The sequence below is a fragment of the Micromys minutus genome, assembly GCF_963924665.1.
Source record: "Micromys minutus genome assembly, chromosome: 26".
In the NCBI taxonomy this organism is placed as follows: domain Eukaryota; kingdom Metazoa; phylum Chordata; class Mammalia; order Rodentia; family Muridae; genus Micromys; species Micromys minutus.
The window spans coordinates 10,122,024-10,266,202 of record NC_137961.1 but is presented as its reverse complement, the minus strand read 5'-3'; the positions used below and the strand labels follow the sequence as shown (position 1 = coordinate 10,266,202).

The 144,179-nt window shown below is 41.9% G+C and overlaps 2 protein-coding genes across 4 annotated transcripts; one reads left to right on the top strand and one right to left on the bottom strand.

Moving 5' to 3' along the window:
- Window positions 1-59,690: 59,690 nt before the first annotated feature.
- Window positions 59,691-87,515, bottom strand: TGS1 (trimethylguanosine synthase 1; the record flags this gene model as incomplete). The annotated part of the gene is made up of 13 exons (XM_080938568.1): window positions 87,352-87,515; window positions 81,222-81,286; window positions 79,709-79,866; window positions 78,631-79,441; window positions 76,571-76,679; window positions 74,482-74,568; window positions 71,872-72,046; window positions 70,159-70,459; window positions 68,988-69,143; window positions 66,585-66,728; window positions 64,289-64,535; window positions 63,433-63,496; window positions 59,691-59,834 (listed from the first exon to the last, which is right to left on the bottom strand). The coding sequence occupies exons 1-13, from the start codon at window positions 87,453-87,455 to the stop codon at window positions 59,691-59,693; spliced, it is 2,565 nt and encodes an 854-aa protein (XP_080794694.1). The 5' UTR covers window positions 87,456-87,515.
- A 164-nt stretch (window positions 87,516-87,679) lies between these two features.
- TMEM68 (transmembrane protein 68) lies at window positions 87,680-109,484 on the top strand. Of its 3 annotated transcripts, XM_080938789.1 has the most exons (8): window positions 87,680-87,781; window positions 91,883-91,953; window positions 92,172-92,271; window positions 97,345-97,509; window positions 100,167-100,360; window positions 104,803-104,863; window positions 106,997-107,136; window positions 108,243-109,484. In XM_080938789.1, exons 4-8 carry the CDS (start codon window positions 97,362-97,364, stop codon window positions 108,345-108,347), a joined length of 648 nt encoding a protein of 215 aa, XP_080794915.1. In that variant the 5' UTR covers window positions 87,680-87,781; window positions 91,883-91,953; window positions 92,172-92,271; window positions 97,345-97,361; the 3' UTR covers window positions 108,348-109,484. The 3 variants fall into 3 exon arrangements, with proteins under 3 accessions (XP_080794915.1, XP_080794913.1, XP_080794914.1); XM_080938787.1 differs by having other exon boundaries at window positions 91,883-92,271; XM_080938788.1 differs by lacking the exon at window positions 106,997-107,136 and having other exon boundaries at window positions 91,883-92,271; window positions 108,243-108,354.
- The last annotated feature ends 34,695 nt before the right edge of the window (window positions 109,485-144,179 follow it).

Here is a 144,179-nt window from a genome sequence, read left to right as displayed (position 1 = left end):
CAGCTACTGGCTTTTGGCATTTTTATTCATCAGGCAGAAATAACTCTGGACAGGGTCCCAGGGGCAACATATAGACTCAGGGTGTTGGAGGCTCACACTTAGCATTAGAATAGACAGTCAAAGACAACAATCTCAACAATGTCCCGCTCCTGGGGAAAACCTAAAGGTAATTTAATCTCTGATCTGATCTAAAGGTAATTTAATTCAGGTATCTGGGGAAGTCACCAGTTTACACCAAATCTTTACATTTCACAGTAGGATTTTAAAAAACACCATCTTACATTCTGTAAAACTGAGCCTAGATTGGGGAATCAAGAGAAGTTTCCAGGGTTTTACTGTAGTGAGTGATAGAACCAAAATTTGGCTGGAGGTTTCACTTCCCACACCTGAACTCCCCACCCCCACCCCACCGCACCCTCCCATGTCTCATTTCTTCTCTGTACTCCCTCTGAAGCCTTTCTGCCTAAGGCCCCATATCGCAGGAACGTCTCCAGTAGCGACTGCCTCCACCAAACACATGGTGGCCTTCTGATTCCCAAAGAGTGTGCTCTGCAGGAATTACAGGGTCAGCCCTAATCTTTCTGGAACCTTTTTTTTTTTTTTTTTTTTTTTTTTTTGAGAGAACAAGTGGAGTTTATCATATGTAATTTAGTAATGAAAAATGAATAAAATGTAGACTGCTCCCTAGAAAATTATGGTTTGTAGTCTTCAAAATTATATACGAGTCATTCAGAGGTCCAGAGAAGCAGAATCAAGAGAATGTGTGTGTGTGTGTGTATTCATCTGTTCTGTCTCTCTGTCTCTCATCTGTCTGTCCCTGTCTGTCTGTCTCTTTGTATGCATCTGTATGTGTGTGTCTCTCTCTGTATGTCTGTCTCTATCTCTCTCTCTCTCTCTCTCTCTCTCTCTCTGTGTGTGTGTGTGTGTGTGTGTGTGTGTCTGAATGAGAGAAGAAAACATTTAGTCCAAGGAGCTGACATGTGGGACTGGAGAGGTTGAAACACATGCTATCTTGGAAATACCCAATATACTGGAAATGTAGGAATGTGTCACTATTACAGCTCAAGTCCAAGGGCATCCTGCTGACACAATTTACTTTTCCTTCATGGCATCTTTTTTTTTTTTTTCTCCTAAAATCTTGACCTGGCTAGATAAGACCCACCTACAATATGAAAGATAATCTACTTCTCAGAAAATGTATTGAACAAAATATTAATTAATTACAAGATGCCCAATTCTGAAGGGGGACTTCAGGGTTTTTGATATTTGAGTTAGAGTCTGGAAGCATTCACAGACTCAGTTCCTTTTCTACAGGGCCTTCCTTTTCTACACGGAGAATGTGCCTAGCATTATTTTATTTTATTATTCTTTGAAAATTTCATACATTTACACAACATATTTGGATGTTATCCACTCCCCCCTCCGCCCCCCCCCAGAGCTCCCTATCACGTCCTTCCCCCAAATTTCATGTTCTTTTTAAAAAATTTTTATTTTTGATAACCCACCGATTCAAACCCATGTGTATGTGGCTGTTGGGCCAGCCACTAGGATATGGGCAGCCTACTAGTGGCCATACTCCCAAAGAAAATGACCCTCCGTCTTCCAGCAGTGGTCAAGGTTACCTGCCAATAGCCTTTCAGTTAGGGATTGGAGCTCATGAACCACTCCCATGTCCATGTATCAGGTCAGTCACGCCAAAGCGACAGTCATGTTACACACAAGATCGAGACATGCTTAAAATCATGTCCCTGGTAAGTGGGGCACCGGGGTCAACTTGTACTTCCTTGTGACCCCAGCCTCCACTCAGTGACCCGAGCCTCCACTCAGTGATGATCCATTTGTCTGTCCATCTAGACCTCGGATGCAGACTCAGGTGGCCACATCCCAGGCTGATGCTACAGGGCCACACCCAGGAGGATTCTGTGCCTCTCAGAGTTGACAGCCTTGATTCTCTTTACCTACGCCTAGGACAATGAGCGGCTCCTAAGGCATCCAGCGAATATCTGTTAGGTAAATACACTGTTCAATATACTGACAATTACATCAATAACATTTTGTTCTTAGGAACAAATACAACCTAAATTCTAGAGATACCTGCTGGCCACACAAATCGTCTTTTTGGAAGAGGAAAAAAACGTGTATTAGAAAATCCGAGGTCTCTGTGCCCGTTGTCATTTCACGGTTACTCGGCCGTGAAATGCCAGCTTGTTCATTTTGTAAAGTGGGGGTTGGTCCAGCTTCTGTAACAAGATCCAGTTCTCAGATTCGGTGCTTCTTATAGTACCATTCGAAGCCTTTTATTGTCCGTTCAAAGCATTTTACCTAAGAAAAGAATTCATTGCTACCTAGATCCAACTCTAAGGAACACAGCTGTTATCCCAGCACTTTGCAGGCTGAGACAAAGCATAAGATTAAGGCTGGCTGAGTGAACCTAGTGAGGTCTTGTCTTAATAAAACCTAGGGTTGTTCTCAGTAAAGATTGAAAATTAATCAAATAAACTAGTAATCAAATTCTTTCACTTTAGTAAAAAGAGAAATCTTCAAATATTTAGGCAGTTCTTTACAACGAAGAGGCCATAAATATATATTTAAATACAAGCTGTATTAGGTCTGTGTATCATATATAGATGTTTGAGTATTCAGTGTGTCCCATAGACCATCCGCCAAGCACTTAGTGAGTAGTTTGTGATGACGCTGTATAGTCGTGAAACCTTTGGAAGGTGTGACAGTCTAAACCATCTTTAGATTCTCCATGTCCCTGGGCAGAACTGTGGAGAGTGATCTGGATTAAGTTGCTGGTGATGGGAAGTTTCACCCGAAATGGGGCTGTACTACTCCATGGGTTAAACCTGGGACTGACTAGACAGGAGGAAATGCCCAGAGCACAGGTACCTGCTGTTTCCTGACAGTGGAGGTCGTGTGACCAGCTGCCTCTTGTCCCTACCGCTGTACCTTCTCCGCCATGATGCACTCTATCTCTTGGAACTACAAGTCAAATAAACCTTTCCTTCCTTGGGGTCTCGTCAGGTATTTTGTTGTGATAACAAGACTACTAATATAGAAGGTGGCCTTTTGTGGAAGAGGACAGGTCCTTAGTAGCATTTGCCCCATTCTGCTAGGAAGAAGACAAAACCATGTGACAGAGGGTGTGAGAGCTGGGGACAAAGTTATGTCACAAAACCAAGTATCTACCATTTATCTCTGTCTCTGTCTCTTTCTTTTCGAAGCTTAGATTTCTCTGAAGAGTAAAAACTGGAGCTAAGAATGGCGGCGTTCCTGTAACATGGGAGAGAGAGGAAGGAGGACACCGCAAGTTCTAGGCCAGCTAGGGTTGCAGAGCCAGACCTCCATCTTGACGGCAAATTAGCAAAACCAAACAATAGAAATCGAGAGCCAGAAACAGGAGTCACGAGTGGGGGTTCAAGGAAACATTGCCAGTATCGACAGAACAGAGGTGCAGGGAGGGGATGAAGGAAGTCAGTAGGAGATGATGCACTGTAAAACAAGAGACAGGACCTGCTGGCAGGCTTCAGACCCCGCATGCGTGAGGCTTGGCCTTAGGTCCTGCCATTTCACCAAGAAGAATTTAAAAAATCCAAAGGAGGACATGCCATCAGAGAAAGTAGCACTCCAAAAAGCATTCTCGAATCATTTTTTTATGTGAAGTGGAAGCTCTAAATACGATGTGTATTTGGCTGAAGCCCATTTCCCTTGTGTCTTCTGCAGAGCCAGAAAAGAAACAAAACATCGGAGCGCTGGAAAAAAGTGCACAGCGCCTACAGGATGTCCTGTTGCATTATCTGGTGAGGCAGACCCATGACTCACCGTGTCGTTTGTCACATCGGAAATGGCTTTATTGTGCATCAGTCCTCTTCATAAATATTAACACAGAGATGTGAGGATAGCAAGCTATCTTTGTCCTAATATACAGACTTCTGATGTACTTTCTTTTCAAAACGGAAGAAGCGTCAGACATAGTGATGATAAGAATAAGTACAGGAGCCTCACATTAAACGGCCTTTGAAGCACCCCAAGTTCCTTCAGCTCCCCTTCTGAAGGTGAGAGTAATAAATGCTGTTAAAAAAACACAAGTTGGCCCGTGCACATCACTGTTGTCTTCCAAAGCTGGGATGGCATTTGTTCCAAAGCCTCCAGCCTGTCACTCATGGCAGGAGGAGATACGGGGGTACTGGGGGTGGGAGTGGACCTCCTTGACAGAGTGCTTACCTAGCATGTCCAAGGCTCTGGGTATGTTTTAAAACTCACCAGCCATTGGATAATAATAATCACAAATATATGTTGGAGAATGACACTCATTCACACGATCATCAAAATCATCTTTTCTCATCGTGAAGATGTGAAATACAAACCTAATGCGGTCAATTCTGCAGTCCTTTGAGAAATGAAACTAAATGAGGAGAGCCCACGGAGGAGGAATCTTCTTCCTCTTTTTAAAATGGCAGTGCTTTTTTTAGGAGCCCAAAATGTCTGCTGCACACAGACACTCCTTGATTACGTCTTGACAGAGACTCAGTGTCTACTTTCAGCATACGGTGATTACTAAGCCACACTGTTGTTGTGTTGTTTTGTGTTTCAGACGGGGTCACACTCTGTAGGTCAAACTCTCCTGGAATTCACAACATAGCTGGAGCCGGTCTCAAACTTGCAGTCATCCACCTGGCTCAGCTTCCCAAATGCTGGAATTGCAGGTGGAAACAGTAGTAAGGACATCCAGCCACGTTATTTTCCAAAAGTAATACTTTTGCAAAGATATAAAAATGTCCTTCAGTCCTATCACTGAAATTGCTAAATGATAAAATTTAGCTTCCGTTTTTAGACCTTTCATCCATTTGCAGATTTTGACCTAGTATTGTGTGTGTGTGTGTGTGTGCGTGCGCGTGCACGCACATGAGCACGCGCACAAGGTAGTACATGTACAAATTCATGTGTGTGCACATGGGTATGTGTGGAGGGGTGTGTGTATGTAGGGCACCGAGTGTATAGGACTACACGTGCACACTGATATGTGAGTATATTGTATTTGTGTAGGGAAGATGTCCTCTAAGATGTTTTTAAAGGTGAGAGTGTGTATGCAGAAGTGCATTGTAAGTAAACACTGTAAGCTTGTGTGTGTTTATGAAGGAATATAGGTGTACAGGGGTGTACTGAGCTCTTAAGACACACGTGTTAACTTCACGTGAATGCAGATACTTGTGTGCATAGGTTATATTTTGGGGAAATATTCTGGAAGACACCGATCCCGGAAGCTGGACTGTGCAGGGCCTTCAGATCAAGGGCAAGCATTGCGACATCACCGAGTGCAATGGCGAATTGCTGACCCCCAAGTCAGTAGGACAGAGAGGGAGCAGGATCTACTAAGATACTTTAATCACAGCAGCCTCAATGCTTCTGCTGATCCGAAGGGTTGTATTTGGTGGTTGGGTGGCATTAGAGATTAAGGGAGAACAAAGAAACGGATTATCAGCCTCTAACATCCATGAAGGACAGGGACTTGGTTCCTTTAGGCAGGTGGCTTGCTGCTAAGAAAAGCATAGACTCAAGTTTCTACCCCACCTCTTGTTAAAATTTGAGATTGGGTCTCACTATGTAGCCTTTGATGGTCTGAAACTTTCCGTGTACATTGAGCTAGCCTTGACCTCATAGAACTCTACCAGACTCTGCTTGTCTAGTGCTAGGATTAGCTGTCTGTGCCGCCATGCCTTGCAGCTACTCTAGGTCTTAAAATTTTGGAAAGTGATGAACTTCAATGACACTTAAGGATATTTTAAAGTTTTGTTTTTATCGTTTATCTACGGAATCCAAAGCCTTACTCATATTTGGTACATAACTGTTACTGAGCCCCAAGTGTCTATTTTTAAATGGAAATAAGGTTTTCTAGAACTGACCTGGTGATTTAGTCAAATAACACAAATGGCTTAGTATAACCTGATCCATGGAAAATTCTCATGGGGAAAAAGAAGAGGAAGAGGAGGAGGATGAGAAAAAAAATAGGGATTTATGAGGATTGCCTTGATTGGTAGAGAAACAGAGCTCATTCTGACTCCAATCCTTCAATCCACTTCTAGGGTATCTAATTCAGAGTCTAAGTCTGAGCATTTTCAAACTGCAGGGAGTAACACTTTCTATGCACAGAGATATGGGGTTATGATGCAGAATATTGTCCACAGACTACATCCATCTATGTGAAAGTGTTAGCTAAGTAAACAGATAACCATGCACAGAGGTGATGAGCCTGTGGTAGGAAAAAGACAGCACCTGCTTGTTGGCATGGAATAGTGAGTCAGCCATTCTTCAGGGATGGCTACTCAGGGTGACTCTTTCTCTAGGGACAGGCAAAGGACAACTCTTTGAGGTATTGTATGAACAGCAAATTCAACTGTAGGTACCAGAGCTTTGTGTCCTGACCAGATCTCAGTCAAGTGTGAAAAGCAAAGTCAAAAGAGAGTCAAAAGAAATGGTGGCCTGTGTGATCTACTCTGTCAGTGTAGGAGGTCAATGAAATGTTTCTTCTGCAGGAAATTGGTACAGTTTGCTGTGGTTTGCATTTGTTTTCTAAGTCTGTATGTTGATAGTATCTGAACAATGGATATTTACTTAATAGATACTTAAGGTTGGTTGAAGTCAATGGCTTTATAAGGATTAATGGCTTTATAAGGAGCTAAGACATAGTTGAATTGTTTAGTTGAATTGAATAGGATGTGTGTGTGTGTGTGTGTGTGTGTGTGTGTGTGTCTGTCTGTGTGTCTGACTCTGTGTGTGTATGTGTGTGTGACTGTGTTTGTGTGTGTGACTGTGTTTGTGTGTTTGTCTGACTGTGTGTATCTGACTGTGTGTGTGTCTGACTGTGTGTGTGTGTGTGTGTGTGTGTGTGTGTATCGATCGTCACATGCTGTTCAGCTTTGGTGTGGCAGGGTGGGAACAAGGTCTCTTGTTGCTCCGGAGTTCACTGAGTAGGCTAGATTGCAGGGACAGTGAGCTCCAAGGATGTACCTTACTCTGCCTCCCCAGCGCTGGGATCACAAGTACGCACCACCATACCTGGCTTTCCTTTTCACTTGAGAGCTGGCGATGGGATGCGGGTTCTCCTGTCTGTAAGGAAAACAGTCTAAAGACTGAGCCACCCTGTCAGCCACTAAACTGGAACCCCTCTGTAGCTGAAAGTAACCTGGCAATTATTACTGGGGCTGAGCTCCCATTTCTCTTTCTGCTGGGATTACAGGAAAATACCTGACTTAAGCCACATGTCCAGTCAACACTGAGCTTTTTTGGAGCGCTTGCTGTGTGCTCCATTCTCTGATGGGTGGGAATAATCCCTACCTTTGGCCATGGAAATTAAATCTCATGAAGACTGGGGTGTCTCTGGGGGCGGGTGGAGAAACCAGTCTTCAGGCCTCAGCTTCCTCTCATCCACAGCTTAGGGCTTGACCCATGGGAACTGTAAAAATGTCTCCTGACAAACAGAAACTAGACTTAAGGGAAGAAGATCAAACAACACATTTGTTTTGTGAAGTACAGAATTCAAATGAGCGTGTGATGTCCTCTCCCAAATCCAGCTAGCCTTATATATTCTTCTTCACTCCAAAAGCTGATGCCTAAGAATACAGAAACCCAACTGACAAAAACAACTCTCTGGGGTTTTTCAAGCACTGTGTTGCAGAAAAGAGAATGAGACAGAGAAAAAAAAAATAAGTGAACTTTTAGGTTCACAGTATGAGGAGTGGTCTAGCATGGTTTCGTGCAACTGTAGTCCCATTGTGTGCAGCTGTAGTCCCATTGTGTGCAGCTGTAGTTCCAGCTTCTTAGGAGGGTGAGACAGCAGAACTGCTCCAGCCCAGGAGTTTGGGGCTAGCCTAGGTGGCAGAGTGTGACCTGGTCTAAAAACAAACCAATCATCAAGAACAAAATAGACAAAACCCCAAACAAATCTAAAAGCAGCCCAAGCTAAAAACAAACAAACAAAACCTACATGGATTTTTTTTTCTCCCTCTAAATAGAACTTTCTAGTTGAGTTAGAGGCTGGTAGCAAGTTTCAGTCTAATGAACATCTTTTTTTTTTTTTTTTAAGTGAGACAGAAATAAACCAAAAATAAATTTGATCCTGATCCAATTCAGTTTAAATAATTAAAAAATAAAGCAAAACTTTCAGTCAAACGTTGGAACTGATATTGCTGTGGAAAAAGGGATTTCTGAGTGAAGAAACAACACTTGCATAGTTTACCCTGGAAATCAATGCCGTGTGAAGAAATCAACATGTTCCAGATGAGTTATTCTGAAGAGACATTGCTCAAGATAGTAAAAAGAAACCGAATACGCCGCAAATATAGAAAAGAAAGAATCCCATGAACTGAAGGTAGACTCAGCAACTGTATAGATGTAAGGGGCCTTGGGCTGATGGGGTGGGAGATAGGACAGTGTTTTAAAAGTATATTTTCTTGTTCATTTATTTTGTTTAAACCTAACATCTCTCGATTACCTTGAGCAACTATCATTGATCAAAATGTTATTGTATTTGATCAATTACATTGAGTTTTGTCTACTATATCTTCACGCTGGTGGACTTATTGACTGAACATTCTCCCAATTTTAGAAGTTGATGTCTCTGAAATTTCAATATTTTATATTGTGATTTTATTTGGAAGAAAGGTCTTTAAAGAAGTAACTAAGCTAAAACAAAGCCGCAAGAGTGAGATTTAATCCAATGTGACTGGTATTCTCATAAAAACAAGAGATCAGGGGACCAAGACATGGTTCAGTGAGTGTGTGAACTGTTCTTTCCAAGGTCCAGAGTTCAGTTCCTGTCATCCATGTTTGGCAGTTAAACTCTAGATTCAGAGAATATGGTACCTGCACACAGATACTAGTAAAATCATTTTAAAAATAAAGAAGTACGCCCTAAAAGGGCACAGAGCTCCAAGAGAAGTGGTCATTTCTAGGTCTGGCCCCAGTAAACGCAAAACAAGGTCAAAACAGTCAGAAGTGAATCTTAAAATAGGACAGGGACAAAACCAGGAGCCTACCCTGCAGGAGGTTCTGTTGCAACAGCTCAGAAACTTGTAACATAAAATAACGAAAGAAACACGCCACAACAGATTATAACTGTGAGATAAACAAGAAACTGTGAGTCTATGCTGCTGTTGAAATGGAAAGGGGTTAGAATTTGATAATATGCTTATCAATAATAAGGGAGAAATGAGAACTAAAAAGACCATGGCATACATTGTTGACATGGGTTCAGAGTAGCCAGGCTATCTGGGCACACTTAGGACACCGGACACAGCAGCACATGAATAGGCAGATTGCCCGAATTCCCTGTGTGAAGTGGATGTGTTGGATTTGAACCTTGTAGTACAGTGTGTGTGTGTGTGTGTGTGTGTGTGTGTGCGCGCGCGCGCGCGCTCACTCAAGAGACGTTGAAACTTTTTATTCAGTCACTTTCTCAGCCTGAGATGCCACAGACACAGCCTCAGCTAAGAAACCCCAGCCCTGCTCCATTTTCCAAATCAAACAGGGAACTCCAGCTCCCAACCGAGTCAGTTGTCCGACATTACCAGGGAGCAAACCTGAACAATACGTTATTAAAAGTGAGCCGCATGCTAAGAATCATGACGCCAATTCCATAATTACAGTTTGAGTCTTACCGAAGTTATTCTGCCATTGGATGATACACAGAAGTGTACTGCACGGTAGCTACACCAAAACGGTGAACTACACATTAAAGATTGCCTCATGCAATCAGATTAGAGGTTTCCAAGCTCTGTCAGGCCCTGTCTGGAAGGTAAGAAGAACCGGGGTGAGCATGCTTCTGTTCTCTCTGAGAGAGGGAGGCCCCAGTGGCCTCAGATCTTCAGCATGGATGCCCAGCTCTCCTCTCCTTATCAAGCTGGTCTCACCACCCTGAGTTCCAATTCTACAAATGCCAAACCTGGTTTCTAAGTGGCCTTATGGTCTCTAGAAACACATGTTTCAATTTTTAGATAGACATAGTTTCAGAATCACAGGACTGTATCTAAAGTAACACACACGGAATAACATATATTCTTTGCCCAATCCCCCTGTTATTTACATTTAACCACATGTACAGGCTGCTTCTGAGTCAACTAGACACAAGCTGGAGTTATCACAGAGAAAGGAGCCTCAGTTGAGGAAATGCCTCCATGAGATCCAGCTGTAAGGCATTTTCTCAATTGGTGATCAAGGGGGGAGGGCCCAGCCCATTGTGGGTGGAGCCATCCCTGGCCCAGCCCATTGTGGGTGGTGCCATCACTGGGCTGGTAGACCTGGGTTCTATAAGAAAGCAGGCTGAGGAAGCCAGGGGAAGCAAACCAGTAAGTAACATCCCTCCATTGCCTCTGCTTCAGCTCCTGCTTCCTGACCTGCTTGGGTTCCAGTCCTGACTTCCTTTGGTGATGAATAGCAATGTGGAAATGTAAGCTGAATAAACCCTTTCCTCCCCAACTTGCTTCTTGGTCATGATGTTTGTGCAGGAATAGAAACCCCGACTAAGACACCATACTTTGGTTCCTTAGCACTCTCCCCATCTCTCCCTCTCTTCCACCAATCTCTCTACCTGAAAATGGTCAGAACTGTCATCTGACAACTAGAGGAATAATAATCCTTTACCCTCTAGTCACTTAACCCTCCATTTCCTAAGATAGGACACCTGTGGCTGGTTCTGCAGTTACGACAAGCACTGGCTGTTCTTGCAGAGGGCTCTGGTTTGGTTCCCAGAATGTACATGACGGCTCACAACCAACCATCTCTAGAACACACAAACATCAGTGATTTCATCGAATTCTCTCTGAGCTCAGTATTCCCTCACAGGATTCAGATGACACCTTGCTGGCTGGGAACTTCTATCATAAAGCGCTTTTTTCTTCTTAGTACATGAGTTCATCTGGAGGCAAAAGGGGCCATCTCTCCACCTCTCTATCTCTCTATCTCTCCATCTCTCTATCTCTCCATCTCTGCGACTATACATTTTCCATTTCTTACCAAACTTTTACCCACAACCATGGGTGTGTTCACTGATAATCAATTATTATTACGCAAGATTGTCAAATGTTAAGTGCCTATGACTTTTGGATAAAAAGAGCTTACTGGAATTTGATTGTTGGTTTAAAAAATGATAAAGATCAAGGAGAAAGCCTCCCCTGCTCCCTTAAGCCAGTTTTCAGAGTAGTTTCCCAGTGTCCTTTAGTCAGAGGGCTATCAGCACTGTGCAAATAGCTGGGAAAAACAAGATGGAGGAAGCAGGCACTGGGAGGGGCCTGGTGCTCCGGCTACAGAAAGACACTTTCCTTAGGAGACATCATGGGTACCTCCAGAAGTAACCCTGACAACACTGATCTGAAAACACGGAGAGATGCTTGATTCCTGCTGGAAGATGTGGATCCAGGAATTATTTCCCCGCAAGTTGAAAGTGGCAGGTAAGTCTGTTAATACACAGAGGTTTCAGGAGACAGAGATTTTGGGGAGAGACTCCATGGGTAAAAGAGGATGGCAACCCCATCCTCAGGCAGGACCAGGATTACTGCGAAGATATCCAGGGTCACAGCTACGGGAGTAGTCAGGCACTGAATATTGCACTGTGATGCTCTCTCTCCTCCTCTTCCTCTTTATCCTCTTCATCCTCCTCCTTCTTATCATCCCCTCTCTACATCTTCTTCTTCCTACCCCCTCTTCATTTATTTCTTTTGTTCTTCTTTCCGGTTGTGCCAGAGATCAATCTCAATCAATCAATAACCTGGTATAGGTTAGCCAAGGTTAACCAATCACTCTACAGCGGAGCTTCATGCCCATCCCTAACTGTGTTCTTCCAAGTTCTCCTCCCCCTGGGTTGTTCTGTATAGTGGTAGCAGGAGCCTAGGATCTGAATGGCGAGCTTACCAGCAAGCTGTGTTGTGCTCTCAGATCTCTAGGGGGATAGCCTTGGGTCCAGCCAGGACTCTCCAGCTACTTCCAGGCTGGACCTCAGCACAAGCCTCCTGGCGGCTGCTCTTTTTCAGTCCTAAAAACTAGTTGTCCAAATTCTATCCCTATTCCTCTATCCCCACTTAACTTCATATTCCAGAGACTAATTTCAAATATCTAAGAGCATTTCATCATCTGTGAGCCTAACTACCCACAGGACTGCAGCCACCCAGGATGGTTTTCTTAGAAAGAATGTGTGTGTACTTTCCCATGTCCAAAATGGTAGTAATTGGAAAAAGAAACAAACCTGTATTTGTTTCCAGGAAAAAATAGGCGTCTTTAGCATAAATTACTTACAGATGCAGAGAATTATTTTTTAAAAGAAACTTGCAGACTATAAAAAAATTTGCAACAAGTATTATTAAATACCATTGGTGCTGGCTAGTTTTATGTCAACAAGTTAATGTTATATGAAAGGAGGGAACCTCAATTGATAAAATGCTTCTATCATATTCTGATGTAGGGCATTTTCTAATTAGTGGTTGATGGAGAAAGGGCCAGCTCACTCGGAGTGGTGCCACCCCTGGACTGGTGGTCCTGGGTTCTATAAGAAAGGAGGCTGAGCAAGCCAGGGGGAGCAAGCCAGTGAGCAGCACCCCTTCCATGGCCTCTGCATCAGCTCCTGCCTCCATGTCCCTGCCCTGTTTGAGTTCCTGTTCGGAGTTCTCAGTGACTGCTTGGCCATGACATTTCATCACAGCAATAGTAACTCTGACTAAGGATACCATCCATGCAGGAATTTATCAAATGCTGATTTTTAGCAGGAAAGCAGTGATGCTGCTCTGGTCTTGACAGGGGTCTCAGCCTCCCTCCCTCTCTCTCTCTCTCTCTCTCTCTCTCTCTCTCTCTCTCTCTCTCTCTCCTCCCTCCCTCTCTCCCTCCCTCCCTCCCTCCCTCCCTCCCTCTCTCTCTCTCTCCCTCTCTCCCCCTCCCTCCCTCCCTCCCTTCCCCTCTCTCTCTCTCTCTCTCTCTCTGACAGTATCTCACTATACAGCTCAGGCTGGCCTTGAACTCATTGCATAACCCAGGCTGGCTTTAAACTCACAACAATCTTCCTAAGTCAGCATGAATTACCACATCCAACTTATATTCAATTCTAAATTTTGTTATTGATACCTACCAGGCAAACATAGCCAGTTGAGAATGTTGACATAACAATGTTGGTCATTTCTCTCTTTATCTTAATAGTTTTATCTTCACTGGCCAGTGTTATAACATTCATGTGTGTATGTACATTTATGAGTGCCTGTATTTGCCCATCTTGAATGTTTAGATGCCCGTTCTATATTACCTTTGAATAAACTTAGCATCTTATAGAACTTACGATTTTGTACTGTTAGAAGACTTTAAATGAAGTGGGTGGTGGTAGCCCACACCTTTAACACGAACACTCAGGAGGTAGAGGCAGGCTGATCTCTGTAAGCTCCAAGCCAGATTCATCTAAAGATTGAGTTCCAGGATGGCCAGAGCTACACAGAACAGTGCTGTCTCAAGAAACAAAAGAACCCCCCACCCAAAGACATCAAATAAATCCAGGAAAGACCAAAGCCAGTTGACCATGATGCTTTGTGTAATGCCAGTTCTTGTGCGTGGCCACCATTGATATGAAACAAAAAGTGTGCCCCAGAAATTGATAAGAGTCTAATTGTGTGGGAAATGTTGATGTGCTTTAGCCTGAGCATCAGTGGCTTATGTCCTCAGAGCATGTCAGAGCAACAGGTTAGTGATGTCATGTACCCAAGGAAGTGTCATGGAGTCCAGTGTGGGTTCATTCTGGTCCTCTGGCATTCCTTAGCCCCACCTCAGAAAACTACAGAGCTGTGAACACTTCTCCAGGGCACGTGGGAGAGTCTCTGTTGCCTTCTAGAAGGCAGAGTTCTTCCCGGGATGGGTTTCTCTGGCTCTGCGTGTATCTGCTTTGTAGATGGAAGTAGTTTCTGTGTACGAGCTCCTCAGAGACCCTGTTAGTTTTAACCATTTATTGTTAGGCTTTGAGAATGTCACTCCTCCAAAACTGGACCCTCCCGTGACAATTTACCATTGGCTCTTACATTCTCTAGCTCTGGTTATAGGTAAGATTCAAAGGTACAGAAGAAAAAGTCCATCACAGACTTAGAATTTCAGGCCGTTCTTATTTACCCTTACTTCACAACAGCCAAGTCTTGATTAAACTAACATGATTTTGAAACTGGATAGCAATTTATAGGACCTAAGGGTTATAGAAGAGGTTATTCTGTATAAATTATACTTCCTTTGGTTTTGTGCACTGTATAGACATAGACTCTCCTCTCCTCAACTCTGTGCAAGTCCTGGGGATGGAGCAGTCAAGTTTTCTAACCCATTGGTTAGTATGTGGTCATTAATTTGATTAGATAAAGAGAAGCCTAGGGTTTTAGTGAGGCACACTCCTTCACATGGTTGGGAAGATATTTCAGAGATGACTCACTGAGAGGGGCAGTTTTTAAAAGCTGTCAGCACCATCCCAGAGACTGGGGCTCTACACTGAATAGAAGAAAACAAGGGGAGGTGGGGAGATAGCAGCTGAGTCCCAGCATTTTTCTTCCCCTGCCCCTGGTCTGCTGAGATGTGAGCAGGCAGCTGTCATACTGAAGCCCCTCAGATCGTGAGTAAAAAGAAATTCTTCCTCCTCAAAGTTGCTGCTGGTCAGATATTTGGTCACGGAAGTGAGAAAAGGAACCAAAGCGCAGATAGGTGCCCAGCCCCGGGCTGTTGCTTTGGTGAAGCCAATGCTAGGATTTTTAGTAGCAATATGGGAGAATGTGGACACGTGGTCCGCAAAATCTCAGAATGACATAAGAAGGGTTTCATAGGGCATCCTGGTGGCAACGAGGAGAATCCTAACACCCACAGAAATGTAAATAATAGAGACAGTCATGTGCTTTCTGAGGAGATCAAGGACTCTATTAGACACTGACCTAGAAGCCTGATATGCCATGTCACATTCTGGTGAACAATCAGGCTGCGCTCTGCCGACTTGAGTGAGACCAAATTCAGAAGTAATGAACTCATTTGGTGTCAGTGATGGGGGGACAGAGACGCTGCTTCATACCCAAAGTCAAAGACATTCCCTTTAGCTTTTAAGGATCTCCTTTACCCAGGTAAAGCTAGTTCATCTCAAGGCAATATGAACCAGATCTTGGGGTTATTAAAGAGATTTTAATATAGATTTTAAGCATGAAGATTAAGAGAAAGAGGCACCCTGGAAGAAAGACATATCTGATACCAATACCAAGAGTGCATCAATGAAATGTTTTTACAGTAGCTATATATAGGTTTTTTTTTTTCTTTGATTTTGGCTTTTGATGTTACATCTCTAAGGATTGCTAAGGAACCTAAATGACACAGTATGGCAGTTCCTGTGACTTGGGTAGGATTAAGGCTGACCACATCATAAAACTTTAGGTCACAAGGATTGTAAAGAAAATTTAGATTTAAGTTTTTTTTTTTTTTTAAATGTTATTAGTTTGTGTGTATGGGCGCTTTGCCTGTATGCATGTCTGTGCACCGTGTGTATACAGTACACATAGAGACCAGAAGATGGTGTCACACCTCCTGAGGTGTGGGGGGTAGGGGGATTGAACCTATGTCCTTTGGAAAAGCAGCCAGTGCTCTTAACTATTGGACCATTTCTACAGCTCAAAAAAAAAAAAAAAAAAAAAAAAAAAAAAAAAAAAAAAGATTTTATTGTAAACAAAAAGTTCAGTCTTGTTTGTGAAATTCTTAGAAGATATTCCAGAAAGGAGTTAGGTCATACGTGAAGACCATATAGGCTGAGGCCTTATTCATGGCTCATTGTTAACATTCTCTGTGTAAAAGGAATCTGCTTTCTATATCAATAACTGTCTTATGTTAGGGTGTATACCGATGTGATGACACACCACAGCCAAAAGGAAGTTGGGAGGAATGGATTTATTTGACTTATACATCCTTAACATAGTCTATCACTTGAAGGAAGTCAGGACAGGAACTCAAACTGGGCAGGAACCTGGAGGCAGGAGCTGATGCAGAAAGGGGTACTACTTACTGCCTTGCTCATCATGGCTTGTTCAGCCTGCTTTCTTATAGAACACCAGCCCAACAGCCCAGCAATGGCTACACCTACAATGAGCTGAACCTTCCCCATCAATCACAAATTAAGAAAATGCTCCACAGGCTGGCCCACAGCCTGATCTTGTGGAGGCATTTTCTCAACTGGACTTTTCTCCTCGGCGATGATTATAATTTGTGTCAAGTTACCATATATGCAGCCAGCACAACAACCTTCACAGCAAAGGAGTGTGAGAAGATTCCTGGTGAGCTGATTTTGGGTCTGTGCTGGAATTTCAAAGAAGTTAGCTCTAAAATACAGGCAATAGGCAAATCTGCCAGCAAGAGGCAGAGGCAAGCTGCAAAACCCAAACGTTTCTTCCTTTTCCATGTCCTTGTTTAGGTTGGATCTTTTTTGCCTCAATTAGTCTGATCAAAGAAATCCTTCACATGTGTGCTCTGTGGCTTTGGTATTATCTGATTTCTGGTAAGTAGACAACCAAGGTCACAAGAGGTCACATATAATTCAGGCCCTAATGCTGGAGGATGAGTCTTCCCTAGATGACGAGAAGCCAGATGATCTCATCATGAGCCGAGATGCCAGACACTTCCCTTTGCTACTCCAGGTTTTGCTGCAATCTTTCCTTGTTGTCTTATGACTGCTCTCTTGTTATATATGTTGAATGTGTACATCAGTTTTTAAGAACTGGTACTCACAGCTATGACCTTGTCTTAAGTCTCAGAGTGACTCTGGACTTTTAAACACTATTGGAAATCCAGGACTTTTGAATCTGAGGTGAATGCACTTTGCATTATGAGATGGCCATGAGCCTGGGGGGAGGGGAGGGCTAGAAGCAGGTTATGGTTTGCATGTAAAGTGTCCCAGTGGGTTGATATATTTAAATATGTAGTCTCCAGTGGCTGGTATTTTGGAGGTTATGGGCCTTTAAGAGGTGGCAAGGAAGAAATGAGGTAGCTGGAGGAAGGGAGTCATTAGGGGGCAGTCCTTGAGGTTTATAGCTCAGCTCTGTTTCTTGGTCCCCTGTGATGTGAGCAAGCAGCTTCCATTGGCTTGCTCTTTGTGAAGCATCCCATATCAAGCTTTCTAGGCCTTGATAAGCTGAATAACTTCGAGCCAAACCCTATGAGCCCAAATAAGTCTTTCCTCAGTGAAGCAAGTGGAAATGGTAATCAGTGGAGAGGTGGTACCATAGTATGGGCACAGGGAGGGGAATGTGTGAAGTTAGTATTCAGAGAAACCTAAGATCAGAAGAGGTGTGTGTGTGTGTGTGTGTGTGTGTGTGTGTGTGTGTGTGTGTGTGTGTGTGCGTTTACACCTTTGCTCTCATCCATGTCTTCCATACTGTCTGTCTTTGTGTGTCCGAGTCCTATGCACTTTTCAAAGACCAGTTTAAATGCCACATTATTTAAGCTTTTCCAGCTGCATCATTTTTTTTTAAATCCTGTGGTGAGTTGCCTTTACTTCTTGTCAATAACAGTCACTTTATACCCTTATTCTAGTCTTGATGTTTACCTGCATGGGCCAAACAATGAAGAGGTAGGCAGACCTCTTTTATTTGCTAACCTAAGTATTAAACCCAGTGCACACCAGCAGAACATACTTGTAATTTTGTTAAATGACCAGGAATAAGATGTAAGAGAATATTACTACTATGGTTGAGACTCTGAGAAGTGACTTTCTGCTTTGGTTCATGGGAGGAATGTAGGTGGTTGTTTTGAGACAGGGTTTCTCTGTGGCATCCTGGAATTGTCTATGTAGGTCAGACTGGCCTCCAATTCATAGAGATTCACCAGCTTCTGACTCCCGAGTTCTGGGAATGAAGGTGTGTGCCACCATGCTCTGTTATAGTAAATTATTTAAATCTGAGACTGGGGTTTCTAACCCTGCCTTTGATTATTGAAGTTCCTGGATAAAAGACACACCCTCAGCCTCTAGATTTACAGTAAGCCTTAAGCTGCACAAGAGTTGGGAAGATTCCGAGCCTCCATGTTCAATATCATCTATTGATACTCCAGGTTATTACTTGCTATGTTTCATCTGGGCTGTTCTTAACTCCAATTGGCTAGCCCACAAGGACATGCTTTTATGTCTCAGCTAACCCATGGCATATTCTCCTTCTCCCTCCTGCATGTTTTTTTCTTCCTCCAACCCTAACCGCCCCCCCCCCAACCTAAACCCCACCTATGTCTGTCTCTTCTGCCCAGCTACTGGCTTTTGGCATTTTTATTCATCAGGCAGAAATAACTCTGGACAGGGTCCCAGGGGCAACATATAGACTCAGGGTGTTGGAGGCTCACACTTAGCATTAGAATAGACAGTCAAAGACAACAATCTCAACAATGTCCCGCTCCTGGGGAAAACCTAAAGGTAATTTAATCTCTGATCTGATCTAAAGGTAATTTAATTCAGGTATCTGGGGAAGTCACCAGTTTACACCAAATCTTTACATTTCACAGTAGGATTTTAAAAAACACCATCTTACATTCTGTAAAACTGAGCCTAGATTGGGGAATCAAGAGAAGTTTCCAGGGTTTTACTGTAGTGAGTGATAGAACCAAAATTTGGCTGGAGGTTTCACTTCCCACACCTGAACTCCCCACCCCCACCCCACCGCACCCTCCCATGTCTCATTTCTTCTCTGTACTCCCTCTGAAGCCTTTCTGCCTAAGGCCCCATATCGCAGGAACGTCTCCAGTAGCGACTGCCTCCACCAAACACATGGTGGCCTTCTGATTCCCAAAGAGTGTGCTCTGCAGGAATTACAGGGTCAGCCCTAATCTTTCTGGAACCTTTTTTTTTTTTTTTTTTTTTTTTTTTTGAGAGAACAAGTGGAGTTTATCATATGTAATTTAGTAATGAAAAATGAATAAAATGTAGACTGCTCCCTAGAAAATTATGGTTTGTAGTCTTCAAAATTATATACGAGTCATTCAGAGGTCCAGAGAAGCAGAATCAAGAGAATGTGTGTGTGTGTGTGTATTCATCTGTTCTGTCTCTCTGTCTCTCATCTGTCTGTCCCTGTCTGTCTGTCTCTTTGTATGCATCTGTATGTGTGTGTCTCTCTCTGTATGTCTGTCTCTATCTCTCTCTCTCTCTCTCTCTCTCTCTCTCTGTGTGTGTGTGTGTGTGTGTGTGTGTGTCTGAATGAGAGAAGAAAACATTTAGTCCAAGGAGCTGACATGTGGGACTGGAGAGGTTGAAACACATGCTATCTTGGAAATACCCAATATACTGGAAATGTAGGAATGTGTCACTATTACAGCTCAAGTCCAAGGGCATCCTGCTGACACAATTTACTTTTCCTTCATGGCATCTTTTTTTTTTTTTTCTCCTAAAATCTTGACCTGGCTAGATAAGACCCACCTACAATATGAAAGATAATCTACTTCTCAGAAAATGTATTGAACAAAATATTAATTAATTACAAGATGCCCAATTCTGAAGGGGGACTTCAGGGTTTTTGATATTTGAGTTAGAGTCTGGAAGCATTCACAGACTCAGTTCCTTTTCTACAGGGCCTTCCTTTTCTACACGGAGAATGTGCCTAGCATTATTTTATTTTATTATTCTTTGAAAATTTCATACATTTACACAACATATTTGGATGTTATCCACTCCCCCCTCCGCCCCCCCCCAGAGCTCCCTATCACGTCCTTCCCCCAAATTTCATGTTCTTTTTAAAAAATTTTTATTTTTGATAACCCACCGATTCAAACCCATGTGTATGTGGCTGTTGGGCCAGCCACTAGGATATGGGCAGCCTACTAGTGGCCATACTCCCAAAGAAAATGACCCTCCGTCTTCCAGCAGTGGTCAAGGTTACCTGCCAATAGCCTTTCAGTTAGGGATTGGAGCTCATGAACCACTCCCATGTCCATGTATCAGGTCAGTCACGCCAAAGCGACAGTCATGTTACACACAAGATCGAGACATGCTTAAAATCATGTCCCTGGTAAGTGGGGCACCGGGGTCAACTTGTACTTCCTTGTGACCCCAGCCTCCACTCAGTGACCCGAGCCTCCACTCAGTGATGATCCATTTGTCTGTCCATCTAGACCTCGGATGCAGACTCAGGTGGCCACATCCCAGGCTGATGCTACAGGGCCACACCCAGGAGGATTCTGTGCCTCTCAGAGTTGACAGCCTTGATTCTCTTTACCTACGCCTAGGACAATGAGCGGCTCCTAAGGCATCCAGCGAATATCTGTTAGGTAAATACACTGTTCAATATACTGACAATTACATCAATAACATTTTGTTCTTAGGAACAAATACAACCTAAATTCTAGAGATACCTGCTGGCCACACAAATCGTCTTTTTGGAAGAGGAAAAAAACGTGTATTAGAAAATCCGAGGTCTCTGTGCCCGTTGTCATTTCACGGTTACTCGGCCGTGAAATGCCAGCTTGTTCATTTTGTAAAGTGGGGGTTGGTCCAGCTTCTGTAACAAGATCCAGTTCTCAGATTCGGTGCTTCTTATAGTACCATTCGAAGCCTTTTATTGTCCGTTCAAAGCATTTTACCTAAGAAAAGAATTCATTGCTACCTAGATCCAACTCTAAGGAACACAGCTGTTATCCCAGCACTTTGCAGGCTGAGACAAAGCATAAGATTAAGGCTGGCTGAGTGAACCTAGTGAGGTCTTGTCTTAATAAAACCTAGGGTTGTTCTCAGTAAAGATTGAAAATTAATCAAATAAACTAGTAATCAAATTCTTTCACTTTAGTAAAAAGAGAAATCTTCAAATATTTAGGCAGTTCTTTACAACGAAGAGGCCATAAATATATATTTAAATACAAGCTGTATTAGGTCTGTGTATCATATATAGATGTTTGAGTATTCAGTGTGTCCCATAGACCATCCGCCAAGCACTTAGTGAGTAGTTTGTGATGACGCTGTATAGTCGTGAAACCTTTGGAAGGTGTGACAGTCTAAACCATCTTTAGATTCTCCATGTCCCTGGGCAGAACTGTGGAGAGTGATCTGGATTAAGTTGCTGGTGATGGGAAGTTTCACCCGAAATGGGGCTGTACTACTCCATGGGTTAAACCTGGGACTGACTAGACAGGAGGAAATGCCCAGAGCACAGGTACCTGCTGTTTCCTGACAGTGGAGGTCGTGTGACCAGCTGCCTCTTGTCCCTACCGCTGTACCTTCTCCGCCATGATGCACTCTATCTCTTGGAACTACAAGTCAAATAAACCTTTCCTTCCTTGGGGTCTCGTCAGGTATTTTGTTGTGATAACAAGACTACTAATATAGAAGGTGGCCTTTTGTGGAAGAGGACAGGTCCTTAGTAGCATTTGCCCCATTCTGCTAGGAAGAAGACAAAACCATGTGACAGAGGGTGTGAGAGCTGGGGACAAAGTTATGTCACAAAACCAAGTATCTACCATTTATCTCTGTCTCTGTCTCTTTCTTTTCGAAGCTTAGATTTCTCTGAAGAGTAAAAACTGGAGCTAAGAATGGCGGCGTTCCTGTAACATGGGAGAGAGAGGAAGGAGGACACCGCAAGTTCTAGGCCAGCTAGGGTTGCAGAGCCAGACCTCCATCTTGACGGCAAATTAGCAAAACCAAACAATAGAAATCGAGAGCCAGAAACAGGAGTCACGAGTGGGGGTTCAAGGAAACATTGCCAGTATCGACAGAACAGAGGTGCAGGGAGGGGATGAAGGAAGTCAGTAGGAGATGATGCACTGTAAAACAAGAGACAGGACCTGCTGGCAGGCTTCAGACCCCGCATGCGTGAGGCTTGGCCTTAGGTCCTGCCATTTCACCAAGAAGAATTTAAAAAATCCAAAGGAGGACATGCCATCAGAGAAAGTAGCACTCCAAAAAGCATTCTCGAATCATTTTTTTATGTGAAGTGGAAGCTCTAAATACGATGTGTATTTGGCTGAAGCCCATTTCCCTTGTGTCTTCTGCAGAGCCAGAAAAGAAACAAAACATCGGAGCGCTGGAAAAAAGTGCACAGCGCCTACAGGATGTCCTGTTGCATTATCTGGTGAGGCAGACCCATGACTCACCGTGTCGTTTGTCACATCGGAAATGGCTTTATTGTGCATCAGTCCTCTTCATAAATATTAACACAGAGATGTGAGGATAGCAAGCTATCTTTGTCCTAATATACAGACTTCTGATGTACTTTCTTTTCAAAACGGAAGAAGCGTCAGACATAGTGATGATAAGAATAAGTACAGGAGCCTCACATTAAACGGCCTTTGAAGCACCCCAAGTTCCTTCAGCTCCCCTTCTGAAGGTGAGAGTAATAAATGCTGTTAAAAAAACACAAGTTGGCCCGTGCACATCACTGTTGTCTTCCAAAGCTGGGATGGCATTTGTTCCAAAGCCTCCAGCCTGTCACTCATGGCAGGAGGAGATACGGGGGTACTGGGGGTGGGAGTGGACCTCCTTGACAGAGTGCTTACCTAGCATGTCCAAGGCTCTGGGTATGTTTTAAAACTCACCAGCCATTGGATAATAATAATCACAAATATATGTTGGAGAATGACACTCATTCACACGATCATCAAAATCATCTTTTCTCATCGTGAAGATGTGAAATACAAACCTAATGCGGTCAATTCTGCAGTCCTTTGAGAAATGAAACTAAATGAGGAGAGCCCACGGAGGAGGAATCTTCTTCCTCTTTTTAAAATGGCAGTGCTTTTTTTAGGAGCCCAAAATGTCTGCTGCACACAGACACTCCTTGATTACGTCTTGACAGAGACTCAGTGTCTACTTTCAGCATACGGTGATTACTAAGCCACACTGTTGTTGTGTTGTTTTGTGTTTCAGACGGGGTCACACTCTGTAGGTCAAACTCTCCTGGAATTCACAACATAGCTGGAGCCGGTCTCAAACTTGCAGTCATCCACCTGGCTCAGCTTCCCAAATGCTGGAATTGCAGGTGGAAACAGTAGTAAGGACATCCAGCCACGTTATTTTCCAAAAGTAATACTTTTGCAAAGATATAAAAATGTCCTTCAGTCCTATCACTGAAATTGCTAAATGATAAAATTTAGCTTCCGTTTTTAGACCTTTCATCCATTTGCAGATTTTGACCTAGTATTGTGTGTGTGTGTGTGTGTGCGTGCGCGTGCACGCACATGAGCACGCGCACAAGGTAGTACATGTACAAATTCATGTGTGTGCACATGGGTATGTGTGGAGGGGTGTGTGTATGTAGGGCACCGAGTGTATAGGACTACACGTGCACACTGATATGTGAGTATATTGTATTTGTGTAGGGAAGATGTCCTCTAAGATGTTTTTAAAGGTGAGAGTGTGTATGCAGAAGTGCATTGTAAGTAAACACTGTAAGCTTGTGTGTGTTTATGAAGGAATATAGGTGTACAGGGGTGTACTGAGCTCTTAAGACACACGTGTTAACTTCACGTGAATGCAGATACTTGTGTGCATAGGTTATATTTTGGGGAAATATTCTGGAAGACACCGATCCCGGAAGCTGGACTGTGCAGGGCCTTCAGATCAAGGGCAAGCATTGCGACATCACCGAGTGCAATGGCGAATTGCTGACCCCCAAGTCAGTAGGACAGAGAGGGAGCAGGATCTACTAAGATACTTTAATCACAGCAGCCTCAATGCTTCTGCTGATCCGAAGGGTTGTATTTGGTGGTTGGGTGGCATTAGAGATTAAGGGAGAACAAAGAAACGGATTATCAGCCTCTAACATCCATGAAGGACAGGGACTTGGTTCCTTTAGGCAGGTGGCTTGCTGCTAAGAAAAGCATAGACTCAAGTTTCTACCCCACCTCTTGTTAAAATTTGAGATTGGGTCTCACTATGTAGCCTTTGATGGTCTGAAACTTTCCGTGTACATTGAGCTAGCCTTGACCTCATAGAACTCTACCAGACTCTGCTTGTCTAGTGCTAGGATTAGCTGTCTGTGCCGCCATGCCTTGCAGCTACTCTAGGTCTTAAAATTTTGGAAAGTGATGAACTTCAATGACACTTAAGGATATTTTAAAGTTTTGTTTTTATCGTTTATCTACGGAATCCAAAGCCTTACTCATATTTGGTACATAACTGTTACTGAGCCCCAAGTGTCTATTTTTAAATGGAAATAAGGTTTTCTAGAACTGACCTGGTGATTTAGTCAAATAACACAAATGGCTTAGTATAACCTGATCCATGGAAAATTCTCATGGGGAAAAAGAAGAGGAAGAGGAGGAGGATGAGAAAAAAAATAGGGATTTATGAGGATTGCCTTGATTGGTAGAGAAACAGAGCTCATTCTGACTCCAATCCTTCAATCCACTTCTAGGGTATCTAATTCAGAGTCTAAGTCTGAGCATTTTCAAACTGCAGGGAGTAACACTTTCTATGCACAGAGATATGGGGTTATGATGCAGAATATTGTCCACAGACTACATCCATCTATGTGAAAGTGTTAGCTAAGTAAACAGATAACCATGCACAGAGGTGATGAGCCTGTGGTAGGAAAAAGACAGCACCTGCTTGTTGGCATGGAATAGTGAGTCAGCCATTCTTCAGGGATGGCTACTCAGGGTGACTCTTTCTCTAGGGACAGGCAAAGGACAACTCTTTGAGGTATTGTATGAACAGCAAATTCAACTGTAGGTACCAGAGCTTTGTGTCCTGACCAGATCTCAGTCAAGTGTGAAAAGCAAAGTCAAAAGAGAGTCAAAAGAAATGGTGGCCTGTGTGATCTACTCTGTCAGTGTAGGAGGTCAATGAAATGTTTCTTCTGCAGGAAATTGGTACAGTTTGCTGTGGTTTGCATTTGTTTTCTAAGTCTGTATGTTGATAGTATCTGAACAATGGATATTTACTTAATAGATACTTAAGGTTGGTTGAAGTCAATGGCTTTATAAGGATTAATGGCTTTATAAGGAGCTAAGACATAGTTGAATTGTTTAGTTGAATTGAATAGGATGTGTGTGTGTGTGTGTGTGTGTGTGTGTGTGTGTCTGTCTGTGTGTCTGACTCTGTGTGTGTATGTGTGTGTGACTGTGTTTGTGTGTGTGACTGTGTTTGTGTGTTTGTCTGACTGTGTGTATCTGACTGTGTGTGTGTCTGACTGTGTGTGTGTGTGTGTGTGTGTGTGTGTGTATCGATCGTCACATGCTGTTCAGCTTTGGTGTGGCAGGGTGGGAACAAGGTCTCTTGTTGCTCCGGAGTTCACTGAGTAGGCTAGATTGCAGGGACAGTGAGCTCCAAGGATGTACCTTACTCTGCCTCCCCAGCGCTGGGATCACAAGTACGCACCACCATACCTGGCTTTCCTTTTCACTTGAGAGCTGGCGATGGGATGCGGGTTCTCCTGTCTGTAAGGAAAACAGTCTAAAGACTGAGCCACCCTGTCAGCCACTAAACTGGAACCCCTCTGTAGCTGAAAGTAACCTGGCAATTATTACTGGGGCTGAGCTCCCATTTCTCTTTCTGCTGGGATTACAGGAAAATACCTGACTTAAGCCACATGTCCAGTCAACACTGAGCTTTTTTGGAGCGCTTGCTGTGTGCTCCATTCTCTGATGGGTGGGAATAATCCCTACCTTTGGCCATGGAAATTAAATCTCATGAAGACTGGGGTGTCTCTGGGGGCGGGTGGAGAAACCAGTCTTCAGGCCTCAGCTTCCTCTCATCCACAGCTTAGGGCTTGACCCATGGGAACTGTAAAAATGTCTCCTGACAAACAGAAACTAGACTTAAGGGAAGAAGATCAAACAACACATTTGTTTTGTGAAGTACAGAATTCAAATGAGCGTGTGATGTCCTCTCCCAAATCCAGCTAGCCTTATATATTCTTCTTCACTCCAAAAGCTGATGCCTAAGAATACAGAAACCCAACTGACAAAAACAACTCTCTGGGGTTTTTCAAGCACTGTGTTGCAGAAAAGAGAATGAGACAGAGAAAAAAAAAATAAGTGAACTTTTAGGTTCACAGTATGAGGAGTGGTCTAGCATGGTTTCGTGCAACTGTAGTCCCATTGTGTGCAGCTGTAGTCCCATTGTGTGCAGCTGTAGTTCCAGCTTCTTAGGAGGGTGAGACAGCAGAACTGCTCCAGCCCAGGAGTTTGGGGCTAGCCTAGGTGGCAGAGTGTGACCTGGTCTAAAAACAAACCAATCATCAAGAACAAAATAGACAAAACCCCAAACAAATCTAAAAGCAGCCCAAGCTAAAAACAAACAAACAAAACCTACATGGATTTTTTTTTCTCCCTCTAAATAGAACTTTCTAGTTGAGTTAGAGGCTGGTAGCAAGTTTCAGTCTAATGAACATCTTTTTTTTTTTTTTTTAAGTGAGACAGAAATAAACCAAAAATAAATTTGATCCTGATCCAATTCAGTTTAAATAATTAAAAAATAAAGCAAAACTTTCAGTCAAACGTTGGAACTGATATTGCTGTGGAAAAAGGGATTTCTGAGTGAAGAAACAACACTTGCATAGTTTACCCTGGAAATCAATGCCGTGTGAAGAAATCAACATGTTCCAGATGAGTTATTCTGAAGAGACATTGCTCAAGATAGTAAAAAGAAACCGAATACGCCGCAAATATAGAAAAGAAAGAATCCCATGAACTGAAGGTAGACTCAGCAACTGTATAGATGTAAGGGGCCTTGGGCTGATGGGGTGGGAGATAGGACAGTGTTTTAAAAGTATATTTTCTTGTTCATTTATTTTGTTTAAACCTAACATCTCTCGATTACCTTGAGCAACTATCATTGATCAAAATGTTATTGTATTTGATCAATTACATTGAGTTTTGTCTACTATATCTTCACGCTGGTGGACTTATTGACTGAACATTCTCCCAATTTTAGAAGTTGATGTCTCTGAAATTTCAATATTTTATATTGTGATTTTATTTGGAAGAAAGGTCTTTAAAGAAGTAACTAAGCTAAAACAAAGCCGCAAGAGTGAGATTTAATCCAATGTGACTGGTATTCTCATAAAAACAAGAGATCAGGGGACCAAGACATGGTTCAGTGAGTGTGTGAACTGTTCTTTCCAAGGTCCAGAGTTCAGTTCCTGTCATCCATGTTTGGCAGTTAAACTCTAGATTCAGAGAATATGGTACCTGCACACAGATACTAGTAAAATCATTTTAAAAATAAAGAAGTACGCCCTAAAAGGGCACAGAGCTCCAAGAGAAGTGGTCATTTCTAGGTCTGGCCCCAGTAAACGCAAAACAAGGTCAAAACAGTCAGAAGTGAATCTTAAAATAGGACAGGGACAAAACCAGGAGCCTACCCTGCAGGAGGTTCTGTTGCAACAGCTCAGAAACTTGTAACATAAAATAACGAAAGAAACACGCCACAACAGATTATAACTGTGAGATAAACAAGAAACTGTGAGTCTATGCTGCTGTTGAAATGGAAAGGGGTTAGAATTTGATAATATGCTTATCAATAATAAGGGAGAAATGAGAACTAAAAAGACCATGGCATACATTGTTGACATGGGTTCAGAGTAGCCAGGCTATCTGGGCACACTTAGGACACCGGACACAGCAGCACTTCTGTAAGGTTCTGCCGGAGACGAAGCCTGAGAGAAATCATCACAAGATATATCAGGCAGGTCTGCCAGGCAGGGTCCTTTCTGTAAAATAACTGCCTTGTATGCCCCTAAGGAAGGACAGAGACACTGCAGTAGTCTGACACTGAGACGCCTTGACTCACCATAATGTTTCATGTTGGCTGTGGGATCTGTTTTAAAGGACATCGGTTAGGATGGATGACTGACAAAGCTTGGAAAACCCATGAAGTTAGTTTAGGTATGAGAAAGATATTTAGGGGCTGGAGAGATGGCTCAGTGGTTAAGAGCACTGACTGCTCTTCCAGAGGTCTTGAGTTCAATTCCCAGCAACCACATGGTGGCTCACAACCATCTGTAATGGAATTGGATGCACTCTTCTGGTGTGTCTGACAGCTACAGTGTACTTATATAAATAAAATAAATAAATTTTTATAAATAAAAAGAAAAAAAATAAAAGGGTATTTATACTAATTTCCCAGGGGCCCAGGACTCCAACATGCTAATAGAATAGTCTATCTCTGGGTCTCTACCCTAGGAATTGTATATGAAAGTAGTAAAGGGTGGTGGCATTTTAGGGCAGACCTTTTAATAATTTAAATGTATAGACAAGCAGATCGGGAAATGACCATCATTGAAAAAGAGTCGTGCTGGGTAGGGTGGCACACGCCTAAGACTCTACCACTGAGGAGGCTGAGGTAAGAGGATGAGAGGCTTCAGGAAGAGAAGGTGGAGGAGGAGAAAGAAGAGGAGGATATGAATTCCCATGAGGAAGGGCCAGGCAATTAGGACGGGATGGATAGGGTACACAGCGAAGTGCCAGGTTAGTCAGGAGGCAGAGGGAGCAGGAACATGTGGGTTAGAGATGGTAACCATGGAAACGAGCAAGTGTGGCAGGAACAGAAGACATAGGAAGGGCAGGATAAGCTGTCTCAGGGTCATAGCGTTGTCCCTCATCAGGTGCCTGGATCTGGAGTGACAGATCAAGGGACTGTGGCCCATTGAGGGAGAGTTGGAGTCTTGGTCACAGATTGGTTGTTTGAACAAGAAAGGGAAGATTCCTGGTCAAGCAGTGAAAGGGAAGATTCCTGGTCAAGCAGTGACTGTTGCTAGGAACTAGCGAGGCATGAGATCAGAAATCCTGTCACAAACAAGGTCCCAGATGTCACAGTGTGAGCGTACGGAAAGCTGAGAACACAGTTAACACAGATGGGCTACCAAGCTGACAACTTGGTGTCCAGTGACTGGGGTGGGATGTCCCTGATCCTTCTCACAAGTCTTCCTAGAAGTGCGTGTAAGATTTTAAACGTCTTATTCATGTATTTTAAAATTTGATTGACGTTGGAAGAAAGAAGAGGGGATAATTTACAGCAATATCCCTAAGTTTTCCCCCAAAATGTTGAGAATCCTGGACATCAAGGACTTTCTTTTTAAACGTTCTTTGCACACTTCAAGACCATTATGGTGTATAGCATGAGTTAAATGTGACTAGAACAAGGAGTGACCTATTAGTGAATGGACAGGCCTTCTGCCTCCTCAATGCGGTCACCTTGTAAGCCTCCCAACAACTTCTTGCCCACCCAGTCCCATGAGAGATACTGCTTTTTTCTCTTAAGCAAAAGTCCATTATACTTGGGGGAATTTCAATCTAGTATGAGCAGAAAGATAGAAGACTAAATAAAACACCTTCACGCTGAGGGGCTGAGGAGGTGGTTTAGTTGGTGAAGCGCCTGTCACAGAAACATGAGGACTTACGTTTGGTCCCTATCACCCACGTACAAGGCCAGATGTGGCCATGCTTGCCTGAAACTCCTGCACTTGGGAAGGCAAGAATAGACAGGAAGGTCCTTGGGGCTCACTGGCTAGTCAGTCTAGTTCAAGGTTCAGTGAGAGCTCTTGGGTCAAACACAAACGTGAAGAACAACTGAGCAAGATCCTCAACCTCTGACCTCCCACACATGTGGGCGTGTGCCCTCACACACCTGCATATACACACATATGCATATACACAAATACATACTAGTAAAAAATATCTTTGTGCTGGCTTTTTTTGTCACTAGTTGACATGCAGTTCGAGTCTCGATGTACAGTCGAAATGCTACATATGCTGGCAAGTCTACAATTGCTTTTTATTAATTCTGGGTAGAATCAATGGGTGGCCACAATATTTCGAATTATGGGCGAGATGAGCAAACTGAAGTTTTAAATTAATTTATATACTTTATGGAACATTTGTATTTCCAGGGAATGGAGCAGAGTATGTGGCTCCAGTTCCAGGACAGCATTGCCCTTGGAAAGGGAATCCAGAAGTGACAGCTGCAGAGATCACAGTGGCTTAGGAGATGGAGAAAGGGATGGGAAACAATGGTTACTGTGGAGCCATTCATCTTCCCTTCCACCAACCCACCCTCCACTGGTCCTGTGGATGGCTATGGGCTAAGGAACAGGGCAAGCAGCTGGAGATGCTGAGCAGAAGAAGGAAGGAAAGCCGGCATTCTCAGGACCCCAACCTAGGTGTTACTTTATACAAAGCTCACAGACCACCAGGGCTAATGAAGGAACACCATGCCACCCACATAGATGCTAAGGACAACTGAAACTGAGTCACAGATCGAGGTGGGGGGTAGGAGGTATAGACTCGTGAGAGATGGAACCACAATGCAATGCTATAGAAAGAGTTTGGAGGCGGGATGTTTTTTAAGATAACACTAAAACTGTAGTATTCAATACACTGACTGTGCAGGTATACCAGCCATTAGGAAATCAGCAACATGAGCAGAAAGGAAGGGAGTGAGAGAGAGAGGAGGAGGGGGGAGGGGGAGGAGAACGGGGAGAGGGAGGGAGAGGGAGAGGAAGAAGAGAAAGAGGAAGAGAAGGAGGGAAACACCTCACATGGAACAATCAGGAAGAGTGAAGCGATTCTGATTCAACATGGGTGTTTTGTATTTCTTGGCTTACTTTACTGTTTTACTTATTTCAAGTCACAAGTAATGCAGACAAACACACACAATCCCCAAACTTGGCAACGACTTGCTCTGCCAGGAGACAGTGTGGACGAGTGTGAACACCCCACCAGCCTGCCTTAGGGTGGTTACAGAGACAAAAGACACTCTGGCTGCTCAAGAATTTTCAGTTGGAATTGTATCCCCGGGATGAAGCCTTGAAGAGGTCTGGAAAGGCTTTTCTGTATTTAGACTTTGGGGGAAAAAATGTGCTCTTGAGTTATGACCCTTGTCCTTTTGTCTTGTTTGATGATCCCTGGGCAAAGCGGCTGCGGGGATCCTTAAAACAGTCCTTGAGGGGGAAGCTGGAGATCTCTAGTGCTTAGAAGCAGACACAAGGCAATGTGCTCCAATGTGCATGAAACACGGGAGGGGTAGCACTAAGGCCTATCAGTTACTGCAGACAGACTCCAGCTCTTCCTGGAAGGTTCTGCACCCTCAGCAGACCCGAGAAACACATGCCACCATGAGCCTGGGAACTCTGTAACCTTGGGCATTCTACATCCATGGCATTCAACGTAGGCCTAGTTTGCTGCGTTCTTCACAAGAGACCAGCGAACATCTTTCTCGGGAGCTGGTGATTTGCCCTGTGCTGGAAATAACCCTTTGGGCCACTTGGAAAGGAGGTGGACAATTTATATGAGAATAAGAAGGAAGAGAGGAAGGAAGGAAAGGAAGGAAGGAAGGAAGGAAGGAAATAAAAAAGGAAAGGCCATGACTGTTCCTAGGTATGGTGGAGAAGAGAGTCTATTACAGATTAAAATAAGTGTACAACCAAAAAGCAGAGACATCTGGGATCATCCAGAGTAGACAGACATGACCCTGAGCCATGTGAGGAGAGAGGGGGAAGGGAAGAGCAGTAGCCAGACCAAGAGGTTAGGAGGGTAGAGGGTAGATGAAAAAACCCAGGTAACTAGATAGGGATGTTATTGTATCATATAGGGGTGGGCAGCTGTTGGAAAGGCAGCCCAGTCCCTGGGGTGGAGAAGTTTAAGATAGGAAGTGGGGTACGCCAGAAATACCTGTAACAGATACAGAGATGCAGGGAGAACCTGGGGGCCAGCATCTGCTTTGATATGTCAAGAGCACCTCAGCTATCAGTCCCTGGTTGAAACCTGAAGGCCATCCTCAGGAGCCATCTGCATCCCAGGCTTTCATGAGGACGTCTCTACCCCAGCTGCACTCTCAGGGATCAGTTTGAGTCTATTTCCCTGCATCCTTTCTGGATGTTTGTACCACTCCTGTAAATCCATGGCTGTCTTTACATTCTGCTCAAAATTCTCAATAAAAAATTAGAACATATTTAGGCTGTTCATCAGATTTGGATGTGGGGAGAGATGAAAAGAACTATTTAGATGGCCCTGGACCCCACAGATATTCAGGATCATAATAAAGGGGTCCTAAGACCTTGTTATTCTCCATCTCTCTTTACTTGTCCAGGAAAGCCTATTACGTTAAACTAAATTTCTCTTGTACCATTTACAAAACTGCTCAATGGTAGGGTACTTGCTCAGCATTCACAAGACCCTTGCTTTGATTCCCAGCGTCACAATAAATAAGCAAAAATATAATATAAGCACCAAAACAAAGCAAAACAAAACTGAATTAGATGTAAAGCAAGACAAGGGTAATCCAGAAGTGCCTGGTTATTGGGGTCAGCATTGCTCTTAACTAACACTTTTGTGTTGGGCAGGCTACAGCCTTCTCCTGGCAAGAAAAGGCTGGACTATGAAACCTTATCTTCTGCATCCATATGGTAACATGCATAGACTGTCAATAGGATGTGTTGCTAAAGAAAATCATCAGTCAATGTTTTAGACTAAATGCTTACACTGGATCTAATAAACAAAAATTAAAATTGAGTTATTCAGGCTAGAATTGCATCTCATAAAGCAAAAACAAACAAACAAACAAACCCACAGCTTTGTGTGGGTCTCCTGAGAGATAGGAATTAGAAGATAGCTAAGTCCCCACAGGCTGATTTTCACAGCGTGGCAATGAGAATTCTCTAACTCAGCTCATAGAAAAGACAGCTGGAGGGTTCTGACGTTGACTGACATTCTGATCAGAATTAATTTTATAAAGATCATGATTTTAAAATAACCAGTCTGGGGACTGGAGAGATGGCTCAGTGGTTAAGAGCACTGACTGCTCTTCCAGAGGTCCTGAGTTCAATTCCCAGCAACCACATGGTGGCTCACAACCATCTGTAATGAGAGCCGATGTCCTCTTCTGGTGTGTTTGAAGACAGTGACAGTGTAGTCACATACATAAAATAAATAATCAAACCTTTAGAAAGAAAGAAAGAAAAGAATCTCTGAAGTCAGAGGCCAAAATAAAAATTTAATAAAATAAAATAAAACAACCAGTCTGGCTTTTATCCACTGTTTCTATTTCCCTCAATCCTTCTGTGTACAAAACCAACCCATTTAGCTCACTGCATTTTAGGAGTAACATATTGCCTAATCCTAAAACACAGAATAAGGTCAATTAAACTATACCATTGCAATTTAATATGTTCTTGGGATTCTTAAGAGATCAACTATAAATACTCAACCTTGATGCTCTGACGTTGACCAAAATTTCATGTGGCCCATGAAGACAGAGTGAATGTATCTTGGCACATGCTGAGATAGATTCTAACCATATAGCTCAGGCTGGTCTTGAACCTAACACTCTGCTTCAGATTCCTGGGGGTTGGGATTACAATTGTGGGCCACCAGGCTCATCAAGAATGATATTGTCTAGAAAAGTGACCTTATGCTAGGTGATATCCAGGGCTGGTGATGATGGAATGACAGAGAGATAAACCAGGACAAGGAGCTAGGAGACTACACGGCCTCTGCCCTGTGAAATTCTTTTTAGCATTTTCTGCTGATGCTTCTTAAAGAGCTTCGAAGACAACATCCTTCTAGAGTCTCCAGATCACACTGAAGGGGGGACAACAAAGCCTTGTTTAGTGACTCAGTGCAGAGCTTGTCCGGGGTGACAAGGATACTGTGGTACCTTATTAGGATTTCCCTTCAGAATCGTGCCAGTTTCCGAGAGCAAATCCAGGAATCAGGAAGCTCTCCAGAAGAGGAGGTTGCTATAGAAAAACCCATACAGAATCCTTGCCCCTTCAGTGAAGCCCTCAGTCTTCTTTCCAAAAGGGCAAGGGGCCATTTGAGTGACAGCTGAAGCTCTCTCTTGTTTTCACTATCTCGGTCTGTCCTCCATTCTTCAACACTCCAAATGAGGCCATGACCTCTGTAATTACCCTGGTGCCGTATGCACCTGGAACGTGTGCTTGTAGTTTAATGATATAAAATACTGTGTACTTGTATGGACTAGACTACTCTATAAATGTTCATGGAAGTGGAGACAGACACTAATCGAGAAGGACATGGGGGTTATAACACCACATGTCCCTTTGTTCGGTGGTTAGAAAAGAACATGGGCTCAGCCTCATTGATGAGATCCATGTTGTTGGCAGGATGATGCCAAGCACAGGGGGCACAAAGGCAACTTGGCAAGAAGCCAGCTCTTCAGCTGCCCAAAGAAGGCCCCAGAAAAGTGAAGCTGTGTTCGAAGAGTCGGTAGCACATGACAGATCATGTTGGTGAAGATTAGGTTGAAGATGTAATGGTGGAAGAGCATTAAAAGGAATACGTAGAGGGTGCCTTTAGGTTTGACTTTGAGAATCCTTGCACGGTCCTTGCCACGGTCAGTTTTTGTCAACTTGACAGAAGCTACAGTTATCTGGAAAAGGGGAATCGCAATTGAGAAAAAGCCTTCATAATATCCTGGAAGCAATTCTGTGGGGCATATTCTTGATGAGTGATCAGTGTGGCTATGGGGGCAACCGCTGTGGGTGTTCCCAGCCCCGGGCAGAAGAGCCTGAGTTGTATAAGAAGGTAGCCTGAGCAAACAAACTATGAGAAGCAGTCCAGTAAGCATGTTTGCCCAAGGCCTCTGCTTCGAGCCCTGCTTACCAGGCTCTGAAGTCTGCCTTGGCCAAACTCAATGGGTTGTGACCTAAGATACGTAAGCAGAGACAATTCTTTCCTCCCCTCCCCCAGTTGCTTTTGGTCTTGGCGCTTCATCATAGCGATGGAAATTTTCACTGAGACAGTTCTGAATACTGGGCTGTGAAGACAGGAGCTTGCTCTTGAAGAGGCTATTGATTCATTCAACGGTAACCACCGGGCACCACCCACATTCAAAACAGAACTACATGGGGAAGAGGGAATGAATTAAGTGTTGCTTTACAAGCATTGGAGCTGTCATCACCAAAGTTGGAGCACCACTGGGCCTACAGGTACCCACTTTATAGTAGGTGCTGGCCTACTTTGTAGCACTTCTTAGGGGTACAAAGCCACATTGGGGGGAGCCTCAGTGTTGGGGTGGGGAGTGTGTTCTCACATCTCTTTCCCAGATTAGAAGCAGAAGTCTGGTTTTCATTTATTTCTCCAGATGGTGAGTTGTTAGAGAGAAAGACTTTCATGGCCATGCAGAATCTTTCTTGTTCCTTATTCTTAGCAGCTATTACCTTATCTGTCATCCTCTGAGTCTGATGAAAGAAGGCTTGGCAGCCATCCCCAAAGGGTGGGGAAGAATCCAGGAAGAGAGAAACAGCAGCTCACTTCTCCACTGAGGAAAAGCCCTGGGTAGTCTGGCAAGCATTTGCACTTCACCGGGGGCCGCTGAGAAGCATCCAGCGGAAGGAAGGCAGCTGGTCAGCAGGATGGAGCCCATGGAATGGAGAAGTGAGAACTCAGCTGAGTGCACAGGCGCCCTCAGGGTGGCCGGAAAACCACGAATGGAAAAAAGAAAGACTGCCCCAGAAGCTCTTTGAGAACTTACAGTGTAGTACCCAGTATCAGCCAGGGCTTTATTGCCTTACTTGACGTCCCCCCACATTGTTCCTCTCACCCACAAGTGCGTGCACACACACTCACACTTTCTTTTGCTAAGTTGCAGCCCCCTGCTTCTGTGCTGGACCTCGGTGTGTTCGGTAAGGCTTAGCCAAGGAAAGCAAGCTCTGTAATTCTCTTCAGTTTGTGAGTTTGTTTGTTATCATTGTGTGTATGTGTGGGGGGGGAGATGGGGGGGATTACATCACGTAAGAGCTCTCTCTCACTGGGCTTTACTCCTGACCACATTCTTTGTGTAAGGTGGCCTTGACGTCCTGGGCTCCAGAGATAGATCATTATACCTCAGCCTCCCAAGTTGCTGGGTCAGGATGACAGTCCTTAAGAAGGACATGGGTAGGCTCAGGGGTACATCTTAGCAAGTGGGCTTGGCTCTCACAGTGAAGGCAGCATGACACTACTTCTGGGTTCCTCTGGTTGCGAATACCCTGAAAGTGACGAGACAGATCAGAGCTTGGTTTCCCCGTGTACAAAATGTAGTTAATTCTAGTGCTCCTCTTCCAGGCTGTTGCAAAGAGTGAATGTGATTGGTCCACGAAAATTACTTTGAAACCCTTGAAGTACCACTCAGTCCTTCCTTATGTATAAACTAGACCAATCACTGAACAGCCGCATTAGTCTCTACCCCAAGCTAACTTTCCCCTCTTTTCCTACTTCCTCTTTTTTCAAAGACCCTAGTGTATATTTTGTTATTAAATTAGATCAATAAACACCCAAGAGTTTCACACCTGTCTCTGAGCTAAGCTGAAGTATCCTCAAGAAAAACACACGACAAACACACCAGAAGACCTTAAGTGATGCTCATGTCCATGATAAGTGAGCCAAGGAGACAGGCTCTCTGCCCAGAACATGCTTTAATTATTTGGTTTTCTACAACTATCATGAACTACCACAAATGGGGACATCTATACAGAGCTGTGCTCCTTCACAGCCCTAGGGAAGCCCATAATCATGGCTGAACTGGCAGAGGGTGTTGGGGTCTAACCCTATGACCTCATTTGTATGGTTGACTTTTTTTTTAACCTGAGATGCACTATGTATCGAAGCTGATGTTGAACCCCGTGCTCTTCTGAGAGCTAGGATGACGATGTTTCACTGTGTTCAGCTTCTGTGGAGACTTTCTTTTCCTTACAGGGATGGAGTTCAAATCTAGAGACCTGTCCCCGCAAATCAAAGGCTCTCCCTTGACCTATACCTTTTTGGAGTCTATTGGCTATGAGTATCCTGTGCCGCAGTACCATCACAGGTACATAACAAACACTAAGCCAAGGGGCAGGAGAGGTTGAGGGCAACTTAGTGTGACAAACCCTGTTATAGAGAAAGTAGCCTTTGAAAAAAAGGGAACTCACAGATCAATGTCAACAAATCATGCCTACCGGATTGTCATGTGGCTGCAGAGAACATTGCCATTGGGCTTTATGACTTCTCTTTAGCGTGGTTCTGTGCAGTGCTTCTTCTGTACATATGCCACAATCTACTTAAAAGTGTGTGTTCCCCAATGTTTGTTTTAATTATTTTATTCAGAAGAGTCTTGCAGTGAGCATCTACCTAAGTCTTTCTTTTTGTTTTTGTTTGTTTGTTTGTTTGTTTGTTTTGAGGCAAGGTCTCTCTACATAGGCTTGGCTGTTCGGCTAGGTCATTTTTAACAAGCGGGCCACACAAAGAAGGTGGATGGTGAGCTGTGGCTGTCATTTGCCAACTTCTTACTAGAATTGAAAAAGTTCAGATGCTCACAATTGTCCTCTGGTTAGAATCACAGAAAACTGAGAATCAGCTGCTCAGTTAGACGGAAGTTAGATGCGGTACACCAGTCAGGGGTGACGACTCATCGTCCAAGGTCTTCTAGAGACCGGCAGTGGCTACAGTTCATCAGGAAACGCTGGGTTCTGGGCTTACACCGCCACCTGTTGCACGATATAACAAACAAACTGAACCAAACCACCCGTTTACTATGCTAACCAGACAAAAAGGCAGATGTGGAGCCTTCCTACCCATCCATGAGCACATGATACCCTTCCTTTTGGCCAGGCTTTTCTGGTAGAGACACTGAAGAGTAACAGCTTACGTTGATGGGCCCATTTTCCCATTTCTATTGAAGGCTCCACACGGTCACTGCCTGGGCATGCTTCTATTCTTTGCGGCAGAATCCAAGAAACTTCCTGCAAGTGGCCTGAATCATGGACAACTCCCTTAATTTAGGTTCCATACTGTCTCTTTTGCTCTTTTCTCTCCTCCTTTCTTCCCTTCTCCCTTCCTTCTCTCCCATTCCCCCCTTTACTTCCCCTTTCTACTTCTTCTTCTCCCTTCTTTCCCTTTCTTTCTTCCTCCATCCCTCCTTCTCTCCCTCCTCCCTTCTTCCCTTTATTTTTCGAGACAGGGTCCTGTCACGTTGTTCAGGTTGACCCAGAATTCCCCACACAGCCTAGGCTAACAGGGAATCCAGCATCTTTCTGCTTTAGTCCACGGTGCTGCCTGGTTTTTCATCAATTTGTCACAAGCCAGTCAGTCACCTGTAAGGAGAGAACTTTAATTGAAAAAATGTTCCCTTAAGATCTGGCTGTAAGGCCTTTTGTAATATTCGAGGTTGAAGGGGGAGGGCCCAGTGCATGTTGGGTGGTGCCATCCCTGGGCTGGGGGTGCTGGGTTCTATAAGAAAGTAGGCTGAGAGAGCCATGGGCTGTCCAGCCATGTTTGAGTATCTGTCCTGACTTCCATCCATCATGGACTATGATGTTTAGGTGTAGCAGAACAAGCCCTTTCTCCTCCAGCTTGCTTTTGTTCGTGGCGGTTTCATCAAAGCAACCATAGCCCTAACCAGGACACTCATGTGCTGGGTCTCCTTTGTGTCTCACTTCCTAAAAGAGTTGTTTGTGAAGTAGCAGACATCAGAATTTACATTTTCTTCTTAACATTTTAACAGCACCATAGCATCACTATTGGTAGCATCCTCCAGAAAGTTTTCAGTTTTTGAGGGTCTGCAAAGAGCTCCAGACCCCTCAGAGTCTCTGAGCTACATCCATTTTCCTTTCACCAGGATCAGGGAAATGCCAGTTCTAAACACAGGTTTGAGTGACTATAAGAATTTTTTTTTTTTTTTAACCATTACACTGGGGACTCTTCTCTGACCTTTCTGGTTATTTCGTGATGCAGGAATTGTTGTTTACATTTCATAAGAAAAATGCCAACCGGACACATAGCCCCAGCAAGTGTGCATCAGTGACAAGAAGTCTGGGGCTACATATTGAGTTCTAGGCTACCGAGGGCCAGAGTCTCACCCTGCTTCTGTACAAAATACCCCCAAGTAAAACATGAAAGCGGCATCAAGAGACTTGGCTACAATTAGTTTGTGTCCAGAATGAATCAGACTGTTTGGGGCTGGCAGTTTAGCCAAGTGCCACAGTGGGTGTCTGGGATGAGGCTCTAGGGTGTGCTGTAAAATAAAAACAGAGAAAGATCAATAAATCAATCAATCGATCAATCAATCAGTCAATCAGTCTGTCAGTCACCAACGCTCTGTTGTGATCAGCCCTAGCACTAACACATTTTTTTTTCTGGTTAAAATAATGTGATCAAAAAGATAATTTAACAAAATTTAATGAGAAGAAAGAATTAATACTTATTTTCTAGCCTATAACTGTTTCATTTGCAAAAATAGAGATGAACAAAATCCATTTTTAGAAATGGAACCCACGGTTTATTAGCTCTCTGACAGTCGTCATCAGTAGCTTGTTCTTTCTTAAATCTAGTGGTGGATCGGTGTTACCCTCACTTGTCAAATGAGTCAGTGAAGGAACAGGTCTGAGGCACAGGGTCCCCAATGTGTTTAGTCCTATTTGAGCTTAAGAGCGCAGTAGCTCTGGAGACAGCCTAGGTTCGAATCCTAGCTACCCCACTTACCAGTGCTTCGAACTTGGACAAATAACTTAGTATTCCAACCTTGTTTTTGTGACCTGTGAAACCAACCTACCGTCACTGATTTCATAGCGGTGTGTGAGTGTCCAACTGAGTCAAGAACATAGACCATAGTTACTGTTCGTTGTTACTACAATGTTCCTCTAGGAAAGTCTGTCCCATGCAATCTAGTTGTTGAACCTGATGACAGCTTGCCTCAAGGTTTGTCCCTTGTAAAGGTCAAGGCTGAGTTGACAAGGTCACTTAATGAGGACAGTGCAGGTATATCCATGTTATGAATTATAGCTTTAAGGCACATGGTGTCGGCAGCTATAGCTACACAGGAAGCCAAGGCACAAAGAACCTTTAAGGCCAACCTGTTCAACACAGAGAGACATCATTGAAAAACAAGGAGTGGAGATGTGACTCAGTAGTTAGGCTGCCCTTATAGAGGACCCGGGTTCAGTTCCCAGCACCCACATAGCCGCTTACAACTGTCTTAAAACAATGGTTATATACTTAAATATGAATGTTTAATGTATATGGATGTGTTTGTATACATAGATGTCTCTCCATTAAAGATGGGCATATGTTCTGATGAACCCCTTTGAAAACAGAAAACATCCTAAGTTGAACACATGCAACCTAACTACATTTTATTGCAGAAATGCAATGTGCTTAGGGGTAATCCTCCACCCCCACATTGCACGGGTGAAGGAGGGCTGTGGTCAGTGTCTGTGTCTAGCACACAGAGAGGTATCAAATGCTCCATTGCTAGCTCCAGAGAAGGCCTTGACATCTGAAGCACGGTTTCTACAGCATGTACTACTTTCCCATCATCATAAGGTCAGGGGATTATAGAACCATCGTGAACTTGGTATCTGTGTGTGTGTGTGTGTGTGTGTGTGTGTGTGCGCGAGTGCACATGTGTGAGCACGAGAGAGATAATGTTTTTACTAAAAAGTGCACATCACATTCTACTTTAAAATGTATAATTGATTGGAGTTAAGTATAACGCCATGCAGACAACGTGCCTCTAAAACCTTTTCCTCATCCCTAGTGTGAATTCCTGAAGTGACAGTTTCTTATTTTCCACCTCATCGAGTCCTAGTGATAACTATTCTACTTTCTGTTTCTATGAACTTGACTCCTCTAGGTCACATATGTAAGTGGAATAGTCTGGTTTTTCGTATGTGCTTATGTGCAGAGTGACGAATAAGAACGGTGGCTGAGATAGAAGTCATCTGCTTGGCTCACTCACTCCCCTTCTCTTCCTTACCCATCTTACTGTTAAACACTCTGCCTGTTTTTCTCTTCATGTGGAACCCCGCCCCTCCAAGGGAAAGAACATGGACTTCTTGATTGAGATGCTGTGGGAAAGTATCAGAAGAAAGAATAGGGATTCATTAAGACATAGTTATTTTCTGCTGGATGTGGTGGCACACAATTTTAAACCTAACACTTGGGAGGCAGAGGCAGGTGAACCTCTGATTCGAGGCCAGCCTGATCTACAGAGTTCCAGGATAGCCAGGGATAAACAGAGAAATCCTATCTCAAAAAACAAAAACAAAACAACAACCCTCTGTACACACACACACACACACACACACACACACCAAATACAACCAAACCAACAACAACAACATAACTTTTTGGTTTAAAAAAAAAAAAAGAGCAGTATGTTAGTTTGATTGGTGGTAAGAAGGCACTGTTTGTTTGGTTTTTTTTTTTTTTTTTTTTTTTTTTTTTTTTTTTGGTTTTTTGGTTTTTTGGTTTTTCTTTTTTGGCCACTGAGACAAACGTGAGAGAAATAGTTTAAAGGAGGAATGTGCTCTTTTATCTGACAGGTTCACAGTTCATGGCTAGCCAGCTCCATTGCTTTTGGCATGCAGCAAGTTAGTAAGGCAGGACCACGGTGGCGATTGGAATACAGAATAGCTAGATCCTGTTCACCAGCGACAGCTATGAAGCAGGAAGGATGAAGAAGGTTGGAGGAGAGATACGATCCCCCTGGTGTGTTCTCCTATTTCCCATCAATGCCAGCATATTATGAGTCCATCCAAAATATGAATTTCTTGATTCATGCAGAGCCCTCACATAAAACTCTATATCATTTGTTGTAAATTAGGGAATGCCAACCACAGCATAGATGAAGACACCCCAAAGCAACTTTGCTTTTAATGTCCGCTGATTTTCAAGGTGTTTAAGAGTCTTCAGTCTGTCTACACTGACTCAGATAGGAAGAGAGTATTGGAGTCATGCTAAGGGCAAATCTAATTCATTTCCAGAGACAAGTTTATTTGGCCTTCTGAGAATGTTCTCAAGGTCAAGCTTAATGCAATAAACTGAAAATAAAGCTTACTTAAAACTAAGTGTATTTCATAAATTAAATGTTGACCCTCAAACAGATGGCATTTAAAGTGTGTGTGTGTGTGTGTGTGTGTGTGTATGAGTATGTGTGTGTGTCTGAGTATATGTGTGTGAGGGTGTGTGTGTGTGTGTGTGTGAGAGAGAGAGAGAGAGAGAGAGAGAGAGAGAGAGAGAGAGGGAGGGAGAACAAAACAACTGTCTCGTATGACAATGCAAGACTTAACTAATGCTGCGCTGTGTTAATGCCTGTGGAAGACCTCTGCCTTCAAGAGCATCATGGCGGAGCCTAGGGTACCTATCTAAGTAAGACTGTTTAAGGTATATATAAAACAAGGAAAAATACTTCAGATTTCTTTCCCTTTTCTATGCCATTGCTACATTAAGACGTCAAAAGTTTTGACATCAGTCAATGGAGTTAAGATTTTACCCTAAACTCCTTAACTTTAACCTTCTGTTCCTAGTCTGTATTTGTCTCGGCAGATTTCCAGTCAACTAGCCATCCTCGGACTTGCTGAAGGCAGTGTAATCTAGATGCTTCTGACAAAATTTCCTACCCCAGCTTTGGGCCAGCATTCCAGCTGGTTCCAGACCTACCCACACCTCATCAGTCTCAGATGGTCAGACAAAACCTGGTGTATCCTGCAAAGCAGGTGTATCCTGCCCACTCCAAGCCTTGACCAGCATTCCAAGGCCTGACCATCACAATCATATCTCTCTTCAGCTAAGAAGCACTTACAGAAGACACTGCATTGCCCCTTATTATTAACAAAAGGGTGTAATGTTATGGCCAAAGGACACTAGGTCCCCTCTACCAAAGGTGTCATTTCTCTTTCCCCGTCAACACAAACATGTCTGTCTGTGGTGCTCATTACCACAGGAAACCTCATGTTGGTCTCTAGGTTCCTTCGGGATCACAAATGACTTTTAACGTCAGAGAGTTACAAAACAAGGTCCTTGAGATGGGGACAGGTTGAGTGGCTTAATTAAAAGATCAACCTTCGCCCTGACATAAATGTTAAGCAATGGTTTGATTCATATGATCTAGAGCCAGTGAGGGAATGTGATAGTTAAAGATGCTCCGTGTGGTGCTGGGTATCCATCTTGGTACCCAGCAGACATTTGTCTATGACTTTAGTCCCTAGTAACCTTGACTCTGTGACCCTCTTCCCCCAAATATACAGCTGTGATTATCTACTACCTATTAATAACTGTGAGTTTTTTGTGTGTTTGGGGTTTTTTATTTTGTTTTTGCTTCTGTAAGTTGCTTACTCAGCTACCCAAAGATTGTTTTTGTTGGTATCAGGAACCGGCTTAATAGTTACAAGTCGCCTCTGAATCCAGCAATGATGGTGATGTTACCCAGAGGCTACAGGTACCTGCCAACATCTGTTGCCATGGCAACTGCCATACATTCCCAACATCCATCTGGTTTACCTCCCACCTTTACCTGTGAGCTGTCATGTCACAGCCTAAATAAAAGGAAGACCCTCTTGACCTTCACCCCTCTCTTCTTTCTCTTTTCCCCCTTTGTCTCTGTCACCCCCTTCTCCCCTTTCCTCCACAATAAACCTCTCTCATGTGGAACTGCACTGGCCTGGTGTGCAGTCTGTCTGAACATGAGCCGTGTTTCTAACACAACAGTTTTGAATTGCCGTAACCACTTAATGGCAGAACTGAATGGGGTTTTCTTGCTTGCGTAAATATCCAAGTCTTTGGTGTGGTTTTTCCCCTCAAAAAGTTCTTTTCCATACCCCTTCCACAAGGCAATATCAAATTTGGCTCAGAGATTGCCCAGCTAGCAGCTAATCAATTTGTCTTCTAATTATAATTGGACTGAGAGTATGGCCTTTTCCCAGGGGTCACAAACTCCATAGTAGAAGCCTCTGTTCTTGGCTGGGTATGACCCACAAATGTAGCACTGTTCAGTATGCACAAAACCTTGGCCTTAAGCCATTAAAAAAACTAAAAGCTGAAAGTTCAGGTTGTGGTTCCAGATGGATCTTGGGTTTGTTCCGTAGGGTTAAGAATAGAACTCACGGCACCTGCACATACTAAGCACATTAAAGCAATGCTCCCTAGTCTGTGCTTTTGGCTTTTATGAGAACTTGCCTTTAAAGCTGACCATTGAGCCCCCTGCTTGAAAAAGTACCACATATCATCGACATAGGGCATTCAAAACGCCCTGCATGTGGCTTTTATCTGTACTTCCGTCACGGGTAGGAACGTCCTGATTCTACCTGTGGCTCTGTAGAATATGAGCAATCATCCCATTCTGGATTCTTGTGAGGCAGCTATGTGTAGAACCATGACAGCCCACACGGCTGTTAACTGAAATAACACATAGGTGTTGCTTCTAATACTCTCTGGGGAGGAGGACAAACTGCTTCACGGGCTTTACTTTTTCCAAGCATCCACATAGTTCACGAGCGTGCTACATGAAACATGGACAAAACAAATGTGTGCCTTTTCACAACGCCAGAATTCACTGGATAATAATAAATCCACAAACTCCAGCCATCTTAACCACACTGATTTATTGTCTGCCTACCTTGGTAGCCTGGCTCAGGTGAAAGCAGGCTCTTTGAGTCCAGTCTTAATTATCAACGCCACTCTTGAATCACATGTCACACAGCACACAGTTAACCCAGCTACTTGCTGTTAATACCACAGACTCAAGGAGAAAGACCACTGAACCAAACAGTGGCTATACTAGTTGATGTAAGTAAGCTTTAAAAAACATTCATGTACATGGGCTATAGCTCCCAAAAGTTGAGTTCAAGAGATCAGCATTGGACATAGGTCAAATAAGAGTTCTTATAGCTCTGGAATGGGAGGTTCTCAGATTGGGGATTTGTCAGGCAAATAGTTGGTGTTACAGAAGGCCAAGCATGAGTGTAACAAGTTGGTCATAACAACCTCTTGAAAAAAGGCATGGTTGCTATTTCCTGGAACAAGTAGTGCAGAGCATTTGTAGTCAAGGTTACAGGTGGGGCATAGCCCAGTCCTCGAGGAACCGATTTAAGCATAAACAAAAATTGATCTAGCTTGTTTTAAGTATAAGGTGATTTTTTTTCAAGCCTAAAATGGCAACAGGCTGGCTTATCAATGCACATATAAGGCTAACAGGATGAATGTAAGTATGAGAGAGGGCAGCAGAGTTTAAGAGGCTTTAGAAGTGGGCTGAGAAAGAGTGTGTATTGAGAAGAAAATGAACCAGACTAGAGTTGGCAGCGGGCTGTTTCTGGCCGGAGCTGCTGGAGTCAGGGTTTGAGAACGAAGCTGTTCTTGTTGAGAGCAGGAAGTTGCTGGTAGGTTCAGGTCCAGATGGGAGAACCTGTGGTCAGGCAAGTAGTAGAATAGGGAAACAAGCTGAGCCAAAGCTCTAAGAACAGTGGGTAAGTCCCAAATGCACACTGCAGAGGTCAGATGGTAGTTGTGGGGCCACCACACCATAGAAGTATTAGGTGTCCATCACTTTATGGATCTGGAAGAGGGAACGATTCTTTTTCCTTGGCATGGCCTGTCTGATAAGTAGATTTTAATATACCCGTGTATCACTACAGACCCAATGCACCTGATAAATGCATAGGCTGGCTCCCTTTCTATTTCCAGAAATAAGCCATTCATCAGCTGTGCTGGGTGAGTAACACCTGAGGCCATGGTTTCTGTATCCACCAGGGCTGGGGCTAGCCCTCTGCCCCAAATGGAATCAAGATTTGCTTGTAAAATGGAGTCGCTTGTAAAATGCCACAGCCTGAGAGCAGAGCCCAGCATGAGCTCAACAGTTTCAATTTGTTTCCCATGACCTTCAACTTTTCACCCAGAGCAGGTCACTTTCTTCTAGAGAAAGTAAGGGAGGAACAATCGTACAACTTCCCACATAGCAGCCATCCAAACACCCCCAAACTGAAAAAGAGTAGGTGCTGGTGCTGACATTTAATCTCAGGGCTGGAAGCTCTTTGTTAGCTCAGACAAAAATTGCCCAAAAGCTTCTATTGTAACAACAAACCTAACATACTTTATGAATGTTTGAAAAGTAGTAAACAACGGCATTTGATCTTACATTATTTTTGTTCCATGTGTGAATAGTAAAGGTCCTGAGTGAGTGAGTGAGGCTGGAAAATGAGCTCAGTTATTGATTGAGCCTACACCCATGCTCTCTCCACACCGGCAGGCCAAGTCCAGATAGGGCAGGGTATAAGCACAATAGTTTATATAATAGCACCTATATCCTGGGGATAGCCAGCCGCCACAGATAGACTTAAGACCCACTCGATAGAAGGAAATTCACACCTGGTACTAGAAACCTAGTCCACTACCTGCGGCCGGTGAGGCTATGGATCTGAGAAAAGAACCAACTATTGCCATCTCCCTCAACCAAGATCATTTCTGTGTTCTAAATACCTCTTTGTGTACCCACAGATAAGTGTAACGCTTGCTTCTCATCAAAGGAGCTTCTTACTGCAGTGGACAGGGATTACAGAAGGCCATGTCAGGTCAAACTGCAGAGATGAAGTGACCATCGGGTGTCCAGCCCCGACGGATAAATCTACAACACAACCTTTACACCTAAGGCTTATGGAAGATGAGGTGGGAAGACTGTATGAGCCAGAGAACCAGGAAGTCTGTTGTTCTGAGGTAGTGAGTTCTACACATGATGGGAATACTACACCTAGGAAATCTCAACAATATGGTTGCCGAAATAAGACCGGAAAGATGACACCAAGTGACGTGCCAATGTGAGTGAGGGAAATTCCCCGCCAGAGATGAAGAGTCACAGGCAATTAACGGCTGCTGAGAGGAGGAGCAGTCTTCCACAGCGAAGAGTTCAGTTCCGAGTAGTCAGCCCTAAAGTATACATATATGAGTACCACTAATCATATAATTTCAGCAGGTTGTATTTTAAGTGTGTGTGTGTGTGTGTGTGTGTGTGTGTGTAACAACAATGAAGAAGATGAGGCTCGGATTTGAGGAGTGAGGAGGCTGTAGAAGAGGGAGAGAGAGAATGATACGAATAAGCACGTATATAAAATCCTCAGAATTTATGGCTTGGGCATTGATTGAGTCTATAGTGATACGACTCATTCATTTTGCCCTTGATAGACCAGAAAAAGTACCTTCAAGCATTCTTACAGGTATGAATCATGCAGATCTGATAAAATGTTCTTGTAAAGTCTTCTGGGCTAAGGTATTATTAATATGACTTGGCTAGCCCCCCAATAATCAAGGAAGAGTCACAGATTTAAAAACAAATCATCTCTAGCACAATTATTGGGGGATTGTCCCTAATCTATATTTTTATTTGCTAGACTGTCTACTCCCCAGCCGCGTCATTGCTGTTTGACATCTTGCCTAGGTTACTTCTGCTCTGGCGGCCTACCCTGGGGGAGTATTTCATTCAGGCTTGTGCTCCTGGTCTGTCACATCTAATGGAGACCTCTTCTTTCCATCTTCCTCCTCCTTCACTCTCCTTTCTTCTTCTCCTTGTGGTCCCTACCTGTGACCCTCCCACCCCTGAACCTGATAACCTAAACCCACCTCTTGGGATGGCTGTAGCCACTTTTATTAAACCAATAGTTTTAAATTCGGGAGCAAGGTTTACACAGATTCATTTGGTGTACTTGAGAATCCGCTCACTGGGGACAACCAGATCTTGGGGACCAGTATTTAGGGTTTGGTGATCCTGGCGGGGCGTTGTCTGTGTCAGTCACAGAAAGGAGAGATCAGTGGAAGTGGGAGCGTTCGGAGAGGAAGTGGTTCTAAGAGCTCTGGGTAGAAGGCAGATTCAATAATCATGCGTGTTAGCCAGAAGTACTGATGCACACCTTTAATCCTGGCCCTTCGGAGGCAGAGACAGGCAGATCTCTGAATCTGAGACCAGCCTGCTTTACAGAGCAAGTTCCAGGCCAGTCAGGAGGACTACACGGAGAGAGATCTTATCTTTATCTCTAACCCCCAAAGAATTATGTGTGCCGTTCTAGATTTTGAAACTCACGGGTGAAGTGAATGCTGACTTATCTGTTTCTCTAAATTAACCAAGCATGTGGTACCATGATACCTCGTTGCTATGTGGTAACTGGAGTAATCTGTAAGAAGCTTTGGCATTTCTGTGTTCTTGAGAAAAAACAAAAGGCAGTGGTAACATCTGCAGCTGAACCAGTGAAGGGCTGTGACTAAAGGGCTTAAACATTTTAGCAGACTTTTTTTTTTTTTTTTTTTTTTTTTTTTCTGCACAAAGTTTCCACACAAAGGGCAAACTCCACAAACTGTCATGGGGCAGACATATGAGGCTCTGCTGGTAGGTCTGCAGGGAATCCCAGGAGATGAAGGAAGGGGGTTGCTTTCAAGGGATTACCACAGAGGCCTGACTGATGTCAGGCTATGTGGAAAGACCAGGGCCTGAGCTGAGCTGAGCCTTAAAAGCTGAGTTTAATGCAGTGCGGTATGCAAAACCTTCCAGTCAAGAGAGCGCTTCCGCCAAGGCCGAGAGGAACTGAAAGCAGCAGTCTTGGGGACTAGCAGGAGAGACAGGGGAGGCTCAGAGAAGGCATTTTGACTGAACCAACAAGGCACTTTGAGAGAGGACTCAAGAGGGATACTGTGAATTTCCTCTCCGTCAAAGGTGGAGCAGCTATAATTTTAACTCAATGTATAGGTCTGCACATGCGTGTCTGCGCTTGGGTATTTGTGTTGTGGTAAATGTTATTCGGGGGTGTCTACCCTATATAGGTCATATAGTTCTCAGAAGACAGTAATAATAGGAAGCCTTTGAAGCCCTGGAGCAGGGCAGCTATCAGCCCTCTATGTTATTTGGTCTGTTCCCTGCAGTAACCCCCATATATCAATTGTCACATTCTCCATGGCCTTTCTACTCCAACCGGCTGTCCCTCATGGCCACGTACTGATGATCCATCTTCCTATGCCACCTTCTCCTCCTCTCCTGTCCCAGTGGTACCTGACTCAGGCCCCAAGCTGGGAACCTTTGCTCTGTTCTGTCCACTCTCTTTTACCTAGCCCAGGCTGTAGGCATCTTTGTTAAGGGGGACCAAGGTTTACACACCAAAACCTGGTGTGTGTGAGGATCTCAATGCTGGAGCGACCAGCATCTGAATATAAGCAGCATCAGACCAACCTCCCACACATGGGCATCTGAGAAGTCATAGTACCTGCGGAGTCCAGAGGCTCTGAATTCTCGGGAGCTGGAGTTAAGAGATGGTTGTAAGCTACCTGACACAGGTGCTCAGAACCAAACTCTGGTCACCAAGCCATTTCTCTATCCCCCACCCAAGACTTTTTCTTGTTTATTTATTTATGTTGGGGTGTGAAGACAGCTCTCATTCCTGCTGAGACGAAGTAGTATGAAACGAACCCACTGAGATGAAAAGTCTTAATGCAGTGGTGCTGGCTAAGGAGCTGGGAGACAAATAGAGAGCAGTTCCATAGTTAGCAGGCATAGTGGAAACCAGTGGTCGAGTGTCGAGGGGCCCAAATGATCAGTGTGAATGGGAGGGGGGGGGCGATGGTGTGATGGTTTGCATATGCTTGGCCCAGGGAGTGGCATTATTAGAAGGTGTGGCCTTGTTGGAGGAAGTGTGTCACTTGGGGGCTAGGCTTAGAGATATTCCTCCTAGCTGCCTGAGAATTAATGCTCAGTCTGTTCCTGGCTTCCTTTGGATGAAGATGTAGAAATCTCAGTTCCTCCTGCACTATGCCTGCCTGGATGCTGCCATGCTCTCACCTTGATGATAATGGACGGAGCCTCTGAACCTGTAAACCAGCCCCAATTAAATGTTGTCATTTGTAAGACTTGCCTTGGTCATGGTGTCTGTTCACAGCAGTAAAACCCTAACTAAGATTGTTTGCCAGTTGTTTACCAATTAGTTATCCTGGTTAAGATACTAGTGAAAGTGAAAAACCCAGAATTTGGGATTGAGGGAGTTGTTGATGAACAAGCTGAGGACCTGCATTTGGTCGTTAGCACCCACATAAAAGCTAGGCCATGGCAGCGCTGGCCGACGGGGAAAGGAGGATCTCAGGTGCTCACTGGCCAGCAAGGCTAGTCATTATTGGTAAACTCCAGGCTTGCTAAGAGACTGTGTGTCAGAAAATATGGTGGGAAGTAACAGGGGAAGATAGCTGTGGCTTGACTTCAGCTTCCACCTGCACACACAGGGGTGTGCATACTTAATTACACATACATGTCCTCCATCTCCTCACCTAGAATTTGTTTTGGTCAATCAAGTTGTCTCAGTTAGAGTTTCTATTGCTATGAAGAGCCACCATGACCATGGGAACTCTTATAAAGGAAAACATTTAGCTGGGGCTGACTTACAGCTCAGAGGTTTTAGTTTATTATCAGGGAGGGAAACATGGTGGCATGTAGGCAGACTTGGTGCTGGAGAAGGAGCTCAGAGTTCTGTAGGCAGCAGGAAGAGACTGTAACACACTGGTCAGGCCTGAACTTCTGAGACCTCCTGGCCCAACCCGCTAGTGACACACTTTCTCAAACAAGGCCACATCTCCTAATAGTATCCCTCCTTATGAGGCCTATGGGGCTTATTTTATTCAAACCACGTAAGTGTGGGCTTGGTGATGGTATAGTATTGGTTATCTGTTGTTGTGTAACAGTGATTCCAAACTCAGCGGTTAAGTCATAGTATCTAACTCAGCGGCTGGTTGTCCTGATTCAAGGTCTTGGTGAGACTGCAGTTAAGGTGCTGGCAGGGATACGATGTCATTGAGTCTCACTGGGGAGGATCCATTCCCAAACTCATTTATGTGGTCATTTATGGGCCTTAGTCACTTGCTGTCTTAGGATTTTACTGCTGTGAACAGACACCATGACTAAGGCAACTCTTATAAGGACAACATTTAATTGGGGCTGGCTTACAGGTTCAGAGGTTCAGTCTATTATCAAGGCAGGAACATGGCAGCATCCAGCATGGTGCAGGAGGGGCTGAGAAGTCTATATCTTCATTTGAAGGTGGCTAGCAGAGTACTAGCTTCCAGGCAGCAAGAACAAGGGTATCAAAGCCCACATCCACAAGGCCACACCCAGTCCAACAAGGCCACACCCACTCCAACAAGGCCACATCTCCCAACAGTGCCATTTCCTGGGCCAAACATACATAAACCATCACAGTTACTAATTAAGGTTAGCATTAAAAAAATCATTTGACTTTAAAGCATTAAGTAGAGGTTGGAATACAGGCTGCGGGAAGAGCATGTGCTTAGGTGGATCTGACCACGTCCCTCCTCCTTCCATTATATAAAGCCGACATGACATGGTAACCCTCTGGTGGTGGGTGATGACACGAGGAATCACTGTGCGCAGCTTGACACAGACACTGATATTCACTGTGAATACATACAAATATGTAATGCTGTGTTTTTTTTATTACATTTTTATCCCACAAATTATTCTAAGGTGAAATGTTTAGAAGAATTAAAGAAAACACCATCATCATGTATTCGACTTTATAGTACTCAATCAAAATGTGGTATCAAAAAATCTCCCCAAAACAAACAAAATAGGGTATATTCGAAGAACCACAACTTATTTTAGAAGCTCATGAAGGCATTAAAAATGTGAACCAGCAGATCAGCGTGGCGTGGTGGTAAGTGGCTGAAGAAGCAGAACTGGAAGTTTGAGGCTGAACTGTGTCCCAGCAGGACTGGCTAACCTCTAAAATTCCAGAGTGAAACCCCTGGAGTCACAGTACTTTGCCCCAGAAGGTACAAGACCCAGTGTTCCTTGAACTGCACCATGAACTCAATGAACAGATATGGCCAGTGAGGAAATGAGGCTGGACGCTGGAGGGCTGGCTCCGTAGTTTAGAGCATTTGTTTCTCCTACAGAGGACCCAGGTTCCATTTCCAGCACATGGCAGCCCACAGCCATCTGTAACTTCAGTCCTGTGGGATTTGACACTTTTGACCTCCACAGGCACCAGGCATGAATGTAGTGTACATCCATCCATCCAGGCAAAATATCCATACACATAAAATATAAAAGTAAAGGCATTCTGCTAGAACAGTCTAAGTTGGCTACTAAAACCAGGCAAACAAACTGAGCCAAACCAAAGTAGTATAAACCCAATAAGGCCAACTCATTTTTTTTCACATAAAATGCGGTAGTGAATTAAAAACTATACATTTTGATATAATTTATGCAGATTATTAGGTAATTTGAAAATTTAAAGTGGCTTTGATTTTGTATACTAAATGAAAACTTCCTCCAAACCATCGCCACCACCAAAACCATTTGAGATAGTAAAAGCAAGAAAAGAGGTTCATTATTACAAGATTCCCAACATCCTAACAAATGCAATAGGAGAATAGAAATGAATGAGTGTGTGATCAGATGAATGGCTGTGGACACCAAAACCTACTTAGAAGAGTGACAAGAAACAATGGAGAGCCATTCCCATCACTGAAAATATTTCAGTAGGATGACTGCTCACACACACACACACACACACACACACACACCAGACTTCAAATTAATCAGGGAAATTAATTAGGGAAAGAGTAGTCCCCTTACTATAAAATGATGTAGCAGCCTCAGGCAGTAATGCCAGCATCCAGCACTGTTGGCAGCAATGGGTCTTGCTGGCTCAGGGTTTTATTATTAATCTATTTTTACATATTTATCTTCTTGTTAAACTTTTATTTGAACAAGCGTCGCATAATAGAGGACATTTCTTGCCAAGCACTAATGATATAAATCAGCTCCCCCAATATGGTCTAGAACACTTTAGTTCTGGGTAGGCTTCCTTTTCTACACACATTTGTGACACGTGTTCAGGAAGACAAACAACATATTCTGTAAAAAAGGCACGCATGCATGAGAGGGCGTGACCAAAAGCTAAAAATAACTGGAGATTTTTGCAGCCTGCTTTCCCCCCCATGTCACCCTGTCTAGGTTCATGTCACCTAGTGCTAGGGTTCCTGTGCAGAATTATTGGTGACCACTAAAGGCATGGTTCAAAAATGCTGTATAAGAAACATGGAGACTATTGACAGATTTGATGTTTCGAATTAAATTAAAAAGACACTTGCTCCTTAGTGAGCAGTTTAACTGCTTGTGTGCGGAGGCAGCAGTGTTGCCCTGTACACTAAAGCTTCACAGTTTTGTTGTTTTGTTCTGAGGACTCAGCCCAGGGCTGCAGCGAGTGGCAGCAAAGCACAGTGACTGAACATGCCTCGCTCAGAGTCATGTTTCTGGCCTTCCAGAGCCACTCAAGTCTCCCCACTTGTTTTATTTCCCCCAGGTCTATCCCAGCCAGAATGAAAACCTTCCAGTGGCTACAGAGATCCACTGACAATCGCTTACTTCATAGATGTGAACACACGCTTCTTTTTTTTTTTTTTTTTGTTTTTAACATACCATTTAAAGACGCTTTAAGACACACTTTATTATGGGTGTCTGCATGCATGCGCATGTGTGCACCGTGTGTGTGCCCGTGGAGGACAAAGAGAACTTTGAAACTGTGGAACCAGAGTTACAGACAGTGACCATGTGGTTCTTCAGTGGGAGGTGTTAGTCCTCTTAACCACTGAGCCTTCTTCCCAGCTCTGAACACCCTCTTGAGATGAATAATTAAGCAACATGTATTCCTCATTTGAATTCAATTTTATTTACAGAGTATCATCTTTAAAAATTATTATTAGTGAGCAACAAAGGTCTCGGTTTCATTGCGACATTAGCATTATTACCTACTACATACGTACCATAGTGGCTGTTAGTCAGCTCCCCACCCCCTTCCGCCACCCATGTTGGTTCCTCCACAAATAGTTTTCTTCTGCTTTCATGACACATATATTATTACCTTTGCTTGTTCTTCAGTCCTTTCCCTTTAGATTACTTCTCCACTCAGAGCTCTTTCTACTTTCAATGTACGAATGTGCATACACACACACACACACACACAACACACAGACACACACACACACACACACACACTTGCTTTGTAGACCAGGGTGACCTTGAACTCAAGAGATCTACCTGCCTACCAAGGCTGGGATTAAAGGTGTCCACTACCACACCAGAGCATTTTACTTTGTATTTTTAGAAGATATCTTAAACAGTGTATATGTGTGGGTGCTTGAGGCCAGAAGAGGCCAAATCTTCTGGAGTTATGAGGGTGTGAGCCACCTGATGTGGCTGTTGGAAACCAAACTTGGCTCCTTCGCAAGAATAACCACTGCTTTCTTAACTGAACCATCTCTTCAGACTGTGGTTTTGTTTCTTTTTCTTTTAAATACTATTTAGTGTATATGAGTACACTTCAGATGTCTTCAGACACACAAGTAGAGGGCATCCGATTCCATTACAGATGGTTGTGAGCCACCATGTGGTTGCTGGGAATTGAACTCAGGACCTCTGGAAGAACAGTCAGTGCTCTTAACTGCTGAGCCATCTCTCCAGCCCCAGATTGTGGTTTTGACATCTTTGTGTCATGGGATCTTTCTGATTGTTATTTGGGGTTCCAAATGCCTCTTCTCCATTCTTTTCACAGGGATGGGAGACCCCTCTATTGTTTCTTTGAAGGAATTTTCTGTGCCTTAAGTTCAGTGTTCACGTGGCTATGTGTCTGTGAGTACACTGAAGTACAGGTAGGCACTTGAGTGCAGTGGTGTACATGTGTAGGTCAGAAGGGCATCCTCTTTATCATCTTGAGATGAGTCTACTAACTCTGAAGCTCCAGGGTATCTTCGAGCTCCCAGGATCAGCTTTCCCGTCTCTCTCTACAAACTTAACTGGGTTAGACACCTGTAGCTCTGTTGGCTTTGAGTACTAGAGGTTCTGAGCTTAGGTCCTGCATACAAAGGAGCTATCGGCCCTGGGCCTTGTCTTCCTCTCAGCTCCGTCTACCTATAGCTTTGGCATTTTATCTTATCTTGTAGTTTCTCTAAGTTATGGCTAGGCTTTTACTTACTGTCAGAATGCAGCATATCCCTTGAATCTCTGTCCTCCATGTGTTAATCTCTTCTTTTTAACCTGCCTTGCAGTTCCGACAGACCCACTGAAGAGTTCTGAGTCAAGCAAAGCCACAAGTTACCATGTGATGCCTTTCCAATGAGGTGTGGCTAAGAAGCCCCACGGAGAGAGACTTCAATGCGTCTGATAATCTTTAATCTGCTTGACATGACAGTCTAGTGTTCTCCACTGTATTTACCTAATTACCAGAAATTAGAATCAATGACTGAAATCCTAATTTTCCAACAGTTTTGTCTCCCATGTAGCTGGGCTTATTCACATTGCCCCCCCCCCCTTTTCATTTTGCTGAATTTCTTATTGGATACTGGCTTTTGTCCCCACATTTTGGACTCATTTCTCTAATCATCTTCTTGCTTGTGGTATCACTGGGTCACTGACCATTTTTCTTAGTGAACTTTGGAGATCTTTATTGGTGTTTTATCTGCTTGTCTTTGAACTTCATAGCTGAGGAGTTATGGTCTTTTGCTAGAATAATTGGCAATTGCCTTTTCATGCTTACTTTTCTTTGTTTTTAAGTCATATTTGTGTATATGCATATCATGGTGGGTATTAGGTCAGAGAACCCTGCAGAATAGTCCTTTCCACTGTGCGATCTCATAGCTAGCTTTAGTTGTCAACCTGACATTCCTAGGAAGAGAAAAATTCAACCGAGGAATTGCTAACATATTGGTTTATGAGGCATTTTTCTTGATCACTAATTAACGTAGGTTGTAACGGGGGTTGTAAGCAGTGCCATCCTTACGCAGGTCCAGAAAAGCTAGTCATGGCCTGTTTCAGTACTTGCCTTTCATTCAGAGACAGATAGATAGATAGATAGATAGATAGATAGATAGATAGATAGATAGATAAAGACCCACCTGGGAATTGTGAAATGAAATAAATCGTTCTTCTCTAAGCTGGTTTTGGTTAGTGCTTTATAACAGAAACAAGAACACCAAAAAAAGTGCTTTTATCTGCTGAGCTACTTCAGTGGCTTTATTGTGTTTTTGTTTGTAATTTATGCATCTCCTAATTTGGATATAATTTCAAGGCTCTTTTAGTAATAGCTTAATAATAACTAAGCTCTTGAGGGCTTAGTCTCTGGTACCATTCAGAGAAAACTAGTGACTGTATCAAACTATAGAAGATACAGAAATACACTTAATATCAAGTAAAGTCAACTAACATAAAACCAATGACTAAAAATGTTCTGTGTATTATAAAGTGAAGAAAATTAAAACAGTGATCAGGCTAAAAACAAAAATATTAAATGAATGAGAAAAAGGGAGAGAACCAGAGGAAAAGAGAGGACAAATAGCAAACCAAGAAGAATGTCACTGAGGAGACAAAGGCAAAAATATTAGAAAAAACTTTCCTAATAAGGAAATTTGTACATGTAAAAAAGGAAAATGAAGGCATAAAACTTTTTTGAAAATATAGTAAAAATAGATTACCCATAATAAAAAATATGAATTAACAAAACTAGACCAATGGCATGAGAATAAAAGAAAATCAATAGTTCTGAGAAGACACATTAACATACAAATATGGCACTGGAGCGGTGGCTCTGTGATCACTAATACTGATTTCTCTCAGAGGGTTTGATTCCCAGCACCAGCTGTGGCTCACAACTGTCTGTAAGCCCAGTTCTAGGGGATCTGGTGCCCTCTTCTAGCCCTGATAAGTACCTGGCCCTCATAGAACACACATATACGTATAAGGAAAACACCCACCCACATAAAACAAAACACCCCAACAACCCAAAAAGAAAAACTACTTCTCAAAGTATAATAAAACCACCAACCAACCAACCAACCAACCAACCAACCAACCAACCAACCACCCACCCAGCCAGCCAGCCAGCCAGCCAGCCAGCCAACCAACCAACCAGAGAAATCCAAGGGAAAAGTCTTAAATGTTGAGAGTGGCTTCTTCCCTTGGTCTTTGAAAACTGGAGACTGTCGGGTATACCTATGGGTTGGGTTACAGGTCAGTTGAACTTCCTATGATTTATACTATAGCTAAGCTTGTTTTGCCAGGTGGCTGATGCCTGCTGGAACAAGCTTCCTTCTAGGTTCTAAACCTTCTCTTCCCACACCAGGGGCTGATGCTGGCTGCACAGCTCTGCAGCCTGGTCTGGAGAGGGTCTTTTGTACTGTTCTCAGACTCCCCAGTTCACTCTGTTGGTGTGGGAAAAGCCAGCTAATCCAAATGAGAGATCTAAACAGGCATAGGGGAAAACAGCTCTGATTCCAAGTCTCCCACTGGGGTGGTGCCGTTTAAACTTAGCAGCACTGACTGAACCTCATCGTTCTAGAAACTGTCTACTGCAGTCTTCTGGCAGTGTCCTAATCAGGGTTACTACTATAGAGTTCATTTGTCTTACACTACCACACTGCACACCATCACTGAAGGAAGAGAGAAATGCAAGCCTTGCAGGAGGAACCTAGGCAGGTGATGTACAAGTCATGGAGAAGCCCTGCTCACTGCCTTCATCTTACTCTGACCACCAGCCCTCGGGATGGCCTGAGCCACAGTGGGTGAGTCTCCTCACACCAATCACTAAGCAGCACCCCACAGGCCTGCACACAGCCTGATCTTATTCAGGCATTTTCTCTGTTGAGGCTCCCTCCTCTCCAGTGACTCTAGCTTGGTCAACTGACATAAAGCCAGCCAGCACACCCAGGGCTACTGAACTCTTTAGTGGCATTTATTATTTCATGAGGTCCTCTTCCAGGTACAGGTGGGGCTACCTGTCCCTGCTCTTTGAAGAGTAGGTACTCTCTTGCTCTACGTATGTCTCTCTCTGGACTGTCCCTCACTCTGAGATGGCAAACTTGACTGTCGAATGTTCAGTCCTCTCCAGATGGCATCCAGTGAAGCTCTGTGTGGTCATAGGTGACTGAGCTTCCTGACCTGGGTGCTGGAAAGTGAATTTCTGTCTTCTGTATAGCAGCACTCAGGCTTAACCACCTGAGCCATCTTTTCAGTCCTAGGAAACCCTCCTTAATGCTATTCTGTGGCTGCAATGGAATCTAATCCGGCTTTTGCTATTTTGGTTCACTGTTCTGGTTTTCCACAATTTCCACCTGCCTCACACTCTTGCTGTGCATTTCTGAATGGCTTCCCTTGTCCCTGTCTTTGGAATACAGTCTGCTAACCTTAACCTGATGTGTCTGCTTTACTGGGTCACATGGAGGCACACTGTAGACAGCAGTCATAACTGGATGATTTCATACTAAGTAAAAGGATGTGTGCAGGAGAGTTAAGAAGCCACACATTTTAGGGACTCACAGCCACTGTAACTCTTATTCCAGGTCTGACACCGTCTTCCGGCTCCCGAGGGCATCTGTAGGTAGCACTCACACATCTGCATAGAGCTTTAAAAAGAAATTCTAGTTAAAGCAAAGAAATAAAACAAAAATTGAGATAAACAAGATTAAAACAAGTTCAACTTTATTGAAGCAATTTGGCCTTTTAATCAAGACTGAAATGTACAAAAGCCCAGTGGTCTGTTAGAAACTTACCAACTGAAATATTTGTTCAATAGCAAATATTATAAGGAAAGACAGTACATACAGCTGGTAATAATAAAACCGTAAAAACAGCTTGCATGCCTCTCAGTTTATATGTACAGATGATGGAATACAAGATAGCCATTTAAAACACGAGGTAGATTGACATGTATCTACTGAAATGGAATAACCTTCAAGATACACGGATAAGCCAGTGCGTGGAGACAGAAGGGTTAGGAGTTCAAAGTCACTCTCAGTTAAACTAAGTTTGAGGCCAGCCTGGATTATATGAGATTACTTGAAAAAAAAAAAAAAACAACAACAAAAAAAAAAAACATACCACACCAAAACAGAAAAGTAAAAATATTGATTTCAAAAAAAGCATCTTGGGCTGGAGGGAGAACTTCCTTCCGCTTCCAGATGACCCAAGTGCATTTCCCAGCACCCACACTTGGCAGCTCATAGCTGCCTGGAACCCCAGCTCCAAGGGATCCAACACTCTCCCCTGGACTGTGGGCACTGCGAGCACACACACACGTTCTCTTTCCACAAAAGCATTTATTTCATATGCTATACATTAAGTATCCACAAGGGGAAGGCAAAGAACAGTGAGTGCAGCAGTGGAAAAGCACACCAGGGCACGTTGCTACAGAGCAACCTTTTCTTCAGAAGAATTAACGGGACCAACGGGATGGCTCAGTAGGTGAAGGCTCTGGTTAAAGCCTGCCGACCTTGATTCCCAGGAACCCACATGGTGTAAGTAGAGAATGGACCTCCACAAGTTGTCCTCTGACCCCTACACACACATGCATGCACACACAGACAAAATAAAATGTAGTAAAAAAGTTAAAAAGCAAAGCACTGTTAACTGTGATTAGCTTTAGATAGTTAAGGTAGGTAAGGTGGTGGGAGCTTTGCTTTGTTTCAGGATTAAATTGGTAACATTATTTCAATAGGGGATAAATGTGTAGGTAGAACTGCTTTGTTTTTCTATGCATTAAAAAAAAAACAATTATTATTTACACATCCACAAAGATGTTAAACTAAAGCAGTTAAAGACTGAGAACCTCCACATCCACAGACACACTTAATTTAAGCACAGGGACACGCCCAGACTCTTTGATTTTTTTTTTTTTTTTCCTGAGGCAAGATTGAAAGTAGCTCAGGCTAGCATTGAATTGTTCTGCAGCGCAGCATGGCCTTGAACTCATGATCTTTCTCAAGTGCTGGGATTGCAGGTGCCCCAGCACCTTGCCCTGATGCTGTCTGAAAGTACAGAACACAGATCAGTTAACATGACCAAGATCTGAAACCAGTTCATTAGCATTCATAACACTCAGTGCACACAGTATGGAGGAGCCTAGGAAGACCTTCCTCCAGTCTCTCACTGGAGTGCTGTCCATCCTTCCCTTACACAACCTCTGTGCTTTACAGCATCACACTTCTGCGTCAGAAGTGGTCTTCAGAAGTGCTGGTCTTCTGATCAGGTCACCAAAATATGCAGTGATTGTCTTTAACTTGTTGTTAAGAAAGTTCTGTTCTATTTCCACTTGCCCTCCAGGCCCAGCCAACGATGCCACCTGCCAGGATAAAACAGAGATGTCACACATACAAGCAGGACTGACTGACTCCTTCCTTGCTTTCTCTTGGCATGGTCTCATTAAATAGCTCTGGCTACCAACTCCCTATATAGAGCAGATTGTCCTGAAACATGCGTCCGAGATGAGATGGGTCCACCACCATGCTCTGCACAGACCTGCCTTTCTAAACAGCCCCAGCCCCAGTCCATACATCAGTAAGGGGAAGACATTTTATGTAATCACCGTTACTGGCTAAGTTATGTATCAATACAGTATTTTCAGTAGAAATACTTCGTCTGGACCTCTTTGACAGGAGTCATACCACTGTGCTATGCCATTCTAAAGGCGCCATCTCTCTAGTGCCACAAACTAAAGATCCAGAGGAAGAAGAAAACTGCAATGTCTATTTAGAACAGACATTTAAGAATGCACTTTCTGAAAAAGCTCATTTTAAAAATTATTATTATTATTAACTTGTTTTCTTAAGTGTAGGCCAGCTCTCTCCTCCTTCCACCACGGGGTTCCCAGGAACTGAACGTAGGTCATCAGGCCTGGTGGCGTCTTTCCATGCTGGGCGCCATCACCTACTCAGAAGGACTGGCTTCCTGTTCATGACATCTTCATTCTACTCCCCAATGGTCAACGCTGTTCACTGGGTTTTGAGTAGGTGACACTTTTCTAATTCTCTCTTTAATTACTTCCTCTACCCATTGTTCTTTTGTGGTAATTTGAATCTTTAAATGTGTGTGTCTGTATCAGTGATTTAGGTCTACAGAATATAGCTACTGATTCAAGGACCTAAAGCATTCTCTGTTTTAGAGTTAGTACTAAAAATGCCAGCCCAGCACGGGGCAATGGGACCAACCAGCTGAAGGAGCTTCGCTCTCAAACACTTGCACTCGGCTCTGTGACACTGCAAACCAGCAAGTGAGAGCCAAGGGTCTTATACAGGTCATGTTCATTTTCATCTAGCAGCCAACATTTGAAGGGACTTACTGACCTTCTAACACAATCATATGTGCAGTGCCTGCAGAGGCCAGAGATGGGAATTAAAACCCTGCCTCTAAAGAGCAGCCAGTGCTCTTAGTTGCTAGGCCCCCTCCAACCCGTGTACTTTAACACAATTGTAGGGATGCTGCTCAGTGTCGCCCTGCTAAGCACCAGCACTAATATGGTCTAAGTGTTTAATCTGAACTAAAGAGTATAACAGTTGTAGGCTCTGAAGTTACACGGTTTGTGTGGTTTTGAAAACAAAGAAGGTCAGGGAGTCACTGCACTACAGTGGCTGCAAGGTCTGCTCTTGTCCTCTCATGCCTGGTAAGAAACAAACCTCTTCATGCTAAGAGAGCCCGTGCACAGGATTTAAATACAAGTGGTGTCTGAGCCTGCTGCATGCAGCTCCCATGATGACTACGATACTGAGAGGCATTCTCTCTTCTACATAGGTTGCCTCCTTTAAAGAAGTTTTCATGTTGCAAAGCTAGTGCTGCCCAGACTCTAGGCTGCTAAGGGAGAGAAAAAAAGGAAAGCAGCAAGGGGCAGGAAGCAGCAGCAAGACAGTTCAAACTGGTCTCTGCAGCAAACCAAGTCCCCAGGTTTGTGTAGTTCTGACAGGTACCTATTTCCGTAGGTAGCAATTTCTGACAGACACCTATTGTAACAGAGACTCTCACAAAAAGATACTTTGAACAAATTAATTCTGGCTTTACAGTGTTTGGAGAGCAAAGGATACATGCTCTAGAATAACTAAGCAAGAAAAAGGGAATGAGAAGCCAAGGAAACAGCAAATGCAGAGAAAACATTTCCCTGGCTACAAAATAAGTGGGCATTGTCTCCTACAGGAGCAATTTCTAAGACACGTTCTATCTGCCCACTCAGTCGGCAGTGAATAGGACTCAGCATAACCTTTCTAAAATGGAAATTAATGTCAGCCTCCAATACATTTATGGAAAAACACATCCTGAATGAAGACAGCAGACTCATAATTGACTCTTCACACTCTTTCAAGCTTTTATTACTCTACCTCTTTTCATTTTAAAAGCCTCACACAGATATATTTTCTATTTAAAGAAGAGTGACTTCCCGCTGCAGTTCACTTCATCTACACCTCATGCCAAGCCACTTCCTTTATCATTTTCTATTGTCACTACTCCCTCTAGAGGCAGGAGACACGAAGGACAGGAAGTCTAGTACTGTGTGCTTGTGGATGGCGTTTATGTGGGACATGAGTGAAAGAAATGGGGCCAGAGGTTGACAGTGTCTTCCTTTGCTTACCAACAAACACACCCCCAGTTCCTACAAGTCTAATTCTCACAGGTTTTAAGGACAAAAATGAAGGTAAAAAGCAAGTTAATTTTTCTTTGTGTCAAAAGAAATTTAATCACTGAAATTTTCATACCAAAATATAGTTTCTTGCCAGGCTGTGTTGGCACAGACCTTTAATATCAACTCTGGGAAGCAGAGGCAGGTGGATCTGAGTTCAAGGCCAGCCTGGTCTACAGCCAGGACATGGAGAAACCCTATTTGGGGAGGGTGTGTGTGTGTTTGTTTTCCCATTGCTACAAAATACCCAAATGAGCTTGTCTACATGCACCATTTAAGGACCAGGACTTAGCCTACGAAGATCATACAACCTCTTAGGAGATAGTTTTGGAGTATCACGGGTGCCTAAGTCTAGAAAGCAGTTACACAAGTAGCAGACAATAGGTTCAACATGAAGGCTAACATAAGAAACTTGCATCCCCACAGAAGTCGAGTGACAGTCACATATGCTATCTTGGGAGGCTTAATGCTTGGCCAAGTAGATCATGAATAGATGACAAAAGGCAAGACAGAATTTAAATTTCCTCTAATTCAAATCTAAATACTCAGCTTTTCACGTAATCTTTTTATAGCCTAGAGAATCTCAACTATGAAGCACACTATAACTACTTGGAAAACTAAAGCAAATTCTGCTTGGGTCTCATCCCAGAAAATAAACCAGAGCATTTTTCTTAGTAGGTAAGCATTATCCTTAGTGGATCAGTGGTTGGAGAAATCTATTCAATAACAACTATGAGACACTCAGATAAGACAGAGAAAACACAGGTAAAATACATACACTTAACTTTATAAGGAATGAATATGCAAGAGTTGAAGGGACAGACGGAGGAGATTAAAAAGGAAAACCATACATTGGGCTAGCATGAGATAATCAGGCGCTCCAGTAAGAGGAGAAGAGATGGGGAGGACAGAGAAACTGTTCCTCCTTCTTTCCATCTGCTTTCCCCAGTGCTAGAGTTATGAACCACCACACCTTCCTACGATCTTGTCTCTTTAGCAGGGCCACTATTTTCCAAAATACAGAAAGGTGGGCCTTAAATGGCTGCCACGCAGCATTTGTAACATGACATCATTAGTCATCCTGTCAGTCCGTCTTCATAAAACCCTAGTGATGTCATCTGCATCCTCTCAGGAGCTGTGGTGGTGGAGGGATGTAAACCAGTTAGGGACTTCTCACAGCGGTTCTCTGGTAAGGAAATTGTCCTGTATACTTTTCTGCCTATTTTTTTCTAACAGTTAAGTAGAAGTGTACAGAATTTTCTCAGCGAAGGCTTACCTGGTCAACATCAGCATTTCTTGGAAGAAAATAAACAATGTTATTAGTGATCTTCTGGGAAAGCCTGAAAATTTCAAAGGTGCAGAACAGTTAAGGATAAGAAGGTTCTGAGTGAAGAGATATTTGTTACTTGTCACTAACCCAGTACATTTGTAAGCAACAAAAAGGATATATTTATATCCAAAGAGTCAGATACACAATTTGGAATCCAGCAACAACAGCACCCTGAGAGGTTAAACAACAGAGCCACTTTAGTATAAGGTACATTGAGTTAAAGATCACTATCCACAGATCTGAGGTCTTTACTAACTCAAATCATAAACTCATCAACTTCTTCTTTAGGCAGGTGTAGCAGCCTGGATCTTGGACATTTGGATGTGCAGCATCTGTATCATGAATCAGCAGCTACCCTGTCAACCCATTTCATAAAATCCCAGGAAAGCACTTTCCTTTCCCCATTCCTCAGGAGCTGTGGCCAATCTCTTGCTTTATAACAGCAAAATTAAAAGTGACAAAGGTCTAGGTACTTCTGTAGATAGCACACCTGATATCACCCAACATATAATTTTTACAGTTGTCTGTAAAGTTTCGTTATTACTATTACAGTGTGTGTATACATGTGGTTCCTGGGTGCATCAGAGGATAATTCTTTTCTTGCACCTCTATGTAGGTTCTGTCACTCAATTTCAGGTTGCCAGGTTTGTATAGCAAGCTGGAAGGCTGTACACTGTTTTTCATGTAAAGTACAATGGAATCTATCAAATGTGATTAGCTTATACCTGTTCTCTATTCTGACTTCTTATCCATACACCCTATGTGCATGTGCACAAAGCCATACACGCACACACACAGTCACCCCTTTTCTCTGAGGACTTCCAAAGGATATCCATCGGGAGACATCATTGTCCTAATGTCGAAGGTCTCTGCAGTAGCATAATCTGGGCCCCCCCAAGGTGGACTTAGGAACACAACATCAGCCTTTAAACACGGAGCCAAAAGCAGGAAATCTCCGCAGATAAACTCTATCTTGTCTGCTACCCCGTAGACTTCAGCATTATTCCGAGCAAGATCAATTTTAGAAGGGTCGATATCAATGGCAATCACTAAAAATAGAAACAGAATCCACAGTGAGACGGTTTCCACCTAAAAAAGAGAAAGACTTAAGAGACATATAGCTGCACACAAATACAATTTTAGTTAAGAATTTGCCAATGGCCTTTGGGGGTAGAGGATGGAGCAGCTGAGTTCAGTTGGAGCAGTAAATGCTTACAAATGCAACTACTTCATGGAAGGCTAAACACTGGCTTTCAGAAAACTTCCTTAAAATGAATCAATATTCCCAGTCCCACATGCGGGCAGGTAGAGGCTATGTCATCACAGCACACGAAGGCCAGCGTTTCTGCGCTCAGGGTCTAGCGATCCGTGAAGGGGAAGGATAAAATGCTGCCAAGCGCTGGAGAGCAGTGGTTCTCAGTCCTTTAAATCAGTTCCGCACGCTGTGGGGACGCCCGAGAATAACATCCTGTTGCTATTTCATAACTGTAATTTCGCTACTGTGATGGATTACAATGGGTATATCTGATTTGCAGGATTTCTGATTTTGACCTCTTTGGGGTAACAGGCTGAGCTCTGAGGCTACAGAGGGGGTGACAGTAAGAACATGAGCCAGCCTTCCTATAGAACACAGGGTTCATTCTTTTTACCAAATGTGTGCTAAGCTACATAAATTCTAGCAACAAACCTTTCCAATTAAGAAACTAATCTAGGATATTCATGTTCTTTTATATTTACAGAAAATTTCCAGATTTGCTTTATCATGGTGCAGATAGTTTAACCACTGTCTTATGACAAAAAAGGATGCTTGATAACTTTTGAGAAAAAGTATTTTCAGGCAATATGTGTGTGTGGCTTATTTGAAAAAAACATTTGAGAATTTTGAAATATTGAATTAGTGGAAGACAAGAAAATAATTACTGATTTGGTAAACCAGAGAAGTTACAGCAAGGCCATATACACTTAACAAGTGTCACGTGTGCCTGGAGCACACGCAGAACCAAGGTCACGGCTTACCTGCCCTGGTCTTGGTTAACAGGCAAATTCAGCCCATCACCTTTGGACTTCTATACAACTGTTTCTAGATCCATATTTTGTTTTCTTAATGAACTTTTAAAGTTCATATGAATTAATGAGATCTTCTGAAATCCACTAAAATGAAAGCCACCACTCACTGGTAGGTCTAATAAGATAATTGGGGTGGGGGGAGGGGCATCTTTAGAGTGTGACTTGGGTGTCTTCTATCTCGTAAACTCTGGTATATCATAGACATGAGTCACAAATCCAGGACACTGCAGGTAAAGGCTAAACCTTCAGTCCTAGGTATTCATAAAACAATGGAGGGGTGGTGGTTATGGTGTCTCTGTAGCTCATTCCAGGCTCAAGTTTGCAACCCTCCTCCTTGTCTCCCAAGTACTTGTATGTCCCACTGTATTCCATGAGAACAAGCCAGTGATTTTGATTTTTAGTGTGAGCTGAGTCTTTAACAGCTGGGCCGTCTCTCCAGCTCTCCACTAATTTTTAATAGCGTTCATTTTACTTATTTATTTGTATAGTGGCAAAAGTCCTTGCTCACTGAGTTACCTCACTGGTCTGAAGAGTCAGAATTTTTGGAGTTTTGGGATTTTACAGCTGCAAAGTATCTTAAGACTATGGTATGTGAATTCAATGTGTCCTTCAAAGTTGAATTATGTCAAAAGTCATAAGGCTACTGAATGAGAAATAAAGCTTCTTCTCCCTGTCCACTCTGATTCTAAGCATTATGTATTATGGTTTTTATAGACTGCTAGAATCTTGGCTCAAGAGATCAGGAGTTGTGTCTGTATAATCCTCTGCAATTACCATATCTTTTTATGTCTCCATTTATCTGTGAAATTCAGATAGTCAAAGACATAATTATGACTGTTGACTAAATAAGTACATGTGAAGTACTTGCTAAGCATTATGCAAGATTAATAAACACATCAAACTACAGCTTTAAATATTTGGTGTAAAAGTACCAACTATATATTAAATCTCATCAAAGATATGAACAAAAGTAAGCATACTCTCTGCATAAATTGGAAACAAACAATCTTTGCCATAAATGACTAAATTACCTCTTTTCCCGGTTAAGGCGAACTGAATGGTATTTCCTCCAACTCCACAGAAAGCATCCACTACAATGTCACATTTGAAGGACTGACTGACACGGCCAGCAATGTGCTCAGCAATCTTCTCAGGAGTGACTGAAAACCAGCCCTCTGTAAAGGGAGAATAGTTTTGTAAAATGTGCCATTCTAAGACTGCAAGCATGAAATAGAAAACATGCTGTACACGTTAAAATAAAGCCAGAGTGATGGCTTACTGATTAGCTCAGTTATAAGCTTGTACCAAGACATGCTTGTAAGGGACCTGTTGGTTCCATATCACTGGGTCACGATCACCTCTAACTTGAGCTCTATTGGATCCACAGATCCATTCCTCTTCTCTCTTCCATCTCGGCTTTGCACACACACACACACACACACACACACACACACACACACACACACACTGCCTAGCTTCAGAGAAAGCCCCACAAAGTTGCTAATTCCTGATTCATTGGTATGATATCCTCCACATTTCTCCAGTAATCATATCCAAGTGCAATTTTTCTGTCCGTGCATTAACTACTCCTCATCAGCTATGGGGATTGGCAAGTTCTAACTGGCTGGCTGCTTCCTACACGACAGTAACTTTCTCAATTACTTAATTCATAATGGACAGGTAGTGACCCAATTGTTATTAGCACTTTGGGAACATTTATATTTTCAAAACTTTTTTTATATAGGGATAATCTCCAGTGCACTGTGTAAATGCATCACCTTTCAACAAGAATCTGATGGCCAATAGCTGATGTAGGACTAGAAAGAGAAGAAGAACATCTGAGAAGAACTCTGGCATACAGTTTTGCCGCCTGCACTTGGAGGACTTGGGGGAATACATGACACTGAGGAGGTAACCAGCTACGAGGCAGACATACATTAGTATAAATGGGTTAACTGAGTTATGAGTGAGCCAACGAAAAAACCTAGCCTAAGGCCTAAGTGTTTATTAACAAATTAAGCCTCCAAGTTACTATTTGGGAATTAGATGCACAGGTGGAGAAGTCTGCGGTTACATTTTTATTATTTTTGAGTGCTTGGCCTTCAAATTTACATGTGTACTTGTCAGAAAAAGCAAAGAGCAGTAGCCAGTGACTGGGAGGCTGCGTTAGCACAGAAGGAATAGCGGAGCCCCTGCCATGTTCAGAAATAAAGTTACACTTATCTGGAGGGAAAAAAACACTACCCTCCCCTTCTAGCAGAAAGAGCCTGCATTTCTCAGAAAGAAATTTCTTTGAAAAAATGATGGGCCAGTGTTCCTGTTCTCACTACTTCCTGAAATGTTAAATGGCTCTTCATTAATTGAAGAAGTCTGAACTCCAGTCAACATTTTATATATCCCCCGTTATTCTGATAAATCCCATGCACTCTACAGCACCCACTGCTTTACAAATCAAACAGGCGGCACAGAATCATGGAAACTCAACAGATCAAGACTTCCTGATTGTGACAGTTAATAAACAGAAATACTTAGTCTCAGGATGAAAACAAGTGTCAGTCTCTGAGACTAAATTAAGTCTTTTAAGAGCATGGAAGTAATGGGGGGACACAGACCTGTAGAGACAGCTAAGAGGTTAAGAGCACTGGCTGCTCTTCCAGAGGTCCAGAGTTCAATTCCCAGCAATCCCCTTCCCTTTACCCCACTGTAATAAAATCTGATTCTCTTCTGGTATGCATGAACACAGAGCAATCATACATTAAACAAACGTACAAATGAGAGAAGAAATATTCAATGAAGAATTCAAGTTTTCAGTGCTAATTAAATTATACATTCCTGCATTAGGTACAACCTCATTAGATGCTCTTTGTAATGATCTACATACTTCCTTGCATAAGCTGCTACAAATACCAGTTAAACCTGAAATTAAAACACAGAAGGTCGAATACATGTAGTTGAGTGATAGTCCACAGGGCAATGCAGCATCATTCTCTGAAAGATGTCAACACCATGCTGGAGGAGTGCCTCAGTGGGAAAGTACCTGCCTGGCTCAAGTGAGGCCTTGGGCATGAGTCTGAGGAACTACTACAGATTAGAGGAAGCTAAGAAACACAACTGCTTTATGACAACAATGGGCCGCAGAGGTAACTCACTATCTGTTTCACTTCCTTCCCACATGAGGGACTGACCCCAGGTCTTGATTATTATTATTACTACAGCAAACCCCTTGTTCTTAGAAAATGAATACTAAATAACTGGGAGCGGCAGGACATGTAACTGGAGGAAAAAAGACAACACACACAGAATCAAATTATAAATGTTGGAAAAACTTGAATCTAAATAAAAAGGATATGAAAATTTTGTTTTACAACTTCTCTGTAAAACTACAGTGGCTTCTAAATAAAGCTAAACAATACATCTATCTATATTTTATTTACCTTTGTCCAATTTGATCCCATCATCAAAGCGAGAGAAGAGCCTGTATCTCTGGGCCCAGTATTTTGCCAGCTCTGGAACAGAAACTATCTCAGGTGGTAGACCATTTATCTTTTTGTTCTTGTTTTTCTTCTTCTTTTTCTTCTTCTTTATTTCTACTAAATTAAGATATAATGCAGATGCTGACCATGAAAACAGAATGGAACTAGGGCATTCATCAACAGCTTTATCAAATGATCACCACAGGTAAACTTTTTACTTAGTTCATTCATCATCTGTTCCTCTTGTAAAACTAGAGCTTAGAGGTCTGGAGAGATGGCTCAAATAAGATGGCTGCTTATCCAGAGGACATGGCTTCAATTACCACCACCCACCTGGCAACCTGCAACTGTCTATAACAGCAGTGACCCACACAGAGCATCACAGAGCATCACAGAGAGACTACCACTTCAGATCACAGCCTGGCGCTCATTTACTGGCTTGAGAGAACTGCTTAAATGAACATGGGTCTTAGCTGCCACACTGGCCCTGGTATTTATTGGCTACTTTCTTCTTTCCGTCCTTCATTCCCCTCTCTTTCTAATGATTTCTTTTTATTTTTGTGCACTGGTGATTTCCCTGTATGTATATGTGTGGGACAGTATTGGAACCCTGGAGCTGGAGTTATAGACAGTTGCAGGTTGCCAGGTGGGTGGTGGTAATTGAAGCCATGTCCTCTGCATAAGCAGCCATCTTATTTGAGCCATCTCTCCAGACCTCTAAGCTCTAGTTTTACAAGAGGAACAGATGATGAATGAACTAAGTAAAAAGTTTACCTGTAATGTTCCAAATACTTTCATCTTTAATAATAAAAGAAATTTAGCCACTAAAAATGTTAGTTTTCATATTTATTAGCACCAACGACTATAAATGTATTTTGTTAATATTCTATTAAAACCCTTCACATCATTACAAAAAGCAACTATCAAGAAGAAAATGTATGCTTCACTAATTTCAAGAAGGACATGCCACTGTCAGTCAGGGACAGAGTGGCAGTGGAGATCAAAGTCCACACAGATAATGCTTATCTTTACTCAGGAAAAGTGAGGGACAGTCATAGTGCTGAATCACAGTCATTAGCTCATTCTAAGAAAGTGAACCAAGGGGACACAAGGTTAAACACAGTTATCTTACTTTCTGTTTCTGCGTGGGGAGAGTTTGGTATTTCTTCAGTTGAACAGTTCTCTGAAACAGTGGCTACTAAGGAGCCCCCTTCACACTTTTCTGCTTCAAGTTCACTGGCTGAAGAGATGGTCTGACGTTTTTCAGGTTCTGGATCTCTGGTCTCCACCAGATCGTCAGCTTTCTCCAAGGACATGTCTTGTTCTTCTGAGTCACTGCTTGTGCAAGTGTCTTGCATTTTGTTGTGAGAAAGAGACTCCTGTGAAGTCTCCTCATCCACTGGCTCATTAACCCATTTTAGGAATTTTTCCACCTGAAATTTTAAGATACCATAACAAATATCAATTAAGTATTAAGAAAGCAGAGTTTCCTCACCTTTTACCACTTGATCGGATTAACGAGCCATCATGATTATCAGCTTGGAGAAGTGCCAATCAAGTTAGCTACAATTAATTCTGGGCTACCTGGAGCTTAGGGAGCATCCTATGACCTGAGGACTTCTTTTAAAGGAAGTCACATGCCATCAACAGAACGCTGACTTGTCTTGGAGATCCGATGTCTTCTAGTCTACACAGGTATCAGGCATACACACGTACACAAAATATTCATAAACATAAATAAATCTAAAAACAAAACCCAACCCAAGTTAGAACTATGTCAGAAAGAATAAGAGCAGAGCTGACAGAATTAAGTCCTAACCAATCAGTTCATTTGCTAAACTGTAATGGCCCAAGGTTGGATGAGTTACTTTCTTGCATTTACTGTACAAGTAACCTTCTCTATATCAGGTCTTTATGATCTTAAGAATGAATAATTTTCAGAGAAAGGCGGATAAATGATAAAACCTCACACTGATGAGACAGTGCCACCTATCCACACCCAAGAGAACTAAGGTCACAGCAGCCACTATACACAGCTGTTTCTATATTCATCTACAGGTGAGATGCATGGGAATTCTTACTCCCAGACATTACATAGTCTGAAGAGACACCAGGCAGTCCATCTCTCTCTCTCTCTCTCTCTCTCTCTCTCTCTCTCTCTCTCTCTCACACACACACACACACACACACACTAAACTATCAATTTGTAGCATGCTTTGCCAGAATGCCGAAGTCAGAAAGCACGCAAGGATACAACAGTCCTTCAGCCACCTGAGATTGTGCTGCCTGTCTTTACAGGGAGCTGGTTGGCAATGTCATCAGGAATGCCCTGTCCCTCGTAGAAGGTAACTCACAATCACATGATGTTCTAATACATTTGTTTCCTAGTTCTTGATTGCAAAGACCAAGAGGGGTCAGGTTACAGTGTGAATCATAAACCAGGCTTGTATTTTACATTCTTGGCCCAGCCTATTACTTCAAAGTGTGATCAGTCTTTAGATGAGCTCAGAATCCAGGCTTGTGGTTAAAACCACAGCAGACTCTATCCTGGGATCCTACTTTGTGTGAACCAGGTAAGAAAATTCCCCGTCCTTATCTGTAGGTACTACACGGGCAAATCACTCTAACTGACTTATCTTCTTAGCTGCTCTAACTTTTTAGTTTCAATCACCTTTTTTTTCTTATTACCTCAATTTCCTTCCCTGTTCTTTACACCTATTTACATAATATGTATCTTCATAAAGCTAGTGGAAAATCATTTGACATTTCCCATTTGAACACAACTGTAGAGAGCCAAGCTCTAAAGCACGGCTCTGTCACGCCCACTGAAGGCCCCTGTGCACACCTTACTCAGCACTTTACTCTTCTTGACAAAGGGTTTCCCTGACTCCTCGGAGAACAGGATGTGCTTGTTCTTTACAGTCATCCGCTTGCGCATATCCAGGTACCTGGACTTGTGTTTCACGTTCTTCTCTAGATACCTGACCTGTCGACGACTGAAGTTTGGAATTCCACCATATCTAAATCAGACCAAAAGAAACAATTCACATGTTAAAAAAAAACAAAAAACAAAAAACCAACAAAAACCTCAAATCCCAATAAATCCCCCCAAAGTCCCCAAATCATACTTTCACCTGTATTTGCTGGTTATAGCTACCATTTAATCCTAATCAATTTTGAAAATGATGAAATCACACACTACCCACAGAAGAGTTTATGGTTTAATCTTTATGATAATTAAAAACCAAACATGAAGGCAGATCTCTGAATCCAAGGTCAGCCTGGTCTACAGAGAGAATTCCAGGACAGCTAGACTACACAGGGAAACCCTGTCTCACAAACAAACAACAACAAAAACCCCAACCCTCCCCCCAGCCAAAACAAACTAAAAAAAACCCAAAAACAAAACCCACCACCACCTCTCTTCCCCTCAAAAAAACCCAAACCCAGATGTTAAATACTAAAGTCTAATAAGGAATTTTTCCTGTTTGAGATAGGCCTATACCATATAGCCCAGGTTTGCCTTAAATCCTTCATTCTCCTGCCTCAGATTCTTGAATGCTAGCATTACAAGTGTGGCATCACAACTAAAATACATTTCTAATGTAGTTTAGAAAGTAGAAATTAGGTAGCTATAAAGGGGGCTAGCAAAACCAAAATAAAGGCATACTTCCTTGTTGGGGCATGTAGTGGCTGGTTTCATGTCAACTTGACACAAACTGGAGTTATCACAGAGAAAGGAGCCTCAGTTGAGGAAATGCCTCCATGAGATCCAGCTGTAAGGCATTTTCTCAACTAGTGATCAAGGGGGGAGGGCCCCGTTCATTGTGGGTGGAGCCATCCCTGGCCCCGTAGACCTGGGTTCTATGAGAAAGCAGGCTGAGCAAGCCAGGGGAAGCAAGCCAGTAAGTGACATCCCTCCATGGCCTCTGCATCAGCTCCTGCTTCCTGACCTGCTTGAGTTCCAGTCCTGACTTCCTCTGGTGATGAACAGCAATGTGGAGACTGTAAGATGAATAAACCCTTTTCTCCCCAACTTGCTTCTTGGTTGTGATGTTTGTGCAGGAATAGAAACCCTAAGACAAGGTAATTTTTCTCAGTGATGACAAAAACTTACATAGGAGTCATCATCAAATTAATGCCAAGAATGCTTGCTGAATGCCTAGTTTAGAGCAAATATGATCTAATTTCCTGAGTTTCTGTCTGTCAGCGTGTTTCTAAGCCCCCCAAAATGTCGTCTTTGACTCATGTTACCTTAGTAATAATAATAACGAAAATAACAACTTTCTCTCTCTTTAAGTAGAATTCTATTGAAATTTACCTCCATGAATGTATACTACCAAGAGTCAAACAATTTACATAAAATCAATGCTAACAACGTACACAGCTTTTATACATCATTAAACTCTCCTTTTAGCCTAAAGTGACTACACAAACTATTACTGGCTTTAAGTACCTAAGCAGGTGGCTTTGAAGCCATTATAGGATTTGAATTATAAGAGTAAACTAGTTTGGAATCAATTTACACATTAATCATGAGGCAGTTCTCATTTTCCTCTCCTGCTAAATTCACGACCCACAGTTTATTTAAATTTCCTAAAATTGGGTCTCTAAGACATTAAGTCTGGACCCTTAGAAACATAAAAACTGAAAGAAGGGGATAAACGGACCTATACAGGACATATTGAGGCTGTTTAGGCATTTAATCCCAGAGAATACTTAGGTTTCTACACATAAATGTTCACAGCAGCTTTATGTGTAATAGCAAACTACAGAAAAGAAATCCAAAGGTCATTTAAAAGGCAAATGGTTGAACAATCTTTGCTCTCTCCACATCTCCATACAATGCACTGACTACCTCAAGGAGGAAAGAACAAATGGGATGCATGCATAACAGGCAGCATGCTCAGAGCTTAGGAAACAATCTGGATATTGTTAATGAGGATGGAGACTGAATACAAACTTTCACTGAAAGGATTAGGTAACTGCTGTGTATGTGTGCCAGCAAGAAAGGGAACATACGGCACACTGCTGAGGAAAGCAAGCCGTGACCTATGCATGCCACACTAGTGACTTATAAACAAGCAAGGAGTAATCTAGTACCTAGTTGTGAAACATGAATTTTCACAATGTCTTTGCTCATTGGTCTGATTTGCTTCCCAGTTTTCAGAAGAACAGAGGGTAGCACCATGAGATGCCAGGTGGGAACCATCATTTGAAGGTCTAAGATCTGAGCTTTAAGCCTCTCTGTGTGAAGTGTGATCTAGACTAGATCAAAATGTATGTGACCTACAGCTGCTGTATCTATGTAATAGACTGGAATGATATTTGGCTGCTACTTAGTGCAACTGAATTAATACAGCGAATACATCAAATATATAATACAACTACTATTAAGGCTTACTAACAAGAGAAGCTGGATTTCAAGAAGGCGATAGCCCTTATGAATAATTACTTTTGTCCTGAGCCATGCTTGAATCCGAGAAGGAAACCACTGTCATCAACTTCTGAATCTGGGTTTTCATCAATGTCCAACTCATGGCTAAAAGAACAAAAACAAAAACAATAATAAAAACAAGATACAAGAAGACAAGAGAAGAAAACAGTAATAAACCATGACTTTCAGCATCAATAGTCACCACACAAAACCACAAAGTACAGAGAAAAAGTCAGTATGTTTTTGGATAGCCTAATGCACGCAGTAGTGTTTGAAACTAGCAACCATTCACGTTCCTTTATGTAAAGATTTTCACGTGACATGTGTGTGTCTTTCTCTATGTGTATGGGTATGTGAATGCAGGTATACCAGGAGGCTAGAACAAAGGCACCAGATCCTCTGGAGCTGGGTTACAAGCTGTTGTGAGCTGTCCACATGGGTGTTTGGTACCTCACTCAACCCCTCTAGAAAAGAAACAAGCTCTTAAGTACTGAGCCATCTCTGTAGCGCCCCCCCCCCCAATCTTAAACCCCCTAAGTATTCTACCTCTATTCCTGAAGATGGTGTAAATATCTATGTAATCTCCACTGAAGCCTGAGCTTAAGTTTCTGGAGTGATTTCTCTAGAGTTCTCTAAAAAGAAACATGAGAAGAACCAATCAGACCAAAACATTTTAATATAAAAACTTATTAAAAAGAGTAAGGTATGGGGGTGGAAGACATGGCTTAGAGGTTAAGAGCACTTAAAAACTCTCTCAGAAGCCCAGTGCTGGGTTCTCAGCACCCATACATACCAAGCTGCTCACAACTACCTGAAACTCCAGTGCCAAGGAATCTGATGCCGATTTCTGGCCTCTTTGGGCATCTTACATATCACTCTCAGAACATAAACACACAGGGGATAAAAAACAAATCTTGGGTTGGAGAGATGGCTCAGCGGTTAAGAGCACTGACTGCTTTTCCAGAGGTCCCGAGTTCAAATCCCAGCAACCACACGGTGGCTCACAACAATCTGTAATGGGATCTGATGCCTTCTGGTGTGTCTGAAAACAGCTACAGTGTATTCATAAATATAATAAATAAATCTTAAAAAAAAAAAAAAAAGAAACAAATCTTAAGAAAGGCTGTGCTACAGGCGGCAGGCAACCCAGAAGAGTCTACCCACTGAGTTTGACCAGACCTAGCACATTTATGAAATACACCTCTGCCTGTGTGAGGGTTTTCTTAGAGGATGACAGGTCTCCCCAGCGCACCCAAGACAGACTAGGAATCTTAGGAGAAAGCACTGTGTGAACTAGCTCTCAGTGCGTCCTGACGCACCATTACTAGCTGCCTCTGTGCTTACAGTCAAACCGCGAGGTACCTCCACGCTCATGCCTTCCCTGCCAGGATGGGAAACTACGTTCAAGCTGTGAGTCCATATAGGCCTCTTTCCTTCAGCTGTATTAGAGACCTCATCTCAGAAGTGACACGTGCCTTCAACAGGGATCTTTAAGAAACCTGATGACATGATCCACTGCATCAAACAGAACACAGGAAGAAATAACCCATAAAGTTTCTCTAAACCCGAGGAATATCAATCAGCACACATCCTTCTACTTCTAGTGGGGATAATAAGCAAAGGTTCCTGCGTACAGCCAACCAGTAGTGGCATGAGTTTAAGGACTAAGCTGTTCGGACTGTTTGCTTATCATGTTTCTAGTTGCTATATGGAAGAAAAAACTTATGTTGGACACTATAAATAAATATATATGTTCACCCAATGTTTCAATTCTGTAATGATTATCCTATCCTCACTTGGGACACATTAGACTTTCTATTGCACATTGTACTGTATAGGTGGTAAACAGAAAGAGCACTGTCTTGGGTAGAGTTGATCTTCACTCTAAACTTAGAGGTACCAAAGTAAAGAACTTACCTCTGTCTCACCATCCTGATGCATTTAACAAGAACAATTGACTGAATATATATGTATGTATATATATCTGAAGCGTGTATGTGTGTGTGTGTGTGTATATATATATATATATATATATATATATATATATATATATATATATATATATATATTCATATATATATGAATGAGAAAGAAACATACATCTGACCTTCTCTTCACTCTGCTGGGCTTATGCTCAGGCGGGTCATCTTCACTCCCATTTCCATCTCCCCCGTTACAGTGTGGTCTTTGCTTACTTGTACTTGTTCCTGAAGACTCTAAAGAGAGAGAGTACAATGTACCTTTCCCCTGGTCTTGGCCACTCTTGTGGGCAATTAATTAATTATGTGCTATGCCTGTAAGCTTTAAGATTCATGGTCTAATCATACAGTCCTGTTTTTTTTTTTTTTTTTTGGTCAAAGATGGCATTGCACATTTAAACACTCAACAGTGGTCTCATGAGATTTTTTTTTTTTTAAAGATTTACTTATTTGATGTATGTGAATACACTGCTGCTCTCTTCAGACACATCTGTAAATGGGTCCCATTACAGATGGTTGTGAGCCATCATGTGTTTGCTGGGAATTAAACTCAGGCAGGACCTCTGGAAGAGCATCAGTGTTCTTAACCTCTGAGCCATCCCTCCAGCCCAGTGTCATGAGATCTCATCACAACTCACTGTTTTAGTTTCAGTGTACTCTGATGAATGTACAGTAGTGAAATCGCCTGATAATAAACTTTTCAGAACCTCCTATGTAACTGAAGCACAACCATGGTTTAAAGAGCAAAACAAAGCCAATTTATTCAGAACTAAATACTACAGAAGACTAAAAAGCACACTCCAGGGTACAATATCTCCTTTCTGCTGTTAACTTTGGCAGGTACATTCTTTTTTCTTTTAAATCAATTAATCTTTGTGGGTGTGCGTGGGAGGGAAGGGGCCATGACTTGAGTGTTGAAGTCACAAGATAACCCATGGGAATAGGTCCTCTCTTCTATGGGTTCTGGAGATCAAATTCAGATTGTCAGGCAAGAGACAACTCATTGACAAGGCAATTTCTTATGGTGAATGTTGTAGGATATTTGATCACACTGTGAACCCTGAGACTTATTTACTGGAAAATCTGTTTCTAGTTGTGTGCTCAGCCCTAGCACACTTTAATTCAAGAGTTTTCTGTTTATTGTAAACTGGATTAAATGAAGTCAACCATAGGTTAAGAGGCAGAGCAACCAGTTGACTAGAAGTGAACACTGGAAAAAAAACCATACAGAGTAAGAGGGAGACAGAGGATGGACAGACAGAGGAAGTAGAAGGGAGGGACATTGGGTCTGGAGGTTTGTGAAATGATGTGGAACAGGAGACCTTCCTTTTGGGACATCAGCTGAGGAAGACTGTCCGCTAGGTGCTTTTTCTGCTTCCCTGAGCTAACAGGCTTTCACCCTAGCATCTGGCTCCTGAGTATTGGTAAAATTGAACATTTGAGATTTTGCAATGTTCAATTGATCAAAAGCAACTCTTTTTATCCCTTGTATAAATTATCTGAGGCTCTGAATAAAGTTGGCCATTGCAAGAGACTTTAGTCCATCTCATGTGTTGGCTCCATTCTCTCTCATGTATTGGTCCCACTGCCTCTCCGGAAGCAAACAGGGATAGACTGGACAGCAACAGTGACACATCACATGTGGAAATGCAACAGACTACATATTTGGCAACTTAAAGTCAGGTAAGAAAGGATGAGAATTTCAAAACAGAAAGAAATGAGAATGTCGAAGCTCAGGGAAAAAAAAAAGCCACAGAACTGTGCAGACTTGGTCAGGACTGGTTCACACCTACAACAATCCTAGCACTGGAGAGGATGAGGCAGGAGGATTGTAAATTCCAGCTTGGTTATGTAGTTGTGTCTTAATACAGCCTCAAATTTCTAAATTAGAAGATTAGTAATCTAAGATAAGCAAAGCATTTGACTGTCAAAAGCTTGCTTCCAATTCTGATTCATTTGTCCTGAAAAACTCTAAGTTGCAAGTTTACTGTAAATTAGATTTCCTAAGAGAGTTCAAGCTTGCCTTTACTGGGTACTGAAGTATAGAAGGAGTATTTTTCAGGATGCAATTTAAATCTTACTAATATAAATGGGCAATTAATTACTACTTGTGATATTAAGATGGGATAAAATGTTCATTAAGTGAGACTGAGAACCATTACCTGAGACTAAGTCTGGACAATCCTACCTTGAGCTGGTTGTTCTGAGCTTCTGATCTCAGATCTGTCACTTTCCTTGGGTGTTCCATTACAGGAGCTACTTCCTCCAGAGGCAGGACACTCTTTCCCAGTGATTTCATTGAGTGGCTTGTCACAGTGTTCAGAGGACTCTAACTTGCTCTGTTCTGCTTCCTCTGCACTGAGAGTTATATTATTAATCCCAGCAATAATTTCATTGTGGTCATTATCATTTGGGCCAGGGCTTTCATCCTCAACTGTGTTAGGTGAAGATGAAGAAGTCCTAACATCTGCTTTCAGCCTGCTCTCAGCATTCTGGTCAATCTCTCTGTGAGATGTGCAAGCATCTTTATCACAGCTTTGTGAGGCCACGAAAGTCCAGCCCTGAGCTTCCCAATACTGAAATTGTTCCAAATAATACCAATAAAGCTGACTGTAGTGTTGCTCCCATTCTTCCTTTGTATCAGGAAGGTTCCAAGGTTCAGAAGACAGTGTCTGCTCTGGATATTTTTCCTGCCAGCTTTGCCACAAGAGTCCTTCTCCATATTCATTCCAGTACTTTTCCCAATTCTCTGTGACCTCTAGCTTTGGTGCCGATGTATTTTCAACAGGAAGGTTTTCTGTTTCAGTATCTGCTCTGCTTTTAATTTCACATGCTCTGCTGTTCCCACACTGTTCAACTGAAGATGGATCATCTGAAACTACCAGGTCATCTTCATAGTCATTTCTCCAGTATTCCCGCACCATTTCCTCTAAATACTGCTTTCGGCGCTTTCTTCTTTTCTGCTTCACTTTAGCTCTGTCTCTTGCATTCATAGACACCTACACCAGACAAACGGTGACAAGCTTGAGTCTGTTTGAAGAGTGGTACAGCCAAAACCACACGCACACTCCCAGCATGGGTTTTAAACACAGAAAGTGACTGTTACAAGCGCTCAACAGAAGAAAAAGTTACATGTAGGACAAATCCCAGCTTGCCATTTAGCTATGATACATATGAGTAAAGTGTTCTCTGAATGAATTTGATTGACAACGGTGTTTTATGAAAAAAAAAAAAAAGAAATAGAAATAGTAAGAGTAGACACATACCTCAAAATTCTCGTGTGTAGACATTCTACCAAACTGGATTGGTAACCCCATACTTCTCATGAGTTTGGCTTCAGAGTCAAGGTCACTTTCCTCTGGGCTATGTGATTCTGCAGTGTCATTGGAATGACCATCTTCCTCCTCTTCTGTAACTTGGTCTCCTACAGACAGCATTTGTTAGCTTCACTGTACAGAAAATGCGAAGGCAGGTTTTCTTATCCTCATTTAAAACAAGAACCTGAGATCCAGAATTCTTACATGACTTGCCCATGCTTGTAATATGTAAGTAATGCTATTGTTACATATTTCAAAATCAAAAGAATCGGTGGTAATGTGAACACACACACACGCACCACTACTTCAGTGAGAAATTGAATACCACTCCAACTTCATGATTCAGGCAGCAGAGAAAGACATGGCTAAAGAAGCCATGTATGAAATTGACCTAAGAGGCTCTTCTCTTCAGTGAGGAAGACACCCATTTAAATAGTGGAGGGCACCTCACTCACTACTCCATCCAGTGACACTGTGAAAGCTCAGGCCAGCATGGGATGAGGAAGACGAAGGAATCAAGTAATTTTATGGCCTCTCATGGGTAACACAGCTTCTCAGGTTCAGTAGGAGCCTAGAGCCTACAGAATCCCTATTTGTACAGCAGTTTGAAACCTAGGTTTACCCTACCCTTGAGCAACTTAAAGTAATTTGAAGGCAACTGTGACAGACTGTACTGGGGTTGTCTTTGGCTTACCTCTGTGCTGCAGTTCTGTTCATTCTGAAACACTCTTTTATGCGGAAAGACAAAGGGACTAGGGAAGTCTGAGTATAAAGTGAAGTCATGACACAGACTAAATCCTGCCTTTTATTTGGTAACTCAGATGGGACTGTAGTGTCTTATCACTGCAGGCAGAAGGCTGTACACGCACATGTAGGATGGTCACTTGGGATTCATCCCACTTCTGCCTTTACCAGAAAAATCTGACAGAAACTTCATGCTTTTTACTTTCAGAACTTCAGTCACTGGCTGCTCTTCCAGAGAGGGTCAGGGTTGGATTCCCAGCACCCACATGGTGACTCACAACCATCTGTAATTACAGTTCAAGGGGATCTACCCTATGTCCTCTTCTGGGCACTCCCAAGATCCATGATTCCCTCATGATGCCCTCTATGGGCACAGCATGCTTTTCTACACTTACATACATGCAGGTAAAATGCCAGTATCAATCAATCAATCAAAAAAAAAAGTTTCCAATTCCAGTCTAATGGTTACAAATCAGAAAGGAATGGTAGAGAGTCTAAGCCAAGCCAGCACACAACAGGAGAATCAGGAAAGTAAAAGATGAACTTTGATAGCAATTCTAGAAGAACACCTGTGTGCATGCGTGTGTATGTGTGTGTGTGTGTGTGAGAGAGAGAGAGGTAGAGATTACAGGATTATTTATCACTCATCAATCATAAATGATGCACATGAACATGGAAGGGGAGCTCATCTTCACCAGGAAGGGGCGTCTTACTCTACCTGCATTATTGACACTGCTTCTGACATAGTAGCCTTTTAATCCCAAGTTGTACAGTTTTCGATCCCTGTGAAGCAAAATAAATAATCCGCATTGGAAAAAATTGATCTATGAACCTGGAAGGAATTAATGCCGATAAGCTAATATATAGGTTAAGAAAAAGAAACAACCTGCTAACACATTTTTCTTACCTATACAGTGTTTCCTCAGAGCTGTAAAAATTTATTATATTATAAAATAGCATTTCTTGACACTTGATAGCGCTGATCACTGCCAATTATTAAAATTAAGCGAAATTTCTCCTAGACATTGGGGGGGGATCAGATTTTCTTTGTTACACAGAAGCAAAAACTAGGTAATCTTTAAGTTTTTGGTAACATTTGAATATATTCCAATAGTGGAAAGGATGAGCTCACCTATATATAAAGCAACATATATACTGTAATGTGTTTATAAACAGGAAGAATATCTATTACACAGTAGACTAAATGGCCATGGTCTGGATAAAGGTTGAATAATGATGTTCTCACTCAACCTTTCTTTTGCACGTTAATTACAGTGGAGATTTCATTACTAAAACAAACCTAAAGAACATTTAATAAAAACATACACTGTAGCCAAAACTATCTCCCGTAGCAGAGCCTGGCCTTGAACTTGAGATATCACATATCCCCTGCTCCTCACTTCAGTATCCCAACTACTAGGATTACAGGCGCGAGCCACCATGCCTAATAACAAAGCTCACAAAATAAAAACCCTGTGCTTGGTCACTCCTGTTTCGAAGGGATACTTTATGAAGCATAAAGAAAATGGGTACTCACAAAACAGTGAACAGGAAGGACAAAGTGCAAATGTGCTCTGGTCACATGATCGATAGTCCCACTATTCAGTAGAACACAGGCACCCATGGGCAAGGGGAGGAGTGGGAACCACACAGGAGTCAGTGTTTTATCTATCAGTATTCAAATATAAGGGACACTGAGATATCAGGTGGAGGCAGGTCAGTACAGCTACCATTCTGGTTACAATGAACAAGTAAGGATTTCAGAAGAAAGGAGGTCTTCACGGAATGGTTCAGTAGTACAAACTCATGGCATTAAGTACACAGTAAGTATGGAAGTAGTTAAAAATGCTGAATGTATACATATTTGCAATTACCCATTCCTACATGTACTATGGTTCATACGGATACCACAGAGCTGTCTACTGAGAAGACAAAGGAACAACAAACACACAGCTTTTGGTTTTAAAGTTCTGGGTTGGTTAGCATTAATCATCAATCTAACACAATTTAGATTCCTCCCTGGAAGGCCTCTGAGAATGTCTGTAAGGATTATCTTAATTACATTAACTGATGTAGAAGACCTATCTACCCACAAGGGTGGCATCACACCCCGGCACACATCTGAGTTTGGGGTCTCTGGATTTGACCCACTCCCTCAAGCTCCTGCTGCTGTGGCCTGCCTGCTTTGATGCACTATAACCCGAGACTGAGCTAGAACACACCCTTTCTTTCTTAAGTTGTGAGATTTTCAGCATATTTTCATCATAGCAACAAACAGAAAGGCTTGAGATAAGTACTATTACCTACTAAAAGAACTAAGATGCTCTTGGAGAAGTGAGTCTAGAAACTGGAAAGGTAAGTCTGGGTTTCTTACAAGGCAGTGTGAGAAACCTCAGATGAGCTGTAAGAACCACCCCAAAGGCCTCCCACTCAAACATTAGAGACAGTATGAAAAATAGCAGTAACAGCAGCAATGGATTCTCACTCTCAATAAACTAAGGGTCATTCCTCAGACACGGTCTCATCTCTTTTTGAGACAGTCAGTGCCCTAGATCTCTCCAAGTGCTCCAGGATGCTGGCCAGTGAGCTCTGCCTTCTGAGTACGAACACAAGAATGGGTTGGTGTGGACTTTTGAAACCTCAAAGCTCATCCTCAGCGAGACTCCTCATTCAAATCACACCACTGCCAAGAGGAGTGGGTAGGAGATGAAGACATTACTTCATGGGTGTGAACCTTTGCTGTGCATGCTTATGTTTGCCAAGACACAAGGCCGATGCTGGGAGCTTGCTGGCCAGTCAGTCTACCCTAAACAGAGAACTGTGGGTTTCAGTGACAGACCCTGCCTGACAGAAATAAGGAAGACAGGGTAAGAAGAAAACATTAGGCATTTTCCTCTGGCCTCTCTCTGTACACGAGTGTATGCACCCACACCCAAACAAATGCCACAAAGTGGTGGTTGAATGATAAATTTAAACACTTGGTCCCACTGATGGCAGTACTGTTTAGGGAGGTGGTGTATCCTTGGAGAAGGCACATTACTGCGGGCAGGGTGCTCACAGCCTTGCCCACTTCTCGTCTGCAGTCTTCCCGCCTCCTGCTGCAGCTGTCTGCCGCCATGCCTGCAGACATGGACTCTTCCTCTGCAAAAGTAAGCCAAAATAACGCTTGCCTAAGCTGCTTTTGGTCAGAGTCCTTTGCCATAGCAACAACTATTACAGCTAATGTGAAAGAAACAAGCAGGACACTTCTGAGAAGCCCAGACCTCTAGGGGAGGTTTCCTTTTTATATGGACTCTTCTTTCTATCAACACTCAGGCCTACCTCTGTTAAAAATCTCTTAATCTCCAACTCAGCTTCCTAAGAGCCATTTCTGCTGTGAAGTTAAAACATTGTCTTCATCTAAGTAGCTGTCTCTAAAGAGTCCTGGGGGCGGGGGGTGTAGGTGGCAGCACAGTGTTGTTTCTGCCCTTCTGTGACTGACATAACCTTTCTCTACAGACAGAGGTTTCTTTCGAGAAATGGCCTTGGAAAGAAGTCTAAAAGAAACAAATAGGGAAGTGTGAATGGGAAAAGGCATCCTAGTAACTCAAACTCTGTGTAAAAGCCTATGAAACTGAAGGAAAAGACTAAGAAAGAAGAGACAGTCAGTGAAGCAGGTAGGGGGTCAAATATATGCAGGACTGTGCAGAAGCATAGACTGTGGTCCAATTTTAGAATGACATGCAATAAATATCCACATTCAGTAGAAACTGAAGTTTACATTTATTGTTCAGATTTTAGATTTTTAAAACTCTAGATGACTCTAAACCGTAACCTCCTAGAAAATCAAAAACCAAATTATATATCAACATACAGTGTTACAGAAGGAAAAATGAGGGCACAGTGAGGAAATGCTGGACCAAAGCAAAACCAAATTCTGTAGTTCTATGTCATAAGGCTGGACTTTTAACTTCAATTTCACTACCAAACTTGGCAGTGTTTTCTATGTGGAACTGGCTGTGGAGTCATGAGTGAAGGGTCCTGGATTCTTCCTGAACGGTTTCAGAGCCTGAGGGAAACCAGGCAACATGTCACATGGCTGCGACCCCTGCATAAAGGCCTTAAAAAGCCTTTGCTGGTAGTTTATCTTTGAAAGTAACAAATCCAATACTTTAGCCTTAGGCAAGTTCTCAGGACATGGACAGAAAACAGCTAGATTTTGCTAAAATAGCACAGGAATGGATGAGTTAGTATGAAAGTCCTGTTTCCCTGTTGAGTTGGGACTCTATAGTCTGTCTTACTCTCAACACTACTGTATTCCAGCTTCTTACTAGAATGGCCTGCTAATGCCATACTTAAGGCATACAACTTCTTTTCTAGTCTAAAGTCTTCTACATTCCTCCAAAACTCCACAGAACAAAACAAAACAAAAATCCCCAAGCAAAGCCCTAACATGGCCAGGTTCTCCACAGCAACAGCCCATTTTCTACCAACTTCTGTCCTAATTACGGTCTGTTGCTGTGAGAAAACTCCTCGACCGAGAGAAAGCAACTATGGAAGACATTATTTTGGCTTACAGTTCCAGAGGGAGGGTCCATAATGGCAGGGAGACAGGGCAACTGGAACAAGAAGCTGAGAGATCACATCTTCAACTGAAAACATGAAGCAGAGAGAATGCAAACTAGAAGTGGGCAGTGCTATGAACTCTCAGAGTCTGCCCTCTTGATCTACTTCCTCCAGCGAGGATGTACCTCCTTCCCAAACAGTGCCACCAACTGGGGACCAAGTGTTTAAGGACCTGAGCCCATCCTTGGGGATCATTTTTCATTTAATATATCAACCATACATTTCTGGTGGCTTCTGAAGCTCTATTTCAGTGGATCACTAAGAAGTTTAAATAAGATTACAGAGAAGCCCGTGATGATAACTAGGACTATAGGTGACAACGGCCTAGGGAAATTGATAAGTTTTTACAGTAAAAATAGTCTTGGGGCCATTTTCAGAAAATTTCAGGTTCACATCTGGGAACTTGTAAGACCACAAAAGCTCATGTTTAAGCAGAACGAACTGTTGTTTTAGCACACACCTTTAATCCTAATGTTGGGAGCCAGAGACAGGCAGAGCTCTGTGAGTCTGAAATCACCCTGGTCTACATAATGAGTTTCAGGCCAGCCAGTCACTTGGTAAGACCATGTCTTAAAGTCTTTGGGGCTGGTTCTCTTCTTCCACCATGTGGACCCTGAGGATCAAACCCAGGTCCTCAGTACTCGGTTTACTTATTGAGTAATGTCTTTACTCACTGAGCCACCACCCCTTTTGAGATAGGTTTTCTCTGTGTAACAGTCCTGACTGTCCTAGACTCCATTTGAAACTAGGCTGGCCTCAAACTCAGAGATCAGCCTTCCACTGCCTCTCCCTCCCCAAGTGGTGGGATTAAATGCATGGGCCATCATACCAGCCTATTTTAATAATTATTCAAACTATTTCTACATAAAAGTAGTATTTTCTCTACTCAGTCCATCTTCACATCAAGTTCTGTTTAGGATACTGGTATTCTTGACTCTCAGCCAAAAAAGAGACTTCAAGAAGATTCTGAATTGGAGGAGTTCCTTTCCCCTCCCAAGGCCTCTTAATATTCACTGTCTACCTTACCACAGATTGCTATCAAAGTGCCACAGACCTCTGTCTCATATCCAGAGTTAACTGAGTAATTGTGCAAACAGCTATCTTAGTCCAAAATTGATCTTCTTTGCTTAGAAGGTAAATTCAGTACAGTCTGGTTCGGTCTTATAGTCTATTACCTACCAGAACATTTAATAGGAGCACAAACCAGAACTTCACTAAATTAAATGCACACCCAGTGAGCATTGTATTAATCTTGGTAGAAGGAACAAGGAGGCCTCTGGATGAGAACAGCTATCCAAATTACATCAGCCATTGTCTCTGCTAGTTTGTGATGTTGTTTTCCACAATACTGTAAAGCATATTAAGGCTATGAAAAATACATCTGGTGCCAGTGTGGTATAGACCTGCAGTCCTCCCAATTTCTAACTTTTGTCTCTGAATCTTCCTTTCTGTCTTTCTTATAATCATCCTCATTCCCCTACCCCCACCCCAGGGTTGCTCAACTCTGAATCAGCAGGATTGGTGCAAATGAATACAGTAAGTTTTTAAATATTAAACTTAACATGGTGTTTTATTTCCCTTTTGAGGAACTTTCGGATATCTTCCCTCAAGTACACAATGAAAAAGAATACCTTCAAACTTAAGTTTAAAATTTGTCAGTGCTTTTTCTACCAGAAGGTTCTTTTCATTCAGGCAATTTTAATCATGAAACAAACATTTCCCCCAAACAGAGATGTCTTTAAAACTGCTGTAAAACAGTTAAGCCTTTTATCTCAAATAATTAGAAGCTTCTGACTTTTGTTGGAAAGGATTTTACAGTTTGCAAATTGAGCTCTATTTTGATCCTTCACCTCATGCTATTTTGTTAGCTTACACTTAATCCCTTGATGTTACCGGTTTAGCTCAGGATAGTCTCGAACTTGCGATCCTTCTTCATCTGTCACTGAGGCACAAGATAAGAGGCCTAGGGCATCTCGCCTGACTCACTCAACATTGAGATTGGCCTTTCACTTATGTAAATACTAAGTAACATATAGTAGGTACCACATTTTAAAAATCAAAATTTTAATAATTCTCCCTTTAGTAACCGAAGCAGAGCATTCCTTTATGCCCGAGAGGTTTCGAGTTTCTTAGATATCAGTCTGCCCTAGAAGCAGGTCATCTTTTAGGAAAGTCCCACTCAAGCTCAGCGACACCCACATTCCCAAGCAAGGATAAAAAGTGAGAGGGCCGGCACGACTTACTCCACAAATGCCCGGGAGCAGAGGCAAAGGATCTTGTTCTCCTCCTCGTGGTCTTCAATGAAGAGCAGCATCTCGGCCACGTGGTTCCACTTCTCGCAACACATTTCCTTATCCGGGCTCGTTCTCGTGTCCCGGTCTCTGCTCTGTTGCTGGAGAGAGAGAGAGGCGCTACCCGCGTGGGCAGAAGAACGGAATGCGCCTGGGAGGCTCGAGCCCGGAGCCCGCCAAGCGTGCCACCGGAAGCAGCTACGGCGGCTACCGGAAGGGGCGGGGCAATTGGCGGTCCTACACCCAATGCGGCTCGGGCTTCTTCCTCTCAGGTGTTTAAAGGAAGTCGGCACTATCTGAGTGTCCATCTCTCCCGGCTCAGCCGCTGACTAGCTGCCGACGTCGCCGAGGGTAACCTGATTTCCTGTGACTCCCTAGTCAGGTGCGTCGGGCTCTCCATGCTGTTCCAGCCGGTGGCACGCGTGGTGTCCTGGTCGCGGGGCCGGGAGCGGAAAGGCAGGCGGGTTCCCGGGTCTCTGCGCCTGCGCTGTCCGGTCTGGGAGTCCAGCTCTTGCCACGCCCGTCACCTATAAGTTCTCAGCATCCGCGTCTCTCTGCTCCGGAACTCCCAGCCATAGCTTTTTGTCCGAGGCTAGGCGTTTCGCTTGTCTCATGACAGCCCAGTCCCGCGAGCCTGCTGGAGCTGCAGGGAATAGTGAGACTCTAGAGACGAGGCCAATGGGACAGGTTAGAACTGGTGGCGAGCTGACTGAGCAGGGTTGGAATACTGGTTTATGCTCGTGTCTATGTGACCAGGCAAGTGACTTGGCCTCTGTGAGCAGCGTCTGATAATCTATAAAAAGAGGCTGAGTAATAATAACTATCCATGAGGCTCCGGAGAGGATTAAAGGAAACAACACTTAAAAACTTTTTTGTATTTGTGCAAATTCGAAATGGTCCAGATCCTGTAGATGGCTGTGCTGCCGCGATCTCTGGGTTTTGTAATTTATTAAATATTTAGTAAGAAATGATAGTGTGTAAGTTGGACATAAAAAACTTACAGAATTATTATATTTGAAAAAAAAAAGACATTCAGCACTAGGTGCTGTTTGAGACTGGCCAACAGCTTCCTCAAAAACAAAACAAGCTCATGCTTGAAGGTTTTTGCATCATGAAGATTTAGTTTTTGTTTATTGGTACTTTTTATGGGCTGTATAAGGACTGAGCTGAGATTTGGATATTTTCTCCCTACGTTGTTAACACGGCCTTATTTTGAGGTCAAATATATATTGAATTTAGGACTTGTGAAAGGGAAGAATACTGCAGTTGTAGATACACCAGTCTAGAAGCAAATTATAGGTAGGCTTGGTGGCATACACCTTTAATCTCATACTTGGGAGGCAGAGGCAGACAGATCTCTCTGAGATTAAGGCCAGCTTAGTCTGCAAAGCAAGTCAGGTCTACACAGATGCTGTTGCAAAAAATAAATAAACAAGCAAAATAAGTGTATTGCAGCATAATTGGAGTGAATGACTATAGCCTATAGTACAGTTAGAACAGTAGTCATTAAAAGAGTGGGGGACTTTTAAACCAAAACTAGAAGAGCATTTGTATATTGAAAACCAAAATCTTTGAAAGGTAATGTACATCAGAATCCAGAGAAAGAAGCTTGAACTCACAGGTTTTTATTGTGTTTGTTTTCTTTTTATTGATGAGTGACACCTGGGTGTTGGGGAGAAGGCTTATTGGTTAAAGAAAGGCATTTGCCACAAAATATTCACTGATGCACAAAAGTTGTCCTCCACATCCACATGAACAACCAAGGTATAGTGCTCACTCATGCAGACTCCCCATTGGGTCAGATAATAAAAAAATATTTAAAATTTATTTAAAAAGTCAATGGCATCTAATAATTGTACATAGTTCTGGGCCACAGGGCAGCATTTCAGTGCATGTATATAGTTTGTATTTATGAGGTCAGAGGAAATGATTCATTTCTCGCCTTAGACTTAGCCTTTCATTGTGTTGGGCCACTCAAAATGTTCTATTATCTGTTTTTGGATATTCATTGTGATGGTTTGTATTTGGTTGACCCAGACAGTGGCACTATTAGGAGGTGTGTCATTGTGGGTGTGGGCTTAAGACCCTCATCCTAGCTGCCTGGAAGTCAGTCTTCCACTGGCAGCCTTCAGATGAAGATGTAGAACTCTCAGCTCTGTCTGCACCATGTCTGCCTAGATGCTGCCATGTTCCCATCTTGATGATAATGGACTGAGCCTCTGAACCTGTAAGCCAGTCCCAATTAGATGTTGTCCTTTCTAAAGAGTTGCCTTCGTCATGGTGTCTGTTCACAGCAGTAAAGTCCTAACTAAGGCACTCACTTTGTGAACCAGTTTTTCCACTGTGCTTTAAAAGTAAACGTTTCCCTTTGGCTATGCCCCACCCCCACTAAATCGCCCTGTCTACATCCTTCCCTGCACTTGTCCTGACCCCACTCTTCTTCATCTTTGAGATAAGCTTCCATGTATGAGCTTGAGATGGTACCACCCAAAGTTAGGGTGATTCTTCCTACCTCTGTTAACAAACAAAAAAACTCCAAACCAACCAAATCCTCACCGACATTTGCAGAGGTTTGTCTCTTAGGTGGTTCTACTCCCATAAGCTGACAGTCAAGAGTAGCAACAGTAGTGTGCTCTCTATTCTTCATGTTTGTCAGCCATTTGTATAATCTCCCAAGGAGTGACTATTCAAGCCCTCTTTTTAATGGGATTATTTGGGCTTTTCTTGTTGAACCTTTTTACTACTTAGTACAGTCTAGAAATAAATCTGCTGTTTGATTAATAGTTTCTTTGCTTTAGGTGTTTGTGCTTTGGGGGGCATAGTTTCTCCTGTATTGTCTTCTAATACTAACATTGCTGTCTTTGCTTAAAAGAAATTGGCTGTAAGTACATGCATTTATTTTATATTCTGTTTGGTTTCATTGGTCTGCATGTCTGTTTTTATGTCAGTTCCATGTTCTGGTTATATTGAAGGCGGATATGGTAATTCCTTCAGCATTATTCCTGGTGCTCAGTGTCTTTGGTCATTTCAAGTCTTTCATGTCTCCATGTGATTTTGGGGGTTGTTTTAGTTCTGTGAGTGTATTTTTCTATTTATGTGAAATATCTTTGATGGTTTTTTATTGGAATTTTGTTGAATCCAAGTATCATTTTGACCAGTATGCACATTTATGTTTTAATAGAACTTTTAGTGATGAGAAGAGTAACTAACTCAGTGAGAAAAATAAAATATAGGTTGAGGAGCATATTATACACAGGGTTACCCAGTGCTGCCACAGAGAAATGCTGTTCACCACACAGAAGTCAGACCAAGTCCTCTATGAGCCAAAGTGTGTGCACTGTTAAAAAGCTAATTAGCAAGATAATCTTGGTAACAAGATACCATATATTTCTTCTTGTGTGAGAGTCTGGTTTAGTCTCTCTCCTTTATTTATTCCTTTCCTGAATCTGTCACAAAGAATTTGAGATGGATTTGTTAAAATTACATAATATGGAATAATGGTTTAAGTGTCTCTAGACCAGACTTTGAAGCAGTGAACATATGAATGAAAGAAGGACATCTTAGGTAGGTAATTATATTCCTTAAGGGTAACAGAGCTGTATTATCGAATGCCATATTTGACGGTTTGACTTGTAGCCCATTAGTAAAAGTTAGTAAGAAGTGACAGCCATTTAGATGTTCTACATTTATACTTTCCCCTTACAGATGCAAATGTCTTATAGCTGTAGTCAGCTTCATGGGTGGCCTTCATAGGACAGCTGTGCAGAGTGACCTGAGTGTGATGTGACATTCCCAGGGCTGTCATTATTTGTCAGACATTTGTGGCTATCCCCTGCCATTGAGTTCATGGGAATGTAAACTTAAGTATATTTCATTTGTTAGGTGTTTTCAGAGTACATACATTGAAGCTAGAGATAAGAGATTTGTGTAATTTCTGGCGAGTCAAGTAATTATTTTAGAGAGAGAGTTTATGCAATGTTTTTGCAGCTCTGTTTTCAGTCATTTATGTTTTAGCAGAAATCTTAGTGACTGTGAGATAAAAAGTGAATTTTAAAATTCTACAATGTCAAAAGAGCAGATAAGCTCTTATGTTAACCGGTTTCTCTATGTATGTCACCATTTCCTAAAGCTCTGGGTCACTCTGCTGAATCAGACACCGATCGATGTTTTCCTTTGTGAAGGACAGTCTCATCAAAGAGAGTCAAATGTTCAGCATGGTCTATGGAAGATATGGGTTAGATTACAAGTTTGAGCGGCAATTTCATTCTCTATCAGCTTTTCCGTCTTAACCACAGCTTGCAAGTTATTTCAAAAGCTAAACCCATCACTTTCCATGATTTTGTAGAGAAACCCTTATCATGCTCACAGTTAAGTGTTAAGCCCCTACTTATCTTTGTTATTAAAGATGACTGTTCATAGCAAAATACACTAACATATTTAACTTTGTAGTCGCAAGGGAAATAACTGCATCTTTCCCCCTCAGGCACAAAGGGGAAACATACGGCAATGAAGAGAGAGACAGAATTTGGGATTTCCATCTGAAGAAAATGATAGGTAACAACCAAACCTGTGCTGCAGGACAGGACTCCGTGCCCTACATGACCTGTCTGATCCACGTGCTTGAACAGTGGCTGGGTGTGGAACAATTGGAGGACTATCTGAATTTTGCGAACCATCTCTTATGGGTTTTCACCCCACTGATACTTTTAATACTTCCTTACTTTACCATCTTTCTTCTCTACCTTACTATTATTTTCCTCCATATTTATAAGAGGAAGAATGTGTTAAAAGAAGCCTACTCTCATAACTTGTGGGATGGCGCGAGGAAAACGGTGGCAACGCTCTGGGATGGACACGCGGCCGTCTGGCACGGTAAGCTGACTGCTGTCTCTGGGCCCGGCATGTCGTGCCGACACTGGGGAGGACTGGGGAGTTACTGAGAATAGGGCTGGAAGGGATATCACATGGAGTATATATGTATGTCTGTCAGTGACTTTTTCTTAATACATTTATTTCTGTTGTACACCATTCTTGATTACTATAAACTGAAATATGAAACTTGATATTGAAGACATCTATAGAAATTACTTAGAACTGTCAAAACTTCTTGTTGACCAACACACACAGTCACAGCTCTTATTGTGATGTTTTATTTGTCTCTGTCATTTTATTTCTATTTGCTGCCCCATTCCCTTTTCTCTCCCCATTTCCACTTCTCACTGCTCCTCCCCCTTAAGCTGCCCTGCTTCTGTTTCACATATGTATATATATATGTGTGTGTATACATATTCTCTCTCTCTCTCTCTCTCTCTCTCTCTCTCTCCTCCTTGTGGTCCTCTGTTTCTGCTTCCTAGAAACTGCATTTTCTTGTTGTTTTTAAAGATTGTGTGATTGATTGATTTTGTGTGTGTGTGTGTGTGTGTGTGTGTGTGTGTGTGTGTGTGTGTGTGCTGATAGAGGCCAGAAGAGTGTGTCCAGTGCCTTGGAGCTGGGGTTAGCACCTAACATTGGTGGTGGCAGCTGAGCTCTGGTCTTGTACAGCACACAGTGCACAGAGCTGTCCCCAGACACACTTAGTTTTGTTTTTTGAGATAAGTTTTGGAAATGTAGTCCAGCCACCTGGAATTTGCAGTCCTCCTTTGGCTTCCTGAATATTATTGGGGTTGTAGCAAATGCCACCAGGCTTGGCTAGAAAAAGTCTTTTTGTTTCAATTTTACTTTGCATAAACAGAGTCTCTGTATATCCCTGGCTGTTCTGGAACTCTGCTATTCAGAGTAAATTTGATTCTACCACTGTGACATTTTAAAAGAGTGAAATATTATGATAGTAAACATTAAGTGTAAGTTGTGATGTTTATCCACTTGCTGCTTGATTCATCACTTAGATGGGGTGTCTTTCTGGATAAGTGAGGTGACCACACGCTTCTCTGTAAGAAGCGTCCTCTTTATGACTTGAGAGTCTCTGGTGCTGAACACTTAACGATAGGTGGTGTGTTTTTGGCTCAGATGGTTTGTTTCCAAGGACTTGGTGGTTCTCTTGACCAGTACTTTTCAACCAGTCCCTTAGTTTATAAGTGGCATGTGTTTGGACAAAAATGCCAAGGATTTGAGCCATATGTACTTCAGTCCATTTTGCTTTCAAACTGGCGTACCTGAAATGGGATAATTTGTAAATAACTCAATGTCTAAGAGCATGGGCACACACCTCCTTGGTCCTGGTGAGTCTCAAGTGGCTTTGTTCATGGCCTAAAGGTGGAAGGGAAGCAGGCGCCTAGGAAGAGAAAATGTAAAGGGAGCCTGCTGTTGTAAAGACTAATTGCTAATACATTAGCTAGACAACCTGGGAATTGTGGACATATCTGCATGTGCTCATGCCCTCCCCCCTTCTTCCCTCCCACTCAGCCAAGCTCTAACGTTCCTTCACCTTCTCTCTGTTGTCCTTTCCCAGTCTCTAGTGACTGCTCTTCCAGTCTGTACTTTTGTGAGTGGTCATGTAAAGATTTAAAACATGCTGTTGTCTTTGTGTGGCTTGTTTGATGCATTATGTTGTTCAGTTGTATCTGTGGGTAGCAACAGCTTCTTTGGCTTTGCACCCAGTAGTGGAATTGCTGGCCTTTTAGTATCAATGGTTCTGTTTTTTTTTTCTTCCCCAGATTTGCCATATTATTTTCTAGAATGGCTCAACCATATAACGATTTCCCATCCCACTTCATTGTGGCCAGCATTGGAAGTTCCCTACTGCTTCTCGGGGATTAAACTAGGACCTCATAATAATGGGCACCGCAGCACTGAGCCCACCCCTGCAGTTCCTTGTTATCCTTGACAATAGCCGTTATAACTAGGGTGAATGATATTTTATTGTGGTTTCAACACACGTTTTCTGATAATTAATGAAACGTATTTTTTTGCTTATTTGCTGACCATCTGTATGTCTTCTTTTGAGAAGAATGCGCAATCCTTGATGGTCCATTGTTTTGTAATTCCAGCATTTAAGAAACTGAGGCAGGAGAATCAACAGAAGTTCAGGGCTAGCCTAGATAGAGTGCTATTGAAAAACCAAAAGAAGAAGGGACCAAGGACTGGCCCAGCATTTGGGAGGATGTTGTTCCTCTTGAGAAGACCCAGATCTTGCTCCTGGCACACAGATAGGAGCCTACAGCTTCCACGGCTGTAGTGTCTGGGAACCCAGCAGACTCTCTGAACTTCAGACTTCAGGCGTACACGTGGTATACAAACAACCACGCAGAGCAAACATTCATACACATAAAATAAGACAAATACAACAAATTAAAAAGAGAAGGGAATAGAGCCGTTGTTCTTTGGACCATTTAAAGGTGTTTGGTTTTGTTGTCTTCATTCTGTGAGCCTCATATATTTTGGATGCCAGACTCCAGTGTGCTATTTGTGGGTGTTTTCTCGCTTTGTAAGTTCCTTTGCTCTAATGGAGCTTCTTAGCTCTCGGTAATCACATGGCCTACTTTAGTTGCTAGGTCATGGGGTCCTATCTTTAAAAAACAACAACAACAACAACAACAAAAAAAAACGAAATACAAAATGAAATAGCCTGTTCCTAAAAGTAATTTAGTTCCCAGGAATACAGTCTTTCTGTGGGAGTTGGAGTCTGTTCCTAAGGGTGCTCCCCATCCTCTAGCGGCCTCCTAGTAGACCTCATTTCTTACAACTGCTGCATTCGTAATTCAGCCTCAGCATACATACGCTTTGTGAAGAACAAACCACTGTTGAGGCAGAACACCATTTGACAAAGACGTCTGTAGGCTGTTGACAAGCCTATAGAAAAGTGGTTTCAGAGGGGAGGTTCTTTTTTTTTTTTTAAAGACAAGCTCTCTCTCTATAGTCCTAGCTGTCCAGGAACTTGCTGGCCCTGAACTCACAGAAATCCTTCTGGGAAGACATTAAAATAGACACTTGGTGATATTCATCACTGTCATGTAAGCTGCCATTAAGAAAACTTTTCACTGATAGGCTTTTTAGTCTAATACCTTGTTTGGTAACATTATGTTCATATTAAAATTTTTTTTGACTGTCAAATACTTTTATTCGCCTTGACTCTTAAAAACCTTACTTCAAGATAGATAAACTTCACATTTTTCCCCCCATTTTACTCCTCATGAAACAGGTTCAGAGAAGTTATTTCAGAGGTACAGTCAGAGGATGTAGGCTTTGACAAATGGTTCTAGCCCCCTGCTCAGAACTCTATACTATATCGGTCCTGCACTTGGGATTCAGGGCCAGAAGTCATGGTATTGAACTTTGCAAACAGGGCCCATGATTTGGATGCTTTGGATTCTTAATATTTGCTCATTAAATCCCTGCTGGCCCTCCGAGTTTTACACAGAGCGTGGTTCGCACACACGTGCCTGTCTCAGAGTTGCACCTTGCTGGTCTTTAGTAAGTGACACTTAATGACATTATTTATGGTACTTGTTAGGAACTTGCATCTTTAGCCAGCACATACATTGCCTAAATATATACAGGACAATACAGGTAAATTTAAGCACTATTTTATATTGGACTTCCAAGGTAGTTTTATTATGTATTTATGGCTCAGAGGCTCAGTACTTAGCGTGTGTTAATTTTTTTTTTATGTTATTTTGTCAAGCTAAGGGATACTTTTTAAAAAGTTGAGCTTGTGACATAAATAAAAAGCATTTGTGTCTATAGTTTGATTTTGTTTCATTTAATTTAATGTGTGCTTTTTAAATTTCAGAAACTTAGAAAATGATCATTATAAAAAGAAAAAAGTACCTAAAACTTACCATGTTTACTAAAACTTGGTGAAAATTTTGGTTTATTTATCATTTGTATATGTGTGGCCAGATAGGATGTCACATGCTGTTAATCCTTCTCACAAATATTTAGCAGTTCATTTAGTTTCCTGTTACTGAACAGGCTTTATTTATATATAAGGTCTTTACTACTCAAAATATCTCTATGCCAGGATCTATTCAGTATTTTATATTGTACTATAAAATTTACCCTCAGGCCATATGTACCCTATGATTTTTACAAAAACATTCTGTGACTCCCTATAAAATACAAAGAAACACTTATAAGTTTTGTACACAACTCACTTCAGTTTAGATGGTAATGAGTGAATGAAGTCTCTGCCCTCAGGTGGCCAGCAGCCTTTTAGCTCAAACCTTTCACTTTTTTAAAAAAAAACATTCTTCCAGGAAAAAGGAAATGGCACGTTTAAAAGCTGTGTTCCTGACAGTTGTTTCCCTTGAAAATGAATATCGTAATAGAAAGTCCTCAGAGGACACCTTGAGTTAAAAAGTGCATGTGGCAGCTCAAGTGCAGCATCACCACGTGCATCGTAGGTCCCTGAGGCTCACTCTCGGGCAGACAGGATTCCTAAGTGTATTCATAGCAGGAGCCTACCTACAGGAAATGTACATCAGCAAGAAAGTGTAGGTGCATTCCCAACTAGGTGGTGAGTGGTTTGTGAGTGAGAAGTGTGCACACCTGGGGAGGCTGGTCCCCAGCTGCTCAGGCAGCCCTACTTGGGCACCTCTAAGATGACCCCTTTCCCCACACTTGGCTCTAACCTCTTGAGCCAGCCCGGTGCTGGGGTGCATTCTGTCCCCATCCCTGTGCTTGCTCTGTCTACCCTTGGCCGCCTTCCTCTTCCCCAGCAGCCATCACCGAAGGCTGCTCTCTCCTGCCTCAGTGCTGTCTTCACAGCTCTGCCCTGGCTTTGACTCCCACTCCTGGGCCACCCCTGACCTCCCTGACTCCCAGCACCGCTCTGCCTCGTCTGCAGTCACGTGCCTTGTTCAATGTGTCCCGCTGTATGACCGTAGAACCAGTTATCCCACAACTGAAGGAAGGGGAGGGGAAGAGCTGTGGAGAGGAGGGACCAGGAAGGCAAAGACAGGTTTTATGTTACGTATTTTGTTTATCTGCAGCTTGTCTTTCAAACAGGTTATGAAGTTCATGGGATGGAGAAGATACCAGAAGGACCAGCACTTATAATTTTTTATCACGGCGCTATTCCCATAGACTTTTACTACTTCATGGCTAAGATTTTCATCCACAAAGGCAGAACTTGCCGAGTAGTAGCTGACCACTTTGTCTTTAAAATCCCAGGTAAAACTTAACTGTGTGTAGTGATCAAATTATGTGGTAGTCTCTCTCTAGTGCTGTTCAGAGTGTTTTGTCTCTTTAAAATAACAAATTTGAAAACAACCCAATTATCCAATTTAAGTAATACATCTTTTAGAAAAATACCCAGAAATATCACCTACTTTTTGTTTGGTTTAAAGACAGTCTGGCTCTATTGCCAAAATTCACTGTGAATGGGTAATCCTCCTGCCTTAGCTTTTCAGAGTCTTGGCTTTCTAGGTGTGGCTCTATTCATATACACCCACCCATTGCCCCTCCCTCCCTCCCTACCTCTACCTCTTCCTCCTCTTCATCTTTTTTTCTTTTGCTCTTAGCCCTCCAGTCCTATTTTATTTTATTTTTTCTCCTCCTTGTTCGTGTCCTCCTCCTCCTTTTTTAATTAACAGAATTTTAGCCAGTATTTTCTAAGTTAAAAAAAAAATCTTTTAAAAATTGAGCCAAGTTACCCAGACTGGCTTTCAGCTTGTAGTCTTAAGTAATCCTCTACCTGAGCCTACCAAGTTGGTGAGGCGCAGACACACACGCCCCACAGCAGTCTGTTTACTGTGATATTAGAGACAGAGTACTAGGCAAGTGCTCTGACCTGTACTGTATCCCTAACCCAAACCTTGAACTCCCAAGTAGAATTTTAAAAAATAATACATATTTTTGTGTATAAGTTTGTTAAATGTTCATATTTTCTTTCTTGTTTAGTGCTGTTAAAGTTTAATAGCAAATCAAAATTGGGGGAAAATACACAAGGGTATATTTGTCTACACTATCCTAAAGAGTATTGTACACATACTTCTTTTCCAGTGTATGATTTGCTTCATGGACCTAAACTTTTGAGATTGAAGACTGTTCATCATGACTTTATATCTTTTTAAAAAGTTTAGCCAAATTGTTTACGATAAAATAGTTATTTTTTAAAAAAATCATTGAATGAAATTACTGAGAATAAATTTTACTTTCTTTCATCACTAAATCAGTAGAAACCAGCCAGGAGAGTTGCTAGTATGTTCTCTGGAGTAATAAAAGCAAAGCTGGCCCAGGAACCAGACCCAAACTCAGCAGTGAGCTAAGGAACAGTCTACTCCAGTGCCTTCTATACATATGGTTAGTGCTTTAGTATATGTTAAAACATCTGTCTTATGTGCATATGTTAAATCAGTTGTAAGGTTTTCCTTTAGAAAGAGTGTGACGACTTTTTGTAGGTGGGGAACAGAAAGATATTATAATTATAACTAGTTATTTCGATTTTTTAAAAAAAATGACGTTTTCATACATTTCCAAACATTTTGTGGGTTTTATTCCCCCTAACGAGTTAATGCAAACATTACTGTCCTTCAGTGCTTCCTACCTCAGTCAGGCTCTGGAGATTACACCTAGGGCCTCCACACGCTAGCCAGGCAGCCATGTGCTGAGCTACCCACAACCAGTATGGCTCAAGTGTTTACCTAACTATTGTTTCTTATGGAGCACAGGTTTGTTTCTAGCTTTCTGTTTTCACAAGTAAGAAATGTCTTTAGGTTTTTCAAAGTAGTTTTTCCTTTATGCTCACACCATATTTTGATACTGACTTACTTTTAGTCATTTATAATTTTTAGTGCAAGAGAAATTTTGTAATTTATGTGCCCTCCCTTCCTTTTACTCTGAGAGTGCATCTAATTAAGTAAGTGAGGTTTTGGTGCAGAGTAAGCGTTATTTAAATCTTGATGATAGTTAAATGTCCTTTCAGCTCTTTAAGGCAATGGGAGGCTATGTTAGTTTGCCCAGTTGTGTGAACTGTCCATGTTCTCAGTCTCAAGCAGGAAAAACACGCACACTGACAAGCACATAAAGTTCTACTGTAGGATTTTTATTAAAGGATTTCTTTTTATTGACAGGAAGTCTGTCATACAAGCGTAGTCACCGTTTGAAAAAACTGCATAATATTAAGATTTGGAATTAGCTTTCCTTCAATTAAATTACCTTCCTAAGTTGGTTAAAAATTCTCAATGATATTTGTTGTTGTTATAAAAACTTAATTGTAGGATTAGCGTCATCTAACTTTTTTATTTCAATAGATTTGATTATAGTCTTAGCTAATTTTTGGTATGGCTGAACATCATTGGATTTATATTGTCTCCGGTGGTTTTTTGTTACAGGTTAGGGTTTTGGTTGTTGATGAGATATCATCTCTGATTGTTTTAACAGACTTGAGGTTATCTGATTGTTTTAACAGACTTGAGGTTATATGTGGCTTGAAATTCAGTGACAGGCATATGGGATTGGATATAGCCCAGTGGGAACCTTTGCTGTGTGACTTCAAACATGCTACCTACTTTAAGCCCACGTTTTGTCTTTTGTAAGATGGGAAGAAGACTCCTCATTTTTCATGGAGTTTTTCATGATAGTTTTGAGTTTTAATTAAGCTTTTGGAAATGTAAAATATTCATATTAAGGGGGTAATTAGTCAGGAAGTAACCAATAGTGTATGGTCAGTAAGATATTATTTCATAAGTCAAGTAGGTTTTATACCTTCAGAACTGTTGACTTCAAGGTTTTAGAAAGTATGTGCAGTAAATTGCATAGATCATGAATTTTGCTCTGAAAGAATTGAACAAGATCAAGATACATCTTCATGATTATGTTTTTTACAGGGTTTAGTTTATTACTTGATGTATTTTGTGCTCTTCATGGACCAAGAGAAAAATGTGTTGAAATCTTGAGGAGCGGTCACCTGTTAGCTATTTCACCGGGCGGAGTTCGAGAAGCCTTACTCAGTGATGAAACCTACAACATCATATGGGGTAATCGTAAAGGCTTTGCGCAGGTTGCAATTGATGCAAAAGTGGTGAGTCATCAAAGTAATTATTCAAGCAAAGCTTGCTTGAATTTCAAAGAAATGCTTAAAAAATGAGCCAGAGTTTATGAAGCCAGATTCTTTTGTAATGGCACAAAAGTTCCTATGTATAACAATTTGTAGGCATGTATCGAAAGACAAGTATTGCTTATGTGGGAGAAGCCATCTTAAAAAACAAAAATCTGAACTAGAAATTTGGCAAGTATTTAACAAAGTTTTTTTTCTCAGTAGTAAATTCCACTTTATTTTTTATGGGATTTGTACACAGCCCACCACTCTTTCAGGTACTCTTCTTTAAATAGTATAGTCAGCTCATTTTTATATTTTAGACCGTTGGTAACCTTGTGTGGATGAGTTGGACTTCATGGATGAATTTGGTTTAACAATTCTTTGATGTGTAATTGGTTTTTATAACAATACATGTACTACGTGACATGTCTTTTTTTCATCAAATGTGATTAGCTATTTTATAATATAATGATAAGAAGTGGACATCTTATCATTGTTTCTGCCCAACAAGAGCACAAAATACATCAAGTAATAAGTATGTTCATCAATACAACTAAACATACTTGGGAGATTCCCTATAGTTAATTGTTCTTCCTAGACCAAATTTAAGAATGTGCTTTTGCTGGTTGATGTTTGTTTTTTGCCTTTGAAAAGTATTTCTTAGTCTCTTGTTCTCCACATGGCACTTTATCCTAAGACGGTGCAGTCCCTCGCTGGACTCTGGTTCTGTTCTCCAAACTTGAGGTTGGGTCAGCTGCCGTAACTTTCAGTGCCCAGGTAGCCATCCTTAGAGATCAGTCTGCATCTTTGGTTTACTGTGCATCATTTAAATATAGACTGTTGATTAAAAAAGAAAGATTGTGGGTAACTCATTGTAACCAAACAGTAATGTCTAAAGAGGAATAGGTATTCTTCTGTTTGAATTATGACTTTTCAGTTGAACAGTATTCTCTGAAGAGCTCCTGTACCTATGTATGAGCTTGTGTGTGACTCCTAAAAGTTACGGCTCTAGTGCTTTAGTACAGGTTCCTAGTTTAAATTAATCTACTTCCTGACTTTTTAAATACACGTGTTAAAACAGTAAAGTTACAAGTTAAGTATAGAAATTTTATGTTTAAATCTTTAGTGTATTGTCTTTAAACACAGATTACTTGACAAAAAGTATTTTAATTTATTTATTCATTTTGTGTTAGTAATAAAGAAAACTGACTAAACACATTTTACCCATTTTTCAAGAGTTTTATAAGCACAGATGTAGCAATCAGAGCTGTAGATTTCGAGTAATAATGGTATGCAAAAGGCTGCATGCAGCTGTGCAAAATGAGGAATAATCAATGTAGTATTTTAATGCAAGAATAACTAAAATTCTGATCTAAAACAAAACATTGACTCATTTTCTATAAGTTTATATTTTGAAAGATTTGTTTTTATATACATTTCAGATCAAGAATTTTAATTGTTCGTTCTTACATTTGTCGTTTTAAGGATACTGTTGCTTAGGAGACCTAACAGAGAGAAAGGACAAAAGAACTTGAATCCAAAAAAAAAAAAAAAACCCAAGAATTCAGATTCTTAAATTTCTTGATAACTTTTAAAGATAATCTAGATAATTTAATTAATTTTTATATAAAATTCCAAAAAATTGAGAAATAACCTCAATCAAATACAAATCAAATACAAAATTTTACTGCTATTAATTTATTAATCACATTTAAAGTGTGATAAGTAGTTCGCAGCACTTTTGAGTCTGTCTCAGGGCTCCGCATGGTAAGGAAGTGGCAGGAGTAATATTCTGATGCAGTGACTCTCAACCTGGACTGCCTGAGACCACTGGAAAACAAAGTCACTTACCTTACAATTTGTAACAGTAGCAAAATTTCAGAGACTGGGTCTTTAGAGTTGTGAGGAAATCTTTTCAGTAAAATATTTACGTCATTGTAAATGACAGCTATCTCTTAATACTAAATCAGACTTCCATAAACGGTGAGAGAACACTTAAAGCTACAGATGTCAGACTAGCTTCATTTACAAAGGGACTGCTGGGCAGAATTCTAGATAAGTATGTGCCAGGCTGAGTATGATTCACCAGCAGTGCCCCTCCCCCAGAATAATTTAAAAACCAAACTGGGCATACTAAAAGGAACTAAAAAGGGGAATCGAATTGTAGTTCAGAAAATATGTAAAGGCCATTTGGATGGGACAGTTATATATACCAGAAATACTCCTCTAATTTTGTGAATTCCTAAAGATTTTACTTAGGTAGCTTCACATCTAGGTTGAAGAAAAATTAGTTTATTTAATTGAAAAGCACAAACAACAAATGTAAAAGAAAGGAACATTGTATTTAGCAATTATTTATTTGTGTTATTATACTTTATCCATAAAAACTTTTGAGATGAAGGTAATTACATCTTTTCACTTTTCATCTGAAGAAAGTAAGGCTTAGGTCCGATAAGCAGCTTGTTTAGTGACAGAAATAGGACTCCAAGCCCATGTTGAACTGATGCCCCAAGAACACATATATGTGGGTACAGAAATGATAAAGTCTTGGTTGCCTATGCAGCTGCCTTGTATACAAGTATGTACAAGGAAAGTGCTAAGTGTACAACATCAAATTGTAAATGTTAGTGCTGTGCCTTGAAGAATGGAAGCTTGATGCACTTAAAAACTGTAGGTTCAGATTACATCATGAAAGATGGCGTCAGCTAGGGCAAGCTTTCCTCTATGAAGTGGCTTCTGGAATGTCTGAAGCAGAGCGCAACCTAATCATCTTGGTAAGTGCACGCTTCAGCGCATGCCTTCGGGATCATGCTGGTCAGTAGACATGGCCAGCAGCTGCACTCAAGGGCGAACAGTATATCTGTGAGCTGAGAGGCTTTCTGTTCCTTCCGTGCATTCTGAGCTCTGGGAGTGTACCTTTTAAAACACTAGACTTTTATCCATCTTATTTTACAAAACCTGTAATGCCTTAGGTAGTAGTGGATATTTTCCCAAAAATAAAGAGTAAGAATAAGTCAGTGTCCATCCTCATCTCCACACAGTAGCTTCATGAGCTAACTTCATCAAACTGGACAGTCTTCACTGGCCAGCCCTGCCTGCCTTCTCCAGTGTGGCGAAGGCTGCCCGATTCTGACCCTGTATGTATAGGTGCTTTTCTGAGTGTGAGGGATACAGCCGTGAAGGAAACATGCATCAGGGGCCCCTAATGTAGTAGGTGGCTCTCCTCTGGTAGGGGATCAGCTAGTTCAGTGTGAGGTTAAGTTTTATGAAGTTTATCCTTGTGATTTCTAGTCTCTAAAACCTTGCTCGTAAAGGTATGTAGTTCTATAAATAATGTGAAACTTCATGAACGTGTGTACACACACATGCATATAGTCTTATCTATTTAAAACACCTTGTTCTGTATATTTGTTTATAGATGAAAGTATTTTACTCAATTTTGATGTACTTACTGTTTATAATACCATAACCTTCCTATATTATACTTTATAATATCTCATTATTTTATGACATTTACCTAACATTTCTATTATTAAATACCACGTATCGATGTTCATGGAATGTCCTATAAACTTGTTATCTAAATTCATTAATTTATATACTTTTTAAAATTCTTATATATACTTGTCATTGATACTGAACATCTTGAATTTAATGGTCTCATAAAAACGAGTTACCAATTCCATGAGACCATCTTGTGAAACCTATCATTTAATTTATATAATATTTCCCTTTGTCTTGGTTACTTTTCTGTTTCTGTCACTAAATACCATGATAAAGATAGCTTATAAAAGAAAGCATTTCATTGTGGGCTCAAAGTTCCTGAGGGTCGAAGGCCATAACCATCCTGGCAGGGAGAGTTTATAACTGCTCCGTGAGCTGGAGGCAGAGAGAGCCAACCACTGGTGTGGGCTTTTGAAATCTCACCATGTCCGCAGTGACACACCTCCTCCAACAAGGCCTCCCCTAATTCTACCAACTGGGGACTGAGAATTCAAATGTATGAACTTAGAGGGGTTATTCTCACTAACCACCGTACCCCCTTCAAAGTACCTTTATCTCGTAACTTCAAAAAGCGTATTATTTAGGAACTAGTGAAACTAATTTACCATATTCATCATTCACAATTCATTATATATTCAATTATGTATTCATTATTTAGTGAAATCAATGAGTATTGTAATCTTTGAGTTTCTGGGGTTTATCTATAAGGAAAATTGGTAGCTGAAATTAGTGCTACAATTAGAGAATAGCCATTCCAGCTCATATTTTCATGAATGATCAAGTCAGATTTAGTCTGATAAATCCACCAAAATCTGTTTTTAGGATTTCAAATGTGCCCTCAAAAAAGTTGCTTTAATGACTCAATGGAGACCTTAAGTGAATTTATTTATTTACTTTTGAATTCAAATTCTTTTCTTTAGCCCATTATTCCTATGTTTACACAAAATATTCGGGAAGGATTTAGATCACTTGGAGGAACAAGTAAGTTCTCATTCATATGGTTTTTAATTACAGTGTTATCTGTAAAGCATTTGGGATTTTGAACCCTATTAGGAAAACTTGTGATTTTTTTTGTTTGTTTTTATTTTGTTGTTGTTGTTGTTGTTTTGAGACAGGGTCTTACTGTGTAGTTCTGGCAGTCTTAGAACTCACTGTATAAACCAGACTGGTTCCAAACTCCTGAGATGCTCTGCCCCTTCCCCCACTCTTGCCCCTGCCCCTTCCCCCACTCCTGCCCCTGCCCCTTCCCCCACTCCTGCCCCTGCCCCTGCCCCTGCCCCTGCCCCCGCCTCCATCTCCACCCCTGTCTCTTGATTGTTGGGGTTAAAGGCATGCACTACTATTCCTGGTGACTTTTGAACTATCAATTTTAGAAGTGAATATTTTGCTACTGTTTGTGTAAACTCTAGGGATAACTGGCTCTAAGCAGTGGCAGTAAATGACCAAATTACCCTGTATCCAGGCTGGCCTTGGTCTTGTAATCTTTATGCTTTAACCTCGAATTCCTGGGGATACTTTGGTTTTTGTTAGGAGTGTTCTATACATATTAAAATTTGTTTGAATGAGCTTTTTAAAACTTAAGTGATTCATCTAATATATTGTGTTGATAAGATTTAGAACACTTTTATATTACCAACTAAGGAACCTAGCTTTAAGATTGGATGACCTACATAGTAACTAAGGTTGGCATCACAGAAAACGGAGATGTTATTTGCTTTGGTTTATCCTATTAATTTGCACTGATACGTTCTTCTGTCTGTGTTTAGATTACTAATTAAAAATCCACTTGTAACATAGTTGTAGGGAAAGAAATTAGGATGTGTTTTCTCCATGTCTCTTAACTTGGAACGTTCCACTTGTTTTCTGCTGTGATTTATGTTCTGTTCCGCTGACTGTATTATCTGTAGCTGTTGCTGTTCCTTCCTATCCACACAGAAACTTTTGCAAGCTGCCAATTCCCATTGTTTTAATTCATTTTTTATAGTTAGCTTTGGAAATTTTATTTTCTGTTATTTTTTTATAATAGTAAATCAGAAGCTATTACAGAAATTCTGTTTGTTTATTATAAGTTATTTTCAAAACTTTTCTATTTTAATTTTAAAGTTCAGTATCTTTAAATTAAGTGCTCTTTAAGAATTCTTAACATTCATTCATTCTTGAGGCGAAGACTCACTGTTGTGACCCTGGCTGGTTTGGAACTTGTTATGTAAACGAGTCTGGCTCTGACCTCAAAGATCTACCTACTTCTGTCTACCTCCCTCCAGTGCTGCAGTAATAGGCGGACCTCACCACACCTGACCACTCACTTTTGTGAGTGTTGCTTTGGGTGTGATAGTAAACTTTGTGTATTTGTATGTAATCAGCTTTTTCAGTGTGCAACTATATATTTCATGAAACTTACCTTTTTGGATTCTGATGATACAGTTTTTGTTTTTAACCTTCTCCACTTAATTATTTTTAATCCATTTGCATTCGTTCCTGCTGAGTCTGAGACCATGTCTAGTAGGCCAGTGTGTGGTGAGTGCACTGAGTCCTCTCTTGTCTCAGTCTGTTGTACGTGTACATCGCTTGCTCTGCACCCGAAACATTTCAGCCTCCAGTTCTTGTGATACTCATTAGCCTCTGTTGTGCGGTGGTACTGTTAGTCTGTTAATATTCTTATGTTTTTAACATGCTACTTGGTCTATTAATAAATCAATTTAGTGTTTCTTTTCTTTTTGCACTTATAAAATAACAAGTGTAAAGTACAGACAATTGTATGTCTCAGCACAGGGACACCGGGTCTGTCACACATCCTGATGAGCATATCACACCGACATACTGCACTGTTACAACCGACCAAAGCTTTCTTTTAGGAAGTGCTGTGCTAGTCATGTAGCTCAGTGGAAGAGCGCTTGCCTAGCATGTGGGAGGCTCGGGATTCAGTGTCCCCACTCCGATCCTACACACACACACACACACACACACACACACACACACACACACACACACAGATTGCTGAGAATTGCTATTATTGTCACCTTCCTACAGGTCCTGTGTAATTACTTAGAAAGTTTACAGTTATACGCGTAGCATTTTTGGCCAATGCAAATACTTCTGCTTACTTTAAAACAGGATTATTTAGGTGGCTTTATGAAAAATTCCGCTATCCATTTGCTCCAATGTATGGAGGTTTTCCTGTAAAGTTGCGGACCTTCTTAGGTGATCCCATTCCGTATGACCCAAAGGTAACAGCGGAAGAATTAGCTGAAAAGGTAATTTGTGTTTTCTTTCTTAGTCTTAGTCTTATCTAAAATTATTTGAAATTTCATTATGTATTATATGTGGGAAATCATCAGACAGTGGTTTTGCTCCACTGGAAACATTTGGTATAGTGACATTTTTCCTGACATGAGTTTGGATTGGGGTATATACTACACATTTTATCTCTGGTTTAGAAGCCAGGGATAGATTTGTAGGCATCTACAGGAAATCTAGAAATATCTTTCTGTATCAGAGTTTTTAAGAACTGTGGTTAAGGAAAAAAGCCAGAGTTGATGATAAAGACAGAAGTCAGGTATTGTGTAGTTATTGTGGAGTCTTCGAAGTTTACAAGGTAGACGGGAAAGAAAGCATCATGTGAGTAGTGAGGACTTTTTAAACACTGGAATAGTCAGTCATCTTGTGAAGAAAGGAGTTGTGAGAGTGAGAAGAGACGGCTCCAGTGAAAGGAGCCAGACACTGTGCGGAACACGTGCAGGAGCAGGTGCTGCTTTGTCACACTGGCCACACTGCCCTGTGTTTATGTTTTTACTGTGACTTTCACACCGCCCTTTATGTTCTCATCAGTGAGGTCCATTTTAAACACTTTGAATTATGATAGACCATATGTAGAACTGCTGGGCGTGGTGAGGTGATTGATGTGCCATTGGTCCTCTGTGGGAGAGCTGAGTGGATCTCTGAGTTTGTGGCCAGCCTGGTTTACATAGTGAGACCTGTCTCAATCAAAACAAGGTGAAACAAAACAAAAATAGGTATACTTACAGTTCAGTTCTGCTAAGTGCATCCATTTGTTGAACAGAAGCTGTCTTGAAGATTTTTACCCTGAAAAACTGGGTTTATTCCCAGTGAAGACCATCTTCCCATTTCTCCCTCTACTAAGTTCCTAACAAGGCCCTGAACCTGAAATGCTAAAATTGCTAGAAAAACAGTCAGTGCCCCTCGAGACATGGGTGTGGGAGAAGTGCTTCTGCATGTAGTGTCACATGAGAATCATGCCTGTGGGAGCGGTGCTTCTGCGTGTAGTGTCACATGAGAATCCTGAAAGATGATCGGAACTGAGGCTGGACCAACAGTGACTTTACTTTTGTTTCCTACATAGACCAAGGATGCTGTTCAAGCTTTGATTGACAAGCACCAAAGGATCCCAGGGAACATTAGACGTGCTCTGCTGGACCGCTTTCATAAGGAGCAGAAGACTAATTAGCAGATAATTTAGTGTATTTAGTGACAAGTTTGCATCTGTGGTATTGTCTTTTACATTTTTGTAGGTTGTATAATAGTGTTTTTAAAACATCATGCTAATGAACATCTTTCTTTAGAACTTAAACTTTATATGATTAATCTTATCCTTTCAATCATTTTTGTCAAATTTAATAAGTAACTCATCACTTGCTTGACTCAGAAAATGATCATGTTGCATTTGCAATCTTTATAGTATATGATAGACACAGAATCGTAGCATTAATAAGTCTTTGGTGTCAGCAGTTTAGGTTAGGCAGGCTTTACTAAATTACTCTTCTTAGATGAGTGTCTGTGGTGCCAATGTGATTGTAAGAGCTGTTCGGTTAGGCTGTGGCACTCGCTTAACTTGGGTGAGCATTGCCTGTACGTATGTCTTCCGTTCCATTCACAGCTGCTGGTAAGTTGTGGAACGCTTTTGCACCTCAGTGATCTATGTAAGCATGGTGATACTGTGGTGATGAACACACACCTTGTAAGTTGCTTATATCTGCTGTGATATATCCGTATCTGATCTATCAGATAGATATCTGTAGTGAGAAATCTATAATTGAATTGATTCCTGAATCCTTTAGGAGTTATGTACATTTTTTGTCCATTGGATGTTGCGACTACTCCTTCAGGTATGATGTCCAGTTGCCAAGCACATTGAAAGGGATGTACTATTTTATAAATCAAATCACTGTTATTTGTAGTATTTATTAACCGAATTGTTTAGTATTTATTTTAAGCGTGTACCTAAGTAAATATGTAGACGAGTTGTCAGCACAGTGTTTTACGGTGCACACATAGCACCATGGGCATGCTCCTCAGTTCACGCCAGCAGACTCCAGGCTGAGGAGTAACACACTAAGGAAGCGCTGGTCCTGGTCCTGGGGCTTCCTGTGCGCTGCCGCCAGCCGCGTGCTTATTTCAGTAAATGTATTGAATGATGAATTTCTGAAAACATGGACCCCTCTGAAAATGAAATTGCTTTGATTCGTTGTCTTGAAAACTTAGTATAAAAGTATTTAAACAACCAGGTATAAGTTCACTGCAGTATGTCTCCTTCCACCTTTGTAGTACGTGCGTTTTTATATGGACTTTTTAACTACAAGTGTATATTTATGGTATGTATAATGTATATAGAAATGATGTGAAAATAAAGCTGAATTGCAACTCTAGTGAAATTGTGAGACATATATTCTTGTTTTATCTCCATATTTCTCAGTAGTCATTTCATTGAACCACAGTTAATATGCAGTATGCTTCCTATTTAGACAGCATATTGCTGTTCCACCCCCACGCCATTTATGAGTCTCACTTGGTTCAAAGCCGTTAAGTATTTCCAAAATGAATGATCAAAAGACTATAAAGTGAACAAGAAATGTTTGGAGAATTAGTTGGTTCTAAAGACAGGACAGAGTGCCGTTGGTTGCTAATGTTGAAAAAGTGTCCATTTTCCAAGTGTTTAAGTGTTACTGTTCTATTTCACACGACCTTAGGTTCCTGGTACCCTCAGTGTCAAAGTCCCAAGCCCACTGATGCCTTTGTGTGCTGCTTGAACGTGAGGCCCCTCTGTACGACGCAGGGACTGGGACTTGATGGAGGTCATGATGGTGAGGAGGTGCCGTCCAGCCTGACCCGGTGCCAGCTTGGCTTTGGGAACTTGACTCTGGTTGGCTTTGTAAGGAGACGTTTCAGACCCTGTCAAACCAACATTTCAGAAAAAAGAATCTTAAGCTTTGCAACATTGCACTTGTAGTAGAAATACCCCTGGATTCCACCCACAGTCAGCGGTTGTTAACGATACTTTGTTCGGGTTTCTTCACCTAGGGGTTTGGTTGGTCGGTTGGTTTTCTTCCCCTCCACCCCCGCTCCTGAAAAATAAGCAGTAAACAAGGAGATTCGTGTCAATAGCAGACTTATGTACGGACCATACGTTAGTTTTCATGGACTGTCAAGATGGCTGAGCAGGTATCTTAGTTTAGATTTTATTGCTGTGAAGAGCAGTGGCATCTTGCCAGAAGACTTGATGCTGGAGGAGCTGAGAGTTCTCCATCTTTACCGGAAGCAGCAGGAGGAGACCCTGGTTCCACACTGGACGGAGCCTGAGCTCGCAGCCCACACAGTGACCCACTCTCTCCATCAAGGCCACGCCTCTTAATAGTGCCACTTGCTATGGAATCTTGGGGGGAACCAAACACATTCAAGTCACCACAGCAGGTAAAGGCACTTGCCACCAAGCCTGTATTCAATCCCTGGGACCCACATGGCGGAAGGAAAAAACCCCTGCAATTTGTTCTCTGACCGTGCCTGTTTACTGTGGCTTCTGTGTGCCCACACACATGCACAGTAACTTAATGTTAAATTCCAGAACCATTAGCTTTCCACAGTAGTGATTATATCAGATTTTCTGCTTCAGCCTCCACCAGAAACTTGCACACTGCAGTTTTCCTGTCTCTAATAAGCGGAGATTTGTCAGTTCATTGTGGTCTTTAATAATGCTGAAAATTGGGAATGGAAGGAAGGCCTGTTTCCTTGCTCAACCCTTAATTTTTTTATCTTCCGATACTTTATCATGATTTGATTCAGGGTGTGAGATCTAGACTTAGCACTTCGGTGGTATGGTTTTTACCAGCACATCACATGAGGAGGTCATGCTGATCTCTGCTGTTAGTAATGCTAGTTAACTGGGGCTTCTGCTGTTAGTAATGCTGGTTAACTGGGGCTTCTGCTGTTAGTAATGCTAGGTAACTGGAGCTTCTGCTGTTAGTAATGCTAGTTAGCTGGTCAGTTAAGACACTGAGCACAGTTCTTTCCCCAAAGTTATTTTTACCTTCTTACTCAGTAAGTGCATGGACAGATAACTTTGAAAGCATCTGTATCTCTGACCTTGACTAAACTTGAACCTACTAGTTTATCATCCTGTAACTAACTCTTGTGTAGTTGAATTGTTAGTCTGGGCTTCTCACAGTGTAGGTTTCTAGTTGTATTCTGTACTTAACTCTCCTTGGTGGGACATGTTTCTGTATTTTTATATATGATGGTGATTTTTTTTCTTTACATTTGCATTAATGCAATTTTAAAAGTGACAGTTTTTTTTTTTTTTCCCCCTCTGTCCTGGTTAGCTATCAGATTAATGAGTCAGAGACTGTAAGATTTGTTTAATCAAATTTTATGGCACAATAGCCGAGCCGTATTAATCTATTTTAATCCTCTAAGCTAATCTGGCTACCTCCCAGCCAAATCCTTAAAATACCTGCATTTTAGCACTGATCTGGCTCTGCTCCAGCTGTGTGCCCGTGGTGTCTCCTGGATCCTTCCTGTGACGATTCCTCCTTTCTATTTCTCCCCTTCTCCTAGCTAGGATCAGAAGTCTAGGCCTATTTTCTCTTTTGCTCAGCCACTGGCTAATGAGCTTTTATTGACAATTCAGAGAATAAACGGGGTGCAGTGTTTACACAATGCCATGTCCGGATTGCAACAGTTAATTGGGGTGCGGTAGGGGATGGGGGTGACCAGGATTTAATAACACACGGATAATCTTTACACAGTGCACAGTAACAGCCTGCACGTTTGCTTGCTTGATTCGTTACTCGTGTGTGTGTGTGTGTGTGTGTGTGTGTGTGCGCGCGCGCACTCGAGTGTTTATATACCTGTAACACACATCATGCATGTGGGGGCAGAGGACTTCCTGGGGGAGTTGTTTCAGTGAGTGTAGCATGTAGTTATAAAAACAATCCGAGCTAAACCAGCAAGGCACCAGCAATGGCAGTCTCACCCAACCCCATGGTTCCCAAGGCCACCTGCTGCTGCTCCAATCTTCCCAGGTTATCTACCCCCTGTGACTAGCCTTCAGAAAGCAGCTATCACTAGCTCAGATCCCCTTAGTCCCCTAAAATGATAACATCAGAGACTTGTAATATATCAGCCAGACTTATAACCGTAAGTCTCCAACCCCAAAATGCCAGAGCAGAGAACACAAAACTCAGTTGATATAAATTCAAGCTGCACACCTAGGTTGGGCAAATGTACCCTACATGAGTTTTTCCATCTATGACATCCAGCTTGTCCAGGCCACATGGTTCTGGTTCATCTTCCCTTTCCTCCATCTTCTTTCCATCCTCCCCCCTCTTTCCCACTCTAAACCTTTCAGCCCTGCCCCCTCCTTCCACTGCCCAGACTCTAGCCTTATCTGACCAATTAAGATTTCACCTAAGTACAAGCTTCCCTTCTGAGGGAGCAGAAAAAGACAGCAATCTACAAGTGAGGCTGGGCACCAAGAGTCTTCACCTGCGATTCCATCTCATTGACACCGTAATGATCGTTTCTGAAAAGTGTTTTCTTTTGTAAAATACACATCAAGTCTATTGTTTGATCTTTTCCAATATTAACTTGTTAAGTACATTCACACAGTACTGATTCACGTCACCCATGATCAGGTTCCAGAACTTTCATCATCTCAGATGAAAGAATGGAAGCTTATTTTAACAACTGAAAATCAGCTCTTCGTCCCTCAGCCCCTGCACACACGCTTGGCCCCAGCACCATTTCTACCTTTTGTTTGGATATATTTCTCTGCTCTGCGTACCTCAAGTAGACAGCATCAACCCGTTGTTCTTTTTTGTCTCACTTACTTTACTTTGTGTCGGTGGTTGGAGTTTCTCCTGACTCTGTGCTGGCTACTTTCTATGTGAACTTGTACAGGCTAGAGACATTTGGGAAGAAGGACCTTCGTTGAGAAAATGCCCCTGCAAGTTGGGGGGAAAGCTTGTAGAGTATTGATTAATGATTGATGCAGGTGGCCCATCCCACAGGAGGTGATACCGCCTCTGGGTGATGGGTCTGGATGGTATAGGAAAGCAGGCTGAGAGCCTGGAGGAGAGGAGCAAGAGTAAGCAAGCAGGCCTCTGTCTTCAGTGCCTGACTTGAGATGCCTATCCTGTATGAGCTCCTGTCCTGCTTTCCCTCTGTTATGGACTACAAGGTCTAAGATAAAGTAAACCCTCTCTTGCCTATGCTGCTTTTGGACTTGGTGTTTTTATCACAGCAATAAAACCCCTAAGACCTAACAAATACATCCTAAAAATAACTTGGTGCTCTACAAATTTAATTTAATTGACACCAGCGTTAGGTGTGAGCACCGACCTCATTCTCTTAAAAATGAGTTCATTCTCTTAAAGACCAGTCCCACTTAAATGCCAGCCGCAGTTGTGACAGGCTACCCCCGCCTTTGCCTGTCCATTAACTCACTTCAAAGTTTTCACAGCCCTCCCGGAGCAGCTCAGGGAACTCAGCACATAGCTGTACCAATTCCACTATAAAGGAAGCAGTGCAGGCAGTTGTGAAGATGGAAGAGGATGCTGTGGATTGGGGTAGTGGAGCCTGCAGGTCCTCTCAGGGTCTCATACCCATCTAGCACACCCATGTCTACACACAAAGTCTGGATTCTCCCAGGCATCATGATGGAGCGATTCATTAAATCACTGAGTCCTAAGTCGTAGGTGACTGAAATCTACTTAGAACCCTATGTGTCTGCTGAGGTTGGGGGTAGATGAAAATGCTGATCCTTTGCTTTTGTGATTGTCCTTCATAACCAGCTGTGTTCCGGAAGCTCATAGTGTAGCCTCTGCTGTGAGTACTCCCCTTAATGTGCAAGAGGCATTCCTTGCATGTTAGGCAATCCTTACTGACTTAAAAGTTTGGAGATAGACATGGTGGTACCTCCCTGTAATCCTAGGATGTCAACAGAGACATTGAGGTAAGAGGAACAAGAAATGAGGCTAGCCTAGTTTACATTTGCCCCTGTCCCCTCAAATGAAACACACACACTCCAAACAAACCCCCAAACTAACAGATAGATGTATATGTTTGTGTGTAAATTTAAATATATAGATAAGTATATGAATGTATATTTTTTTCCCTGTAGCGTGATAATCTCATTGCTGTTAAGGCATGTTAAAATTTCATTGTCTTCCTATGGCTAAGACTTATGTGTACCTCACATCTTATCCATCTGTTGGTGGACCTTTGGGTAGTTTTAGCCCTTTAATATGTGTGAATATTGCTAGACATGTCTTGGCCTTTAATTCTTTTAAATTACTACCGTTGTTCCTGAGACAGCTGTGGCAAATGGAGGCATGGGGGTTAAATGATTTAGTGAAGATGAAGGGCAGGGAGCTTGTGTAGCATGCACACAGTGCAATCCACAGTTTGAGGGAGAAGATGGTGTGGTCTGAATGAGAATGCCCCGCATAGGCTCTCATATTTGGGTGCTTGGTCCTAATTAGGTGGAACCGTTTGCGAAGATTAGGCAGTGTGTAACCTCGAGGAGGAGGTATGTTACTGTAGATGGACCTGCCTACTGCTCCCCATTCCGATGGTCATGGACTTGAACTCTCTGGAGCTGCGAGCCACAAATTAGATGCCTTTGTCATGGTCTTCTTTGCTATAAAAGCAGAAAAGCAACTTAGAATTTAAGGGGTTAAAAAGGGAAATTGAGGTGGAGAGATAGTTCATCCGGTAAGTTGCTCACCACAAAAGCATAAGGACCAGAATTTGATCCCTGGGACCCAGGTACAAAAGTAGGGCATGATAGTGTGTGCACGTAGTCCCAGCACTAAGGACATGGAGACATGTAGGCCCCCAGTCTCACTGGCCAGTTAGCCTAGCCGAGTCAGTGAACTCCAGACTAGTGGGAGACACACTCGAAAAGCAAGGTTTGTGACATGTAGCACCTCCAGTTGTCTTTTGAGGTCCTCATGTGAACATAGAGAGACATGCAGACACATGTACACAGAGACAGTAGTTTTAGACCAGAACAGTTTGAAAAGATTTAATGACAAGAGGGTATGGTGGGGAAGACAGTGGCTCAATAGGTGGATTCTCAGAGGGAATGGAAGTTCTGATAGTTAAAGGAAGTTACCTGGTTTTGTGTGCTGTTCCTGTGGCATCCATGTCTAGATATATAAAGAACACTGTATGTGTGTGTGTACATGTGTGTATATATATATATGTGTGTGTGTACATATATGTGTATACATGTATATATATGTGCATATGTGTGTGTACATATATGTGTATACATGTATATATGTGTGTGTATGTACATGTATATATATGTTTGTATATGTGTACATGTATATATGTGTGAGTGTGTGTGTGTGTGTGTGTGTACATATATAAATGTATAGAAACATAGTCATCTGGCTCAGGGACCACCCCTCAGGAAGGTAAGTTTATGCCATGCTAAAGAGATAGAAAGAATAATGAGTCCTTTAATGAGTCAATGCACTTTTCCTTCCCAGAAGTCTCCTGAGGCAGTTCCTACAGGATACTAGGAAGTTCTGTGTGTCTGCTCATCTTTGCGTGTCCTGACTCAGGAATAACATTTTCTTTTCTGTTCCTTTCAGGTGCCAGCCTACATATGTTTTTTATTTTCTCCCCTCCCCCATACTTTGGTCTTTCTTCTTTCCTTCCTTAAAGCTGCCCTTCCTGCCATGAGGCCTCCTGACTGCCATGACCATTGCTGAAGCTTAACTCCAATCCCGTGGTTTTCTCTCTTCCTCTCCATCCTCCACATAGTTGCCGAGATTTACAGCTACATACTTTGGAGCATTTATTTTAAACTTTAAAATAATCATCCTTGAATTTCTATTTGAGCTCTTTTTATGAGAGTAAGAACTCTACAAAGCCTCTCTCCTCCAATTTTTCTCATTACTTGTATCTGATTCTCCTGAGTGTGGGGTTTATCCACTTTGCTTTTGAAAAAAAAATCATCATCATCTGGTCTTCTCAATTTATAGAATACTCCCCACTGAGTGTGTGTATGTGTGAGAGATTTCTGGCATACCTTGTGTGGAGGTCAGAGGACAACCTCAGGTATTTTGCTCTCTCACACACTACGTATGTATGCCAAGCCGACTGGTGTTGAAGCTTATGGGAAGTCTGCTCTCTCTGCCTTCCATTTTGCTGCAGAAAAACCGGGATTGCAGAGATGCACTGGCCTTTATAAACTCAGGCCCTCACATTTGTGTGGCAGATACTTTATCCATCGAGCCAGCTCAGTGGCCTAGAATTCTTATATAGTCTGAAAATTAGTCCATCTGATGTCACTTGTGAATGTCTTTTTCCCCTTTCTGAACCTTGTTATTTTCTCGGTAGTGGACTTTGAGGTCTCAGGGTTTTTCCTAATTTGCTGATATCCAACTTACCTTTTCCTTCTAGTTTGTTCTGTGCTTTTGGTGTCATAAGCAGATATTTATTGTGAAATTTTGTGTCATGAAAAATTTCAGTTTCTTATGTTGAATGAACATTGTAAAAGCACACATTATTAATTTTAAATTTTCATGGAGGATGCCAACCAGTGTGAACGTGTATGAAGAACTATATATGTGGTCAAAATGAGAAGAGTGGTTTACGGTAAGCCTAACACAAAACTAAACCGCCAGGAGTTTAAGACTAAACTAGTCTACATAGATTTGATTTGCTTCAATCTCTCTCTCTCTCTCTCTCTCTCTCTCTCTCTCTCTCTCTCTGTGTGTGTGTGTGTGTGTGTGTGTGTATGTTTGTGTGTGTGTGTCTGTCTGTCTCCCTTCCCCCTCCATCCCTCTTTCTCCTCTCATGCACATAAATTAGAAGAACAGAAAGTTAAAAAGGAAGGGTTCTTGTGCATAATTTACTGAATAGTTACTATCACAAAGAACTCTCTCCCTCCCTCCCTCCTTCCCTCCCTCCCTCCCTCTTTCCCTCTCCCTCCCTCCCTCCATCCCTCCCTCCCTCCTCCTCCCTCTCTCCCTCTCCCTCCCTCCCTCCTCCCTCTCTCCCTCTCCCTCCATCCCTCCCTCCATCCCTCCCTCCCTCTCCCTCCCTCCCTCCCTCCATCCCTCCCTCCCTCCTCCCTCTCTCCCTCTCCCTCCATCCCTCCCTCCCTCCTCCCTCTCTCCCTCTCCCTCCCTCCCTCCCTCCCTCCCTCCCTCTCTCCTGTGGAGTCATTTGCCCAGAAACTATCATTCAACCTTGGACTGTCTGCACTCTCATTACTAATCCTCACAGTCAAGGATTATTATTTCAGATTACTGTGTACATCTCTCCTTATTTTTTGCCCTTAAAAAATTCCCTTTACCTCCACTTCCTTGAATATTCACAAACCTTACCGAGGGGTGTGTGTTCTTGTTTGCAGGTCTAGGCTATTCTCAAGTCAATATTGAACTGCTGGGAATCTCTCAGGTCATTATTTATAATGGCGGAATCGACAGGGAGCCTTAAATCTTCCGTGTTGTACAACGTGACTCTCAGATGTCATACTGCTTTGTGGCTCTGGAGCTCTTTTGGCATTCTGGGTGGCTCTGTGGCATGATTTGAGGTGCTCAGTCAATATCTGAGGTGCATTTCTTTGGTGTTTGCCATCCCATTGAATCCCCTACAGCATTCTTCTGTTTGCTGTCTCATGTCCCCTTTCCTCGTATGAGCTGGGGATTTCATGGTGCCTTTTACCCTGGACGTGTGTGTATCCATTGCTGAAAGGACCTTTGCTCTTTTCTTTCAGTCTTTTAACGTGTTTAAACCATGAAACATAACCATGTTTCTCTTACTATTAAGACTCTTTCTTTTCTTTTCTTTTCTTTTCTTTCTTTTTTTTTTTTTTTTTTTTTTTTTTTTTAAAGAAAAATAACCAGGAAACTCCTGAATGGCTTATGCTCCAAAATGTTTTCTTCTGGTTATGTTTCTCCAAATATTATAAAATATGAAAGCCAGAGAGGAAGAGATGGCAGAGCTGTTAGGAATGTTTAATGTCCTATAAAAGAACCGGGGTTTGGATCTTGGCACCTATATTAGGAAGTTTATAAACACCAGCTCCTAGTGATCTGACTTTCCTCTGGCCTTGGTGCACATATGAAAACACAGATACATACACAAACACACTTAATAAAATTAAATAAAAAGGAATAAAATTATAAAAGCCACTCAGCTCATAGATCATACAAAAAGGGGTGTTTAAAACGGGCATTAGGCTGTGTTCTATCAGATGTCCTTGAAGGAAACTGAGGTTTTTATCGTCTTTTCAGTGTTTCTGGATTTGTTGCTGCTGTCCACTTTGTATATCTTGCTTTAGTAGCTTTTACTATTATCTCCGTTTCTGTGGCCTAGATTTTTGGAAGGACAGTTTCTTTATAGTGTGGTATGTTAGACACTTGGATTGTTACTTAGTGTCTTAGTTAGGGTTACTATTACTATGAAGAGGCACTATGACCCCTCCCCCTATGCCCCACCCCGCAACTATTAAAAAGGAAAGCATTTAGTTGGGGTTGGGCTACAGTTTCAGAGGTTTATTTCATTATTGCTATAGTGAGTTGGCAGTCAGACATGGTGCCTGAGAAGGAGCTGAGAGCGCTTTATCTTGATCAGAAGGCAGCAGGGAAAGACTGTCCCACTAGATCTGGGCACATGAGACCTCAAAGCCTGCCTCCATAGTAACACTCTTCCGTCAGCAGGCCACACCCACTCAAAGGCCACGCCCACTCCAAGGCCACACCTCCTAGTAGTGCCACTCCCTGTGGGTCAAGCATTCAAACACGTGAGTGTATGGGAGCCATTCCTATTCAAATCACCACACTAGCCTTTTTTCTCTTATGTGCATTAAAAAAAATTTTTTTTTTCCTGAAAACCTCTTTAAAGCCAAGCATGAATTCTACCATGGAGACTGCCCAGCCCCCAAAGCACTGAACTGAAAGTGTTTTTTGTTTTTTATTTCCTTTACCACTGGGAGGGTAACTGAGATGTATCGCTTAGTTTCCAAGCATTTAAATTAATTTGATTAATTTTTGTTTGTAGTTGGTTTCTAGTCTGATTACTCCGTGATCAGTGAATGGTAGAATGGTTTAAATCACCTTAAGTTCGCAGAATGTTTTGGCATATGTTACCTGAACTTTCCAAAGAAAGTGTTTGGTGTATATATGTGCCGTTTAGGCCAACTTTGGTTAACTGCAGTTTGCACCTTTTGTATGCTAGTTTACTTTTCATTTTTCATTTTTCTCCTTTTTCCTAACGTATTTGGAAGTTATATTTTTTTAAAAAATTATTTACTTAACATGTGTATGTTTGTTTGTATAAGTTTATGTGCACCACATGTGCATAAAGGGTTCTACAAAGGTCAGAAGAGGGCATCCCATTTCCTGGAAACAGCTATAGATGATTGTGAAGCACCATGTGGGTGCTGGAAACCGAACCTCTTCAAGACAAGAGCAGTAAATACTTTTAAGCACTGTACCTCTCTCAAGCCCCAGACATTATGTTGTAAGTCATATGTATTGAGGATTTCATACTTTTCCTGATAAATTAATAATTTTATCATTATGGAATATCACTCATGATCTTACGTGACATTTCTTTCCATAAAATGTGGTTTGTTATTAGTATACTCAATGTGGCTTTCTTTTAGTTAATATTTACTTTGGTTTTTTATTTTTCAACATGCAATCATTCTGTACCCTTGCATTTTCCCATGTTTCTCTTATAAAATAAATAATTAGAAAATAACTAATTGTCTGGCAATCTATTTAGATAATTGGTATATTTTAGTTCATTTATTTTTGTATGTATGTATGTATGTATATATGTATGTATGTATGTATGTATGTATGTATGTATGTATGTGCATACATACTTACCATGGCTTATGTGTGGAGGTCAGTGAACAATTTATGGGAGTTGACACTCTTTCCACCATTTGGGTCCTGGGGAATTGATTTCAGATCATCAATTAGGCTTGGTGTTGTATGCCTTTACCTACTGAACCATCTCTCTAGCTTTATTTCATTATTTTAATGAAAAAATACCTATATACTTATTGATATATATAAATATACATATATATACACACATATATATCAATTTAAAAATTTCTACCCCATTTTAGAGTCCTTAATCTCCTTTCTCTGGTCATTTCTTAGACTAAAAAGACACCTTCATTAGTCTGACGAGAATGCTTTTCTCCCTTACTGTTGGCCTTCTACAAATGAGTAGATCTAGGTTGGAGACCTTGTGACCCAGCTCTCTCTGTTCCTTATTTCCCCTTTGTACTTTCTGTCTTCATTTCTCTCATTTTGAATAGTGTTCTTTATGTGTGACCTAGTTTTACTGATTTTGCTCTTTGATGCATCCATTGAGTTTACAGAATTCATATCACCCTTTGTTTACTGGAGTTACTGTGCTGAGATCCCCCCCCCCCCCAGAAAAATGGCTACCTTCTCTTCTTCCATCTCCTCTCTTTTCTTCTTTCTTCTTCCTTCTTCTTATTCTCCATCCCTTTTCCTGGTCTCCTTCTCTTCCTCTTTCTCCTCTTCCTCCTTTTCTTCTTCCTCCCCATCTTTCCCTCCTCCTCTTCCTTCCTCCTTATCCTCCTCCTTCCAAACTGAGCTGTCATGTTTTTCTCTAAGAGTCTATTTCTACTGTGTGCTCTTTTTGCTCTTCCCCAGTACTTACGAATTGGTCCAATTTTCCCCTTGAGCAGACATTTAGCTCAGTCTGGAAATATTTCAGCCTGTCATCCCGAGGAATGGAGGGAAGAGGTATATCATTTGCACAGGCCAAGGATGCTTATAAACATCCTGCAGTGCATTGGATACCACACAATGAATTGCCTGATCCAACACTGCAAGACTCAGGCTCAGTTTTTTGTCTTTTTGAAGACATGCTTTTTAATTTGAGCTTTTACATCTTGAAAGTTTATGTATGAGGTACTTTGGGAGAGCTGGCCTTTGTCTTTTAAACAGATTTTTAGCATCTGGCAGTTGCCTAGGGACTTTACTATTAAGGAACATCCTACGTCCTCAGCCTGATTATTTATTTTTTTAATGTTGTTTTGTTTTTCTGAAAATGTGATTGTCCATCTTTTTATAAAAGAAAAAAAAAAAAAAAAAAAAAAGGACGGTCAGGTTGTGTTTCCACTTCTGACAGTTGTGTTCTTCCTACAGGATGTAGACACACAGCCGTCCTCTGAGATGCTGCACTTTCCCTCTGAATTGGGTCCTCATCCTGGGGGTGAGTTGGATTATTTTCTCTTTGCTCTGACAGAAGCAAAGGATTACTGTAAGGATTACTTTGGATGGAAGTTTGAGAGGACAGTCCAATTTGGAAGGGTCAGAAGGGTGAAACTGCTGCTCCTATTGTCTTTGCATTACCCCCTCCACTTGTGTACACACACACACACACACACACACACACACACACACAGTCCAGATGGAGTTTCCCATCTCTGTTGTATCTTCCAAAGTTCTTTCACAGGCACACTGTGAGGGACTTTACTATAGTCACATTGACAATGAAGATTAGCCATCAAAGTGCCCTCATCTTGTCTACCTGATAACCAGACAGACACAGTTGAAAGTCATAACATCCCTCCTCCAGTGGAGAGCACGAAGTTCATATCTAAAAGTTTCAACAGTTTAAAACGGTGAGCAATACATTTTTTGTCTGTTGCCTGAGATTCTGCCGATCTTTTAACTGTGAGCACCTCCAAAATTAAAGGAAAAGAAAAAACAACAACAATAACAACAGCAGCAGCAGCAGCAGCAGCAGCAACAACACCCAAAGTGTATAGAATGACACACAGTGAATGTGTTTATTCCAAAAGGAAGGACCAATGATAGGAGAAAACACAGCCAAAGCAAGGCTGGAAAAACAAAATGAAACAAAACATAATAAAATAATAATAATAATAATAATAATAATAATAATAATAATAATAATAATAATAATAAAAACCCAAAACAAACCAAAAACCAACCATCTGTGCCTCCAGTTCCCATATCTGGAGTTCTTAGTGCATCACTGGGGCACCAGCCCTTGGATGACCCTGGCTGTCCCAGCTCTGTCACCTGATCCGTATAAAGCCCCCTTCAGTCAGTTCCATCCACTCCACGCCTGTGGCGTTCCTCGGTGGATATCTCATGGTCCCCCCAACCTTCCCTTCCTGTTTCCCACCTCATGCAATGGCTTTTTAAGGCCTCCTCGTAGGGATTCTGATCTGGCCATACAGTGTCTGGCCTCCATGGCTTCCCTGCCTGCAAAATCCATACAGTGTGGGGAACATTGACAGTTTTTGTTGTCAGCTCAGGATGAAGCTGGACCCCTTGGACTTCACTTTCTGTGGCCCCTGTGAGTATTCAAGGCAGACACAAGGAGAACACTTCCACATGCAACCAGTTTGGAGCAGGGCACCTCCGATGGTATTTACAAGTAATATTTTAACTAGTTCTTTAAGAGTTTCATACGATATATCTTGAACACATTCACTCTCCCTCCCCCAACTCCTCCCATTACTGCTCTATTCCCCATCCCTTGTCACCCAATTTGAGATTTCTTCTTTCCTTGTTGAATCCAGTTTGCATCCTCAGCTGGTCTTGTGAGTGGGACAGTTGTAGCTGTAGAAGAAAGTGAGGTGGCTGGAACCCACTGTGCTGCAAGCATGGAGTTGATATGATGCTGGAATGCCACTTGCTTTCTTCTTTTTTATTCAGTCGGGGACTCCTGTGCACAGAATGTTGGGAAATGGTGCCCCAGCCATTTAGGATGAGTCTTTCCACCTCTCTTAGGAATGCCTTCACAGACATACCCAGCAGTTCCTTTCCTAAGTGATGCTACTTTAGTCAGGCTGATAATGGAGGTTAACCATTATGGGGAACATCCAACCTTTACTCTGTGCCTTGTGTGTGTGTAGTCTTAAACTTACTCATTACAAAGAGAAAAATAAATACCTTTGTAGGAACGGTTGGTGGACACTGACTTAACCACGTGATCAAAATCAGTGAGGGGGAGAAGAGGATGCCTGTTTGAAACATGAAATTGCAGTGAGCCCCCAACTTTCTGAAGTTTCACTTCTCTTCTGTGTTGATGACTCCTCATCACTAGTCTCCAGAAGGGAGTTGGCTCAGTGCACAAAGGTACTATCCCTACAACCTGGATGATCTGATTTTAATTGCAGCCACTATGGGGTGGGTCATCTGTAATCCCAACTCTTCTATGTTGAGACAGGAGGTGGAGACTGAAGAGTCTTCTGGAAGTTTATGGACTAGCCTGGAGTAAGTGCTGTGGCAGTAGGAATTACAAGATAGACCCGTTTCAGCAAAGTGGAAGGAGACAACCCACTTCTGAAAGTTGTCTTCTGACCTCCTTGTACACACACACACACACACACACACACACACACACACACACATTCACATACATACACACAAACACATTCACACACACAACGCTCACACACTCACACATAATCACACATAACACACTTATGTACACTCATATAATCACACAACACACTCACACACATACTCACTCATAATACATGCATAAATAATTTCCCATAAAGTGGTCTCATGCTTCCGGTACTTTAACACATCTTCCTCTTTGGCCTTCAATCCTGCTTTTGAAATCTGCTCACTTTTGTTGGTACCATTCTCAGGCTCATCTAAGAATCATCTTTCCCAGGTGTTCTGTCTTTACCTCTCCACAAAATTTGCAGACATGACACTTCTTTTGACACCTCCAGTCTCTTTACCATATATATATATGTGTGTGTGTGTGTGTGTGTGTGTGTGTGTGTGTGTGTGTGTATGTATGTATACATATACATATACACCTTTAAAAACATTTCATTGATGGGATGCAAAAGGAACTATTGGATAATCTATTAAGTTTACACTCTACTTTCATTCAGGTGTTCACTCCTTCTCCAGGAAGCACAGGCATCTCTAGGGTGGATCCGTTAGCCATTCTGGTCTGACTGGACTAATAGCCATTTCAGCCCTGGTTTCTTTAAGAATAATTTTAGTGCAGATGATGAAAGAAGATGTAGGTTGCCTTCTGGGAAAGCTTTTCTTTCTTTCTTTCTTTCTTTCTTTCTTTCTTTCTTTCTTTCTTTCTTTCTTTCTTTTCTTTGGTGTGTGTGTGTGTGTGTGTGTGTGTGTGTGTGTGAACTCCTGGAAATGGCCCTTTCCCTCATTTTTTATTGGGTGTGAGTTTTAGGGCTGCTGTGTCCACCTCAGGACTGTGATGAGGTCTGTGTGTGATGAGGCAGAGCAGAGGCAAAGCAGTTCCATTCAATCATCCGTCAGTGACCTTGTACACCTGGACTCCCAGTTAAACGAGTCAACTAAAATTTCTCCTTTTCCTTTTTTTTTCTTGCAATCCATATACTCTGACTTGGATAGCTGTGCTGATCCAGCATATACCATGTAATTTATCATACGTTGGTTTCCTGTCTTCCTGCTGTGGTCATCATGTGCACGAGCATTTGCACGTTCCAAGGTTCTAACTTATGTCTTCCCTACACCCACCGTGTGATTTTCACACAGCAGTACTTTCCCTCACAACCACCATGGAAAGCAAGGCTAATAATGTTCCTGTCTTGGCTTTGCTGAGAGAGTTAATCAAATCTTCCATGTAAAGGCTTTTAGCCTTTCTGTCTTATGATACATTAAAGAGCGAAGTGTAGAGACGGTTCATGAGCTACCCCTGGTGCTCAGTAAATTCTACCTATTACTCTGAACTCTCTCTCCCTTTCCCCACACGGACACACCATTTCACTTAAATGTTCTACCTTAACTCCAGTTGAATTTTATAGTCTTTATTTCATTCTTTTTCATTCTGTGTTCATCCCTGACTTATTTCAATATGCTGAGATTTTTAAAATTTTTGTTAATATAATTGTAGTTATTAACATATCTTAACAGTTTTGTTTTAGTAGACTTCAAGTCTACAGACTCTGTGCAGATCTTTTCCTGAACTTAATCCAAGTTAGTAAACAGGTTGGTGGCCTCTTCATCCTGTGTTAGAATTTTGCTTTGTTATGCTGTCTCGTGCCTCATTTGATGCCAAGCCTACTGTTTTTCCTGTCTGTTGCTCAAGCCAGCAGACCTCAGTGGTAGACTTAACCCATTGGCTGGCTTTGCTGGAAGACCCAAAGAAAACTAACCTTTCCTTTTTCTTCTTCGGCATCTGGTGTATAGTTGGTGTAGTGCTAAGTGCTTTCAGTTTTATGCCTCTTAGTCTTCACCTTAGTGTTGTATTAACCTAGAGGGAACCACGAAGTCTGAAGAGGTTAAATAGCTTGTTAGCAAACTGCTGATCTCTACAATTTCTATGTATGACATTCCCACCATTGCTACCGCTGTATATGGCTTCTGTCATGCTGGTGGTCTAGGAAAGGGTGTGGTTGATGATGTCAGATTCAGTAGCCAGCCCGCCAGTGTCAGGCTGTCATACTGGGAGGCAGCATGTAGCACAATCTGCTCCAGCACAGAGGAGGAGGTGCTTCTCTTAGCAGCTCTGAGTGCAGACCTGGTCATGTCCCTTACCCTGTGACATGCTGTGAGATACTGCAGTGTTACAGCACAACTGCCAGTTCAGGGACTGTCTCAAGAAGATGGTGGTCTGGTGGGGGTACTTAGAATGTACGCTTGGCCTCTGATTTAATTCCAGACGTCCCCAAATGTTGACCATTGACAATGCTGATCATTGAGATTTCTGGTGGGGCCAGACTTCTAGCAGAGCTCCTGAGGTCTTGGTAAAGAGCCTAATTTCCAAGGTAAGTCTGGAATCTGGTAGCCAAGGCATTCACTGAAGTGTGGGGAGACGGTTATGAATGGGTCTCATTACAAGAATCTGACTCTGCTGCAGACTAAACACAACTGCAGGCCATGAGTGATGGAGAGCCGTGTGGTATGATGTCTTGTTAGAGAAGTATTGATTAGAAGACTAGTGATTTTTAGAGAAGTATTGATTAGAAGACTAGTGATTTTAGCTGGAGCTCTAATTTAAGCTGCACCTTGGAGCTATTGCTTTTAGATGGCTTTTCTCCTCTTGCCTAACAACATAAACATTTCTATGGCAACCAAAACACAACATCGTTGTTTTAATGAACTTAATAGTTCCCTGGGAAGGCTGAGGTTTTCCCTCAGCAATATGGTCTCTTCTTAGCCATTGTCAGTGATGCTGTGAGTTCAGTAGTTATTCCCCCAGGAAAACCATAGTTAAACTTTATTTGACATTGAATGAAACTGTGTAAAATGTTGCATTTCCCCAGATTATAGCAAAAGAATTCAAAGGGATGCTTCTTGCTCTAAAAATAGAACTTTACAGGTACAGTAAACTGTATACCTGGAGTTCATGTTCTTTGAATTAAAGCAATATTGTAAATTGATTGGTTGAAATTGTTTTAAATCTACAAATAAGCATATGGCTTTATAATTTGCATCCTATTTAGTCCTTCCCAAGGGATTTCCATGTTGGCTAGCACCTCTTTATAAAGATGCTTCTTGGCATGGTTGTGGTCAGTTGGAGAAAAAGCAGGAAGAGCAACGATTAAGAGTATTGAGCATGCTAGTAATTTTCAAATGACATGATATTTTATTTTTTTCTGAATTAAGTTGAGAAAAAAGCAGGAGGCTGCTGCACTTCACCGACTTTAATGCTACCCTATTTTGGGCTGCATGATCACAAATGCATGTGTGGAAACTTGAAAGGGTCGAGAGTTTTCTGCGACGGAGGTATCATTTAGTCTGTCACTGGTGTGTGTTTGTAAGTGTGTTAGCTACGCCGTGAGCATTAGCCTGTGTAGGTCAGGCGTGGGAAAAGGTTTATACTCTACCACTCTGAACACAGGCCTCTTGGTGAGGTCATCCAGTCAGAGGTGGGAGTTTACCAGCAAATTACCAACATCCATCGTTTCCCGTGGACACAAGCTGAGCATCTCACCTTCGGAGAATCTGATGATTACATAGGCTGTCTTGCCAGTGCTTTCTCAACAGTAAAAGAAACAAACTTTAGGGGAACTAAAATATCACAATCTCCATGGCCTAGGGCAATAGAAATACATTAGTCAGAGATATTGATAGGACCCTGAAGAAACGAAGCCCAAAATGGAGGTCCGCTAGTCAGTACAGTGATGTCAGTGTTTTTGCTGTGTGTTGAGAACAGTGTATAAATAAAGATACAACATCTCTCTGAGAAAACCCTCCCCAAATAACCATTAGGAGGAATGCCATCCTTCACTTTATTTATTTATTTATTTATTTTGGTTCTAAGTCACCATGTGGTTGCTGGGAATTGAACTCAGGACCTCTGGAAGAGCAGCCAGTGAGTGCTCTTAACGGCTGAGCCATCTCACCAGCCCCATTCTTCACTTCTTGCTCTATCAAAACTTTTACATATTTCTGCCACCTGTTTGATTCCAGAGTCATCATCATCCTGGAAACTCGGTGAAAGCCCAACAATACCACACCAAGAAGGCACAGGCAGCCATATACATACTTAATGAGACAGCACAAGGGACACATCTGGGCAGACGTATTTCTTGTGGGAACTTCTAACACCTGCAAAAGCTTCTGTTCCCTTGTGCCCAGTATATCTCCATCCAGGAACAAAAGTACCAGCAGCCGTAGCCTTCCGGGTGGGTCCTATGTTGGGTGGCAGTGTGGACCGGTGGTTGCTGGAGACAGCGCATTGGAACTTGAGTTCAGTGTTTTAACGCATGTTCTCACAGTTATGATCAATAACTTCTGAATTCTTTGCTGAATTTGTGGCGTTTTTGTCTTCTGTGACTGTTCGTGGACTTTGTAAATGTTAGGACTGCCACACTCAGAAGTGAAGATGTTCCCGTCGTTCAGGTCTGACCCACTCGCTTGGTACTTAAGAGTTTTTCTACAAGCTTCTTTTGTAAAGCTCCTCATACAGATAACTGCTAAGCGACATTTTTAAGTGACTTTTTTTTTTTTTTTTTAACAAACTAAAGAGTGTAAGAGCATATATTTTATAACGTATTATTCTTCTATTAGAGATGTTAAATCAGATGGTGGGTTGAAAAAACATATATATATGAGTTTCACGATGCTAGTATGGGCCAGGTCCTAGTTTGGGAAATGAATCTTCTAGAAGACAGCTGTCTCATGTGTGAGCGTGTGTGTTTGAACGTTTGTAAGGAGAGAGGCAAAGGTGTTTTTGTACAAGGGGAAGCCCAAGTTTGTATCTCCCATGCTTACAGAGCGTGAGGCACAGAAATAATGCTTTGGACACCATTACACTAACCCACTACAAAGCAGGCTTTGCTTTTGCATTTTAAAAATGTGTTCAGTAAGATTTCAGTTGGAGGGAGTTTCTGAACAAACCAAGGCTCTGTGCATGCAAGGGTTTTTTGTTGTTGTTTTTGTTTTTGTTTTTTTTTGTTTTGTTTTGTTTTTCTCTTTTGGAGATGGGGTTAGCATGAACCACATATAGCATGGCGTGGCTCAGGTTGACAAACTTACGAGATCCTCCTGCCTTAACGTTCAAAGCAGCTGGAACTTATGGTGTCTATCTCATGCCTGGCTTGATCTTGGTCCTTGCATAGGGACCGGTGTGGTCAGACCCTCCCAGACAGCACCTTCTTCCCAGGGCCTGCCCCTCTGTCTGTCAAAGTTTCCACTACCATTGCTGAGAGCAGCTCTTTCTCACCGCACCCAATCCCCACATCGCCTCTTGACAAGCGACCCCAGCTTTCTGTAAATCTCTGAGTCCTGGATTCAGGACTAGACCAGACACCCATCCTCTCTAGTTGTGTCCTACACAGAGATCAAGGACATCCTGTACTTGGGAAAGATCTTGAGCTTGCCGCAACAATCTGCCTGCCTATCTTTCTAAGGACTACAGTAAATGGTTAGGCCTTAAGCCCTGGTGTGAACTGTAGACCCATTCTGGGGTCAGCAAAGAATCATAATTCAAAGGTCCAGACATAGTCCTCTTGGAAATGACGATAAACCATGCATGCTTTGAAAACCCTGCTATCATAATCCCCAAACGAATCCTGAGACACATATTGAGGCTTCACGTTTTGTAAAACGATTGCTCATTCGTTGTGCAAGCCTCCATCTTTTCTTCTCCCCTTTCCTTTCCTCTTGCTTTGTTTCTTTGTGAACTGAGGACAGAACCCCACTTCCAGTGATGCCGGTCAGGCTCTCTGCCACTGAGCTGCGTCCCAGGCTACTGTGGGAGCTGGCTGAGCACGGTTTGCATCCTTGCTCATGTTTCTCCACGGATGCTGCCTCACAAGTATGGCTGAAAAGAAGGCCATCGAGGTTAGCGTGCATTTTCTTCCCTATGGATTAAAGCGACAAACTCTCTGATGCATGAAGGAGAAGAATTAGTAACACAGAAAACAAAGCTTAAGCGAACAAAAACCCAAAACAAAACAGTAAATGCTACGGAGTGGCTGCTTCTGCCCATTCAAGATGGACACAGAGTTGAGATAACAGAAGAAGCTGCAGATGCCGATGAACATGCTGAGAATGGTCTCCATATGCAATCTCCTTTTCTTAGTCTAAAGGCACATCTGGACCACTGTCCTATATCTCTGTAACGTTTTAAGTTAGGATGCAGCAGATGTCTGTCGGAAGCAATGGCACTGAGAAAACCACCCTAGAGAGCGGAAGCATGGTTCTCAGGAGCAAAGGTGACACCCCGGGGCCAGTGGCAAAGTGTGATGTGCAAAGTGGATTGTGCCCTTTACACAAACAGCTGAGATGCTTCCATCCCCTTCTTAGTCAAACTGCAAAGTGAGTAAACATTTTTACACAGAAAGGTTTAGGAAATTTAATAAAAACCTAGTAACCCAAGTCTCTCTGCTACTTCATTGACTACATAGGTCATTTTGACTCTGTGATAGTACGAAAACAATATGCATTCGATTAAAACCATACTTCACATTTTAAATTTTTGATCATTCCCCAGGTTCAATCCTCTCTTATGACACTAGGTGGCAGCAGTGAACCACAACCGGCGTCCCGTCTTGAAACCGAACCAACTGTTGAGATTCCAGCCCAAATAGTGAGTTGCAAAATAGCGAGTCTGGGTTAAATATAAATGCGATGTAAACTTATGGTTATCTCGACGTACGATAGACGTACAGGTCATGACTTCATCACGAGGCGCACCTCTGTGCTGACGGTTGAGCAGCCGGGTCTGTTGATGCAAGCATGCAATATCAGTTCAGAAGACAGAGGCAAGAGGATTGCCACTTTGAGACAGCTTGGGCTATGTAGCAAGTTGCAGACCACCTGGAGATATTCTGCAAGACTTTTCTCAAAAACCACCTTCCCCCGAAATAGGGAAATCATTTTGATAGTTTTCAATTTGTAACTAATAGAAGGAAATATTAAAATTATACACATATGCAAGGAATTGGGAACACACACACACACACACACACACACACACACACACACACACACACACACGTGTCTCATTTAGTAACAATAGGTGTGACCGAATGAGGTGTCCTGAGGGATACCGAGGGGGCACCAGCCACCCTGAGCCTCGGCACCGTTCCCTCCCTTACTCCCACCACTGGTTAGCCACACGAGCCGACTTTTATTAGGATAAGATAACTGCACAAAACGGTGGGTTTCAGTATGATAATTTCTCACGTAAACAATACTCTTCTATTTTCTCAGCATCTCTGTCCTTAGCACCTAATTTTAGACTTGTCTAGGACAGCTAAAACGTCACGTTTGTGGCAGACATCTCTGCTTCCTCCCAGAAATATTTGCAGTCCCAGAAGTTCTATAGAGCTGTCAGCGACTAACCGCCTGCTTCCTAGAGCTGACCTTTTCAAGCCTGCCTCTTGTTTCTTCAGCAACTTACATGCTTAATACAACACACACTAGCTGAATCCTGCCTGCTACATCGTATCAATGTTAATTAGCAGTGTCAATATCAATTACTTGGTGGACCACTGTATCCTTGCTTCCTCCTAAGATACTCACCAAATCGTACACAGTTAATACACGAACAGATAAACAAAGCGTAGAAAGAATTAAAGCATTTCATTGTGCTAAATTCTTGACGGAATTCGTATAAGGAGCAATTTAGTTGATTCATAAAGTGTGCCGGGGAACATAAATCTCAAGCGACAGGCCCTACTAGTGAGGAAATTAGAATCAGTTAAAAATGCTTCTCTCTGGCGATAAATCAAAGCAACTCAATTATCCTAAAGATCAACGTTCAGGGGCACAGTGATCCAGGGCCCTCTCTGCAACGCTGTGCACCGAGTTCGCTGTGAGTCGAACTTAGGGATTGTTGAGTTATATTGACTGTCTCTGCCGTCCTGCAGTGTGATGAAGCGGTATTCGTTAGGCGTTTTAGGTCGCGGTCGAGCTGATTTCGCAGGGCTCGACCCTGCACCGCTGATTCACACACGTTCAGGTCTGAAAAGGAGCAGCTGCCTTACGTGGAGGTAAGCCACGGTGTCATGACGCTTCTCGAGGTTCTGTCTGTAAAGTGGAGTAACAAAGGAACAAAGACAAGACATTGTCCCATGAAAAGCAAGTCCTAGCTATCTTCTAATATCCACCGAAGTCACACTGTTTAACTATGTATCCACCATCTCCTTTTCCTGCTTTCTAATATCAATGATGCTATTTATGTGAAAAAAAAAAAAAAAACATGTTGCAAGATTCCTTATGTGTTTCCTAGACTTACTTGGTGCCACCATTATAAACACCTGGATGGAAAGGGAATCCCGGATCCTCCTCTTTGTCCCATTGGTTTCCAGGCAGGACTGAAGCCCCTCTCTATCTCTGCCATTCTGTGACCTCATATCCCCTGTAGTAACCATGCAAATGAATTGTGTCACTGTTGCAGCTGACCTGGGCTCTGATGGTTTCTCCTCTTCGTTGAACTTTTACCCATTGGCCTTTGTCTTTGCTGATGACTGTTGCTTGAATCCGTTTTTACTGTGATGGTGGCTAAATGGACCAGTTTATGCCTTTTTAAGGAAAACATTATTGTGGGGGAAAAGTATACTATTTGGACCCACCCAGTGTACAGTCAGGTGGGTTAAGTGCTTGAAGTGTTGTCACCACCACCTCTATTTCCAGAACATTCCCATCTTCCTCAAATGAAATGCTGTGCCTATGAAAGCACAGATCTGTATTCTGGGCCCTTCCCCACACCCTCTAACTCTGTATTCTTTTGTTTTCTTTCTATAAGGATCCAACTCTGTGTGCCTTCTTAAAATTATGCAAAATCTGTACGTTTTATGTGGCTTGTTTCACTTAGTATTATAAGGTTTTACTCCTTTCATAGATCTTGAGAGATGAACAATAATCTATGTATCTATATCATATATTTTGTTTGCCCATTTATTTGTAGATGAATACACTGGTTATTGTCATCTTTTAGCTACTATAATGTTGTTATGAACATGGTGTACAAAACATGTCTAAGTCTTTGCTTTCTAGTATTCTGGGTATTGGCTAGAAGAGGAACCATTGGGTTATATGGTAACTCTTAGTGTTTCGAGAGGACCACTGTCTTCCATAGTGGTGACTCCATTTTACTTTCAACAGCAATAAATCTGGCACCTATTTCTCTTACCTCTTTCACATGTGTTATGTTTCTGGAAAATTGCCACCCTAATAGCTGTGGAGCAGAATCTTGTAGTTTGAATTATATTTTCCCAGTGCCCAGTGATGATGAGTGTCTCTTCATGCAATTTCTGGCTATTTGTACATAATTTTGGAGAAATATCCATTTAATATACATATACACATACACATACATATACATGTACATCATAAACATGCATATATCTAGCATGAGCTGTTCGGTTGGTGTATTCATATACGCACATATACATATTTCATGGAATTTCTATAGTACTGGGTTTCTGTATAGGGTTTTAAAGAGCTTTCAGCATTAGCTGTTCCTCCCCACATCTGCCTTCCACCTTGCAGTCCTATCACCAACACCAATGCACCTTCTTCCCCATTGTTCCGATTTGAACCTCTGTACTTCTGTGTTTCAGCAGCTCTCCTTATCAGCCACCACCCTCAGTGGTCCTTGATTAAATTCCTGACTGCAGTGGGTATTTCAAATGAAACACAAATCTAGGAGAGTTCCAAAGTAGCAGCCAGAAATGAGAGAAGACCTGTAAGACTTGCCTCTCTGTGTCTGGGCTATTTCACTTAGTATGGTTGATTACAGATTCTTCTATTTATTTACTTGTGAGGTTTTTTTCCTTTTTTGATGTTTCTTCTTTTTTCTGAACAACTTAATTTTAAAAAACAAAGATAAATGTACAAATTTTAAGCATTTTTGCATAAAAGTATACAAATACATTTTTGTCAGTGCTTTTTTTTTGTTTAAAGGTTTGATAGTGTGCATTAAAATCTTACTAGTTACAATGAGCATAAAGTACATGTAAAACCGGATGTAACCTGGAATTAGTCAAAGTTTTCTTGGTGTGTAAGGATTAAGCATAATGTTTGTTTTTCTTTTCTTTTTTTTTCTTTTCTTGAACTCCATATGGTCTGTGAGTTGTTTCTGGGGTGTTCAGAGCTTTCTGGGGTTAGTATCCAATTATCAGTGACTGCATGTTATTACCTATGAGTTTTATAACTTCATTTTTTTTCTTAGCATCTGGATAATATTTCATTATGTAAATGTACCACATTTTCATTATTCACTCATGAGTTGATGGACATATAAGCTGTCTCTGTTTCCTGACTGTTGTGAGTATAACAGCGCGGAACACGGATGAGCAGTTTCAATGTAGTAAGATATAAAACTTTTTGGGTATAGTCCATGAGCAGGGTAGCTTGGTCATGCTGTTTATATAGTTTAAATGTCAGTTCCTTACAAGATAATTTGATTTGGAAATAACTTGTTCTTTCCTGTTTTCCTCCCTCCCTCCCTTCTTTTGTTTTGAATTGTTCTCATCTTCTCTCTTCTTCTCTCTTTCCTTCTGACTATCTTTCCTTTTTGTACATCATTGAGACAGGGCCTTGCTGAATAGCTCAGGCCATCCTAACTCTCTGTGTAATGCTAGGCTGGTCTCAAACTGATGACCCTCTGTTTCAGCCTTCCAAGTGTTTGGATTGAAGGATCACCAGCATGTGTATGCTGTCTTTTTCCATCTGTGTTATTTTTTGAATCATTAAGAAAGAGATTTGTTTATTTTCATTTCACTAGGTGAGTGCCTGCATTATGCACAGATAATGTGTATGTGTGTGTATATGATGTGTATATTTATGATGCTGACAGAGGCCGGGAGAGAGCACCAGATCCTCAGGAACAGTGGTAAACTGCAACGTGGGTCCTGGAAGCTGAACCTAGGTGCTTTGTAAGAGCAGCATGTGTTTGTAGTGGCTGGACCACCTTCCAGCCTCTCTCTTTTACTCACCTCGGTGAAGTAAGGTCTGTGGTTTGTGCTGTGCCGGTGGGTCTGACACAGCATCCAAAGTGTAGCCTCCAAATCTAATGCTATGAAACTTTCTTCTTGTCTGTTTTCTAGGAAGTTCATAGTTTCTACTCTGACCTTCCGATCTTTGATTGATTTCAGGCTTTTTTTTTTTTTTTTTTTTTTTGCATATGGTGAAAGTCATGGGCCCAGATATATTTTTTTCCAGTGTGGGCATCCATTTTTACTTTTCAGTTGTTTAAAGGAACAAAATTTCTTTTTCAATCAAGCTGAAAACAGCTTTGCAGTCCTTGAACTTTCTCAGGTTAAAGACCCTTAGCAGAATTTCATAGGGATCCCTACACCAATAGAAGTAGTTGGTGATGTCGTTCATCAAGTGCCTACATGCGTAAGATTCTTCAGACCTAAACTAAGGAACCATATGAAAAACTATTAGGTGTAAATGATAAAAAGCACATGTTAATTAGCTAATAATTAAGTTTCTATTAGCAAGTATCAATCATATATAATATTTTTTATGCATGTTGTTTAGTGCATTTTGTTCACCCTCCCAGTTGCTTTGTCCCTCTCCCACCCTTTTCTGATCCTTTTCCTCTTCCACTGAGTCCCCGGCTACTTCATGGTGTGTGTTATTTACAAGCAGTTATTTATAAAGAGAAGAGTTATTTATAAGAGCATGGATTATACAATCATTGCTGCCTATAAAGCCTCAGGGGAGGGAAGGGCATTGTGGCAGCTTCCTTTATCCACAGGAAATGCCGATGGACCCGATCCTGTACAGGTTCCGCTCGGGCAATCATGGCTGAATGTGATCATGAATGCCAACCATGCCACGGCTGGAAGACTGCTCCACACCATCCCGTTCATTCGTGGTGCTTCTCAGGCCTTGGGAAGGATGATATAGATGCCCGATTTAGGGCTCAGCACCCAACAGTCATTTATTTTCTTCACTCTGACCACATAAGAGTCCGCATTAATCACTGACCAGAACAGGGAGAATTTCCGTGGTCGAAAACGGAAAGCACTAACGTATGGGACTAAACATAAATTCTCGGAAGGTAGGTCAATAGGCACAGAACGTCTGTTTGACACGGAGGAGTTGACCACCAGGGCATCTTCAGCCACAGACTTAGATCAGGCTTAGAGTATGAATTTGCCTCCTGTTTCCACTTCCGAGTTGGGATACTTGGATCTCTTTCTTCTCTATTTGTCATCCTCTCATTGACGTATCTTGTCATATGGTTCTATATTGAAGAATAAAGGAAGTGGACACTCTTGTCTTCTTCTTGCTTTTAGTAGAAATTCTTGGAATTTTTCCCTGGTAGTATAGTTTCATTCCACCACAGTTTTGCTAGTAGAGCAGTAGTGAATATGGTTGCTCAAGAATCACGGTAGTAGGACATTCAGTGCTTTCTGTATATATTTTGTATTCAGGAGTGATACAACTGGGCCATATAGTAGTTCTGTTTTTAGATTTTCTTTATATTCCACAGGTTTTCGGTATGTTTCCAATTTCATTGAATGCTAGGAATTTAACTTTTTCTTCATTTGTTTTTCTTTTAAAGATGTATTTATTCCTATTTCATGCGTATGGGTCTTTTGCTTGCATGTGTTACCACATGCATGCAGTGCCTGCAGATGCTAGAAGACAGCATCGGACTCCCTGGAGCTGGAGCTGCAGACAAATTCAACCATGTCCTGTGCTCTGGAAGTGCAACCAGTACTCTCAACCACGGAGCCTTTGCTCTGCTCCTTTTCCTGACCTCTCCTACAACCCATTCGTTACCCGCCAGTGTGTCTAGTCTTCATGAGTTCTCACATGTTCTGTATTTCCTGTCTTTATGAGTTCTCACATGTTCTGTATTTCCTGCTGATGCTTCCTTGTAATTTTATTCTATTGTCAGACAGAATAAGAGAAAGATATTTTACTTTTTTTCTATATAAGTTAAGACTTTCCTTGTGTCCTCTCATACAATGTATATTAGAAAAATCTCCATTGGCTGTTGAAAAGAATTCTAATGTATTTGTGTGGGTTTTTCTATAGATGTGTGTTAAGTCCCTTTGATCTACAGTGCTGTTTAACCTCAAATCTCTGTCTCTGTTTCTGTCTGTCTCTGTCTCTCTCTCTGTCTCTCTGTCTCTGTCTCTCTCTGTCTCTCTCCCTGTCTCTCTGTCTCTCTCTATGTCTCTCTGTCTCTCTCTGTCTCTTTCTCTGTCTCTCTGTCTCTTTCTCTGTCTCTCTGTCTCTTTCTCTGTCTCTCTCTCTGTCTCTCTCTCTCTGTCTCTCTCTCTCTGTGTGTTCGTGTGTGGTGTGCATAGATGTAAGTCATTGCATAATAATTCCCCCAGACCTCAGCCAGCCCCTCACACTCTGTTAGCTTTTGTCTGTTTTCTCGGAAGCACTTTCTCCCGATTCCCAATGTCCTCGCACAGTTTTGTTCAGCTGGGTGCTAATTTGTGTCACTTGGCAGTGGCTTCTGTCTGCTTCCCTGCAGAGTTTTCACCTGCTTAATAAAATCGTTTAAAGAGCTTGTCTCTTGCAGGAAAAGAATTTCTTGTGTATTATGTATGGTACATCACTTTTCCAAAACTGAAATCTGATCACTCAACCCTGCCCTCACTTCCAGTTTTTATTTGCTTTCTTGGGGTGTTATTTTTGCTGTCACCAATTTCAGAAAAGCTGGCTTTGGGAAGAGATAATGACATTGGAAGGAACAGAAAGGAAATAGGACGCTCTAACACTGAAGAAGTCGATGACCGCCAGTTTGTAATCTGTGTGGTGTCTGCCTGACAGCCATTGCATTGTGCTAGCCACGAATCTACATCTCAGCATGTCCTACCGTATGGAGCGCTGTAGTAACTGATGGAACTTCTGGTCCTTTGCCTCCATGCTTTCAGTCTCTGCTCTGCTGACCGCACTGCAGTCCTAGCCATAGTCTGGAAGAGCTCTGATTTTCCCCTGCTCTAATCATACTGGCATGTCAGCTACTTCACAACTCTTTCTCCTAATTCCTGGCTGTATATCATGAACAGCTCAGAGATCTTGCACCTGTCCAGTGTCTTTCAGCACACCTGCTACTCTTCCTGCATTTCCTATCAAAGATGTTTATTTCAGTTCCCTGCCAATGTTGTTGATCTAGTCAGCGTTGAATATTCTGTGTAAATTGGGCATCAGTAGTCCCTAGCATCAGCTAGACCCTCTTCACTGCCTGACAGTCCTACGAGTCAGTTATCGGCACAATCTACAAATGATTCCAAATGTCTCCTTATGTTTTAGAATGCCTACTGCTATCCTATCACCCAGAAAGACTTCTCTACTCATACATTTCCTTTTTTCCCTTTCTAATCTTAACTCCTGGATTTCTGTCCACTTTGAAGGGGTGTGCCACCGTGTCTGAGTAGATTTGTCTCTGAAGATTAATACTTTATTATTCCTGTTGGAAGCCAAGACTGACTTAAGATTTTCTCAGAGGCCCTGATAAAAGGACAAATGGAATGTAAATTCTGTGTCCTTGTTCAGGAGCAGACTTTGGAAGCTCCAGTGTGGAGCTGGAGTCGGGTTGCCAAAGGAGTTCAGATTTTGATTCCTCTGAACCTGGCTTCCTTCCCTGAAGGGCTGTGGTCATCAATCCTAAGGCAGCAGCTGTGTCTGAGAAATCTTGTAGTCTCTTTGCTGATATTATCTGACGTAGCTGACCTTGGCCCATTCTCCCTATACAAATAGTAGATAAGATACTATACTTGATAAACTTGTTCAAAATAAGTCATGAGCTTATGTGGACCCCCTGGTCCCAGCTATCTGCCTTCTTTATTTCTCATTCCTTATCCTCCTCACAAACACTCTGCTATTAGGTAGATCTTTACTCCTGCAGATTTGGGTTACTCCCTGCTTGTACTTTGCCCTGAAATCCATTCTCTAGGGCTCCTGCTTTATAATTTTAGCCAAAAGAACATAAACAAGACACATAGGAGTGAGGGGGAGACAGAAGCGGCTGATCCTGGGACCTGTCCGTGCCCAGCTTTAAATCTCTGTTGGGCCACATCTCCTACCATGTGAACATCTATCTTATGCAGTTTTTCTTTACTTCCCCATGCCTGAGGGACAGTGATTTTTGTTTGTGGCACAAGAGTGTTTTTTTTTTTTTTTTAAAGAATATAGAATAGAGTTTATTCAGGGTATAAGGAGAGGAGGTGAGAGGGTGGTAGAGGCAGAGAGAGGGGGGGGTAGAGGAATAGAGGCCGGCCATGAGCATGTGGGGGAGGGGTGAGAGGACAGAGCAGAGGCAGGAAGGCAAGAGGAAGAGTGGTTTGTCTATTCTTCCATGTTCTTTATTTAGACTTCTATCATAAAGTATGTTCCAGATTTAGGGTGGGTCTTGAGACTTCAACAGTTCCAGATTTAACATGGCTCTTAACATCGTAAATGACTCAATCAAAAAAAATCTTGTGGATGTCCAGCTGCTTAGGTATATTTAATTCCAGATACAGCAGAGTTGATAATCAAGAAAGTGAAAGACTTTGAGTGAAGCAATGAAAATGAGAAACCCCTGAAGAAAGAGCTAAAAAAGTGTTAGAAAATGGGGAGACACCCCTTGATCATGGATTGGTGAAATTAATATTGTAAATATGCAGTTTCACCTAAAGATATTTGTAGATTCAATGCAATCATAACTTAAGTCCTCATCTCATTATTCAGAGAAATAGAAAAAAAACTGTTTTACAATTTGCAGGGAACCACAAGAAACCCTGGAAAACAAAAATTACTTTGAGTAAAAGGAACAATGTGGGCGTGATTCTAGATCTTAAGCTATATTAAAGGACCATAGTAATAGGAACAATACGGTACTGGCACAAACAAAAGGACACATAGACCAGTGGAAAAATAAATAGAATGAAACTAAATATGACTATATGTGACTTCAGTCATTTTAATATTTGACAAAGTTGACAAAAACATACACTGGAAAAAATGATACTGGGAAAACTGATGTCCACATGCAGAAAAATGAAATTAAACACATATATCTTTATTTCTCAGTCTCTGTCTCTCTGTCTCTCTGTCTCTGTCTGTCTGTCTGTCTGTCTGTCTCTCTCTCTCTTTCTTACCTTGCCCCAGAACTTAACTTCAAATGGATCAACAACCCAGTGCCCTTTATGATATAGGTATAGGAAAGAACTTTCTGAACAGGATTCTATTTGTCCAAGGATCAAGGCCAACTGTTAACATATAGAATTTTAATAAAGATTATGGCCAGCTAAAGAAACAATCAAAGGGATGAAGAGAAAGCCTACCAATGGGAGAGAATCTTTTCCAGCTACATATCTGACAGAGGATTGTCATCTAGCATCTACAAAGAACTGAAGAAACAAAATGTTATTAAAAAAAAAAAAACCCCGAGTCATTCAAAAAAGGAAAAAAAAAAAGGCCTGGGAACTTTCCCGAAGAAGAAATAAAAATGGCTACAAAAACCAAATACCTTTAAAAAGTTGATCCTTTTCCTAGAAATTATAGAAATGCAAATTAAGACAATTTTGAAATTTTATCTTACATAACAAAACAAGACACCACCACCAACAAAAACCCCTAACAAGAAATACTGGAAGGGGTTTGAGAGCAAGGGAGCCCTAATTCACTGTTGTTGGAATTGCAAACTGATGTGTAGCCCGAATGGACATCATTGTGGAGAGGCCTCAAAAGATAAAAATAAATCTACCACGACACTTAGCTATAACAATCTTTGGCATACGCTCAAAGAATTGACATCTTACACCACAGATACTTGCTCAGCCATGTTCATTCCTCTCTCTGTACAACATCCAGGAAATGGAAATGCCCTAAAATGTAATGAAGACGTGGTACATATACATGATGGGAAACTATTCAGTTGCAATGAAAAATGAAATCATGAACTTTGCAGGTAAATGGTTGGAACTGAGATTATTATTGAGTGACGTAATCCAGTCCCAGAAAAAAAAAAAATTACTTGTTCTCTCTCATCAGAGGCTCCTAGCTCTAAATCTTCCAATATGAATACATATCCTAGAGTAACTTTAGAAAGCAGGGAATGAAAAGTGTATCATTGTCGGGACAGCAGGGTTGATGAGCATTGAAGACAGGAATCACGGTACACAAGTGGTCTGACTGGGGAGATGGGAAAGGGGGTTACTTGTTAGGGCAGAGGGAGGGGCAAGAGGGGAGGAAGATAAAATAACAAGGAAGTCTAAAAAACATGGGATCTTATTATCTAAAGAAACAAATTCTGTTTGTGTGTGTGTGTGTATATATATATATATATATATATATATTAATATTATATATATTATTTTCTTAGGTGGTCACTGCTCTCTCTAAGAGACAAAGATTACCAACAAAACAAAACAGAACAACCAATCAATCAATCAATAAAACAAACAAACAAACAAAAACCCCCAATTCCATGCCCGAGAAGCCCTCTTTTGAGTTCTTAGTCAGGGCTATCCATGAGGCATTCACATCATGCAGCCTATTGCTATCAGCTTTGGTTGTTCCCCAGAGGCCAAAGGTAAATTCCTATTCATGAAGATACCATGCACTTTCGACATAGAGATCACAGTCCCCTGAGCTAAAATTATTTTGAAAGTCTGCTTCCTGAGGATTAGTTTTTATGGTACCAGAAAGTGCCATGCAAGCTTCCAAAGAGGGGGAAGCCACCAACAGTCCTATCTAGCCATGACATCTATGGACCATGACAAAGACTAGCATGGCACAATAACCTTAAGGTTATATTAGTGGCATGCAATAACCAGTAGCCCCCTCTGTTTGAACTTACAATACATTCAACAAGAAAAAAGCCATGCCTGATACTGAAAACCTAGCTAACTACACAGGGATAGTGATGTCCTGGGTCTTGGAGAGGAGCCTATAACTTTTACCTTAATAAACCCAACACAATCCTTAATTACATCCTATGTTTTTGTTTTTATACCGCAAATAAATAGATTTCTCACCTGTCATTCAGGAAATATTTCTTCCCAACAAAGAGGGAACATTAAAAAAAATACCTGCTCAAAATGCAGACTTGTGAAGTTCAGGAATGACTGATATACTACAACACAACTTCTACACCTAAACCTTGGGGACCATTGTGTAAGAAGGTGTAGAAAGAGTGTAAAAGCCACAGAACTTTCCCTTCAGCTTCTGCTCCACATTTTGTCTCTACATTTCCTCCTTTGAGTATTTTGTTCCCCCTTCTAAGAAGGACTGAAGCATCCATGCTTTGGTCTTCCTTCTTGAGCTTCATGTGGTCTGTGAATTGTATCTTGGGTATTCTGAACTTTGGAGCTAATATCCACTTATCAGTGAGTGCATACCATGGATGTTCTTTTGTGACTGTGTTACCTCACTCAGGATGATATTTTCTAGTTCCATCCATTTGCCTAAGAATTTCATGAAGTCATTGTTTTTAATAGCTGAGTACTACTCCATTGTGTAAATGTACCACATTTTCTGTATCCATTCCTCTGTTGACATCTGGAGTCTTTCCAGCTTCTGGCTATAAATAAGGCTGCTATGAACAAAGTTGAGCATGTGTCCTTGTTAGATGTTGGAAAGTCTTTTGGGTGTATGCCCAAGAATGGTATAGCTGGGTCCACAGGTCTAGTTTTCTGAGGAACTGCCAGACTGATTTACAGAGTGGTTGTACCAGCTTGCAATCCCACTGACAATGGAGGAGAGTTCCTCTTTCTTTACATCCATTTAGAAACTGCCCCATCTGGGGATCCATCCCATATGCAGACACCAAACCCAGACACCGTTGCAGATGCCAAGAAGTACTTGCTGACAGGAGCCTGATATAGCTGTCTCCTGAGAGGTTCTGCTAGAACCTAACAAAAACAGAGGCTGATGCTTGCAGCCAGCCATTGAATTGAGAACAGGGTCCCTGATGCAGAAGGAGTTAGAGAAAGGACTGAAGGAGCTGAAGGTGGGTTGCAACCCCATAGGAAGAACAATAATATCAACCAACCAGACCCTCCAGATCTTCTAGGGACTAAACCACCAACCAAAGAGTACACATGGAGGGATGCCTAGCTCCAGCAGCATATGTAGCAGAGGATGGTCTTGTTGGACATTAATGGGAGGAGAGAACCTTGGTCCTGGGAAGGCTGGATGCCACAGTGTTAGGGAATGCCAGGGTGGGGAGGTGGGAGTGGGAATGTGGGTGGGGGGACACCCTCATAGAAGCAGGGTTAGGGAGTAGGGAAAAGGGGATAACATTTGAAATGTAAATAATTAAATTATCCAATCAATAATACTACTACTACTAATAACAACAACAATAATAAAGAGCTACAGGATCAGAGAGTTTGTTGAGATTGTCAGTAAGGTCAGAAACTACATCCATGAAGTCTCAACAACATGACTACCTATCATGAACTGAACAAGGAACAAGGACATCAATAGAGATGCTAATGTGGACAGGGGAAGCCAGGGAGGCCTCAGGTTATATAACGAACCACAGGCATCTGAGGAATGCTCAGAGCAGAATAGTCTTCTGTATGGAATATCACCTCAGTTGGCTATCCAATACCCAGTAGTTACCCTGGCCAACATACATGTGATCAACATTATACAGACTAAGCAGATCATATTTAGGATTTTATATGTACATACATGCATACATACATGCATGCATACATACATGCATACATACATAGATACACATATATGCATGTTTTAGAATGAAAAGGAGGCAATTAGAATGGAAGAGAATAAGAAAACGAATATGGAAGGGGTTGGAGGAAGGAAAAGAAAGAAATGATGTAAAAATATGTAAAGATAGACAAAGAAGAGCAACAGAATGGGAAAGAGAAAAAAAAAAAACAAGAAAAAAGTCTTCCTCCCTTCCCTTATGATTTTTCTTTTTAAAATATTAGGGCAAGAAAAGATAGACAGAAAGAACATCAGAGTTCAGGTAACAAACCCAGTCTTGCCCTGACATAGCCTTGGCTCATTCACAGCCAACACAATTTATTGAATGTCATTTACATATGCAAATCACCCAGGCTCCTCATTCCCCATTTGCCTTTGTTTTCTTTTCTGCCTCTGATTCAAATGAACAGGTTTTTAACTCTGCCAGGTCAAGTTCAACGTTGAACCCACTGGTGAATTTTTAGTTCCATTGTTGGCTTTTCATCTTCAGAATTTAATCAGTTCCTTTTGATACTCTTTTTCATCCATCTTCTCAGTTTGTTCATACATATTTTAATTTCCATAGTTTCATTGTGTTCCTCCAGGCTGTTTTTCTGCCTTAAAAAAAAAAAAAAAAAAAAAACAGACAAGCAGTGACTAGTCTAGTATGAATGGGATGACTTCATGTGAGCAGAGTTCACCAAGTCAAGCTTACTGGAGATTCCAGGATCCCTCTTGCCTTTCCTGAGGCTGAGATTTTCTTCCTAGGGTCGAGCGTAACTTTGTCCATCAGTTTTAAGTCCTTAAGCAGCTTACCTGTGCTTCATTTTAGAGACCTGTCATCTGTTGCTTTACCTGCTGTCTGCCTGAGGAACTACAATTCTAACATGCTGTGGTCATAGTGTGTATTCTCA

Excerpts from the sequence above, each read along its gene's own strand:
- TMEM68 (XM_080938787.1), top strand. The coding sequence starts at position 91,947 with ATGATAGGTAACAACCAAACCTGTGCTGCAGGACAGGACTCCGTGCCC. Across the intron at positions 97,510-100,166 it reads CTTTGTCTTTAAAATCCCAG|GGTTTAGTTTATTACTTGAT; the intron begins GTAAAACTTAAC and ends TGTTTTTTACAG. Across the intron at positions 107,137-108,242 it reads CGGAAGAATTAGCTGAAAAG|ACCAAGGATGCTGTTCAAGC; the intron begins GTAATTTGTGTT and ends TTTCCTACATAG.